We start from the raw sequence: 108741 nt of genomic DNA, 5'->3' as shown, positions 1-108741 counted from the left end.
AATATAATATTAAGTAAGATGCACACATGATTTACTAACACCTCTACACTACGATAAAAATACAAATGTAGAGTTCATATCCAGGCTGACATGTTTCATGAGGAAGCAGAGTTTCTGGGGGGGGGGTTTGTCCACTAGTGGAACAAAACGTAGTAACTCATGAAATCTCATGTCCTGAAGAGGGCAGCCTGAGGGATCCCATTTACAGTACACAACATCAGCAAACTATAAATCAAAAAGCCTCCAATTTTGTGCTCTTAATGGGAAAACCGATCATACCATTCATCACACGAGCACCTCTGGGATGAGCTTCTGATTAAAACGTAAAAACTAAATAATTGATAAATGACAGATGAAGGAAAGAAGGAAGGAATGAAGTAGGAAGGGGACCTGATTATGTAAAAAAGTCATTTTCCCCACTCTTCACTAATCAAGTTGACTTCTAATCAAGTCCTGCTGCCCTGCTAATATTGCAGGTCAGTTAACATGCAAGCAATGTTGTTTTAGTATCTTAAAATTCTGTGTGGATCTTTCCATTTATCATTAGATGCTGTGTAGGAGCTGCTCATGTCTGCTCTACTTCTTCCTCCCTCCCTCCTTCCTCCCCTCACTCTGCTGGTGGTGTCATGTTTTCCTGCCTCCCCTCACAGGTTAGACTCTCAGTCAACAGAGGGTCACAGCCACAAACACATCACCCACCCTCCTCCTGGCTGGCAGGAGCCGCCCGTCTGCCTGCGTTCATCTGAACAGCAGTGAAGACAGAGAGGAAACTGTGTGTGTGTGTGTGTGTGTGTGTGCCAGCGCTTCAGTGCCTTTAGTGTTCCCCCAAGCCCTCCACTGTGTGTGTGTGTGTGTGTGTGTGTATGCAATGATGTGTGCTTGTGTCAAGGTGGAGAATTAAGAGGAAGACCGGACCTGTTCAAGTCAGCAAAACCGAGCCAGTTGCTGCGTATGTGTGTGTCAGGGTTGAGCAGTCCAGCACGTGAGACTAAGTGTGTGTGTGTGTGAGTGTGTGTGTGTGAGTGTGTGTGAGTGTGTGTGTGTGTGTGTGTGTGTGTGTGTGAGGGGCCAGTGTTGACCAGGCTATGAGTGCGTCTCAGAGGGAGAGGCCGTTCGATGCTGAGTTGAGCTAAGGGAGCAGAACAGGAGAATCTGTAAGAGGAGCAGCCATGGGGCTCGGACAGTCCAGCAAGGCTCCGGTCACCGACGACACAGACGAGGGTGAGTAATAAAACATCCAGAACTATTCTTACATTTGACTTTTCATCTTTTTTTTTGTTTCTCTATTTTTGTGGCTATACATCTAGTGAAGATAAGAAGGGAAGGTGCGTAAAATAAAAGGTGAAATGACATGAAGTTGTGAGCAGGATTCATCACCGCTGATTGCCTTATCCCAGGGACTCCCGGGGTTTTCTGCAGCCTTATCAATGGGTTAAGTTATTCCTATCACCTACTGAAATGAAGTGCACTTACAGTAAATGGTTGGACTGATGTAATGCTGATTAGGTCTGCCACCAGAAAAGGGGTATACCCCTTACTGTAGCACACAGAGGGCATAGAATAGAATAGAATAGATTAGAAAGTTGTTTTCTGGAACTCTTGTGGACATTTTTCTCTAATGTTGGCTTTAGTGGTGAAGTCTTCATATTTATGATTACTGAAAATGGCTTGAATCTTGCCCCGGCTATTATCTTCACCATCGCCATCAAGGTCAGCATCAAAAGGAGTTACTTTGACTGGCAAAAGCTCTTGGTTTGATTTCCCTTTTCCTTGTGACCTGAGTGGATAATACAATGTGAATTTATTGATCTGAGTCAGTCTCTGAAATTAATTCAACTCTGGCAGCTCCCAGAGGACTTCAAATAAGTCAGTGTTACACGAATAAGTGATGTTGTCAGAAGTGAAGTGGCTTTCCCAGGTTTTTCCTTCATGTGGCAGGAGTAGTTTTTCTGTGTATCCGGGATCCCAGCAAACTATAATATCTGTTTTCAGTTTCACCTATTCAATGGGTTAATATGCCATTATCATTAAAATGTTCTTTTACTTGTTTGTCTGGTGAGATAAGTATTTCATTATAATGAAATATTCGCCCTGACTGTGTTCAATTACTGCATCGCAATCCACATCTGTGGCTTTCTCTTTTTTACTGGAGGCGACCTCTATCAAAGAGGAAATCATTATTCATGGTTAACCTTGCTGCTTAGTCATCTAGCGTGCTGTTCTGGAAATGTCACTCATAACCGAGCTTCTCTGAACTCTTGAGTTAATGCAACAAATTCTGACTTTCTCTCTCACAAAACGGCGTGGGCGATTTCACCGAGGGCAGGGGAACAATAAACACGCTGTTTTGAATTGGAAAAAGCCCCGCTCACTGGAAACAAAGTAATCCCCTCGCTGATGAAACTCACGTCAGGCACAGGGAGGATTCTCCTTTTGAGGTTGGAGGAGCCAGATGGGTCACTGCGTGTTCAGTATACATCATGCACTCAGACTTCTGAGTAGCAATAAAGATGCAAATTGAGTTTTCACTTTACACTTCAGGAGCGTTAAAGGTCACCTCAAGTTAATATATAGGGCATAGAAGTGGAATTTATGTTTGTTTGTTGAATCGACAGTGAACACTAGTAAATGCTCACATTTTGAAAGTTATGATATAATAATATAATATTTTAACTGTTTACAAGAACGGTCATTGAGCCATTTAATTTATTATATTATACATAACTGTTTCACTACAACACAAATGGATGTGAGATTGTGACGCACCTAATCCTTTAACGCCACTGTTACATTGCTACATTTTAATTTGTGACATTTTGTATTGTATTGTATTTTTTAATACATTTCAGTTCATTTTTGTAAAAAAGGCAAAAATGTTTCTGTCTAGAAACTAGGTAACCTAGACAGAAACATTTTACTTCAAAAGCAGCAGTAAACAAAGCTGTCCAAAAAAGACAGTATAATAACAATTATGCAATTAAATAAAGAAATGTATACAGGCTGTTGTCCTTGCTGGAATCAGTGCAGTGACAGATGCATACTTTGTTGTTAATATTCAACCCATATAAGTTGATTTACAGAGAGGTGTGCGCATGAAGGTGAACTCTGTCAAGACATGTTTATCTCCTCTGAGGATGACGTGTGTACCACATATGTGTTCCCTACGTGCCACATACATATTCCACTTTGTGTAACCAGGAGACTCCGGCTAATGGACAGGCCCTGTTTACTGCTGATTATGCTTTATTCACATTGCAGTGGCACATGGACCCATGGGTTCTGTTTCAGTTGTCAGAGCAACAGCATGAGCGCTGGTGTTCCAACGTTGGTGGGTCCTTAAGTGATTTACAGGCGCCTGTGTGAGAGGCGGGCATGAGAGGAAGAGAGGAGGGGGGGGGGGGCAGGGTGAGACAGTACGTCCACAGTGAGCCGGCTCATTTTGAAAATGTCATTTATGTTTGTCCTATACAACAAAACTGTGCATCACAGCCAGAACGTGGCCAGGAGTGAGACACATCTTGGGTTCGTCTACTGTGTCTCAGCTGGTTAAACGTTGTTTAGTTTCGTCCTGCCGTCTGCAATCACCTACTCTATCCTACTGTGTTTGGATACAGTTGAACTCATGATTTATTTGACCTTCATTTATGTATTTTTCTGTGTCTGTTGTCAGACAACTGAATGACTATAAACAAGTGATGTGATTGAGGGTCATGAATGCTGTTAAACAGGCGAACAAGTGAGACGTCAATCAAATCATCATTTTATGATTGCTGTGTGACAAAAAAATACATCAATGAGTCACACTGTTACACTGGCTGACATGTTCCCACGTACACTATCCTGCTGCCAGAAATACTCACTAGAGCACCAACTCCACAACCAAAGTACTATTTACTCCTGTTTGAGGAATGTTTACTAAAAACTGCAGTGCCCAGATGTTTTGGGAAATGACTGAGACTATGTATTTGTGTGCGATTTTTAAAGATTTATGTCTTCAGTAAGAATGGTTGTGCTTTGGGGCTGAGTGCTACAGACTGGGGAGGGAAGTTGGAAAGTATTGACTAACACATTGTTGTTTTTTTGTCTTTTCATGGGATTTGTTGACAATAAGAAAAGTATAGAATAACACCAGTCTCATACCTCAAAATGAGTGATCACAGAGAGGGTCAGAGGCCACAGAAAGTTGTCTTCTTAACTTTACTGCCGCACAAGCCCTGACCACTCTGCAGAGCGTTTCCAGGTGTCAAAAAGGCGTCTCTGAATAGCTGCCAGGATCCACATGATGTAAGTTTGGACGTCTCTGCAAAGATTTACGTACAGCCCACAATATATGAGCAGAATGAGTGTAAAGAGAACACCTGTGTGTCTCAGTGTATGTGAGAGCCTTTTGTGTGGACGCAGGGCCAAAACAGAGAGTTTTTTACATTTTTGTTGGCTGTGAACATACTCAGAGAGACAGAGATGCAGATGACTTCTGACAGATCAGACAGTGAAAGAAAGGCACAGACACACAGCACAGTACAGTCATACAGAGAGAGCGTGAGAGACTGTGTGAGACTCAAACTGAACAAGCATGATTACTTCAATCCCAGCTGATTAGCATGTGTCAGTCAAATTCCAATTGACTAGCAGATGAGTTCCTCTGTGAGCTGATTTCCTCAGTTAGTTTAAGCCAGGGGAAAGGCTGTCAATGTATCAATTCCTCTCATGTGCAGATTTCAATCATTACACGCTCTGTTACTCGTGTCCATCATTTAACACAGCACCTTAAACCACTCAAAGTTCTGCTGGTAAAATATGACAGTCTCCATCTCCACTCCCTCGCTCTCTCTTTCTCTTTCCCTTTGTATGACGGCCTCTCTCGCTCTCTCTGCGATCACGCAGCTCTGCCCTCTCATCCACGACCACGGCTGTCTCTCTGAAAAAACCCATCAGTGGAGAATTTCCAAGTAGCTCAGCAGGAAAATGACCATGTTTATCTGGAGTGTGTGTCTGTGTGCATGTTAAGTATATACACTGTCATGTGTAAGTCTATGCATGTGTGTGTGTGTGTGTGTGTGTGTGCATTAAACATGTGGGCTTCATATGGTCCCTATCAGAGTAGGTTGTGTAAACACTCCCAACACAGATAGTGTGAGAGGAGGAAGTGCCAGTGATACGTGACTAACAGAGCATAACATTAACTGTCACATCCAATAGATCTAGTGACTGCAGGCCGAATGAGAGTATGAGAGTGTGTGAATGTGTGAATGTGTGTGTGTGTGTTTGTGTGCGCATGCTGTACTGTTGCAAGAGAAGCAGGTAATGTTTTAAGTCAGCTCTTTATGTCCAATATAAGTGTGTATTTTGGGGAAAGATTGTGAATGCATTGTGAATATAAGTGTGTGTATCTGTGTGGCCAGATGAGTGCAGAGAGTGGGCAGCAGCTGTTCCATCCTCTGGGAAACGGCAGAGAGGGAAAACCTTCTGTCCTGGTTGTCATGGCAGCAAGAAACAAACAGCACCATCCGGTTCCAAATTGGCGATAAATGTTGCTGATAGATGGAGGAGAGTGAGACAGGGAGTTAAGCTCCGGTTCAGGTTGTGTGCGTCTGTGTGAGAGAGAGAGAGAGTGAGACACACAGAGAGTGAGACCATGTTTGATAGTGCAGAGGAGAGAAAGAAAAGTCTTTTGTTCAGTGGAAAAACATGCGGTGATCATAAAAGACGTCTTTGTGCTGAAGCTTATTTCAATTCTCTGCTATATATAATGTCAGTGACTGGTGGTTGCCCTGGAGACCTCCATCTGCTTCAACTTGATTGTCTACATGGTTCAAATGAGCTCAAAACCTCCCAGTGAACCTACTGTAACTGCACTAACTCCGTTTATAGTGATCGAATGACCTTGCTTTCTTTTTAAAAGGGTTTAAGCTTCATTTGATTTCTATAGTGTGTATCTACCTGTTACACATTTTCATATTGTGCATATTTTCAAATGTTTAAACAGCATAAATTAGTATCTAGTGCTGATCATGTAAAGTTGCTTCATGTTGTTTTAATGTTGGGGGAGAAACAATACTGTAATCAAAAGAAAAAAGAATTCAGTTTTGTATTTAAAAGGAATTAACAGAGATTTTCTACTCTTCTTTCTCACAGTCAATTTCGACCACTTCCAGATCCTGAGGGCAATAGGAAAAGGAAGTTTCGGAAAAGTAAGTCCATTTTTTGCCAGTGTTTTCTTTACAGACTGGAGAGAATAAAAAGATGTAGCCATGTTACTCAGAAATGAGTTAAGTTGATCCTTATGTATGTATGTTTCCGCTTCATGATACACACAATGTGTTAATCTCAAAATAGGAAACTAGCATAGTATCCTAGGAAAAACAAAAAGAAACAAAAGTCAAACAGGTCACTTGATCTGTAAAATGTCAGATAATAGTGGAAAATGGCCATCACGATTTCCTAAAGCCCAACATGATATCATCATATTGCTTGTTTTGTCCGACGATCATGTAAGACAAAAAATAGCAGCAAATTCTCACAAAGTAGAAGCTGGAAGCCGAAAGTGAAGCAGAAAAATATACTATTTACTAGAGAAAAATATACTATTTTTCTGTCAATCCACTAATCCTAACAGCTCTATGTGATCCGCTTTGATTTCCTTAAAGAGGCATGTGACTATTAGGCGCGACATGTTGTTACACGTAATATACCATGTCCCCTCTCTGACAGTGCACTATTATCATACACAGCGTAGGAAAGCCTTCCGGTTTAATTTGCTCGAGACCAACCAGCGGCTCCGCAGAAACAAATCTGAGGTGATCGCAGTCGTGTTTTCCTCTTGCTGTTAAGCCATACAGTGCAGAGTAATTCACATCAGCACTTGCAGTACATGTGAGCACATATAGTGACGCACACTCCCATGCGCATGTATACACAGAACACAAACCCACAAAGCATCTCGATCTGTCCAACAACAGATAAGCAGTCTAATCACAGTCGATGGCAAGCTGTTCAATGGGAGGAGTGATGCGATCAGGGTTTGGCTGATTAACTGTGCCAGCTGGTCCACAGATCACTCTCTTAGATAGCAGTAATCACTGGCTTATTGACGCTTGTAGCCCCGACAAGCACGGCTACAAATAAATATGGGACATTACACTGCTGCATATTGAAAATAGTGTCTATTCTCAGACACATTGTCAAAAGGGGGTAATCACGTAGTTTGATATATACATGCAATGACAGCTACCCAGACTACACCAGGTGTTGTATTCTGCATTTTGCTGCATCACATCAGAGCCGTGCTATTTATTTCCACTGATGTAAGTACACTGGGTGCTGTTGAAAAGCATTTTTCTGCAATTTTGAAAGAAACATTCCCCTTCTAATGTGCACCAGTGATTCTAATGAATGCTAACATGGTGTTCTCTAAAATGCAAAACATCGACTGGTGTGAAAAGTTTAACGTCGTAAGAGAGCAGCGAATTCGTGATCACAGAGATTAAAAGAGAAATCCTGACATACTTCACGTATCCATGTGTCTCAAGCAATAAAGCTTTAGACAAACGTGTGTGAATGATGGAAAACACGCTACTGTATTGCAACATTTTGCAGAAGTACAGCGTACTCTGGTGAAATTATACATCTTACAAATTTGTAAAAAGGGGGAACTACATTGTTTTTCTATGTGTAATGCAACATAACTAAGCAATGACCATATTGGACAAAACATGGAGGAATGATGCATCTCACTATTTTGTGGCAAAATTGTCTAAATCATATAATATTGCCCAAGAGGACTGAAGCACAGATAGAACAGATAGTTACACAAGCAGAACACACAAAAAAAGTATTCAGACCATTTTTTTTCCACAGCAGCGAAAGGAATTTACCCTTCTGTGATCTTATCAGGTCTGCATTGTACAGAAGAAGGACACCAAGAAGATGTACGCCATGAAGTACATGAACAAGCTAAAATGCGTGGAGCGGAACGAAGTGAGGAATGTCTTGAAAGAGCTGCAGATCATGCAGAACCTTGAACATCCTTTCCTGGTCAACTTCTGGTAAGGCCCCCCTGCTTTAGCGAATGAATGTGTGTCTGCATATGTCTGTGTAGCAATTACGTCTGTAAGGTTTTCGGTGAATGACACAGCAAATAACACTGGATCACTTACAGAGTGTTTAAGAAATTGCTTTTTCCTCTTTTTGAATTCAAACTCGGGTGACTTTGACATCCCTTAAATATGTATCCAAAAAGCTGTTGTGTAAACTCTTGAGCACACTACGAGTGATTTCCACTTCAGCAGGTCATCTCCACAGAGGCTTGTGTTTAATACTGGTTATTACCATCAGCCATAGCAGCCATTTGAATGATTTTGTAGCGCACTCTGCATCACCCATTTGATTTTTACAGTGATCGTATCCTGCCCATTAAATCAGTGAAACACACAGACACACAGAGGGACCTATCACCTATTAAGCTCTGGATTGAGTCTGCAGATGCAGGCAGAAGGGTGTTGTCCACTAAAGAACACTCTCAAGCCTCCATCCACGTCATCTCACCCTCTGAAGTTGCTAAAAGGAAAATGTAGTTTGCTCAGTGATCCAAGCTCAACTTGTACGGGCACGACCCTCCTCTCACTCGGCAGCTTCTCCTTTGCCTCACAGCATTTGGGGGGTTTTGAGAAAGTCTTTCCCCTCAATGCTGTACAAGCTCATTTAAACTCTAGAGTGCTCATCTAAGATGACTCATCAGGTCATTTTCAGCAACTCATTCATCATCATTTGAAAGCCAGAGCTTATTGAGCACCAGGAATCGTACTTTTTGAGATGCCTGATAAGTATGGCTTGTTAAGTTTGAGTCTGAAAGGCGTCATTAATTCTTGATTAGTACTCCCACTCTGCAACGTTTGAGAGGAAGCCACCCTGGTTTTCTGTCAAGCAGAAAGGCAGAGAGGACGAAGTCACGTAGTCTAGATTTTAAAAGAACATTTATTGATTTATTTTTTGTATTATTTATCATTCCTCCTTTTGATTTACAGGTTTGGTACTTTAGGGGTTAGACAGCTCCCTATAAAAAAACACTGAAAATGCGAACAATTAAATGAGTGAGAATGGTAGTTTTTCCCCCCATCTACCCTTTGTCTTCTGCCCCACTTTTCTATCCTCTCTTCACCTACTTCCCTTCTCTCCCATTTTAATTCCACATGTTTGAAAGCTACTCTGGCAGAATCAATAGCTGTCTTTTAATTACTAATTTGAGGGAAACAAAACTAAATCCTCCCATGGTGGGAATGAATGAGAAGAGACCGAAGCACAGTAAAAAGAGGAGAGGATGGGAAAGGACGGCAAAGGCGCAGGAAAGGGAAGAACAGCCACAGAGCAGAGAGAGGAGACTCATACAAACAATGCCAGTGCTTGCTTTCTTGCTTGATTGCATGCTGTGTTGGACAAAAAAAACAAAAAACGGATGGAAGTTAATGCGTTTGGCAGCGTAAACCCCCCTGAGTGGGGGTGATTTCCTCTAGAGATGTGCTTGGGTCAGCGCTGTGCCCACTCACCCACTCTCTCTCTCTCTCTCTCTCTCTCTCTCTCTCTCTCTCTGTCTCTCTTGCTGTGTTGAGTTGGCGTAGGTTATGATTGTCCTGAGGTAAGCGCTCAAGGTCAGAGACGGGGAGAGATTACCTGCAGGCATACGAACCGCACTGAGCCAGCTGCATGCAGAAAACCTGGCTTTATTTTTCTGCTGTCCTGTCCTGTCCTCTCATCTTCCTCCTTTGTCCTCTTTACATTCGCCTCTTCTTCGTCTTCTCTCACTTTCTTCTTCTTCTTCCTCCTCCTCTCCTATTTTCCTCCTTCACCACCTGCTTCACTTCATTTTCTCTCCTCTCGCTGTCGCTGGACTGCTACTGGGCATGACCTCAGGTGTCTGTTGACTGTGTACAGAAGCAACGATGCACTTGGAAGACGGGAGCAAGTTGTTCCCTCTATGCAAACTATGAAGTCTAATATGGAATACTGATTTTGAAGAATTGTAACCTCTGGCATTAAATGTGTTGTACGGTCAGTGTATTGATGTGCCAGCACTGGTGGGGCAGCCCATTGTGCCTGCTCTGCATTCAGTCCCACTGTGTAAGGGGAGCCCATATTGGCACTGCCCTGCTTTGACTCAAAGGCCAGAGATACACTCACAGATGGGGAGAAGGAGAGATGCTGCTGTATTCAGCTCTCAGTCTTGCTGCCTCTTTAACTGTGGATTTTGTTGTTGATTTGAAATGTCACAGAGGAAGAACTTCTTGAAACTACCTGCTTTTTGTTTGGTGTGTTTGGTGTGATGGGTGTGTTGATCACAGGCTGTGTGATGCGTTCGCTGTGAGTAGCACATTTGTTTAAAGGCGTCAAGTAAAACTAAAAATAATATTTAACAGCACTAGAAAATAATGCAAAAGTTGTTGACTTATTTTAATATTACACAAATGCCAGCTGTTTTTTTTTATTCTATTTTTTATTTCATTTTCATACTGTTAAATAAATTGTGTGGAGATGTGATTTTTTAGTGAATGCTCAAAATTTGAATAAAAAAGGGCTTTGTGTTAGAAAAATAAATAATTTCATGCTAACTTAAAAGTTTGACGACAGCCAAAAAGATGGGCTTGGATTAAGGAAATTAACCAGAGAGCTTCGATATCTTTTGTAGTTTTTCTTGAATGAACGTGGCCACAGAATAATAATGTTCACTGCCAAAGTCCGTGAGACACTTGATTCCCTGACATCTCGCACGTGTAACCTCTGCGACACATACTGCTATGATGTAATGTGCTTCTTTTTAAAAAGTAATTGAATAACTGTCAAAGGAAAAGAAGAAGTACATTAACAAAAGTCCAAAGCATTGTGGAATAAAAGCTTAATTTGCTTCAGGGAGTCTCTCTTTTGCTCAGTCATTACGTAATCTTACTAATGCATTTCATTTCTGTGCAGAGCAATACATCAGAGATTGTTATTCCTCATTCATGTGCATTTCTTCCTCAGAAAACCAAACAGAAATTACATAATGTCTGATTTTCTCAAAAACACTAAGGGAAGAATTCCTCCAAGCATCCTGATATAAAAGGTCCAGTACACAGATACGTTGTATTGTACAGGCACTACAGTCTGCCTAGGTATAGGGTACATTCTGAATGAATGGCATGAGCTAAAATAAGATTTCCAGACTCTGATATTCCAAGTAAGCAATAGTAAGATGTGCTGTTACCTAAGGTACAAACTGTATCCTTGTGTATCTGCAAAATGTGCACTTCACATCCTCAATTTACTTGTAACACTGCAGGTGCTGCTGAACACTGGAAAGCAGCATGTCAGCATGTCAAGTATTTGGCCTGAGGTCAAGGTGACCTGGAGAAATGGAAGATCATTGAATCAGGGGTGGTAAGAATAAGAAAACATCCCCATCAAGTGCTGTTAGTAAGCCGAAATGTTAGTAGAAAGACCTGTTTAAGTAAACGTTCACTTGCTAAATTACTGAAATAAGAATTAGATGTCACTTCACTTGTTAACTATAAGTGGAGCTTTAGCGTATATTTCACATGTGCGATCTTTCATTTCTTGTGTGATTTGTGTGAGGGCTGTGTGTATGTATTACTGCATGAGAGTGCATCCATGCGTGTGTGCTCAGGGAGCATTAGACATAGGCTAAGATGTCAGTCAAAGGAGGTGTTGAGAGACAGGCTGGGAGGAAGGTCGGAGGGCTGTCGGAATCGATCCAATGTGTCACAGTCTGAGCGGTTGGCCGGCTGTGTCCGCTTCAGCTAGGGGCTTTGGTCAGATGGTGTGTGTGAAAATGCATGTGTGCATGTACGTGTAGTACGTACGTCTAATCACCGTAATTGCAATACCTTGCATTGAACAACAAAGTCTCAATTGGCCATTTTATTACTGAGATTCACTGATGTGGATTTTAATAGATGTTAATTAACAAAAGTAACTCTACAGTTTAGATTGAGTTCATTTACTTCATAAAATGTGTTCAGGTTATGGAAGATGGGTTACTGAGAGGGAAAAACAAGTCCTTCTTAAGGAGTCCAATATCATTACATTTAATGAATTAGCAAAAAGAAAAGAGGGGGGATAGGTTTAGGAATATTGCCAATATTGCCATTACTTTTAAAGAAGGGGATCAATTCAATTAATGCACTTACTGTAAAGTAATGAAAAACTTGGCATTTTTGCTGCTGAATATTGCAGTATGAAGACCTGTCTTGCTTGATTTAAGGGCCATAATCTACTTAAATTTACTTAATTTACAGGAATAATTTGTGCATTTCTAAAACGGTTCCCTTCTGTAAGACGTGGAAATTAATTGTAAATTAGAAATTGTAGCAGTTTTGGCGTTATCTGAATTAACCGTGTGGCCTTACATGTCACAACTATTACCTTTGGAAGAGGGGAAAGGTACTCTTTTTGTAAGGACACGTCACCATTAGTGTCTGAGCCCCTGTGGTTTCTGGAGACTTCCATTACTGAAGTGGCCTGGGGTGCCTGTGCCTCTAAAAGCTCCATGCAGGATGCTCTCCCATCAGACCGGCTGCCTGGAGGCCTCCAAGAGGTCACATTGAATTGCATGTGTGGCGAAGCAGATACAGACATTGAAAGAAAGACAGAATTAGACAGCGAGAGTGTCTGTGTGTGTAGGGGGGGGGGGGCAACATAAGGGACAAGAGAGGCCGAGAGAATGGACAAGAGAGAACAAGAGAGCTAAAGAGAAACCAGACGGCAGCAATTCTAATGACAAGTCTGCACCATTTCCACATAATGCGCAGGTGCTAATCTGCAGTCAGCTGTTCTCTACTCTGATACCCAAAATGCTGGTGGAGGCATGAAACAACAGCTGCTAATGGACTGAAACGAGGCTGAACCACCGTTGGGGTTATGAAACTTATTGTATACTGCTACTATTAATGTAAATCAGGCCATAAAATGCTCACAAAAGACTGAAAAATCTAATTTTGTTCAAACTAACCTCATGCACGTTCATATTTAGCATTTATTTTTTATGCATGTGTCCATGTTGCAGTTGTGCAAACTGGTATGCTACCATATGTTGTTGATCTGGGTGTTAATTGTTCATCTGGTAATACTTACTGTAACAATTATTCTAACAAGTGAGTAACATCGACAAAGTGTAAATTGAATCACTTAGTCACAGCTCCTCAACTGTGATGGCACTATTTCTCTACCTCACTTCTTTTTAAAAAACATATAACTCAGTAGGGAGTTCTCAAACAATTGCAAAAGAACAGCAAACGTTCAGCGCCAACGCATAGCTTCAACAGGAAACAGGCTCATTTAAATCAGCCATACGTGTACATGTTATCATATTCATGGTAACTTGGGTACTTTTGTGACCCAGTCTACCGTTGTCGAGCAACTTAATTAGTACCATTTCTAAGTCATTTTGACAGCAGTGGCAGCAGGCCAGAGGAGACTTCATTCATATTCAAACACCTTCTAAATACTGCGTCACCATGAGAGAGAGAGAGAGAGAGAGAGAGAGCTCACACTTGTTTTTAGAAGAAATAGGGCTTTTATTGTCATAGGAGACCAATTTACACTCTAAGTAGAGTGGAGATACTGCTGAAAGAGCATAAAATAGAAAGCTCAATTAGCACAGTCCCAGAGGGATGGTGTTGATTTGCAGCTGTAATATATTACACACATACAGTATGTATAGTACAAGAAATGATTATTAAGTGGAATAATGTGCACTTATGCTGATTGTCAAGTGCTGAAGCAGTAGCAAAAAATACATAGTTGTTGACTTTGTGTATGCACGATACAAACTTCAACTATGTCCTGTGTGTGTGTGTGTGTGTGTGTGTTTGTTTACTTGTGTACATGCCTGAGTGTGTACACTATATTTGGGACTTACTTAAGACTTACAAAACAGTTTCAGCAGCTGTCATTGGATCTTAAGAGAAAGGTGGTTGGCTCATACAATAGGTTACTGGTAAAGTATGTGTGGGTACATGTGTGGGTACGTGTGTGTGTGTGTGTGTGTGTGCACGTTACAGTAATCAGAGTGTACTGTACGTGCCTCATTGTGTGTATAACCATGCCAGGCTGCCAACTTCTTTGTGGCGGCTTTGTTCCTGAGCAACCATGTGAGAGATTGCGGTGAGTCAGTCGGCCTTGTTTGCTTTCAAGACAGAACAACTTCCACCGACAACGACGGCTAAGCCCTTTCAGTTTTTACCACCTTGGCTTTCTGACGGAAAGACTTGGGGGACAGAGAACATGGAAACCTCAGCCGAGCGTGAGAGCTGGTTTTCTACTCGATTAAACTGGCTTCATGGAGGACTCACGTTTACTATCGATTGACTTGATGGACTTGCTTAACCCCAACCCCACCATTCAGCCAGTAGTTATGTATGATCAACTAATAATACGATGCCAATCTGTTTTGGCTTTTTCTAACAATGAATAGTCTACTGACCTGTTGATAAAAAGCTGTTACATTACATTTGCTTATAGTCCAGTGACAGGTGGGTTTTCCAAAGTGAAAATCCACTGGTGCACAGAGAGTGATAAATAAAGCACCAACAGCAGGTTGGCTTGGCTGAGAAGTCATTGCAGAGCACCAATGAGCATTTGGCACAAGATATTATCAAAATCATCAAAAGATGTTTGAGGATTATCACCTCAAAAGAAAGTTTGGTAGACTACAATTAAAGAGTTTTCAACACATAAAACACACATGAAAAATAATTAAATGGAAAGATTAGGGAGGTTTTCATCAAGTTTTTTGGCCCTGATTCAAAACATCAAAATAGATGATTAATGATGAACTACATTACATACTATAGCAATTCAATTACTGCTGTTTTCCTGGAAGAAAACTGTGTTTGTCGGCCAAGAAAAAGAGCAATTAAAGTTCAACTTGTGTCTCCTAAATGTTTGTGACAGCAGCCTCTTGGATTCTTTACCACCTTTACTACCTCTGCTGAGTTAGAGGTAATTACACTCTGTGTGTGTGTGTGTGTGTGTGTGTGTGTGTGTGTGTGTGTGTGTAACAGAATAACAGTATAACAGAATGAGAGAGAGGGAATAGAGAGACACTCGGGTAGATTGAAGGAGAGAGAGAAACAGGCCACAAAAGAGAGACAATGAGAGTTAATGGAATGATTAGTAGAGTAGAGTAAAATGGAGTCCATCCAGCAAACCCAGACTGCTGTCGAGCTCAAACATTAAACCACTGAAAAGATTGTTTTTCTTGTCTTGGTTTGCAGTCATGAATATTTCACACACGTTCAGCTTTGCATTTAAAAGAACACATTTCTGCATGCTGGATCTCACACTTTTGCACTTAATGAATGTTTATTTCCTGTATCCGTGCTTTTCCACAACAATATTTTCATGGTATTCTCTCTAATAGCTGTACAAGCTACAAGTTATTTCTGCCCCAAAATGAAAGCTTTGAATTAATAATACGTCTTTAGAGAAATTCCAGCATTTCAAAATTTGTGGTCGATTAGTCCAAACATGTACACAGAACAAGAGCAGGAGCACTGAATGGATAATTGGGGAGGAATGTTTTGACCATCTACGAACTCAGTCAGAGTCGTGTTGGTCCCAAAAAACTACAAATCTTGTATCAAAGTGAAGCATTGCTTTGATATTCAAGAGAATGTGATGTTAATACGAGGCCTGTTTGATCTGCGCTTCCTGTCTCGGCGCCACACTCAAGTGTCGTATCATTTTCCAGCACGTTCTCTCTCTCTCATTTCCATGCACACACACAAACACACACATTGATCCACTCTGTCGCCTCAGTTATCTCTCCCTCACATCCAATGGCAGCAGCTGGAACTTTGATATTTTTCACATTCAAGTCTTTGTACTCCCCGTGGAAGTCCCTCTTCTCAGAATATGTTGCTTTTAAGTAATTTTGTCTCCTTATTCGTGAGGCTCTAGCTGTCATTTTTATTTTCAAAAAGGCAAGACTGATAGGATATATATATATATATAGCAATGACCAAAAAGATGCAGTCTATTGCCATAACTTATTAAACCTTATTCAAAAGTTGGAAAATGTATGAACACGCTTCTCAGTCCAGACAATTATTGTTGGTTATGCACATGCATACATATCTACAATATACAAGCATGTACTCACATACACACATATACATACTCACATCCACACAAGCTTGCATATGTGCATTATTGTGTCCAAATCATGTGTAATGTGATTTGTGCAATGCTATAATCATTTCTTTTTAGTGGCCCTCTTTTGTAATATGAATGCTGGGTTTGTATGAAACACTACAGATTATATTACTGTAAATATACTCAGCGCAAAAAAAAAAAGAAATATCATGCCATTATGCTGTCCCCTCCTTGTGGCGCGTGCACGCACACACACACACACACACACACACACAGACACACATATAAACTTTGCCAAAAACTTTGGAGAAGCTCGGTGTCCGCAGGCGTGGCGAAGTCATTGCTGCTTGTCTAAGTGATTGATAGCATTGCAGCTGGTCCCATCCATTCAGCTGCACTGCATTATACGCTTTAAGTGGGAAGGGCTGGCCTCTTCTCATTTCTTTTTTCCCTAAAACTGATATTCATCAACTGATTGTTGATATTCTGTGTGTGTGTGTGTGTGTGTGACTCATTCAAATTCAAGATGTGTTGATTTTTTTGCCAGTTGAAGTTGTTTTATAATAATACATCATAATATTTATTGATGCATGCATGTTTTAACTGAAACATGAGAAGGAAGACGGACAGTGTGTGTGTGTGTGTGTGTGCGCACCTCTTTGTGACTTTGGCAAATGAGTGTGCGTCTTCAGGACGGGCATCTAACAGATAGTATTTCCACACTCTGAAGCCATTGGCAATCAGATGTTAAGTGGTCTCAGCATTATCTGAGCCTTAGCAGACAGTTTTGAGTCAGCTCAATCAATCCCCATCCATCCAGTGCAGAAAAGCTCCACCTTCAGTGTACTGGAGAAGGGCCCCGAGGAAGGGAGTTCACCAACGTGGCAAAAAACTTCCCTCGGTCATTGAGCATTGAGTTTGAGCCAAGATGATGGTCCTTACAGAGAAGTATCTGCGAGTTGAAACCCCAGTGGACTCCGGACTCTGTAGTGCATTCATTTCAGATCAGGACCATGTTGAAGGACTTGAGAGGGGCGGCAGCGTAGTTCTCCAATTTTATGAAGGATCTGAACGCTTTAGGCGAGCCAGGAAATGTTGGCTGCTGCAATTTCTTAAATATAATTTTTTGCATAAATTAGTTTCTTGTGGGAGAGAAACTAATTAGCTCATCATTTAGAGGGAGGAAAAAAGTGTGGCCCCGGTGGGACACTCGGCATGTAAAAATCAATGATGATTTGTGCAACAGCTTCTCAAATGGCGATGCAGCGGACAGCATGCTGATACAGGCTTGCTGTGCATGGTAGTGCGTGATGGATGGTTGAAAAGATGGATGACCACAAGCAGCATTACCGCCCAGAACATCCCTCACACACTGATAGAGGCAATGACTGAGGCATATGCAAGTAAATACCACTTCAGTATTCACTAAAAACATTGTAAGCATAAAAAGGATTTAAATTATTTCATTCATGAATAAAATCAACACTTTCCTTGTTGGAGACCTCTAAGCAGACGGTTCCTTTTCCCCTGCCAAATCTTTAGATCACACACTGATTTAAGGAATATTTAGGTGTAGTGGCCTGCTTTAATGAAATGATGGAAAACCTGTTAACCCTAAAGAGAGACAGAAGCAGGGCAGAGAGCCATCTGAACAGACAATGTTGCTGAGTGGATGCAAAACTTTTCCAAAATAATTGAGCTACAATTAAAGATTTTCATACTGCCAATGTTGATGGGATAGAAGACAGACAAGTGCTCAATAACAATGTGCACATCACTTCATGTAATGTAAAAAAAAAAAAAAGCCAGGATAATCTGTTTGTTGATCTCTAATGTAATCACAACACAGATTATGTTTTCTCTATGTTGACTGTCCTCATTTGCTTTTTTTTTGCTGCAGAAACCAGAAAGCAACAAAAACAATAGGAAGCAGCTGTGATGATGATGATTGTGTCCAGAATGTATTTTTAAACAAGCAGATGATGCACTGACTTTTATTTTGCTATATAAGGCCCCTTGGTAAGCGACATGGAATATTTATACATATACAGCTTTGGTGCCAAGTGTACAGTTTTGTTATTCTCTCCTTCATAATTTGCATTAATGAAATTACTATTACTATTAATAAGAGTGCCAGGTTTATTACTGGTAATAAATGTGGGCTCGAAAACCTTAGTTTGTAGTTCTTAAATGAAAGGCTTTAAAACTCAAAATAAAAAAGAATAATTGTAAGGATTAAAAAAGGAGAGAGGGAACAAAAATAAGACAGAAGGAAGAGAAGAAAGATTTTACATAGTTTACAGTCTACAATCTATCAAATTGCATGTCTTCAATAACATGTTCAAACTGTAACACAGTGTTACCCGTCTCACCTGTCTCCTACCTATCATAGCCACCTGTGTACAAGATAATAAAGGTTTTTCTTAGCTTGTTAGCCTTGAAGACAGGATAATGAGCATTGCCTCAGGCATGACTCAGCCAATATGTTGGTGCTCCCCCTGCAATGTGAAAGAGTGTGACGAGTGTTTTCCTTCTGCTTGTTGTAAGTCATACAGAGCAGAGCAGCATCTACCCTCGAGAGACCCCGGGAGGCTCCTGAGGTTGTGTTTTCAGAGATCATGAGGTTGAAACACTGATGGGTAATTTTGTTGAACCGTTTGATCTCGTCAAACCTTTTGTACCGAGGTCTCACACGCTGTCTTATAAAAGGTTGATTTGCCTGAGGAGCACAAGGCTGACATGGGTTCAGTTTGCACTTGTCATCCTCTTTTATTGCTGACGGGTAAAAGTGTTGTGTCTCCAATGTTGCTACAATCCAGAAAGTTAGAAAAACAACCTTCTGCTCAGTTGGACAACACATATTCTTCCAGCACGGGTTCCCATATCTCAGAATATACAGGGCTTTGTGCTATTTTTTAGATTTTTTTTTTGGAACCCTTCACTGTTTTATGGTAAATGTGTGACTTCTCATCGCTCATTTCCCTCCTCACCCTCTTTTCCTGCAACTTCAATATATCCATATTTACCTTCCCTTCAAACCTCCCTCGCTGCTGACTATGTCTTTCCTCATTTCTCATTTCTTTCCGTCACCACTGTTATTTTCACTTCACCTTCTGATTTCTTCTCCGCCTCTATTCTGACTGCATGTCTCTCTCTTCCTTCTACCCGTCTTATATGCATCTACCCATTTCCCATTTCATCCTCTTTTCCAAATCTCCTTCATCTCCACCCCATGTCCCTGCCACTACCTGGTGCCCCTCTATCCTTCTCGCTCCTCACTCCTGACCGCCATCTCTTGCAGGTATTCTTTCCAGGATGAGGAGGACATGTTTATGGTGGTGGACTTGCTCTTGGGAGGAGACCTACGCTATCACCTCCAGCAAAACGTCCACTTCTCAGAGAGCACTGTCAAACTCTACATCTGTGAGTTGGCCCTGGCCTTGGGATACCTACGCACTAAGCGCATCATACACAGGTGAGGTGTTTTCTCTTCATTTCCTTCCTCTGAACCCTTTCTGTAGTTTGTTTTATCACCTTTTATAATGTGGAGAAGGGTTTGCTGCCCCCTCTATCTACACAAATAACTTGAGAGAAATGGTCTTTGACTGGTTGCCCCATTATTTCTCTTCCTGATACAGTATGTGTCCCCATTCTGTGTCTCTCTCTGTTGTTTTTCACAACCGAGTTTGAGCGCTTAGTACCCCGGTGTTCTTTTCTCCTTGGCTGTCCACTTCCATATTATTTTCTAATATGACTGCTCCACCACCGTGCAGAAAGGTCAAGCAGTCTCGACATGAAGGTCACACCTGACACAACAGTTTACCCTGAGCTGCAGACTATGGCCATCGTGAAATGCACCAGTTCTGTCTACGCTGCTGTGTCGATGCCTCATTTAATTTGTAAAATGCAGGTTAAGTGCTTTTTAGGCAGAAATAGCTGCTGCTATGGCAGAGCCACCGACTCGCTTGGCCAGGAAAGACATGGCTACGGCCCAATATTATTATTTTAAGTTGTTGAAGTGACTCAAAGAGCTCGGGATATTCTGTTACAGCCAATGATGCTGCCAAAATACATTGAATACCTTGAGTGAGCGAAAAGTTAAAAACTGTGCCTCTCTTCCTGAAGTGCAACCCCTTCAGACTTCCTTACTGGAAAAACATAACAAATCTACCTCATAAGGGCAATGCAGATAAGATACACAACTTGAGAAACCCTGTAAATAAAATCCTTTTATTGGTAAGCTTTTGGTGAATATAACATGACTCTGTTCATGTACTGATGGGATTAGGGCCATGGAAAGATACATAAAAATGTACCATGTGAGCCGCTGAAGTAGGTAACGGGCGACTTTTATTTGCCACCGGCCTTTATTTCTTTATGCTGGCCATGGCTATTATTTGAGCTGGCCATTATTGGAATACCGGCTTTTATATGAAATCTTTGAGTAGTTTTAGGCCACTAAACCACTTGATAAGGTTAAGGTCTGGTTAAAAACTGAAAAAGTCAACACAAATCACTTTGAGATATAGTTGACGTTTTCAATATTAAGCCATGACCATGGCCTTTCCTTAACCTTAATCAAGTGCCATAAAAACATTAACCAAGCTTTAGTTACCAGGAGCAGATACCATAGAAAAAACATCCGCTCATATTGATAAAAACTAGAATATGGGCATTTCTTAATATGTTTCTTACTATGTTTCTTACAAAATGTATTTGCTGAAGCAAATCATATGAATCATCTGCAGGAGAACCTTAGATACAGAAACACATACCTAGACTACTGCAGGCCACCAAAGCACAACATAATGTATAATTTTTGCCTCTTAATGCCTCTTCCAGTACTGTAAGTGCATACATTTTTAGCATGGACAACCTCGAGTAGTGCATGAGTAGTGCTTTGCTCCAATATGTGAGGCACTGTGATGTCCATATTCCATCCACTGCTCAGACTTACTCCTCCACTCTGGTAACTGAGCAAAACTAAACATAGAAAGTGAGGCTGTCTCAGACTCATGACTAATAGGAAACATCACTGCAACAGAGAACACTAATTCATCAACACCCCCAGATAACAAATTATGCCATTTAACGTAAAGCAGACTACTTGCTCTTGTCCACGCTCTTAACCCTCCACAGGAAGGAGAGAGAGAGGGAGATAAATGGGATGGATTATTAATTTTCTTATTCATTCAGTCCATCGAGGGATATGAATATTTAAATTATGTTTTCTAGTGCTGGAGAGGACAGACTTCCCACTTGATGTGCAGGTGTTGGGGGCGTTTGTTTAGACGGAATCAACATCTTTTCAATCTGCATTCATTAGCTTCAAATAGGAAGAGGAGCTGAAAGTGAGTCTCAGCTCATCTCTATGGAAATTGAATATATAATTTCCTCCGTCAGATGTGGACGTGCTGACTTTGGTACGGAGAGTGAATGCACTTAAAGCCTTCAGAATGTGTGTGCGTGTCGGTGCACCTGTGTGTAGATGCAGTATTTACACATTATCCTTCCGCTGGTCTTTGATGAGTTAGATGATAATGAGGGGAGTAATGACGATAATGACATTAATCGCACGCAACATGACGATACGGTAATTACGTTATTTAAAAGTTCAATCATGACAACAACTATGCTTGGTGATACTTTGGTTCAGTTTGACGGCGAGATGTACACATTAGTTAAGCTAAGCTTTATTTACTCAAGAACTCTCAATGAGATAAAGATCTCAGTTCAAAGAGAGACTTGAGAACAAACACAGACAAATCAGTAACACAAAGCGGTCATCATACACACAGACACACTGATTCAAACAATCGCAAATATTATTAAAAATATCACTAAGTGGAACTTTGAGGTCCGTCAGGCAGTGTCTCTAACTTCAATTTGTGTCGCTGTTCATTCCATTAGTACCAGCAACAAGTGTTTAGTTGAAAGTTGGCATGAGGAACCTTTCCGCTAACCTATCCTGCGATCCGTCGTGGTTATTTATTTTGAACTCAACTAAGCATGTTAAATAACTTAGAAACTTGGATAGCATGGCCTGAATAAAAACATAGGTATGCTAATGCGTTCTACATGTGAGTGGTGACCCTCCAGACTTTTCACACAACTTTCAGTGTGCCATGGTTGTCTTGAGTAGTGAATTGAATGGCACTGGGGTAAATGGCATCGAGAGTAATGTCAGCAACATGAGTATACAAGATATCTCCATAATCTAGTGTAGATAGTATAGTGGATTGTAGAATGTGTTTTCTGTAACTATACTGGGTTCCATAATAACAAGACAACTGCAGTGACAACAACAGACATCTCTGTGTTTAGTGTTGCTCTTGCACTGTATGCAACTATATGGCAAATTTAAACAATCTCAAGGGAGTGGAGACAGAGCAGCAATGAAGTTAACAACAGCAGTTCACCTCATCGTGACACAGCCTGGATGGAAAATCAGCGAGAGGGCATCCTGGGACAGGATCCTCTGAGCATGAAGTATGATGCAAGGTTGAAGTTTATTTAAGTAATTAGGTCATTGAAAGTGTTTGATACTTACCTTTAAATTAAACTACATCATTTTACTAATGTTTGTTGTATGTTAATATTATTATACACAAAGATCATTTGAAAGTTAAACTATGATTTAGGTTAATTACAACTTGGGCCTTGTTTTTTTGTCCACCATACGTGTCGGTTGTGATGAGATTGTATTCACCAAAGTAAATGCTGAAGTGAGACCGGGCAACATGGGCAGATGATCAGACAAGTTATAAATGAGCCAACCCTTAAATCAGATTATCTAAACTATTTTATTTGGAGAGAGAGCAGCTGAAATGTGGGCGTTAATCACTCATTTCACAAAACAACTGTGTGCTTCGCTACAGCAGAAGGCCAAAATTGAAACAGGTAGTCGGTCTGTGAACTTTGGGTAAGGATTTCTAATCATTTGCTTTTGTTTTCTCTCTCAAAAAATAGTTTGGCTAACCTGGGGGTCACTTCTTATAAATCAAAACTATAAATGTCTGACTGCTCGTTTCATGCTTGCACCCATTACTTTTTAGAACATTTTGCACTGTGGACAGATCTCAGCAATTAACGGCCAAAACTATGAAAATAATTATAATAACCAGAGTTATGCTTTAAGCTAAGTAGATACCATAAATTGAATGAACACATGTTTTCATAGACACATAATTCATCACATTACATTCCACAACACATACTAAAGTAATTTCTAAATAATGTGGTGGGAAAACATAAATGTGAGTGTGTATTTGCATTTTCAGAAATCATGTTCAGAAAATGATGAACCTCAGGGGTGTCATATATCTGGTTCAACCTAATTCAGGGTTGGCTAGTCAGTGTTTTTAACCATAAGCTCTCTGAGGAGTTTGAATTATTAACAACAGAATGCGTCTCAATTAGATGACATCTTCAGAGACTTGATGAGTCTCTCCAAACAAGTGGAAAGATAAATGGCAAGTGTTTACGTTTACCTCACCACATCCTCTTTGACATCAACAACAATAATCTCTGGCTGAATCCTCAGGTGCATTTTGTTGCCTCCTAGAATCCTCGTAATGGAAACACTTTTATGTTGTCAGCCAGCAGACGCGCTTAACGACTCAACATGCTTCACTGTTTCATTTAGGAAGCACGCAGCCCCAGGCAGAATGAGTAGGGTTTTCCTCAAAAAAACAATGTAGAGACTCAAAAATAATCCCTCTCAATCATCACTCATGACCCACTAGAAGTATGTGACGGTGTCTGTATCTGCAGAGACCCTGCCCTCTGCCTGTCTTTTCTTATTTTGCTGCGTTCAGCACGTTACTGGGCGTCAACCTTTGGGCAGTGGTTGTGTAGCCCCCAGCCGTGAGATTGAATGTTGAACATCTATTTTTTTTATAATGTGTTTCTTATTGTCAACAAGTACCATGAAAAGATTAAAACAATAATAACAAGTAAGCCTGATTTACAGTAGTTTATTCCTCTGTGCCACAAACAATTAAAAACACATCGATGACCAACACCATTTATTTTGACGCAATCCCAAATACACCGTCCTGCTGCTATAAATGTGATTTAATCCACTGCTGCAAATAGTCCCCAACAAATGCAATATTTACGCCTGTCTGAGTAAAGTTTGCTAAAAACTACAGTCCCCAGACAAAAACCTACTCAGCAATTGAAGACCAGTGATGCAATTTTAAAGATTTTCATCATGGAACAAATGGGCTTGGGGCTGAGAGACACAAACAGGCTGGGGGAATCGGAAAGTATTGAGAGACGGACTAACATATTGTTGGTTTTGGTCCTTCCGTGAAAATTGTTCAGTCTATTTATTCAGATTTCTTATCAAATGAACTGAAGCGTACAGAGACCCAGCTGTTGCAGCATCAAGCCTATTTCAGCCGAGGACTCTCTGTTGCAAGCTATGATCTCTTTTCCCCATCTCTTCTCCCTGCCTCTCTCATTCTCTCCCCCCTTTTTTCCCCCTCTTGTGCTATTTTCTCTACCTACAGTACTTTTATTTCTTTCCCATGCTCTTCTTTCCCTCATCCTCACTTCTTAGTCTCGGTTGTGCAGGATCTGTCTTCCTTCTCTGAGGGAGTGGCACAAAGAGTAGCTCAGCTTCAAATAATTTATTTGCTGCTTCATGTTCTGCACTATCTCTGTGGGCATTTTTCATTTCACTGCACACCCTGCATGCGCATGTGACAAATAAAGTTCTTGAATCTTAAATCCCCTTCTCCTCTAGAGGCCTTTTGCCAAGCTGCCAAAAGGGAATATGGTCTTAATTCACTTATCTGGTTAATTGAAGGTGAAAGGGTGAAAAAAAAAACGGTCTCAGTGGGTTCTCTCATGGATGGGTCTTAAAATGAAGAGATAATATACTGTACTGCAGATTGCATGGAGGCAGACTAAGTCGTTACTCTTACTCTCCATCAGCTGCTTGAAATGGCGAGCGTTTGTCATGTCTTCAAGTGAAGTATTCTTTATTCATGGAGTGTGTTAATGTTTTATTTCCCAGCAGAAGAAGAAAAAAGAAGAGAGAGAGGGTAGGGAGGGAGGGACACTCATATTTCATTAAATGCAGATTAAGGTACCAGCTGGTGCCAGCTCTCTGATTTCCACCACGAAATTGTGAATTGGGCATTATCTTTGTTGAAAAATCTCCCTCAGCTCAACCCAGCTCACAGCAGCAGATTAGCCGATGGGAGGAGGTTTGCGCTCTGAACACGATAGAATGTTTACTCGCTAGTCTGCTCCAAAAACATCACTAATTGCCTGCTTGTGTATCTAACTCACGTGTCTGCCTGCAGGAGAAAGACGGAGAGAGAATTTGGCAGAAAGCAGTCAGGAAGGCAGACAGGGAGACAGAAAGAAGGAGATACCGAATCAAAGAGCCAGGCAGAGAGGGAGGAGAGAGCTAACATTTTGTGTAACACTCCCTGAATGTTTCTGACTCAGTGAATTATTCATCGCTGATAATTGTGATGTGAGTTTTTGGCCTTGGCTTTTTAGTGCCGACTGGCTGCTTTCAGTGTCTGCTCTGCACTCTCGCCGTCTCTCAAAAACCTGCTCCAAACTAGACTGGGGACTTGTCAAGCCCGACTTTCGTCAACCAGACACACTCAGTATGTGTTAATGAATAAGGAATGAACATTTCTCAGCTCAAAAGTTGCTACTGTCATAAACACACACACACACACACACGCACAGGGTTTACCAATGGGCGTAAACACGGCGACAGCCAGACAGACACACACACACACACACGTACACCTGTGTCACTCTCACACTTGTCAGAGCTGCTTCTCTTTAACAGAGAGAAGAAAGGGTGAGAGAGAGACGCAGCAGTTTGCAGGGCTGGAGCTGTTAGCCTCTGTGGGTCTACTTGGGCTTTCAATTCACGTTCAAAGGCAGCGGCTGTCTGACTCGCTCTTCGATGGCTGGTGGGCGTGGGTACTTAGAACTGAGGGATTCTGACACTGTGTGCATCTGCGAGTGTGCGCACATTTCTATGCACAAGTTGTGTATTACTGTGTTCATGCGTGTTCATGTGTGTATTGCTCGTTTTGAGTGTGTGATGTAGCTGAGCTGTGGGCTTTCTGGGGCTTCCAGAGCTCCTCCACTCTGCTTTGTGACAGAGAGGGAGAGGCACAATCTCAAACAGCTCTCCGCTTTTATTCTGGAGTGGAGAAGAGAGCTATACTAAAGCAGCAGAGCCATGAAAGAGCCTCTGATTAAACCGCCTGCAATCTATGCCCAGAAAACCAGGAACACCAATTTCACTGTGGCAGCTATGGATTTTTTTAAAAATGGAATTAAATTAAATTGAATTGAATTAAAGAACAATCCATCCATTTTTTTTTCATTTTACCCAAAGCCAGATAACAGAAAAATGTCAGACATAATGCAGACATAGATTGTTCCTGATTCAGATGAAATGTTCTTATGAAGCTGCATTTTAGACAACATGTGAGAACTTTGGCTTCTCTAATAAAAAATATAAAACTATGGTTTTGTGGGAGAAGAAAAACCAAAACAAAACCTGTACATGTCTCTCAAATAAGCTATCGACAATATCGACAGTATTGTTTTGGTATCAGCACACATCGGCAATAGTATCTCAAAATTGCAGACAATCCCCTGTACCTAAATTCAACTAGGGTAAAAAATCTGTGTGTGCTCCACCGATTTATAGACAGACAGAATGTGTTTTTGTCATCAAATGTGATCGATTATTTGTCACTATTATCAGAACTTATCTGCTTTTATTCCCCTGGGAGCTCTTCAGTTCATGTCTAATGGAAGGGAAGAGTGCATATGTGTGTGTATGCTCTCGTAATGATCTGAGTGTGTGGCTGTGTGGTTGCATGGCCTGTGTGTGTGTGTGTGAGTGGGTGTGCGTGTGTGTATAAGCCTCCGTTGTCAGGTGTGTTTGGCCCTCTCTAGTATCAGTGCCGTATCATATGACCAGGTACAGGGTTCGGTTACCCCTCTGCCTCTGATAGCAGGCTGTAATGAGGCCATTAGATCCTGGTAATAGCTTGTAGGGCCAGTCAACCGAGAGAAAAGCCGAGGGGATCAGCTTGCACCGAGCTCTCCTGGCCCTTCGTCACACTCCTCACTCAGAAGAGACCCAAATTCTTACCTCCATTCTCCCCCTTTTTCTGTTGCTCACTTGATCTTTTTATTTGCTCAGTTTGTTTTTTTATACTTTCTGCCTCTCTTTTAATTTATCCTTAGCTCCCTATATCTCCTCCCCCTCTTTCTCTGTCTAGTCCACCAAGCCGTCTCATTGACTCTCCATTTTATGTTCTCAATATATCCTTCCAAACACTACTATACCTTCTGTTTTCTATCGGATTCACTATCTCCCAATGTATTCTTATAGCTCTCTATCTCTCTCACTCAGTAAATGTATAGCTGTCTGACTTACTTGCTCAGTTCACCTCCTCCCTCTCAGTCTGGCCTGGACGTCACAAACAATTTATGTCAATTCATCCCTTTTACCTTTTCCACCCCTCTCCCTCTCTCAGTTTATCTTTATATACTTTATACCTCCTGTCTTTCTGTGTCTCTTTTATTTTTTTAAGGCCAAGGGAATCATACAAAGCTGTCAATTCATATGTAACACTTTTGATTATCATGTTCTCTTCATTTTTTACTCTCAGATGAATAAAAAAATATATCAGAGAGTCAGACAGGCACCTAAAAGAGCTTCATGCACTGCAGTGACAAAGAATGATTGATGATTACAAATTGCTACCTCATAGTTTAGTGAATATGAAGGATCTGAGTGTAGAAGCTGAAGTAATACACTTTCTCCAAGTCCAGGAGCCCACACAGTCCTACTTATTCAAGTATTTTTTTCCCCCATCACATTTCATCTGATAGAATAGCGTCACTATTTCGTCTCATACGCCTTTTTGCTGTGTCATCTCTGAAAGCATCCAGTTCAAAGTGGGAAACGCTTGCAGATGGTTGAGGTGTCACCCAGCCAAGCCAAGTCACACAGTCAGACGGCACTGGTGTGACAGGAGCTGCAACAGATCCATCTGTTTCTCAGCACTAATAGGCTAATAAACACAGGAGAAACTTAAATACGCAGGTGACAGCTCAGTGCTTTGTCAAGTCTTATCTTTTACTATAGAGACGGACAGTAAATCATACAGATTAGTCACACATACAACTACAGCCAATACAAGCTGCATGAAAAAATGGTATATCAATGGAATTCCTCACTAAGACGACTTCTGAAGAACGTTGTTGAACAGGTTTCTAATGTTTTTTACTATAATCACAATCATAGCCCTCCTGTAGCTGCAATGAACGCAAGGTAAATATTAAAGTCTCTAGTTGAGTCGAGGAAAAGAAAATATCCTGTGAATATTAGCACTGCTCTTTCCCTAGACATCATCATTACAGAGCCGTCTGACCTACTTTTCATTATGACTTTATTTTTGATAGAAAGACTTTAGTTGGTAATTGCTGGGTAATTCTTTTATGTCAGCTTCTATGAAAGGAAAATATAATTTAATTCATGGGTCATTAAACTGAATGCAACTGAGAAACTGAGTATTGATTGTGACTGTAAGAATAGGCTTCATAAGTCTCTGAGGTTTATAAAATATTGACAATTTTAGTGCAAAACCGCTATTTATACAGGGCTGAGCCCATGAAGCGTGTCTGAGTCTATTCTTTCATTCGTTCTGCTTTGTTTTAAAGAAATCTTATTATTTTCAGCTTTTTTATTTATTTATTTGTTTAAGCTATCTATTTATATACTGTTTACATATTACAATATAGATATATTTTAAGAACATCATGCCACTCATATCGCACTTAAAGGATAATTCTGATAAACCTGACACATTTCACATAGTTGTGGCTATTGTGGCTGTATCAGAGATTCAGGGAAATGAGCAGTCTCACAAAAATCATGTATAACAGGGGAGCAAGCTGCACGAGCCTCCTGCAGCTTTTCAAATAAACATGGTTTTTACATGAATCATTTCAAACGCAAGGGTTTTGAGTCTGACCGAAAGTAAACACAGAAAGAAGCTACCTGGAATAGCCATTATGGCTAACTGCATAGGGATCTACATCTGGGGTAACTTGCACATCATTTTGTGTGAGGCTGTGGTTAGCTGCCCTTTTGGCATGTGTAATCCCTCACATATATCTGGGGGGGGGGCGGCTTGCCTAGGGCACTGAATGTGCTAGGTCCGACCCCAACGATAATGTTGAGAAGCAATGCAAATTAATTTGTTGCAGTTACACAGCTAGGATCTCACCTGTGGATAAATCTAGATTTTACAACAGGTCCCACTCTGCAGCAAATGTTTTTCTCCTAAGTCGGATGTGGAGAGCAGCGACCGCAGGAACACCACCTGATGTACGTAGTCTGCCGGGATGGTCCTGTTGCCTCTCTGCCTCTGCCTCCACTATTCGTGTCTCCTCTTTCATTTGATGTAGCTCCTCGTCTGTGTACTCCAGTTCTAATTAATACGGTCGACCATCAAAGTGAAATGACTCACGATCGTCCTCATAATAGCTTTTTGAGTTTCCTTAGCAGACATTATAACCGCAGTGAAAGTCAGCGTCACACATGTAAACAAAAAGACTAATTTAACATTAAATCCACTTTTTTGAGTAAGCATTACTGTATATGTACAGTCACTTTACTATACTATTAATTCAATCTGGTCCCAGACTAAAGTTGTTATTGCAACAGCAGTTCTTGGCTTGTTGAACTGAGAAAAATGAGTAATGCAGCCCCATAGACCAAAGACATAAAATCTGAAAACAGCTCTCAGCTTTGTGGAGCGTTTGGAGTAATAATTTGCAAAGACATCAGGAGGTCAAGAGTGTGTGACCAAGAGAAGTAGCTGACAGTGTTGAACTACAGTACGAGTTTTGAAATGTACGTGCCTTGCACTCATACACATCTGCTTTCCTGTCATTTTGCCACTGCTTCAGCTGAATCTGTTGCAGCGTTGCTAATGTTAGCCAGTGTTTCAAACCACCATGGCTCCGGCCATCTTTTGAAAATGTGAAGGCTTTTAAAACTAAAACAGGTGTTAAGTTGCTCTTTAATGTCCACTGTCAGAGGAACAGGTCAGTCATGGCCACCATCATCACCTCTAGCTCAACAGCTTGGCTTTTACCACGCGCCACCTCCTAATGAGCCTTGCTGCTTTGCTTTATCTCTTGAGCCAGTTGTCTCAGCTTCTCCTTGTTCTGTGGCTTCACAATGGCAGCGTGGCCTTTAGCTATGAAAGCGGCTTCCTTGTGCTTTTTTAGCTCCGACAGACCCCCCCTCCTCCTCCTTTTTCCCCCAGTGCCAGCCTTTGAGGCAAATGTCAGCTAATTAAGGCTTACATGGTCGACCTTTCTCACCCCCACCTGAGCCCGCGCCATTCGATCCGCCAAAGCACCCAAGAGCCGAGCTCCATGCTACAGGTTGTCTCCGTGAGTGTGCCGCAGAAACACACACATGCACACACAGACACACACATAAATACAGGTCAGCATGGCCTTTGATATGCTAAATACTGCTGGGTTCCTACAGGGCAGTAGACTCAATTAGAGGAGACACTTGCTGTCTAACACTGAGAATGAGTTGGCTTTAAGCTGAGATTGCCACAAAGATGATGTGTGTGTGTGTTACAGTGCTACGGTCTCCATATTGTTGTGATTCAACAAAACAATGTTCTCTTGAATGTCCTTTTGTTTCCTCAATATCTGCATGGTGTGTTATTTTGTTCCAACAAACCAACACAGACCAACAGAAGGTCATTTAAAATGCAACGACGCCTCCTTCATCTACTGTGTGTAATGTTTTAGGCATCATAGGAGTCATTCATTTGAACTCACTTACTGAAATGCATGCTTACAAATCAAGTCATATTACACTTGGTCATAAAACACACTTGAGAATGCTTAATAACAGCATCTTGATGTCAATTTCAGGGTGTGGTAATCGTCAAAATGAATGCTGCATTTGATCATCAAGCACAAATGGAACATTTGAGAAGGGCGATGAATATTGAATATCGTCTCTTCAGTTCAAAGCACAAAGAACACACTGTACCCTTCCACTCTTTTAGTCTGCAGCTACACACATGCATCAAGGAAAGGACTGTTCAGATGACAAAAAACACTCATATCTTAGCAGAGGTTGGTAATGATCAACACTTTAAGTGTGTGTGGTTGTGCATGCCTGTGTGTGTGTGTGTGTGTGTGTGTGTGTGTGTGTGTGTGAGTGTGAGTGACCAAAAAGGTGAAACGCGAAAAAAGTATTGAAGCACATGTTGTTAGGAATATTCAGAAGGGCACGGACAATGTTAGTTATGAAAGAGAGAGAAAGTCGACAGTGTCAAGGACAGATACAGATCAGTGAAAATGAGAAGAAAGAGGAGAATAATGTTGCTTTGAGTTAAAATAAATGGCCAGGAGGGACGTCACTCGGCACTAAACACTTTGAAGTGGCTGATCGTTGGTATCGTTACTGTTGCCTTTATGTCACTGTGTAACAATATGGGAATCCAGAGTCTGTGTTGCTCAGAAATGTATTCTCCTTTCTATTAAATCACTTTCCATGGTCCCGGTAGATCGCAGAGCATTTAATAGGCCATCCTGGTGCATTACTTTCATGAGAAGAAAGGGTGATTCAGAAAGGAGAGCCTTTATCAACAAATGTGTGTAATCAGAACAACAAAAAGACATGAGTAGCTGAATGTACAATGGTAAATGTCACTCTTTTACAAAAATACAGAAACACAGAGCATTAAAACACATTCTGGGTAGACTAATGGCTCGTTTTCCTGACTAAAACCACTTCAAAGACGTTGATTTTCTAAGTGTTTGTAAAGAAACTGTTTTCTACGAAAAAAGGAAAGCAAATTAATGACATTTCTATGAAAGCATAAAATTGCAGGAGCGTACCCATTAAGGTTTAAGTATAACTTTGCCTGACTGCTATATTTTATGTAATTTATTTTCCTCATAAAATCTCTGTACAGTAGCTTAAACTTAACACCAGATCCAATACATATTTTATTGTACAGGTAGTATTCTGCATCCAAGAACAGATTTGTCTTCCAGAACAATTTGGAGTAACTGTGCTGCTTCTGGATGTCATTTGGATTCATGTGGTGTCAAAGAAAAAAAAAATAGGATCAGAAAAACAAACATCTGCTAGAAAATGGGAGAAAACAGAAAACACAAAAGGATGGTGGGAAACAAACAGAAGCCGTGACTTTAGTAAGAGCCTCAGTTTTCACCTGTTCCTCTTCTCAGGTGTCTCAGCTACTCCCACAGCTTAACCGGCTGCTCCCTCCTTCCCCCTCCAGTGTTAGTTATTCATTTGTTTTTTCGTCACACGCCTGGCCCACATTGAACAACAACACAGCGCCATTTTAAAGTTTCGGTCTTATTATGTGTCCTTTTTTTGTCATTCACTCAAGTAAAATGATTCATCACAATAGTGAGTCAGGCTACTGTATATTCACCTCCTGGAAGCGTTTACATTTGTTGACCTCTGAACGCAGTTTTGCGTTTTACTCTGGCACACAGGCAGTGTTTTTGTTTTAAGACGTCAGCAGCAGAAAAAGCGGTTTGTTTAGAATAAGTAGAAGAACTGGATAAATTAATGTGAGTAATGTAACCTCCCGGGCAGGACAAAGAGGATAGTGCCACCTACAGAAACTCAAACGTCATCAGCAGTAAACAAGACATCAGAGTACCACCCACACAGTTTTATTTACAGGTAAACTGTGGGAAGTGTGCTACTGAAACAGGAAAGCCTTACAATGTGCGCTTATTACTAAAGATGTTACAACAAAAGCAAAATCAAGGATCTTGTAGATTACTACTTTAAAGCATACGTATCATGTATCATGATGTGATGAAACTGGTGATGACTAATGTTCACAGACCAGTGGTGTCATCTCGGTCCGACATCACTAGTCTGATTTCTGCCTCCCCTGTGGTGGTGTCATGTTGAAATTGAAGCAACTAAAACTAAAACTTCTCTTAACATCTTCTCTTACTTTAAATAATCAGGCCACAAAGCCTGGTCTCCGGTGTCAAAGTTATTCTGTTAGCTGGTTGTACAACAAATAGCCAACCTTATGATTTTACACCCACAGACACAGCATTGTGATGTAGCCTCATACTAAATAGTTAGTAAAATCAGGGTTAGAAAATGTGGGAAGCAGTGATTTAGAGTTACCGTGAACTGAGCAGAGCAGAGTGAAGGCCACTGTAGACCAGCTGTCCATTATCATTGTGGTACTTAAATACAAAATCACACAATTTTGTATTCAAGTACTTAAAGTATTCAATTTTGAGACCACCAGCAGTAGCTGCATCCACATCTTCTTCATTTTATTGGCGCCTCCCTGGGTTGTGATTATTATTTGTCTTTTTATGTCGGCCCACTGGGAAGGTGCCTGGTCTTTTACTCACTACACATATACACAGAAACGCATACTAATCCCACTGTACTGTTTGTGTTTCCCCTTCCAGAGACATCAAACCTGACAACATACTACTGGATGAACATGGTAAGATCCCTTCTCTAATTCTATTTTTAATTCACCCATATAGATGTGAGGGGGGTGGAAAAAAAGTCCAGAATCTATACAATAAGATTTGATTTGGTTTTGTAGTTGTTTACCTATGCTAATAACATTTGACTTGACTCACATGGTGACCTGACTTGACTTAGCGTCCTAAATTCAAGACTTAACTGCTTCTGACTAAGGATTTTACCAAACCTCCAACCTCTGGGATCACTTCTGCCCAGATCAAAGCAGTTGAAAGGCCCAGAGGCAGGTTTCACAGTCATTGCCTTAATGGGCCTTGCAGCATATTTTAACAAATGCAACACAGAGAAGGAGTGCACATGTGCATTTTTATTTTCTGTCCACAGGGTCCACAGTCTGCGTCGGGTGAAGCACTGTGACGTTTTTTTCCCTCTGAATTATGGGATGAAATAAGACATAAGAAATAAGAAATAAGAGTGGTGTGATAGAAGTGTGGAGGACAGGGTGATATTCATCATACCTCCTCTCTGCGGTGAGGGAAAATTCACTTCTGAATGATTGATTAAGTCTCATCATAGGCTTTAGCATCAGTTTCACGCAGATAGACATACACACATGCATGCACATACAATGACAATAGAGACAGAGAGAGCAGTGTGTGTGTGTGTGTGTGTGTGTGTGTGGGAGAAGAACAATTGTAAATCAAGGCCACATAGAGAGAGACTGAACATTTCAAGTTCTTACGTATGATGAAGCATCGGCTTGACATGCATGATAATGAACACACACCTGGTTGAAGTAATGGAGGTGTCAGATTACAACAGTACAATACTTTGAACTAATCCCTGAATTAACTGTCCATCTGCTCTATACAGACAGCAGACGCTATCTTAAAGATAATTTAAGAATTATCTTTACAAGGTTATATCCCACAGGTTGCACATACTAGGAGGATGTCATACTCCATCTCAACAACACCTGTACTCTTGTGGCACTGGCATGTAGAATGAAAACATATATTTGTCCTCAAATGCAAGAGATTTGAGTAAAATCTGCACAGACAGCACAAGACCAAAAGTGTCCTTATACTTTTGGCCATATAGTGTACACACATACACAGACCCACACAAACGTACTGAGATCTCAGAGGGCACTGGGCAGCTGCTTAAGGGACCCGAGGAGATATGTGGGATGGCAGCCCTGCTGTCGCTAAAATAAAACTGGAAACAAACAAAGAACGACAGAGAGAGAGAGAGAGAGAGAGAGAGAGAGAGAGAGGTGAGCTGGAAGAAAGAGTGAGGCAAACAGGGAGAGCCACAAGGACAAGACAAGAAGGAGGAAAGTGATGAGCAAACATTTCGGGAAAAAAAGATTTGTCAAAGGAAGAAAAACAGGGTAGACAAAGAGAGTCGGAGATGTGCGCAGAAGAGAGATAAAGAGGGAGGAGAAAGAGGAACGCGGCTTTGTCAGCCGCAGCCTGATTTCCAAAGGACAACAAATGTTCACCTGTGGTTTCTCTCTCTCTCTCTCTCTCTCTCTCTCTCTCTCTCTCTCTCTCTCTCTCTCTCTGTATGTGTGCGTGTCCTTTCAAACTCAATAAGCACTTCTCTCCTCCTCATGCACTTTACCCACACTCTGTGTTTCTGTGCAGACCTGTAGTTTACCTCTCCACTTAAGTCTAAAACAACATGAGGTACCAGAGGAGGGGGAGCAGGCTGTTTGCTTCTGCACACCACGTCAATATTGCAAGCTGGAATAGACCCGTTCCTCCTGTGGTCCTCTGGAAGCTTCAAATACATAAAAATAATTTACTCATGCACGTGCGATGTTGCTTTGTTAAACGGCATAGCCCCAGGATGCTGAGAGAAGCTCCAAGAGGGCCGTTGTCTAGGTTATCCACTGCGGGCACGAAAGCAGGCACTACATTAAGGCGATATTGAGAAGGGAAACCACATCTCTCTCCCCCCTCTCAACACCTACGAGACTCTTTAGAAAAGGACAGTTTATGATCTTTCCTGATAATAAAAAAAATCCGGTAGAGTTTTTAGGGTAATAGATCAGTAAATTCATATGAGGGACAATACACGCCTGCAGGCTAATACAGTATTTAAAATGCATTAAGTTTTATGTTGTACATGTCATGTTTTCATGGTGACATCTATGTGTCTGTTTATCATTCTGCCCATGTCCATAAGCAATACATTCAGAAAAGTTATATCACAATGACAGAGACGGACCTGATTAGGTTTTGGCATATCTTGTTGTACAAATTTGCAACAATCCTTTTTACCTTAATCAGAGAACAGGCGTGATAGATAGATGACAAGCATGTCCCCACAGAAATATTGGCTAAGTGATGCATTCATTAACTTAACTGATGACTTCATTAGCATCATTGGGAATGCTTAAAGTTTTATTTCATCGTCATGATTTGGCAGCTCTCGAGTGCCTCTCGATCATTGTGGTGTTATGATATCTAAATCAAATTCCACAGTAATGTTTAGGCACATATGTCCTTGAAAGGTAGTTAACATGTCATCAGTCCTATAAAGAGTATGTAGGGATTCTGACTTGGTAAAAGGCTTTGACGATATAACAGGAGAGTTTCAAGAGTGCTGAACTTCTGCTGTGGCTTAATTTCTCCTGCTTCATGATACAAGCCAATGTAGTTTGAGTCATGTTACATAAAGCTTATATATATATATAAAGTTCATGTGGAAGTGTTCAAAAGTGTTGATACTTAAAATGGGCCACAGAAATCCAGGATGGACCATTAGTAAACTCATTTGTGTCCGTACAGTATATGCCCCGTAGTTGTCATTAGTGGTGGGGGTGTTTTGAGGTAGCGGTAAGCAAAGAGAAATTAAAAATAGAAGAGATATGCAGCCGCGTGACATAACCCAAGGATCAAACCTCGACAGTTGTGGAGGTAATCCCAGTAAAACACGTTAGATAACTAAGCTACCAGGAAACCTGCTGAACCATTGTTCAGCCACCACTGAACAATTCAACACTCACAGGCAGGGAGCACTGAGTGGAGACAAACGGGTTAATCTCACGTACGGATTATAGATTTTAGAGCAAGAGATTTTACTTGAATTTAAAGCATCACTACAACTCTGAACTACATGCATTATTTTAACAAATTCAAATTTGACGTGCATTCTCTTCATTTAGAGCACACGCATGCTCAAAGTGAGTGAAGTGGCTCTCACAAATAGTGCAATAGCAGGACAAAAGGAACTGTAATTAAAAGCAATGCAACATCAGTTAATTCAGTTGTTTTCAGGTCTCTAAAACACTTTAATATGTCAATATGCTAAACAACAACAGTAACAGTGCATGAAAATAATTACTTTGCTGAAAATGAAAAAAAAGAGTAAGTCATTTTCAAGACTGGCTTGTTATGTTCAGTAATTAATTAATTAATTAATTAATTAAATATATTAAGTCACAAAGGCTGATTGGCTTCCTCTCTGTCTCTGCAAAAAGCAGACTCCTGCTAGTCACTCTACAGCAGCTAATGCTGCGTTAAAATAAAAGCACTCTGCCAGAAATAAGCTTCTTTTTTTTCTCTCCCAGGGATCCACTTTTGATTAACTAACAATGGACCCCACCAGTGAGGAACCACTGCTTTATTATATCCATTCAATGTACCCAGCAAGTCTCCCACTGTAGCACTGTACATTTTCCATAATACATATTTGAAAACGGTGCCATAGTTCATCTCTTAATCTCTCTGTCTCTATGTCATGTCACTTTTACCACCATATCTGCCCTATCACTGAACTAACTAGACTCCAAATTACAAATTCATTATACTGGAGCAAACCCATGAGTCTAAAAACCCTCTGCTATTGGCCACCAGAGGCTTTACTGCTCCTTACACCTAACTAGAGCAACGAGGTTTGAACTGACCAAGCAATGGATCATTACTGGCACACTTGGAGCTGTTTTGACCTGATCTCAGAATGACACATTGGTTTAAAAAGTCAACATTTTATTTTGCTACTAGATACTTTTGGCCCAGCAGTCCAACATTTTGATGACTGTTGTCTGTTTCTTCCTGCTGGCTACTGTGTAAAACTCCTGTCCTAAATCTGTCTTCTGCAATGCTGAGAGATATGGAGAAAGAAAAGAAAAAAAATTTGAGATAAGTATGTGACAGAGATAAGAGGCATCATTAAATATGAAAACGTGAAAGACGCTCTACTCTTACTCAAGCTTCCCTTAAAGTCTAGACCAGGGGTGCACACACTTTTTCAGCATGCGAGCTACTTATAAAATGATCTACCTATTATAAAAATGCAAAACATAAATTTATTTATAAATATATTGAGTATTCTTTATATGTACAATATATGTTGGTGTACCTTGCATAACTGCATGAACCCATATTGCACAATATAACTCTGTACATTTTTTGTCATTACCTTACTCTGATGACTTGCACTGAATGGAATCAGCCAGGGATGCATTTTGCCGCACTTGGCGCGCTTGTGCGCGCATGCGTGGTGACCCATGTGTCAGAAAAGATCAGATGTCAGACTGGCTGCCCTGTATGTCAATCATGTAACAAATTTCATAGTGAGGATGGATGATAGGCTGACGTCTATTTTTTTAATGCCATGCGATCTACCCACACTACCTTTGCGATCGACGTATTTGGCACCCCCTGGTCTAGACTGACATTTCTGTCCTGCTGCACCTTTGTCACTGTCATCAGACTGCATTGACAATGGTCGGCAAAGTGCCACCTAATCTCCCCCCTGTGCATCACTACACAGCTACACTCATACACCACAGCTTTGAACAGAGTATGTGAGCATATTTCCAACTGTAAAGGACACGGAGGGGTAAAGAAGTAGGAGCATAAAGTAGTGAGAAAAAGAGATATCGGGTTTATGGAGGAAAAAGAAAATGAAAACCTGAATAATAAGAAGAGGAAGATATGGGGGGGGGGGGGGGGGTAGAATAAAAGGTACACGGACAGAAAAGGTGTGATAATGCAAAGTGACAAAACATTGAGTGAGGGAGGAAAAGAGGAAGAGATTTTTAGTACAGTTCTCTTATCTCTGAGGCTCAGCGTCCTTGTGTAAATAAACACTTAAACTGGGCAGCTCCTGTCTGCTTTATATTCACACACAGTTATCTGTTTGTGTGTGTGATAAAATATTCTGCCTTTTTAAAAATCAAAAAGTGTACAGTGTACAGTGTACAGTGTGGATATGCAGCTTTTGTCTGTGGTCTCACTGTATGTGTTTGTGGGGCTACCGGGGACAACCATTCATCCGAACAATCACTCTGCGGCAAAACCTCTCCAGCTCTGTCTTGCTCTCTCTCTCTCTCTCTCTCTCTCTCTCTCTCTCTCTCAGTATGACACACACACACACACACACACACACACACACACACACACACACATATATACATTCAACTCATTACTGTGTGCTCACAGTGCATGGCAAAGACTCTGGGCCATCTTGCAGCACGGTGAGACACAGGTCAGTGGTTCGACTTTGGAAATCACTGAGGTTTGCCGCCAAAACACTCTGTACACTCTTTCAGCTCAGTATCACAATATCATCGCACGCACGTTTTATTCCATCAATGAAGTTGCAGTTAATTTGCATTTGATGACTTTTAATAATATCAAAGTAAGAGCATTATGATTATAAGAATGCGTAAAGGAAAAGGCATTATTTCAATGGATTATGTTGTATATTAAAATTCCTTTGATCCTCATTTTTGCATATCTTACACTCACATAAGCAGCATACAAAGTAGGATAGGTGCTATGTGTAAGCTGTGGTTAAATTTAATTCCAAAAGAAAAAGCTTAAACTTTAAGGGGAAACACAGTTACTGTAAATAGTGATGGTGTAAACAGAGCTGTGATTGTGATTTATAGGGTTCACACAAGTGATGTAAATGTAAATGTGTATTAAAAACATGCTCTCTGTCACTTTGAGGTAATATAATCTTTCTGCTCTGCAGGGCACGTCCATCTAACAGACTTCAACATCGCTGCTATTGTGAAAGAAGACCTAAAAGCAACGTCCATCGCTGGGACGAAGCCGTACATGGGTAAGAAAATACACTTTTGACCAATACCTCACAAGGAAACTTTAACTTTGGAGACATCCAACAGAAGCTAGAGGAAACAGTTTGAAACTATGATCTTTATTTACAGAAACCATGGAACATAACTTATATAAACTCCACAGAGCACGCTTATGTTTGCTAATCCAAATTCCCAAGGACACCAAAGGGACGTTAGAGACAAACGCTGATGAGCCCAGCTTTCACTGGAGGAAGCATCCTCCCTCTGCTGTACAGAAGGCAGTTTATCTCTTGTTCGTATTTGTTGATTCATCACTCGATGTGAGAAGACAAACACCCAACACACAGAACAAACAGAGCACATCTCTCCAGTCTGAGGCTCAGGATGTGATTCTTACATAAAACCCTGTCTAAAGTAGGTTTCAAAAACTCAATGACTGATTTAAGAGTAATTAAATTATTGATGAAGGAATGAATGATGGATAGATGGATTGAGGGACACGTGCAGAAAATGCTCCTGTCCAATGCAACAGTTGAGCATAAAATATTTTCACCCCTAAAGCAAGAGTTTGACTTTTGTTACAAACAATTAGCTCTGATAAACAGAACACAGAGACATTTCCTCCATTTTTGTGTCTTTCTTGTGTCCAAATAAAACAAATATATATAGTATATACTTGAGGCTTATTTGTTTGATTTTGATACATGAGCCCAAAATCTGAGAGTAGTGTTAACATTTTAAAGAAAGTAATACTGCCTTTAGAAACCAGCATTGATCCTTTTCAGCACCGCTGCAGTCGTCCACAACATGACTCTTAAGTACAGTACCAATCAGGTCGATGAGTATTCAGCTCCTGAGAGATCAGATAGTAGCTAACAGGATTTCAGGGGGATGTGAATGACGAGGCAGCCCATCTTTTTGTGTGTGCAACTGTTTTTTTCCTCATAAAAAGGTTGTGGTCATGATGGAGAATTATCTTGTAACCATGTGTCACTAGATTTCAGGCGAAATACTCTGTGGTGTAATAGATAATTTATGGGTACCCCCCTCCCATCATGATGAGTGATGTAAATTCATCTTGACCATTTGAAACAAGATTACAGCTGAACAACCTTTTCCCAAAAGGAGATTATCCACTTCCACAGGACGGAAAAAAAGTAACTAACCAATTTAAGGGATAGGTCATCCGACTCAAAACCTGTTTAGTCAATTATTTAATGCAAAGACATTATGATGCCACATTGGCAACAAATTAGATCCCAATAATTAATATTTGCCTGTGGCAAAATTAATGGAATTTATGTATTCCTCGCGTGAAAACTGGCTGGTTGTGAGCTCAACCTCTTATATGCAACTTATACATCATAATGCTATTCTGTTTCACAAGCCCCTTTCAGACATGCAACTTGTTAATGTGATGGCAATTTTACATGTCGGTATCATGTCTGAATAAGAATCCAAGTCACTTTCTTCATAAAAGTCCTGACAGCTGGGTCAGACCTGGTAACATTTCAGTAACACTTCCAACATCCACAGACTCCCTTGCTATCATTTCAGTTTTCATCTATGCAGACTGCATGGGAAATAAGCCGAGTTCTCTATATACACTAATAAGTGATCAAATTGATGAGAAAATTCATGAGGGCATTCACTGTGAGAAGAGGGAACAAGTGTCCTGTGCACTGATGATGGCCATTAATTATGGCTTCAACAACAAAATAAAATCCATCACAATGCAGTGCCAACTAGTGTGCAAGCAGCCCTTCTATGTGTGAATAAAGCCATTATGGAACATTTACGTAACAAAGGCCTATGTCTGAATTACAAAAAGACAGGACTTAGATGAAGCAAGCTATGTTATGTATTCCATGTCTGAAAAGAGCTACAGTTAAAATAAACTGTCCCTGACCAAAATGTCAGAAAGAGGAAGGGATCAAACATGCACAGAAAAGTCAGTTTCTAACCTAGATACATGTGTCATCACACACCATACTATCATTTAATTTTACTGTACAATATTTTTCTATCTATCAGCTCCTGAGCTTTTTCAGACCTTCGAGGGGTCCCACCCTGGCTACTCCTTCTCCGTCGACTGGTGGTCGCTGGGCATCACAGCCTATGAGCTACTAAGAGGACAGGTAACGGAGACGCACCCGGAGTACCATCACCATGTCCACATCTCCACTCACTTCAGCGTGGCCCGGCACACTTTACTGTAGTGAATAATACATATGACATCTACAAGAGTGCACTAGAATAGACCTGTCAGTAGGAAAGCAGACATAAAGCAGGTCCTTCAGACTTCACAACAACAAAAGGGGGGTGAAGTTATAATTGAATTTTACATTTAGGCTGACCTTACTATGGAATATGTTTAAATGTTTAGTCACGGTGCGAGACGAATCGCTGCAGCAGAATGAGAAAAAAAGAATACAAGTTATTTCGAGAGCCATATAATTGGAATTGATTTTTTAAGTATTAATTATTTAATTTTGTGCTGGTCCCATCTGGAGAAGTGTAATTCTGATGTCACGGAAATAAACACAGGACATAATGTCTTCAGTCCATCTCCTGGCTGTATCAGGCCGAGTCTTAACACTTGACAGCGGTCTGTTCATTGTGGACTCAGCTCCAGCTGCAGCTGCAGAATTTCCTCTCATGTTTCAGGATGATGATTACACAAACGACAGTAACCTCTGTCTACACTGACAAGGACCCAGAACACCTGAAACTGATCCGGAGGTATCATGAAGTGTTTTTGAAATCAATTTCTCTTTTTAGACATGTCAGTGCTCTCCCTCTTGCCTTTCTCCTTTAAACTAGTGACAGGTACTTTACCTAATAACTTTCCATTACACTTTCTAATTTGGATTCCGACCATTTTTTGAGCGCAGAGTTACATCTTACTCCCACTAAAATATCTTCAGTCCTCCCTGAAGCTTTATTTTACCTCAAAACCTTCCTTTAACCCTTCTAAAATATGTTTTGTCCTCTCTCTGACCTCAAAGCTACATCTTATGTGCACCAAAATACCCTCAAGTCTTCTCTCTTACCTCAAAGCTGTGTCCTGTGATTTTTACATGCCGTCACACCCAGAAATGACTTAGAGTGACACAGACGTTAGCCTCATTCTCTCTCTTTCCTCATACTCCACTTTTTGGACGTTCCTCTATAATCCGCGTCATCTACCTAAACCATCTCCTAAACTTTCTTTCACCCCTCTCTCTGCACACCACCCTCACATCTCCCAGACAATTCATTTTCACTTCATACCTCTGTCTCATAGGGACTTTCTTCCACGCCTTTCTCTGACTGGCACATTTCTACACCGTCTCTGAAGCATAAAATGAGTCCCAGGGTGTTAAAAATCTGGCCTGCTGATGTGCGGAATTATTTGGCTGTTGAAAATGGAGGGCTAGCTCACTATTATCCAGCTCCAGGCACCTTTCGACCCCTTCTCAGCCTTTACTTCATCTTATCTCTCTCTTAAGCTCCAATACCGTCTTACTTCATTCATGCTTCACTCAGACCATTTTACCCCTCTCTCTCTAACCATGCTTCCCTGCAGGGCATGACCACTGGTTGCAGGTACAGATCCAGCATCTCAGAACCACAAATCAATCACTGTCACTTAGTTTCTCCACCTCCAGCCTCCATTTCTGTTTCTAAATAAGACCACACTTGGTAAACTTCCAAAAGAATGCAAATATATTGTAATACATGAGCCCGTTCCTGCCTTCTGAACATCTGACTCCAAAAGAAAATATTTCCCATTATCTGACACCTTATGTGTGCCCTGTCTGGTGGACATCTGCAGAATGTGATAATTGATATCATGCATCTAAAAGAGCCTATAATAAAAAATTAAGAATGGCGAGGCATCCACCTGGGTTCCATTTCTCTTTTCATCAGGGAATATTTGCCCATTTATTAATTTTCTCTGCTGTAAACAAACAACCTTCAACCAGCCTGATCTAGCTGTGTCATTCTCCAACTCAAGTGAGAGGACTCTCTCTGTCCCAGACGAAGACCAGAGGGTGGAGAAGGACTCGTGTGAAGAACTCTTGACAGGCTTTCCTTTGTTTTCTGACCAACAGAAAGCCCTCTGACACTGAAAGGCAGAGAGTTTAAGTTAAGTTGTGTTTTGAGAATAGCCCCTTATTCTCTGTTTCCTCTATCATTTGTCCTCATCAGTGCTGGAAATGGGTTCACAGAAGGTGAGCACAAGGAGAAGAGCAAAAGAGAGTAGAGAGGGCCAACTGTGGAACAAACTGAGACACATACTTTATCAGAGAAACTCCTCCAGGCAGTGCATGACTATGAATACACATTGCCTGTAACTTAGTGTCCACTCTCTCTTCTTTTCAGAGACCATATGTGATGAGATCCAGTACACCAGCTAATGAGATCCTTCAGACCTTCCACAAGGTCCATCCCAGCTACCCAGCAGCCTGGTCTTTGGAGATGAAGTCTCTTCTCAGAAAGGTAAATGAGTGGCATAATACACAGTATACTGTAGGAGCAGAGGGTATTTATCTCATCTTTTCACATGATACTAACCCCATCACCATCGGAATCAGAATCAGAAATACTTTATTGATCCCCGAGGGGAAATTAGACACGTTACAGGTGCTCCCATTCAAGAATAGAAGAAGTAGCATAGAGCTAGAAATGAGACGTATGTAAAAATATAACATATAAAAAATGAAATATATATATATTTGCAGTATTTAAGTGAAAAATAAAATATATACAATAACAATGTGTATGTATGTATATATATGTATTGCATTGGTGAATTATCACCCAGGTTATTGTAATTTTAAGTCAGGAACAGTCAGTAGTGCAATACTCGTTACTCACTACTCAATACTCGTTTACAAAACCAACAGGCTAAGAACAGGTGAAATACTGGGAGGAATACAAATATCGTGCAAAACTTGGACACATATGTATTGAATATGAGTATATGTTGACAGGAAGTAATGCTACACTGACCGACATGTAACTCTAATATTGTCTGGCCCTACTTCTTGGACAGATCTGTAATTTTTTGGTAGACAGCTTCATGTTGCTTCTATTCTCTTTATCCTTCAGTACTACTGAATGTTTTTCCCCATGAGGACTCACAGTGGCAGATGCTGACTGTTTACAAGTTACATCTTCAGTGTACAATGACATTACGTGCCTTTCATCTAATAGTGCCCATTTACCAGCGCTCAGAATCTGAAGTAACTATTCCCCGTGAATTTTCAGTGTACGCCAAACCTCTCTCGAATGTGGGTGGGTGAGACAGTCACATTGTACAAAAGGTGTTTCTTTGAATTAGGTCCACCACACCTCCAGAATGTACTGTCGCCATTTATTTAAACCTGCACATAGCAACTTCTCACATTGGTGATGCCTGGTGGCAAAAACTAAACTCCAATGCAACAAAGCTGATGTAAAATGACATCAGTAAAGTGTAAACACTATGCGCACTTTGACCAATTTGACTGGTGTGATCTTGTCATGAATACTTAACTGAAGCAAAGACGTAATGTTGGTGAGTCTACTTGAGGTCGATCAGTGGCCCCATTGCTACTCTGTAGGAGATAGTTTGGATTTTGCTCTGAGGTTTGAATTCTATATTTCCTGTGGGAAGACAATTATACATTCCTGACAGCAGCATTTGGGAAAACAAGGTGCATCTACAGAATCTTAATTAGGGGGTCACTTTCCTTGTTGCAGCCCTATAATTTGTACAGTAGCGGTTTATTTATACATGCAAATCTTGCAGCCTGCCGTGCGGCTTTAGAATTATAATCATCATATGATCAGTATTCAAAAAGAGGAAACTGTATTGCTGCCAAAGAACGGTGACACACAATGTTAAAGTTACACATCACACAGGTAAATACATTTAAGGTACAACGTCAACACAACCTCACAAACAGTGCAAAAACACAGAGCAGCATATACCTTGGTACTGAAAAAAATAAGACTATTCATATCACTCCTGAATTACAATAATTTAGTAATTAGCATATTCTTACATCTTAACAGTCTATCCATAATTAACTATCAAGAGTCTATTCTTCTCATCACAATTAAGCCACAAGCAAAGCTAACAGACACACACTGTTGCTGTAGCATTCGGATTTTGTCTTGGCAGCAATCCACTGCAGTCAAACTGTTGCATTGCTTCGTGCTCAGACTCCTCGTACCTCATTGGCATTCAGGTCGCATGTGTAAATGTGTGTGCATGTGGGAGAGAAAGGGAGAGTGAGTGTGTGTGTGTGTGTGAGAGAGAGAGAGAGAGAGAGAGAGAGAGAGAGAGAGAGACGTAAAGAAAGTGAAAAGGTAAGGGGAGAATTGCTCAATATATTTGCCCTTCATCCTTCACACTTCACTTGAATGCTCCTCATCACTATTTGCTTCCTATATGTGTCTCGTTTTCTTTTCCTCTCCTTCTGTCACTCTTTATCTCCCTCCATCCTCTCCTCAATATCTTCCAGCCTCAACTCCTTTTGTCCCCGTATCCTCATTCTCAGACATATCCTTTAGGGCAAACATGTGCTCATGTCTCAGTGGGACTCTGCCTCTAACTTTTCAGCCATCCCTCCCCATGGACAATTGTTCTTACTCTAATCCTTTTGTCTCCTTCAGTTGCTGTGCATAGATGTCCAGACGCGCATTTCCTGTCTAGCAGAGCTACAGGATCTGGGCTACATGTCAGATGTCAACTGGGACGCTGTGCTCAGCAAACAGCTTCCTCCAGGCTTTATTCCCAATGTGAGTATCAGAACTAAACACAGCACTGTATGCTACATAGTATGCTACCCAATAAAAATGCTCACATCTGAATAGAATAGAATAAAATAGAATGTTTTTTCTGACATTTTCCTGCTATATTGTGTTGCTAGTCAGATCCACCACATTTCCTCAAATCAAATCCTCCCTAAAAATTGGCATAAAAACACAGCACTGTCAAATGCTTTAAAAACAAAATGACAAATGGTTATATCTTTGTCAAAGTATGATAGCAATAATTTGCTCTTGATTCAAATTTCAGAATACAAATACCATCCATCCCTGAAACCCCTCCTCCCATACATATTCCCATACCAGTATTTCCCCGAAAGATGCAGGGGAAAAAAAGATGTAGCCAGAACTACCCACCCTTAATCTAATCTTTTTCTAGTTGAGCTGTAGACACCACCCCCTGCTGGGCTGAGCTAGATCTCCCACTGAGTGGGTGGACTGAATAAGACAAAGCAGCACACGTGTGTGCATGCCTCTTAGATACAGACCAGCAAAACAAACGACTTGGGTGAAGATGTAATAATATCACTAGTCAGGAAATGAAGCTGCTTGGTTGGCAAACTGATGTGCAGTGCTCTCTCTGTAGTCTCAGGCTTTTACAGTAGTTGCATTGATTTACTGTACCTAGTTACAAGCAGTAACAGTTCATTTGACTCACACAACTGCAATTAGAAAAGGTTAGAATTAACAATACTTGTCATTCAAGTGCTTTAATCAAATTGCATCAAAGTGCATTATGGGCACAGATATGATCTATACATTCAGATATAATAATCAGGGCTGCAACGAACCGTTATACTTATAAACGATTAATCTGCCAATCATCACAGTGAAAAGTGCCCATCATAATTTCCTTAAGGCCAAGGTCACGTCTTCAAATGTCTTTTATCCAACCTACAGTCCAAAACCAGAAGATATTCAGTTTACTCTCACATAAGACAAAAAAAGCAGCAACTTCTCAAAATTCAGACACTGGAACAAGGGGATTTTTGGACAGAGGACAAAATGACTTTACTTACTCTAATAATGATTATAGTTGTCTTTGTCAGTCAGTCACACCAACACAATGATCAAGCAATACAAAAACTACTATCCAATATTGTTTTAGTGAGGCAGAAAAGTGACAGTAACTGTCTCTGCTAATGCCAGAGTTGAATACATGCAGAATAATGACTGAAGCAAGTGAATAGATGACTGAATGACTTTGTCTAATTCTAAGTCTATAGCGACTGCAGAGCAGCATGTGAATCCCCAGTGGCCAGGCTGGCACAGCAGAGGAAAAACACAAAGGATCGATGGGGAATTGACAGTGTCTCTCTATCTAATTATAGGCCTATCCTCTTGTCTTTAGTCCCTTATAGACTCAGAGTGAACTCAGCCCTTGTGTTTTGTTTCTTAACTTCCCAGCATTCAGTCTGCTTTGTCTTTAGTAGCTTGCTGCCATTTGAGCCTGGATCTTTCCTGTAGAATAAAAGCATTCTGTATCACATCGTAAAATATTATATTGTGTAGTACGACACATCAAAGATGTCAGACATTTGGTGGGGCTGGATTCAGATTTTTATGTTTTGATCTTAAAGTCAAATTTCCAACATGTGCAAAGGAGCATACATAAGCATATGTTTTGTGTACACCACTATAACATAATAGTAAGCAATACACAGTTCATGAAAGCACTTAAATTTGTTGACTTTACCAAGAAAAAAGTTCTGTGGTTCACACACGTCAGAGTTTTTCTCTTTGTCACACCTGGAGATCCTTATGCTTCAACATTATTCCAAAGAAAAATTACACATTACAGTAACATATAGTCCATGCTGACTCATTTACAAGTAATCTCAAGTACAGTGCAAATACACTTTACAAAGACTGACTATGTGTTGCCAAAGTCATAATCATGAGAATAGAGGCAGATTATTAATTTTAAGTGTAGACTTGGCATTTAGGTTATGTCCCAGGGTTTTAATCATTAATAAGATGTAATATTTGAACCAGTGGATCTGTTTTTTTGTTGTTGTTTATTTCAAACATGTGTCTGTGTCTCTATAGAGGCGGAGACTAAACTGTGACCCTACATTTGAGCTGGAGGAAATGATCCTGGAGTCCAAACCGCTTCACAAGAAGAAGAAAAGGCTTGCTAGAAAAACCAGGGACCAGGGATCTGATGGGTCCCCACAGGTAAGGCTTTCAACCAGAAACAATATTTACACATCACACAAAAAGGATGAAAAGAGCTTGTTCCAAAATTTGACAGCTACCGTTATATAATAGCAGAGAAATACTGAAAGAAATACAAGAGACAGTGGAAAATTGGTTTGATTTTTATCAAATCACATTTAAAGATCATCTATAATTTAGACGCTATGCATTTTTTTCCACTACCAGTGTTCCCTTAAATAAGTATGTTTAAATATAAATGTCCACTCAACTTTAGGTTGGTTAATCCTGTCCTCAGTGCATTACACATGCCTCTTAAATGTGTCTCTGCCTTCTCAGTGCTCTTTATTATTCATATTAAGAAAACTGACCGCTGGTTCCATTTGGTCCAGTTACACGTGATAAGTTGCTCCTTAGTTTGTCTTTTAAATGTGTCTGGTGTGCCATTAAGGATGTTGAGGACATATTTTAGAGCTCTGTCCTCCCTCACCTTCATCAGAATAAATGGGCCAGTAGCCTGCTGCAAATACGGGAAAGGCAAAGAATGCAATCACCTCAGCTCTCCTTTTTCAGTCTTTCACTCTGTCCACATAAATCAGCGGTTGTCCTCTGAGTGTTTATACAAAACGAAGAGGAAAGCACTGAAAGGTTAATTCGATCACCCGGTCAAGTGAGACGTGGGAGGAACACACACATATACACACATTACACACTCATAAACACAGTGATAGTGAAAGCGTTTCGGCAGCAGTGATTTTATTTTTGGTCCAGTGCAGCAGTGGGCACCTGATCACTGCAGTCATTTCTGTTTCAGGGCTAACTGTAGCTCAAAAGACCTAAAGTCATTAGCATTTACTTGCATCTTAAAGTCTAATTCACGTATTTTTAAACCTGGGCCTATTTTTTTTTTTTACAAACTAATGACAAATAGGTACAAAAAGTTTTGGAATTGGTCCAGTAGATTGCCTCAGCCGGCAGCTGCAAGACCAGCTGCAATGGCTGCAACGTGATACTTGGGGGCAATTGCACCCGTCAAAAATACGTCCAGTAAAAGTATTTGTTTTTTCCAGTGACAAGCTCAGATAGTTATTCTAAGTGTCTGACAACATTATGGAAAGGATCCCTACATAGGTAGACCTTACTGACTCACTCACGTTTCCACCGTTGTCGTCCTGCAACAACTCATCTCATCTCATCAACTTGTTCTTATGGCAGATTTTGTTGTTAATATTTACTGTCAATATTTGATGTGCAAACAAGTTTTCATTTACATGTGGAGAACGTTTTTGTAATATTAATTTTGACAATAAAATCTGCGTCTTCATTTCCAGATGGAAAATTTGTCACAACTGGCCGCTGACAGATATATACCACTCTACTGTATTTGACATTTCCATTCCACTCCTCTCCCTAAATGACTTATCGGCACAAACTTACTTCTGAGGCATGTGACCCTAGAGGTCAAAGAACTAATGTCACTACCTGTCCTGAGTCAATAGCCATTCTCCACTGCTATATCAATGTGTAAGAAATACAGTAAATGGTAGAATTACTATTCCTACATTGAAGACTGAAGCCAGCTTTCATCACTAAAAAATTTTCCTGCTACAAGAGAGATTTTAGTAATGCACCTTTAAAGCAGGTAGTCATGTCTGTTTATCAGAGGAAATGTATTTACAGTACAGGAGTCGATTGGTACAACAGGGAAGTGCCACACTGAATTCTAGGCTTCTGTCTAATTCTGAACCTTCAGATTTTTCCATTGAGACGGTAAAAGCTCAGAGAGATCCGACAGTGAACACTAACTAAAATCAAATAGGTCATGATTGAATTTGTGTCCTTTCGCCAACAATAGTGCAGTAGTGTGTGTTGGGTCTGGTCACTATCCAACAACATTGCACCACACCATTGAAACTTGCCATGCACACACACACACATACAACCTATGCCATTACAAAGTCAGTAAGTTTGGACCCTCTCCCACTCTTTGGCACTTCAGAACAGTTTATGGGACTCTTTTCTAATAGAAGTGAAGCAATTTGTGTGGTCTAGACTGGAGCGCATACCTTGCCAGCTTGCAATAAGAAGTCAGAGCTGGCCCGAAGTGCGCCATGTTTTATGAAAGCTGACAGCTGCTTGTGGAGACCTGCCTATGTGTATATATCAGTGATATCTCACTGTGTGCAGCCAGACAACATTCGTCACACCTTGGCCCATACGGACAAAAGTCCCCTATTCTAATGAAATAATGATAGTAGCCTTTCAGGGAAACATTCGTTATGTTTATGGAGTAAGATGGGAAGGGAAAGGGAAACTAATATTAAGTCAATGAAATGAGTTTGTACTCTAGTGCCTTGCATTTCCTAATTAAATCACCTTATTCATTCTGGTATCATTTATACAATATATGATTAATGCATGCTCTTTCACATGAAAATGTAGAGCTCAAAAACAGAAGATTACATAAAGAAATGTAAAGTCTAGAAAATCTAGCTCTTGGCAAAGAATTGTTTTCAAAATTGAAGTCTTATTTTTCCTGGCAAACCTGGAGAGCGCCATTCACACCCGCCTTTAAATCACCACATCTTATTTTAAGATGCTCTGTTCTGTAATTAGCCTTGCATGTATCTCCTGTTGTCTGTAGCTTGTTCTGAATGCCAAACTGATCCTATTCTGGCATCTTACCGTTAGTTCCTGTCTTGTTATATATAACCATACATAATGGTTTGTGTGTTTAAGTCACTGTTTATATTCAAAACAGTGAATGGTACCCAGCTAATCACTTAAACGCCACTCCTTCACCCCTCAGCAGCCAAAAATGCTTATAAACCACACCATAAAACTGTAACATTCAATATGAAACTTTTCACCTTTCTTTCAAAGTGATTTGTTTAACGTGCATATTATTAATTTTAAGTAGTCATATACAGAAGCATGCACTGTTCTGTCTGTTGGGGAGAATAATCACTTTACTGTCTATAAATATCAGTTTGTGTTGCCATATCCATTTACAAAGACCTGTGGGGACACTTGTGATGGATGCATGTAAGAAAGAGGCTAAGGACGAAAGTGAGTGTTTGATGTGTGTGTGTGTGTGTGTGTGTGTGTGTGTGTGTGTGTGTGTGTGTGTTTGAGAAGGAGAGAGGAGGACACTCTGTGCAGCATTTCTAAAGCATAGCAGATCAATATTGAATGAAGTAAGCTGGTTGCCCTAATGCCTGTCCTAGCCAGCTTCTTACTCATTACCCTGGGGCTGCTCTGTATTCTTTTTGCATATTCCTCCTCTTTTCCCCCCATTTTCCTCTTCTCCTATCCAACCCTATTTCTCCTCCCTTGTCCTCAGACTCCCCAAAGCTCCTCTTTTATCTCTCTGCCTCTGCCTCCCTGTCGCAGCTACACTCATAACATAGCATAAAATTAGCTCAATTAAATCACAGATAAAATACAGCAGAAAATTGGACTCGTGCTGTGAGAACAATGTAAATTGGCAGACTCCCATCACGCACACACATCTCTCTCAGAGATGTCATTCAAGTTTATTATTTACGGCACGTATGAACTACAGTGGAAACCTGTCTTAAAGAATTTATTTCGATAATGTTCACTGTTTCAAATAACAAAAGTACAGAGGGACAAAGTGTAGAGGGGTTATAGTGCCTATCTGTGTATGTATGTGTGTGTGGATGGAGTACATCTGTATCTCCATCTCAATGACCCTATTGTAATAAGAGTGTTGACAATAGAGGGTTTGGATTTTGTAACACAGCATTTGTGCTTTTTTCAAGTCTCAAGTTAAAGTTAGGATTAGCACTAGCACAAATACTTTTAAATGTTGCTAAGAACTGAATTCCAGATCAGTTTAGAGCAGTTATGACTACCATAATAAATCAAAAAGTATTCAAGTTTCAGAGAGTGATTATTGGGCTTTCACCAGGTAGCCAGAAATATGACTCCAAATGAATAACAATGTTGGTCCATAAACGCTGGGAGTGCAAATAAAGCAACTGTTTGCTTAGTTCGCCATATCATCGTAGAAGGTGATGTTGTGTTAATGTTTTTGACATAACTCCTTACCACTGCCCCCAAGTGGCTTTGATGAAAATGTATGTGTGCTTGCTGCCAAGCAAAGAGAAGCTGCATAGAAGATTTGGAAAATCACTTAATTAGTATTAGAGTCAGGTAAATCAGTGGGCCACTGGAAGAGACAGAGAGCTGCATGTATCTGGGGATACAGCTCCATGTGTGCCACTAATTGAAAGTGCAGAGTCAGAGCGTGTCTCCAGTTTAGTTCTGAATGCAGGAATATCATCAGAAGAAGTCAAACAAAAAGTAGAACTTGTTCCGCATAGATTTTTACAACAATAGCAGGCCCAGCTGAAAATGTTGACATAAAATATGTGTCTGAACTGTTCAAAGTAATCCCCCTAAACATTCTTCATTATTGCCATGGGGTAAAACCTTATTGTAAAATATTATATGTGTTTAACAATAGTACAGGTCAGCACAGGTCTGATGAGTCATGTATTTGTGTGGTAGAATTTAAAAACAATACAGTGTGGGAAATGAGACAATAATTTCCATTATTTTTGTCCACTTGTCCTCACGTTAAGAATCGGCAATTCTTTTAAATTATTGGGGTATTAATGAATTTATTGTAGATTGTTTAAATGTTACATAATTCCTACTTCAACCACACTACACATTAGCAGTCCAACAAAAGCTGTCCCCCGCCTCAGACAGAAACACAGTGAGCCCAGATAAGGACGTTGAGAAACGTCCCTGTTGGGCTCTCGTCCAGCAGAGCACTCCCTGTTGGTTTGTCTTATTAAATGGAAAGTTTAATCCAGCAGTTGGAGCAATTAGCTTCTGAACTGTCTTTTTAAAAGCATCAAATAAAGAGAGAGAGGAAGAGACAGAGAGAGAAACAAGTGGTAAAGTGTCTAAAGTTAAAAAAAATCTTATGTTCGCTCTGTGAGGCCTGAGGCTTCTTTTAGCATCATGCATGAATATCATTTCCAGCAAGCTTTCCTTCTTTCCATATTCCCTTCCTTATTTCCTCTCCTTACATCCTTAGTTCCTTAGCATTAACACAATGCTTTGGATTGGAGAAGGGCTTACCCTGATTTACATGTAGTTTTGGGAAACCAAGATGGATACAAACAGATTTGACACATATTTGTGGCTAAGTGTAAATTAAAGCATCATTTTAGCCAGATTTGGGACACTTGAATTGAATTGAAAGTGTAAATGGGGTCATAGATGTTTTGAAAAGAAAACTGTATAACAAGATACCAGTTAAAACAGATAGGGGACAGAGGAGGAGACATAAGATAAAAGTCAACAGCAAGAGTCGGGCCATTTACAAAATATGCCTCTAAATCACTAGCATAAGAACCTCCAAAGTTTAGCTTGCATGAAGGTTGAAATCTCTAGCTTATTTAGTAAAGTCAAACATGCACTGAACCCTGACTGCAGTGGAGAGAAGCTCCATTTCAAGTCTTTCAGCAGTGCAGCAACTGATGACCAATGCCATTGCTGTAAATAAAGTATTTTCCTGGTTTGAGCTTTATGAATGAACTGGTATATGGGGAGAGGTCATACAAAGGTGACGTATCTATCGTCTGGTTCTGTCATGCCTTTAGATCTAAGAATAAGTCATTATGACATCAACAGAGAGACACTATATCATACCTTGTGTCTCATCTGTCACATCTCTTATGTATCACATCTATCACTGATGTTTGACAAACCATGCACAGTATTCCTCCTCTGTCTCTGTCTGCCTGTTGTGTTTCTTTGTCCTTTTGGTGGTCCACATCGCCCACATTGTGGTATGTACTTATGTTCCATCTGTGTCCATGTGAGTTTGCCATTTTCCTCTGAGGCCCTGCTGTGACAGGGTCCCTTAACCAGAAGCCCACAGGAAAAGAAACTGTCTTTCTTTTTCATTTGCAATTAACATATTATGCTAATCACAGACCTGCTTCTCACGCATGCAAAATTATTACACAATGCACACTCTGCACCTGCTCTTATTTTCATTCACTATTCAAATGTACATACACAACTCCCTCTCCTCTCTCTCTATTTTCCTGCCCTAATTTAGTTGATGACTTTTGGTCTTCCGATGGCTGCTCCCCCACTGTGACAGCACCTGTACAGAGCCTCTCTGCTGGGCTGTGTAGCTTACAGCTCTGGGCAGGGAGTCAGCCATTTCTCTCCTGAAGAGGCTTCCAGGAGCCTGAGATTTGAGTTTTGGGGCCGATATGACAGGAGGAGTGTGTGGGGAAGCAGCATGTACTCATACTTGTGTGTGCAGAGGAAAGGAGGTCCCAAGTGGCCAGTTTTGGAGTTAGTTGTGTTAATTTTGTAATTCGTTTTTCCTTTAGGTTAGGGTAAGGTGTATAGTGATATTGGTAGGTCTTCTAAAATTGTCATCTGCACAAGCAAATGAACGCTCTTCTGCATTTATTCATTTCATCTCTCTTGTGTTCTTGTGTCTCTGCTAGTTTGTCTCTCTGTCACAAACACACGCACTGAGTAGTGTCATGATGAAGATGTATCTCTATGATCTCTCTCCTCACTGCCTCCTTGGGAGAGTGAGAAAGCACCTGTCTACTTGTCTTGGCACTACAGCAGTGTGAAGACAGCCTGGCATGACAGAGTCGGATGTTCTCACTTGATTAAGTGGGCCAAATATGTATGAGTACATGGAGCAGGTGGAGACATCAGAGCATAAGTGTCCTCTAAAGTTAGGTCAATATCTACTTCTGGCATCTCATTAAAAGGAGAAGAAACTGTTATGAGGAAAGCAGTGTGTACAGTCATCTGTCTGTTGAATAGTTTGCACTATACTGTGTGTGTGTGTGTGTAAGCCAGCAAGTGCCGCAAAATCGTAAGTTCTTATGTCTCTAACCAGTGACACCAAAACAAATTCATGACGCTTAATGTAATTGATTCTGATTCAGTAGCTGGGAACAATAATAACTAATGACCTTGCTTTTTCAGAATTGCCAGCAGTGATGATGATTGAGTTGTTCTGTGTTTGTCTCTCCTCCAGAACGGTCAGTTGCAGCAGCGGTTGGATAATGTCCAGAGAGACTTCATTGTCTTCAACAGAGAAAAGTAAGGAACCTCCATTACCTGCCCTTCCATTGTCTTCAACCAATAATACACATGTTGTAAAATAATTGGTATTGCAGGTTTAACTTTGAGGAAACGTCACAACTGTCAGTGTTGTGAAACTAAAAACGTTCGAAAAAGAATTTTTCTTTTTCAAAATAAAGACGTAATCTTAAATATTTAATGTTCTTTAAAGTAAAAATCTTCTACGCAATATTTAATGACTACTGTTTGGTTGACTATGTGTATGGTTAATAAAATGTTCTGCAGTTTGTAGACTGTAGCCAGAACTAAAAAAAAGTTTTCCCTGCTGGCTGGTGAAAGCTTGTAGGATGGTGAGAAAGGACGATAATGTGGCTATTTGTGGCAGAAAATCTGGCCCATACATGTGGGTGTGTGATTAAGGCAGAAACACAGCGACTGGCAGAGAGAGTGTCCCCCATGTTGCATATATACTGTATATGAGAATTAGATGTTTCTGGAAGTAACTCCCAAACTGACTTAATTAAAGACAAGTCAAGGAATAACATTCACCATTGATTTGCAAAAGTAAATGTTAAAGCAGGTGAGATATTTACTCATGCAAGGGGGAGCCCAGACAATAATAGAACTGAATAATAATGTTACAACATGAAACTACAGGAAATGAAGGTCAATTACAGCCATCAGTCATTCATTTATCTTAGCCTTCTCTAGAGTAGATACAAAAGGCATACCAAATAGATACTGAAGCTTATGGAAGATTAAGATTTTGAGTAAAATAGCGTGAGATGGGACCTCTTCTTGTAAAAGGCTAAGAAGGTTGTCCAGTCTTCGGCTGAAAGATTGTACTTGACGATGGAGAGAGGAGAACAGTCTTAAAGATTGTCTGGGACTTAAGAAATTTAAAAGTACTAAATATAGTTGACATCAGAAGAAACTATGAAGTTTGAAGCAGAAATTGTAATATGAAATGTGATTCACAGTGTTTGTAAAGGTGTGGTGATCAACACACAAAGAGGAAAGAATGAAAGACAGCCAAACTAACAAACTAGTAAGAGATAGAAAGCCCAAATTAAAAAAATTAAGCAGTGCAAAGCAATATTTGTTTTAAGAAGGAATACATCAACTTCGATACGTAAAATGTCTTTTGACAATAACAAAACTTATTATTTTGGCACTAGCATGGCTTAATAATATACAGGAAGGTCAAATGTTAAGGTAAACTGGTAACACGTCAGTAAAAATGGCAAACTTTGGCCATCACAAGGCTATGTGAAAGGTAAAATAATAAAATGCCTTACATTTGTCACCAAAGCTTGAGGTAAAATGATAAAATGTCAAAAACATTAGTTTCTAACATAGGCGCCGACAGGACAAATATGAAGGTAAAATGGTCAAATAACATTAGCTACTTCTTTTCACCTTCACAGGTCAAAACTCAGAAACTTAGTTAGATATTATGATATAAGTATCATTAGCTGCTACATTTTGCCCTGTTAAAGCGATGGTTAAGTAAACATGATAAAATGTCAATAACATTAGCTGCTAACTTTGTCCATCACAGGGTGAACATCAGGCTAAAATGATGAAATGTCACTGACATTAGTTACGAACTGTGGCCATCACATGGCTAAGGCAAAGGTAAAATGACAAAAGAGCTTTGATACTATTTATTAGCCATCACATAGCTGGAAGGTACACAAGCAGAATGACTGAATAAATGTGGAGAAAAAAAAATGTGCACTGTCATTATTAATTCAATGTTAATAAAAGATGTTCTTAACTCAACAGGTCAAGGAAAGCAGTGGTGGACTCGGAGTCCTCTGAGCTGTCCATGAGTGAGAAGAACAAGGCAATAGAGGATGGACAGAACAACAATGTTGAACCGGCAGCCTACTTATCAGGATAGGTCTCATGACCCGAGATCCCCACTTACTCCCTTATCACCTGCACCTGCCCACAGCTTGTAGATCAGCAATTTACTCTCAGACACCTATTGTTCTATCAGCACAGGCACTCAGATTCAGCATTCAATGTTGCACCACTACATCTATACGAACACAAATGCAATGTGCATCACTGTTCACCCACAAAAAACATATTACCAAGAGCTCCAGAACCGCAGGAGTGAAATGGACCCCTGGAGCCGCAGCCAGGCTTTTCGCTTTCCTGTCACCGAGAAGAATGACTCTCAGCAGTGTCACTCATATCATGCTCCCTTACATCACTCTGGTGCTCTAAGGTCTGCTCAAGCTCTACACTGGGCAGTGTGCTGAAGTTAAGAGGAAGTCGCTCCCATGCCAAAAAGGAGACAATGCCACACCTACTCAGCTGTTGCAGAAATAAAGTCTGATGTGGTCAACTTTGGCTGAAAGCGGTATGTGTTCCTGCTCTCTTGGTGGGACTCTCAAGATATTTAATCTCAGCAAGGCATTTTTTCTGGTTAATTACAGTTATTTAAATATAACAATGGTTCTCCAGTGCCACATGGAAATGGACTTAACAAGAATTGGCTTAAGGAGCTGGGCTGGCAACATATACTGAAAAATGGATGGCTTTGTCCCACGTGATCTACATGACTTGAGATTTGAGCTTGACACTAAGAGTACAAAACATCAAAATGGAGAGGTTATTAAGGTAAAACGAGGCCTTTGTTTTTAAGACAGCAACCACAGATTCCTCTAAGATGTAAAATAAAGAGCTGAACTGTAGGCTTGAGCGTGAATGGCTCACTTTATCATAGCAGCAGATACATGGTTGTAGTGGTCATTATGCTTAGCTTTACTAGTCAAGCTAACAAAGATGGTAGGATTGCAACATTTGGTACAATGTCCCAGCGCCATCACCTGCAGATATAGGCAAAACATGCTGCAAGTTTCCTTCACTTGTGTATGCTTAAAGTTACCACTGAGTCAATACAGAAACATCAAATGCAGTTAACAAACAATGGTTTTAAGGTTAAGCTTGAAGGTCCTTTCTTGACCTTGGAAATGTTGCTCAGTTAAGGCCACCAGATGTGGTTGAAAGCTTGGGACACACCAAGAAAGTGAACCTTCTGATGATGATTTATTTTGGACTAACCTTTGCCTCAATCTGCAAATGACCACCTGAGTCTTTAAATAAAGGTTTATAGCTATGAAAACATAGAAAAGGTATATGGTAGATGTTATATGTTCTGCACTGAACCTTGCTTTGCACATGCTTCTTCATCAACTGTAGCATTTATGCACAGAGAAACAAAAAAAATCTAAAGCTGTGAGTGACTACTTATTCCCTTAGGGATGGTTTTATAGACAAGGATTAAGCTGAGTCCTAGATAAGATTCATTTTTTCAGTTACTGTCTGCTTTGAAATTTGTTTTTGTCAAATCATTTTTAATGTACTTCCTCTTTTGTGTTGGATACAAGCAATTATAAACATGCCACCAGACAAGTCTGTAAATTTGAATTTGCAATTAATTGCTCCCATAGAAGAATACATTCTGCAACAACATTCTTGTGCAGACTGTATTCAACAGTAATTGAGCACCAGCTGACAACACAGTGGAAAAAATATTGATTTTCACATTTATTCATGTTCAGAGTAAAAAAAAAATACAATGAAGGAAACAAATAAACACCAGGCAAGGCAATATCCCTCATTCACACTGTACTACTACTGTAGACATGGTTAAAAACATAAGAAACAACACCTGCCTCTGAAGTTTACAGAGGGATGCCTTATACCATAGATATGGCACATAGCTAGTTCCCGTAAACTACAAGTGTAGGTAGTAAACCCCTTTTTCACAATCAGTAAGTAAATGTGATTTCTACTAATGCTTAGACATTCTATTGATCTTGATCTTATCTATCTGCAATACGACTCAATCCTTTCAAGTCTATGATACTTGTAATTATATTTAAAACATATTCCACTCTATTCAATTCATTACTGTTGGCACTTTTCTATTGAAAATTGATACAATGTTTTGACTTACCTTTGTGTTGTTGTTGTTGTTGCTGTTGTTGATGTTGTTGTTGTCATTGATGTAACTTTACAGATCCAAAGGTGGTTTCCTGTATATGTTGTATGATATAGTGGGATAGTTGAACAGATGGACTAATCCTGGGTAAACCCAGATTAAATAATATTTGTGAATGATTATCTTAATTTGTTCAGATATAATAAGAGTTCACTGCGTCAGATTAGTGATTGGTAATCATCTGATGTGGGTAATTCAACCCCTCCAAAAAGTGAACATGTAAAATAATCATAGACACATAGCATTTGATCCAGGTAATACCATTTTTCCACAAACATCTATCTAAAAGAATCATTTAGTCTGGGAACGTAATAGTTCCACACCTGTGAATTTCATTCCTATTGAGGTTTTGTTGTCATTCAGTTGTCACGGTTTGTTTATTGTATTCAAATGTGATGGAGTTGCAAACTATTAAGGTGTGCCTTAAATAATGACTTTCTTTTTCTGAACCAATCTGCCTATGCCTTGTGCTTTATTTCACTTTATGTCTTTCTGAATGGCCGTATTAATAATGATTATAAGTAAAAATGGGACAAAGAATGGCATCAGTAATAAAAGCTTATCAAAATCAAGAATGTAAAAGGTTATAGAAAGGGAAAAGGTGTTGTTCACGCTAAAAGTCTTTATGTAAACTAAACTTGGATATATGTACTGCATGCGTGTAGGTGCTGATTGTACTCCACCATCCTAGATATAATACTGCCCCCCAATGTCAACTGACTAGTAGTACAGTTACCTACAGAGGGGTGGAGAGACTTGGTATAACACACACAGTTAATATGCAAAGATTTAACTGAGCAGAAAGGACAAGCAGAACACATTTTAAATACCACCGGAGGGGAAGCCGAAACAAAAAGCATTCCCCAACCCCAACTTCAGTGGCCGCTGTTTATCTACATGAATCTGAACTTATTTGGCAAAGTGTTAGAATACTCTCTTTAATGCGTCTCAGGGCATTCCTTGATAATGAATCCTCAACATCAGACGTGCACCATGTACTTTTCCTATTCTCTCACAGTTTACACCACTTCCCAAGGTCATCTAGAAGGCTCAGTCCCCTCTCTCCTCCACAGTGGGCTGAGCTGAGGCAGCACTTTTCCACTTTAATGGCTGATCTGAGGGAGATTTTCAGTTGATAAATGCTTCCCCAATCTACCTGGAATTACCACAGATAAAAGCAGCAAACCTCAGTATATAATATAAACAAAATATTCTCTGTTATCTACTTGCTGTACAAACACACAAATGTTTAAGATCGTTCTCCTTTAGGAAAGGACTGGATAATAGCTAACAGCTGATGTACAGTATACCCTCCCGAAATATTTTCTCATTACAGTCAGATACACTTTCTCATTTTGTAACCAACACACACACGACTCCTGTTTAGAGTGAGGCTGCTGACTCATCTCTCTGTTCAGGCCTAGTCTGCATTTTACGATCGTCATCTCTGCCATCTGACATGATTGCTATGATGTCATGAAATATTTACTCACCATTAAACAATGCACCTGGGACCTTGCAGCAGTTTTACTGGTGGACCTCACAGTGAGGGTGAGTGTGCGTTACCCCCCACTGCTAGCGAACACAATGGGACTGAGTGGGTGCTTTATTCAGTGAGAGTGTCATGACTGTGCTGTTTTGTTAGAGTACTTTCATACTAGTACTTAACACAGTTCAGATACACCATAGCCTCCCATGACAAACATGATCAGAGTCTGTGAAGCAGGAACAATAATGATTATCCATTCGACAGAAAAGGAAAGAGATCTGTCTCACCTTTGTGAACTGCTGGAGTTGTGACGTTCACCCAAACTGCCTTAAGTGTGTGGTACATGCACAGATTCGTACTGCAACTTCTTTCAACTGTTCTTCTTTTATCTTTCCTCCCTGCAATATTGACAAGAAACACATAAATGTCAATTTGTTTATGTAAACCTACTGTACTTTTACATCCCAAAGACTTAGCAGGCGATAATGTTGACTAAGGCAACAATAAAAGCAGGTGGGAAGCCTTTTATTGTGGAGTAGCAACAGAAAGTGTTATGTTTGCATTAACAACAAGTGATGAGCTTCTTGATATTTAAAGGTTAAAATATATTATCTCTCTGGTTAGAACAACACAGGTAAGCAGTTAAATTAAATTGATTAAAATTTTACATTGTGAGGAAAAACAGATCCAAAAAGCAATTAAGTTGAATAATATCAGACATTTCAATTATTTCTGGGGAGTATTTGTGTTTATGACAGATATGAACCTTTACTATCCAGCTGACAGACGGCCTGTAGCCTGTGTAATAAACATGTAGGCATTATTAGACCAGAAATATATAACAAAATGATAACAATTTAAAAGTTATAGGCTACAGTTTGCTCTGTGATAATGAATCAACTGTAGAGATAACCTGAGTTAGTACCAGCTACACTGTTAGAGAGAAGTTAGACAACCCTAACTTTTTTTAAGGGACTGACCAGGGCCAGGCCAACGTTACAAACTATCACACTTTAGCAAAAACCAAGCAATGTACAGCTCAGTAATTTCTCTCTAATTGTATTCATTATTGGCTTGAATGAAAAAAACAATAAATGTCACAATATGAATAAAAATTACCTTGAGGTGAAACTCCTCGTTGGCTCGTTTATACGCAGGTGCGTGTTAACGTTAGTGATGCCACCATGTTGCCATAGGTCGGTTGAATTAGCTAACACTGGCGAAAAAGCAACTTTTTATAGACACTTTTAGCCTCCATAACAGGCATTTAGCGTTACTTAAGTTGCTCATTGAACAAATGTTTAAAATATGAACTAACCGCCTGACAGGTGAAATTGTCAGAATCAGTTACGAAGATTTTTTGCTGGTGTCAGCCAGCTGTAAAATATCAAAACACAACTTGAGTGCAGGTGTTCTTCTACGCTCTGGAGCAGTGTAGTGCTGCTCAGTGCTGCCCCTGGCGGCCGCCACATGGATTGCATCAAAATAGCATACTAGTCTGTTGCAGAGGATCTTAAGCTGTTGATCCAGTGTTAAGAGAGGGTTTTTTTATAAGGACTCAAATGTATCTTCTTTTTTATTAGAATTGTTACAGATCTGACATCTGATATGTCTGGCGGACTCACCACATTTGGGAAACTATACGAAAGGAGGGTGAGTGTCTAAGAGATGCTGGAACTGATGCTGGTGCTCATTTAACTAAAACCTCTCAACTCTGTCTGAATTGTTCACACAGTCAGTCACAGCCATGACTCACTGTCTAAATAAATGGGCTGTTCATAGACTGAATATACAGAGAGATATAGTGTCCAATAAAGTGGAAACTATAGCATATAAACACCCAGAAAAGATGTTGATACGGAGATATGGCGCTGTGGGGTCAATTTTGATTTATTCAGAAATGAGTAATGGTGTTTTATACAAATTATAGGAGAGACTTGACATGTAAAGTTAATCTGCCTGGATGGTGTTAAGAATACATGATGAACTGTATGCAGTTGAATTTACAGAGCTATTTCAGTACCAAAGTCACAAATCCAACCTGATGCAATATATGATTCAATATAAAAAATATAGCCTTACATTTACACAAATGATGTGAAGCCTGTAAATTGAGGTCTCTTTCTATACATTAATAATGACTATTTATATAAACCTTAATTTTCTTTGGTGCATACTTATAATAATAATATAATAAGAGATCTCAGTCAGTCAGTTGCAACTCATGTTTATTCAGGAAACAAATCATACCTCCACAACACACCTTATTTTTGACCTGCCATCTCTGGGTTTTGATACAACAGTAAAAAAGAACCAACATAAAAACAATAATAAAGGTTGTCAAACTAACATAAATACAACAAACCACCACTTGTGCCTGCCTCAGATTGCCACACCACTGCCAAATAAAAACGCCATCTCCTCCCCTCCCTCCCCCACAGTGGGACACAACAAAACCGCAACCCTCTGCCCTGTCAGAAAACAGCAGAGACATAACAAAGAGCTCTAAGTGCCCCGCAACACAATCAGAGTGTTTAAACTTAATTGGACCCAGTTATATTCAGGCTGATGTTGAATTAGTATTGGTCAAGACTGCGTTAGAGGGTTATGTTGGGATGACAAGGGATGGATGGTCTTCCCCTTGTCCTAAAATGAGAGCCTAGTTTGTCAGCAATGAAAAAGTAAAGCCAGAGGTGAAGTGATGTTATCTGAAAGCAGGTTTTTGTTACTTATTCATTTCATTGCATCTGTTTTTTGTTCTTTTTTTTTTTTTTTGCCCTCAATTTGCAAAGCTCTTCATTACAAGTTACGGTTGAGCTACAAGGGACAGTTGAGTTTATTTGTACTTCTTGTGAACAGGTTTTTATCTTTTTTCCTACTGTTCTCCTCCACAAGATGATTTCAGGATGACAGGAGCAGGCAATAAGCTAGGAGCAAATGCAAAGGACGGATTCTTACAATGTTCTTTTGTATAGAGCCATGATGGAGTGCAGGAAATAAAAACTGACATAAACCTTTTGGGGATAAAGAATAGTAAAAGCCTTTCAAATTAATTTTTTTCTTATCTTTTGTCTTCACAAATTTATCTTCCTTTTTTTAACATCAAGAATTATGCAATCAATACATCATGTGGATGGTATTCATCAAGCACCTCAGAGGAGGAGGGCTAAAGGATCAAGGATCACGTCACCCATGTCGATGTGGCCCATGCAGCTCCATGTCTAACAGCACTCCTGCTCTGAGATTTGATAAATACCTTTTACTTGGTCCAATAAACCCAAACAGGCTGCAACAACATCATTCACAAAGCTACATTACATCTACCGTATATACAATGCCACCTAGAGCTAATCAATGGTACTGCATGGTAATACATGGCTAACGTGGGATCTAATGTTATGTTTAGCTGACTATGGAGAAAGCAGGCTACTGAAAAGAGGGTGACATTGAAAGCCAAACAGGATGAAAGAACCATAGCATCATTTTGAGAAAAGCGGTATCCATTTTCCTTTCAAGAACAGTTTGTTTTCTTTCTGGGTTGAATGTGATGGTTTTACTGGTGTATTTTTCCATTACCAAAGCACCAAGTGCGCACGTTTTCACTGCATTTGTGGTGTATTCTATACAGAGAAGAAGTGAGGCTAAGACTGGTCATGTGTATTGTGCTTTGGTGGTAATTTATTCTTTAGTAGCAATTCCAAACCACTTAAATACATTGGTTGGGTTCAAATCCCCGCAGGAAAAGGGATACTGTTCTCAACTGAGCAAGGTAGCATTGTGACAGGTAAGGCATGAGGATTCAGTGTTTTGCTCTTTTAACTTTTAACTAATCATGGTCCTCTGCATCTCCTCCTCCCTCCCTCCCCTTTTCCCTCCCTCCCTCCCTCCCTCCCTCCCACCCTCAATCCTGCACTCTGGCTGCTGTCGTTTTCTGAATGCGTCCCTCGTCTTCCTGCTGTTTAACTGAGGGATGTGATGTTGGAACGACCACCAGGCGGCACTACGATACGCCGGCCAGCAGGCCTGATGGGGATGTCATCTGGGGTGGGGGGAGCTGGATGGAGAGAAAAGGAGAGAAAGATAAAGTTTAATGGAAAGAAAAGAGCAAAGCGTCCATGAGGCAGCAGGAAGAAAGAACAAGAAGGCCAGATTGAAAACCAGGAGAAAGAGAGAATTAAAGAGGCACTTTTAAAACACAGTGGTTTGTACTCAATGCTAGTCTGAGGAGAAATGAACACAGCATGATTTAAAATTCAAGTTATTGCTACAAATCCTAATGTCTTTTATTATGATTATGTTGTGATCTTATTGTGTATTCTGTGTTGTCATACACTCACATTATTACTTTCCAGGCACTAAAGTTGTTCATGACACATTATTATTGTCTATGATAAATGGCATGTGTCACTGAGGTGACAGGGGAGTGCAAATTTCAGCAGACCCTGCGCTGTTTGAGTGCTGCTGAAACATTAACAAAAGAAGCTACAGTTTGACATAAAGCATGGTGTTTCCAAAGGATGAGCCTGGGCATACATAAATGGAAAATAGAATGATGTCAGACTATGATACACTGCATCTAAGCAAACAATCCTTCCCATCTCCTTCCAGACAAATAAATTAGTTCTGCAGGTGGTGGCCCTGGAAAAACTAAAATAGATAGGAGACTGACTCATTCTGGGAGTATTCACACATATACACACATGCAAGAGTGCACGCACATAACCATTACAAAGCCTGGGAAAGCAGGAGCAGCTTTACTCCCCTCTAAATTCATGTACTCAAATGTGGAAATTCTTTCCAGCAGAGGTCACCTTCCTTTTTCATGGATGAGGTATCACACATCAGCTACGCTTGTAAAGACAGGTTGCTCAATACTGCCAAAGGCTAAACACCATTCTGTGGACTTCTCCAATCAAACGAGTTATAAAAATAATACACAAATTCACAAAGGTAGCCAGTACCATGGCGAGTACAGCTGTGTTCTGTCCGGGTTAAAAGAGGTTGCTCTCCTTGATTTACATGGACACATTTAGTCTGTCAGTGAGGACAGAAGGACTAGCTACAGTAACAGCTATGGCTGCTCTGTTTGACTATAAAACAGTGGAAACACTGACTATCTGATTTTACCATTTGTGCAAAGTTTCCCTCTTTGGTAGACTGACAAAAACTATTTCTCACATTAGTTTGCTAAGTCTAAGATAATCCAATGCTGACCTTAACACATGGGCACAATCAGACTGTCACTCAGCAGCTCGGCCTAATGGAACAGATGTTGAATGTGAATACATAGTGTGATCTCTCACATTAGATAGGCTTTCTTAATAGACCTTGTCCAGATGCCTGGACTGAAACTTTGTACGCAGTATGTTCTAGGCCTTGGGCCAAAATTCATATCCAGCGTGACTTACAAGAACTTAATTTTCGACTGTAGCTTGACATTACAGTACAAACAGGCTGCAGTTAGAGGTCACAGTGTCTTAAAGAGTAATCAAAAGTATTTTATTTGAGGTGTGAGATCCTATAAGAGAGGGATTCAGTGGGAGAAAGGGATTTAACGTGCATTTTTTAGAGATGAGTCATTCAAGAGAACAACTGATCTAACTGAGTTGGGGAGATTAAGCTAAAAGTACAGGGCTCCTATCTTGAATGCTAATTAATCTAAAAATATGTAAAATATAGCCACATCATAGACGACTATGGGTCGCAAGTACAGTTTGTATGGTTTTAATTTGGGGTAATGTTGACTTCATGTCAAACCACACTAAAGCAAAAACAGAAAAACAGCCAACTCTAACTGATTGTGTACATAAATCTAAGTTAATGCTGTCGGCATTGTGACTCATTAAACTCAAAGGACCTAAGGAAGCCGGCGTAATGACATGCATAAACAGACAAATTATCATATAAACAGTGTATAAACCATTTTCCAAAGGAGGGTGATATACTGCAGACAAATGCATGCCATACTGTGCACATCATCAAGTATGAAAACAGGATAATGACAGATTATTAGTTACTCTACAGACTTATTGCGATGGACTGTGAATGCATCATTCATGAGGAGCAACAACATGCTAAAATTCACATGACTGTTGTCCTTCACAGCATGAAGTACTGTAATAGCTGAGTTTGACATAAAAGGGGGGCGTGATGGTGGATCGACTGACGCACATGCATCCTCCTTTGATGTTTCCACATACAGTATAAATCAATACAGACCCAAAACAGATGAAAGGAAGGACTGGGTGATAGAGGTCTGGGGGTTGTATTAAGAAGCTGGGCTCACCGCATGGTGCAGGGTTACCTGCTAGACTAAATCCGGACTGGTGCAGGTTTCTGACGGGCTGTTTGGTGGGAGAGGTACGCGCAGAGGCCGAGGGGGTACCACCACGGGACATGGAGAATTCAGACACCGGGCCGTCGTACATTCCCCTGGGCACTGCCCTCAGGACGGCCAGCTACAGGACAAACAACAAGAGCAGAGATGGAGGTGGTGAAGAGAGAAATAGAGGAGCACAAGAAGAAGAAGAAAGGATGGGGGAGAACAAAGAGAGACATTATGGTTTAGTATCACAAAAGATTTAATGCAACCAAGTCCACACCTGTTTAGCATTATATGGTTGTTTGTGCAACTGTTTGTGTCTGAATTATTTATGCATTTTTCAGAGGGCCTTTTTCCTGCCGAGAACCAGTTCCAGATTTACACATCCACACTGACGCACACAAAGTAAGCAAACCCTTTCACAGACTGGAGCTGAAAAAGCACAACATACAGTATTCATATGTTCTCAAAGCAAGTTCAAACTTTATGCTAGTAATGAACAAGCCATTGTCTGTCTGTCTGTCTGTCTGTCTGTCTGTCTGTCTGTCAGTGCTGTGACTCAGTGGAATCTTGGGAGCTCTGTCAAGAGTTAAAAAGAGACATCTGTGAATGAAGAAAGCATAACAGTGACTGCTACCAAGATAAACAGCACACTGTTACTACAGCTCCATTTTCTCATCACCAGCCAGCTGCAAATTAGGAAATGGTTGAACAATGAGATTTTTGGCCTATAAGTAAGACGGCAAGAGAACAGGCAGCGGGGCCTGCTTTGAGTTTAAATTGTTGTAAATCAAATGGTTAAATGGGGTTAACTCTTAACACTGTGGAGGAGATAGGAATGTCCTTTTTTTATTCCTTTTTGTCTGATGATGAACGTCTGTGTTGGTCGGTGCCACCAGTGTGTACTCGAACAAAATGTTTTAAAGAGGCATTTGTAGTGTACAGGAATATGACTGCTATGAATATATGCACTCATATTCCTGTAATATATTTCATAACTTATTGTCAATTCATTACTTGAAGGTGTGATGCTCGTTTTTCAATTGATGTAACGTCACACTTCTCGCTTACAATGTTATTTCTCAATTAAATATATTGAAATGGTTTTGAAGAAACAGGTTTGCGTACCATATAACGAACAACAGTATTATTTCTATTTGAAACTTAATATATTACTTTTGATGAATGTGTGACACAAGACATTTCTTTATTTCTAACAAACTGTCATGCGTAGATACAGATTTTATACTGTGATAACAGTCTATATTATTAAATATTTATTCTGCCGACCTGTGGACACATTGGCTGCTGCTGAGACTGAGCCTGTAACGTTTCTGTAACAGCAAAGTCTTTGCAAACCCTTTGGCAACCTTGTGGCCTTTCCTGTTATAGAAGCAACATTCCTAAATAGCTTTTAGAATCAGATCAATCTTGTGAGACAACAGTAAATTGTGAGTTTGGGACTCATTTTAACTGTAGACTTGAGTAACCCTTTGACTGTATGCGGTAGGTCTGCCCTGGAAAGTTATCTTAATCCAAACTCACCATATCCTTTTAAAAACCATGATGACAAGGCCTCGACCACCCTCACTGCATGGACCTTTTACACTGCAGTGTAAAAGCGCAGCCAGCGCCCTGTGGCTGAACCTTCGAGGCTGATGTCAGACTTACTGTATCTCCCCCACATCCCACTTCACTGCCTTCATCCTTCCCACCCTCTTTTTTCCCCAAACTCCATAAGTAACTTCCTCGCTTCCAATCCAAAAAACCTTGACTGCTACCTTCCACCTTCCCTTATTTTCTCCTAATCTTCTCTCACTGCATTGTGTGTGTGTCATTTGTAAATGTGATTATCTAAAGCAACAAATATTCTTCCTTCCATCACCTTTATTTCTGAAACGTCTTTGGTGCTAAGTGGGTATTGTTGTGGTTTTTATTCTATTATTCTTTATCTGTTCAGCAGTTCAACTTAGCTTTGCACTGTACAATCTACAGTATCAGTGTTTGCCTTTCAAAAAGGACATACCCTTACACACCGTTCAAAGATATGACAACTGCCTCCACAAAATGATTGCTGTATAAGGAGGTTCGCTGTAAAACCTATATTTACCTGCTTCCTGGCTTTAACACGCTTGTAGGCAAAGTCAGGGTAGGGAGTGCAGGGAATGAAGCGACCCACGCCGGAGGTGACATGCAGGTTCCCATCTTCCAGAATAATCTTCCCCTGGCAAATCACCACTAGTGGGGCTCCACGCAGCTCCATGCCCTCAAAGACATTGTACTCAGCAGCCTAAAGCACAAATAGAAAATGATTGTTACTTGTGAAGCAGCACAAGTACATGGGCACCATATTCATATCAAAAGACATGTGTTCTTACAAAACATAGAAATACAAATTCATAGAAAAAGAGAGGAAAAACTTCACCTTAAGCCCTCAATAGAACATCCTGTCAAACAAGCCTGACTTGTCTCATATCAATGTTTTTAAGGTGGACACACTGTTTAAAATTAACAGGAGGAGGAACAATAGGGAACAAATTCAAACTATGAATCACAAGAAGTTACAGAGCTCTAAGAAAAGACACATAATGTTTATTAAAGAAGCACTGACGCAATGGTTGAACAAATAACTCCACTGATAGTAAGAATGAACAGAGTGGAGGTTTTAATTAATTTGTCATGGGGCTTTAGTCAAATTTGATCAATAAAATTTAATTTTGAACCTTCCCTTGAAGAACTGATGAAGGGATGGAGGAGGTGAGGAAGACAACAACAGGGGGAGCTGTGGGAGGATGGACGACGAGGCAAGAAGTGGAGGCATACACTCTCTTTCTCCTGAACCCTCTCTTAATCCCACATGCTCTTTCTCCCATTCTTTATCATTCATCACCTTGTTTCTTACACTTGTCTGTTTGGCATGTACAAACAGCTGCCATCATCCAGCTTGATCTGAATGCCTCTCTTTCCCTTCCTCTCACTCTCCAGTTGTCCCTCTCCTTTGTTGATTTATTCCTCTTTCTATGCCTGTGTCTCAGCCTCTGTCCTTCTCTCCCTCACCCTTTCTTGCTTGATTTATGTAATCCCTTGAGTTTTGCCAACCCTGTGTGCTATTCATCCTCCTCCAATTTCCCTTGTGCCAACTTTCTTTTTTCGACATGTTTGTGATCTGTGATGGTCCCCTCCCCTCATTCCATTGTTGCTCATTTCCTCTGCACACGGCCCTGTTTTCTGCTGCCGTCCAAATTCAGGCCAGAACAGGACATAACTAAGACTTACTGCATGCCAAACATGATGTCATGACTAAGCCGAGTGTGTGTGTGTGTGTGTGTTGTTGCTGCTGCCTGTTCTTGTCTATGTGTCAGAATATCCTTACATGCATCTATGTCTTTTTTTGGTTGACAACAACAAGCAATCCAGAGCAGATGTTGGTTTACTGATAACAAACTAAGACACAGCACAGTCTAAATTATATTTACTCAACAGGGGAAGACATTCCCCAACAAAGTGTGCTGGTAAACAGGGACGCTCCTGTTTGGCCAGGCATCAAACCATCCATTAAGGTGGATTTATTAGAACTGGGAGCTGCCGTGCTCTCTCTTGTTATTTCATCTGGAAGGACGACCAGCAGGAAATGAAAGGGTGACATCATTATGTAAGAACCCACGGATCCTCAGTGGATGTACTCCACATTTGGAGAAGACATATTATTAGTCCTTAGTTCTCTCTGTCTCTTTTCCATTCCTTCATCTGGAGACAGAGCGATGTTTTTTCTCTCCTACTAAACAACCAACATTAGGCCTTTACGCCAGGGAAATTTAAAATCTACTAATTTCACTTCAACACACATTGTTAGTAAATGTATTCTTCCCTCACTCATGTATTTGTGTGTATAAGCAGAATTTGTGCTAGGCTGGTAAAGCCTTCATTTCCTGTGCGGACACTTCCTATGCTGCCGAGTGGCCTGTTCTGGATCCTCTAATGTCTGTGTAATGGTAGAAACCTCATTACTCACATGTGCCAGGTGGACTGTACACACAGCGTTCATGTAAAATGTGTGTGAGTAAGACAGGATGTGTGTGTGTGTGTCTTTGTGAGGCCCTTGTCTCAGACCCTCAGAGAGGGGACAAAAAACATCTGCAATGGGATAATACAGTTTCACCTGTTTGTAATGTGGTTTCACTTGTTTAACTTTGAACACATGATAAAGAAAGTTATTGCGTCCAGACTATTGGTCCAGACTTTCAAAGCGCTAGCAGGCAATAGCTTGTCTGTTATTCAATTTGTTAAATTGTGGCCAGGTCAATATATTTCTCTAAATAGGAATATATGGAAATTGGGAAAGAAAAGCAAAGTGGATTGAACAGGAGGAGGATGGAGTAAATGGCAATCAAGCTACACTTCCAGTTCTGATTCAGATTGCATGTTGAGTGAAATCAAAGGTCTTTTGACCAAAGCTGTTTGAGATGAGTGGTTTTCCTACAAGCACTGCGTGCAGATGTTCCAAATGTCCGGGGTTTGTGAAAGCATTTCAAACATTAGTATTCACTCTTACATAACCCTGTGCAATGACTGACATTCTTTAAACCCACTATGGTTGTCCAATCCTGAAAATATTTTGGATGATCTGTTCAAGAAAATGTGATATAGAGGAAGGAAATACCTCTTGATTATACAGCGCATGGATTCCCTTTCAGTTAGCTGTACAGGGCATTTAGGAAAATGTTTGCATCACTGACACAGTGTTTGTTGCATTTGGATAAACCTGTGTATTTGAACCAACCATATTTTTTTTACAAGCCATTGCCGAGGGTTTATGGATTTACAACTTAACTTTACATTGAGAACTGGTCATGTGGCAAGTACAGTGTGAGTCGCATTAACAGTGAACATCCACTGAGACTTCATTTCCGTTCAGCGGAACTGAGAGCTCTCTGGAAGCTGCTCAAAAATGTGCTCTCTCTCCCTAACTCTCACTCTCTCTCTCTCTCTCCCTCTCTCTTTTTCTCTCTATCTCTTTCACACACACACAGATGTAGAAACTTATCTCATATCTCATATTTTGCTTTACTCTTACCCTAAAAATCAGACCCCAGCCCTTATATTCAGCCAATCACATTTCTGCACAACAGAATATATAGATTGATGCCACCAGGATTACTGTAATAATAACAGCACTGACAACGTCTCCTCAATGTTGGTGTACTTCTCTCTGCATTCATCCACTCTAGCCAAGTAAGACTGACGGAGAGGGTGTGAAACAATATAGTTTGACTAGTCTGAACGCTGAGCTTTTTGCTGAAATTATTTCCAGCTCTACTGAACAGTGGACTGAAAGGAAACTTCCATTAATCGTGAGCTGAATTTAACTGAAACTTGACACAAATACAAGAACGAACTGCACACCGTACGTACCGAGTTGTGTGTCTTGGCAGTGATGGTGCGGATGGAGTCTGTGTCCCAGATGACCAGGTCGGCGTCAGAGCCCACGGCGATCCGACCCTTACGAGGGTACAGGTTCAGGATCTTAGCTGCATTGGTGCTGGTGACTGCCACAAACATGTTCTCGTCCATCTTACCTGTAGTCTGGGAGGGAAACGAGCAAAAACAGGGAAAAGTAAGCATTTGTCAAAAAAGGGTTTCCTGGATACAACGGTAGCCCCTTCACCTCGTATAGAAATGCGTTTTGCTTCTAGATATAGATGGATTAGCTACGTGGCCATATGTAGCTCTAGCTGGATTGTATCTAGATGACATTCTCCTTTCAACATTTAAATACAAAAACAGCTTCAGATGATGCATCTTTCTTACATTTAATGATTAATCTTGTTGTATTGTGTTGTGTTTTTCTTAATCCCACTGATAAAATGGTCAATTATAAATGACCTGACGTCAGATACTATGAGCAAGATATTAAAGGAATATTTGATCTTTGGTTTCTAGCCAAGAGTGAGCTGAGAAGATCCATACCATTTTCATGTCTGTGCATTATAGCGATTAGCTTAGCTTAACATAAAGGCTGGAAACTGGGGAAAATACCTACCCTGGCTCTGTACAAAATTTAAAAATACGCCTACCAGCACCTCAAAAGGCTGCATTCAGTCCAAGTTTGCAGTGAGCTTGGGTTTTAAGTAACTTCCCTAAGGAAATAGATTCAGTTTAAGATTTAAAAAGCCTTTTTTACAGGCAGCACAGCACTCAACAGCTGTCTAAAGCTACACACCCTGTGTCTGCTAGCAGTACACTGATGCAGTGATAACAAGAGAGAAGGAAGGGGGAAAAATGAGGGCAGTGTGCTGTATCCAAAGGGTGAAGGAAAGGACAGATGTGGAGATAGAAAAGGAAAGGATAGAGCAAAGCAGAGACAGTGACAACAAGAGACTGAAATAAAGCTGGGGAGAGGAGGGAGAGAGAGAGGAATAGCTAAGGAGAGCAATGTCGGGAGAAATTGTGAAAGCCAGATAAAAGGAGGGAGACAGAACAAGAGCGTCCTTATAAAAATAAAAAATAAAAATAGAAACCGCAGAGATGAGAGGGCTGTCAAACTGAGCATCACAGAACAGAGACTGGAGATGACTGGTTTAAAACAAAGCTAAGGCTTTGAAAAAATATTATTTTCTTTAAAGAAAAAGGTTAGGGAGCAAGTAAATCAAGATGAAAGTAAAAGTCTAGAATACATTTCCATGTCCCGCTCCCATTATCTGTTTGCTTTTTGTCTGTCTACTTCTTCTAAAGTTTAAAAATGGAGAAATAAAAAAAAAAAACCTAAGTAGTTCTCACCACAGCTTTATCCCAGATGAGGCCCATCCTCTCCTCCACTCCATTGACACCTTCTGGGATCTGAGTGAAGTCATCTTTGCCGATGGCCTTCTGGGACACGCTGAAGGTGCAGTGAGCACTGCCAGTCACACTCAGGTCTCCACTGGGAAAACAAAGACACACACATATACAGAGTTAAGATGGAATCACACCAGCACAGCACAAAATAAAGTTCTGCAATCACAAAGAAAGATGTTTATTTACTTCAGCAGGAGAGGCCCAACAAAACAGAACAAGGACTGCGAGGGATTTAAATGTGACTTGTGCCAGAGTTTGTTCTTTCAGTACAAACCGTTACTAATGTTTCCTGTTTCCAATGTGACGCTCTAACTCACTTACCAGATGAAGTCCGCCAGAATCTAACTTTACTTTCATGCATTCATCTAACTGTCAAAGATAATCTTTGTACACCTAAATATAGACAACACTTTTGGTACATTTATTACAAGCTACATTTCTATTCAAGGGTCTTTATCAGTCGAAGTGGCCGTGTGTGGGAGCTTGTTTTTGACTTTCTTATTTTTGACCCTTCCCTCATGTCTTCTGATGAGGGAAGGGTTGGAGAGTAAAGGCAAGCTTTTCAACAAAAGTGTTGTAATTAAATCTGTCATTGTTGGTTGCTATACCTGCATGTATGGTAACCATGGAGCTAATTAGTAATCTAACCTTTTGTTAAAATGTACTGTATTTGCCTTGTGTTATCTATGTACACTATAGTAATATCAGATGATGATATAATATCATGTGAAATACAAATGGGAGGTGCTGTGATTTGTACCTGGACAGCAGTGTGTTCAGATAGTCTGGAGTGGTGGGATCAGGGCTGAGAGGAGGCGATGTTACAAAAGAAGCCGCTTTGGCCCAGTTCTTGCTCCAGTAATGTGTCCCGTCAGTCCCAAGGCTGGCTGTGATTGGCTCCCCAAACACAACATTTCCTGGGAAAGAAAGAACCGTTAAAAATAAAGTATCAAATGTACAGCACATAAAATTGATTTATTTTGGTGATTCAATCAATCCTGATTAATTTGTCAGCAGTTTAATCCCACTAAAAGCTTTGGTAATTATTTCCGAGTGTTTGCAGGAGAGGAACCACACCGAATTTGTGCCAGACATCAACCTTGGCAATGCACAAATTTCATTTTGGCTCAATTGTAGTTGAGCTTGTTCTTCCATGCATGATGAGCCAGGGTTTGATTCCTGTCGCTTACACTTGCTTTAGTGTTTCTTCATGGTCCTTTGCTCTGACACCTCACTGTTTGATGTCTGTCCTGGTTTAAATGTAAAATCTTAGGAATATATCCAAACAACGGTGTCAAACACAAGTGTGTACCTTCGGAGGTCAGCACTATTAAAACCTCATGTGGCCTTTCACCAAAGACGTCCAAACACACATACTTCTTTTCTGTCTTCTCCCGTTTTTCCTGTTCCATTCTCAAAAATTGTATATTTCACAATCCATCACAGCCAGAGAGCCACTCGGCTCACCTTGGCTCTTTACTGGGACTGTGAGGAATGGTCTGTGTGACAGCTGAACAAAGCTGAATGACAAAGCTGAAAATTCCTCGGAGGATAGCATCTTTTCTCATTATGTCAAGCAGAGCTAAAGTCTGTGTACATCAGCAGCTTCAGTAAAGACAGTAAAATCATCTTATAAGGGCATAGGCGTAGAAATCAGACAGAAAGATGAGCAGAAGTAAAATACCAAGGAAATATTCAGAACAAAAGAATATAGAGCAAAGTAGTCATTCTATGATGTTGTTTTTCTTGACTGTACATTGTTTTAAAGTTTCATTTTACAGTATTTCTGATTTCACAAAAAATAAGCTAAACGAGAAATGCATGAAAAAACAATATCATAAGATAAGAATCAACATCATGTTTTGTCTCATTTTTGTGAGCAACATATGTATTGAAGACTACTTGGAGATGATGCAAAGCCTTTACTCTGCTACTACTCTAATCTAATACACAATGTGCTAAAGCACTGCAATCTCCATGAAATAAAGTGGCCAATGCCCTGAGATGAAACTCAAAAATTAGATAAATCTCAAGCAATATACATTATCTTTTCTGTCAAAGAGCAGATGCTCCTTTTAATCCAATTTCTTATAGTACAATCTGCAGGTGATGCTGTTATTCACCTGGTGGGAGAGAAGATTCTTTCCTGTAAAATAAAACCTGTAATCGTTGTTTGAGTGTACAACACATCATCCTGTGTCTTGTCTTTAGGTGTGCAGCATCATTTCAGACAATCATTTTGGTTTTTTTCAATGAGCCGAATGCTTATTGGACATAAACATATTCTGCATTGTGCAGTGAAATCTAAATACTGCTCTTTACCTTTTTTCCGGGCCTGCGAGATGATGTCAGCAGCACTCTTGCTCATGACCCGGGTCACGTAGAGAGGACAGTTGGTTTGGCTGGCGATGGTGATGGCACGAAACACGGCCTCCGCCTCCAGCTACAGAAGGGACAGGACATTGTGGTTGACTTGGAAATGTTTTTCCCATTAGGATTTTCTCAAATAAACTTCAAGTATCTGAACCACAGCAAATGATGTATTTTTGGAGCTGTATTATTTGAATAATTCATTTTGAACCAAAATGACAAGTGGAAGCTTATAATTTTAACATCATAAACTGGAGAGGTTCATTCAGTTACATTGAGTTTACATTGAGTGCATTTATGATGAGCCCATTTCTATATTTCCATGTTTGTGGAAGTCAGCGAGCCAAAACAAGAAACGACTTTCGATACGACATGGTAAAAAAGTCACCAGTAGAAAGCCAGGCATGCCTCCAGATGTGATGACTGTCTCCTATGTGTAGTTTGTAATTTTCAAAGTGACGCAAACACTTCTGTATTTATTGTGTTTGAGTCTACAAGCTCAACCTGGGTCCAATAACCAATAAATTAAAACCAAACAGGACACCAGACACTGATAAAACACTAATCCAGCTTGGCCTCTGCTCAATTAAATTATGTTACCAAGCTTTTGATTCTTAAGACTCCACTTAACTGCATGACACTATGAGACTGGTGGGACAGCTTCACTCCGCCGCACCACAGAGTGGAAAATCCCAGTCAAGCTAAAGGCAGAGGACTTGCTGAGTTGAGAGCATGGCTTTCATTTTGCTGTTTGTTGAAGGAACATTAGCAGCAACAATTGGGAGAATTTTCACCCAACGCCTCTAATGTGTGTGAAAAACCACATGTGTGTAATAAGAACAATGTGTGGCGACCAGTCTGAGAACGCCATCGTGGATTAAAATTAAAACAACTATACTTGGAAATTTAAAATGTTCATGACTATATGTTTAAAATAATCTAATTAGTGTGTAATATGAACACTGTCTTTATGTGTGTGATGTACCTCTTCTGGCCTGCTCAGCACATGTCCCTCTGGTCCAGTGATACCCATCTGTAGCATGCGGGCCTGCTCCTGTTGAAAAAGACATGCAAGAAGTAGGCTGTTAGCTGTTTAGCTCACATGCAGGATTACTTTTTTTCGTGTTCAGTGGTTTGAGTGCTCGGGCTGATGTAAGGTTTTGGTCACACTTCAAAATGATATTCTGTTTCTGCTTCTCTCTGCCAGTGTGAAGGATATGAGAGGCAGTTTTGTCATCTGGGTCAGGCCACACACAGAGGACTGTGGGAATCCATGGGCTGTTGAGGGTCTTTGTATACATGTAGACTTACCTCCCAAAAGTTCTGCCTGCACTTGTGTGTCGTAGTAAATGCAGAGGTGACCACTGCATGGAGACACTTGAAGATAGCATCACCATGGATGCTTTATAATGACATGCTTTCCCAAAAAGGACGTTTTCAGCGTTAAAGGAAAATTACAGTATTTTTCCACCAGGGTTTTTTTTTAATCATAATTTGACCATTTAGACTTTGGGTCATGCTATGTTTGTCGTCGTAGAGATACAGGAAAAATGGACTCGGTAATGTGTAATTATGCATATCAGCCTAAGCAGAACAAGCCTCCTAAAGCTTTCCAAATAAACCTCAGCTTTAATGCGCTTACCTCTGAGTCTGTCCAAAAGTAGCGCAGAAATTAGCTCCCTGGATTAACTACTGTAGCTAACTTCATAGAGATCTACCCAAACTAGTAGTCTACATGTGTGAAGCTGTGGGTCGCTGTTGATTTAGCATGTACATGCTAAGTAGAGAAGTACTGCAGTAGCAAACAAGAGAAAACCTATATACAAAAATAAAAAAACTAAACAAAAATAAACTTATGAAACCTTTTCAGACAAACTACAGACAAACCAAAGTTCATTACCAATTAGGCAAACAATTTCAACAATCATTATTCCAATTGTCCTAATATGGGTTGTTTACAGTACATTAAAAAAGACTATTCCCTGAAACAATGAAAACTCCCCTCTGTACTCAACATGTTACAGTCTGAGTTCCCTCTACTATAAAGCCCAAGGGATGCTCCCACTTCCTGTTTGGCTCTTTGGACACATGACCAGCAGGTAATATGGATTTTGTTAGCAGGTTAGCATGCTATATCCACATAAAGCGTGCTTACATAACTGAGCCACAGAGGCCGGGGCAACACAACCAGGACTACAGATCTGTTGTGAGGACAGGAAGAAATAAATAATAGAACTGCAGAAACAAGAAGTGTGCAACCTATTCTTAGCACTGTGGCAGTCTTCTAAGGAAATTTAAGAAAACAAAAAAAAAAGTGCAACAGCTGGTTATCCAGTGGACTATTATGAGAATGAACGTGAGTCATGTTACACTGATGGCCAACCATATCTATTCCACTCAGAGCTCACACATGAGATGCTAAATCAAAAGGAACATGAAGAACGGAGGCGGAGAGGCAGCAAGAGGACCGATATCCCACAAGACTCACAACTTGCTGCTAGGAGTAGGACCTGATGACAGACTTGGCCCATTGCTGTGCCGGACACAGTTTCATTTCCCCAAAATCAACTAGCAGAGGCCGGCTGGACCAAACAGTCAGCTCTCCATATGGTAAGCAAAAGAGATTACAACCCTTGGGAAGTAGTAAAAGCCTTTCAGGACATAATAATGTTGGCCTCTGTTGAAACGAGTTGCAATATGCAATATGCAAAATATTGCAAAATGCAATGTATTAAATGATTAGACAGTGAGAATATTACCCAGGTTGAAAAATATTGGAATTTTCCTTAAAGATATTCTTGATGGAATTTTATTTTTGCAAAATCGCTACCAAGACCCACAAAATCACTGAGACGTAAACTTTGTGTGGAAATTGAAGTTAAAGTTGGAGTTCTCCTCAAGCGGGCATATAGTGGTCATAAGGGGAACTGCAGCTTTAGATACTTGGGCAATGGTTTCAGCACGTCTCCATGGCGGTTGTCACTTGTTTACACAACATGGCCTCTGTACCAGCACTAACAGCACTTATCACACACAGGTCTAAACAAGGCCTCTCTGTCTCATGAGCTCAAGTGAAGTCAGGTCGTGACATAATCTGGGAGTTCAGACATTTTTGGTCTTAAAGCTGATGGAAGTCAGATTCCCCCAAAGTCTCAGTTTAAGACTGGATAGGAGAGCTGGGATTTGTGATGAATCAGATCCAACACACACACAGTGACAGAATCCAGGCAAGGTCTGGAGCTCTGACTAATACCAACCCTCTCAATCCACCAACTATTAGGGTCCATTCACTTTCATTTGTCCACAATACAGCACAGGCCAGTGTATACTTCACCCACACATTAATGTCCTACAGCAAACACATTGTCCCTCTCATCAGTGACAGTGTGTTTAGTCTAGGAAGTGGAGATGCTCTGCGATAAGGCTTGACTAGGAACAGGAATAAATTACACTAAACTAAAGCAGATCACAGATTTGGACACGAGACAAGAAATTAAAGAGATCGTAGTAAAGAATATGAGGCAGGGGAGAAATGTGAAGAAGAAGAAATGTTCAAGAGCTGTATCTGTCAGTTTATTTATCTTACTTCAGCGATGATCTCGCCATTTTCAGCATGGACCTGAGCGATGCCTCCCCTCTCTGCCAAGAAGGTAAAGACATCATAGAGCTGGAGGAGAAAGACACAGAGACAGTGAAATTACAGTGGCACTGTTTTTATATTTAAAACCCTGCCTGGCTGTTTACACAAGAATCAGACACTCCTTTTTATTCCAGGGGTCACCCTGAAGCCACAATTTAAAAGAAGCCCGCAATTTACATGATGCCTACCGCGACACGCTGCAATTATTGTGTGTGGTCTCCAGAAATGGTTAAACTCATGTGGGATGAGCTGCAGTTGTTATGTTGCTGCGCCACAGTTCCTTAGTGAGCTGCATGACATCAGTTTTGCAAGCTGGACTATTTCAGTTGCCTCATGCGCTCCTCTGACCGACCGAATTAGCTACAGCTGCATGAGAAACATTTAGAGTCCTGCCTCACACTGTCTGGACAAACACTTTGTTTTTCTACATTCACCAGCTAGACTTACGTATGAACTATACATCATAGGTTACATAAGGACGGGGCATGTCAAGGGAGAAAAAAAGATGAATGCTTTTCTAAGACTTTACACTAAGTTGGAAATCTTGAGTATTATAGTGCCCACACCAATTAAAGGTTATAATTTATTCACGTTTTCAGACACTGTAACTGCTTAGAGCCAAGCCATTGCCATGTTTTCATGCTTCTTGACTATTCAGTTTCTCAGCGAGTCAGCAGTGATTGATTACATTGATCTTTATTTTGCACACTGAGTGAAATCAAGATAATACCATCCCATAATTTGAACTTCTACAGAAGATGTTAGAGGATGGTTCCCCAAGTCTTTAAAAAATACTAATTGGTTGCTTTTGGTTGCTGTAATCATTCCTCCTGTTCGTAAGTTAAAGTTTTTGTACCTCACTGTTGCTCATTTGGTAGTAGTCCTTGTAAGCCATGTAGACCTGGAACGAGTTCACACCTGTAACAAAGGAATACAACATAAAGAAGAAAGCATGTGAAAAATGCTACTTAAACTCCCCTAAAAAGGTCAAAGGTGGATATAAAAATGAACTAATAAACAGAAGTCATGTTAAGGTGTGATTTGAGTCTTATCTTGCAACATTATCTGTTTTTTTAAATGAAATGGAGGTTTGCTTATTTGCCTGCCAAAATAATATAAAATGACAAGATAAAAGAAAAAAGGGAAGCATTTTGTTGTATTTAGCTTTCTAAACTTTATTTTCATGCACTCTCTAATTAGAAGTGACAACTTGTAAAACTACACACAATCACTTCCGTAGGTAGATGTCATGTTACGCAATCGCGGCCTACCTTTCTCCTTGATGAGGCTATCCACCTCCTGCTTTATGCTGTCGTTCCAGTGGGTGATGTCCACGTGGAAGGAGTAGTCGCAGCAGGCCTTCTCATCGGCCCACTGCCTCCACTGGTCATAGGCCTCCATCAGGCTGCTACCGGGCTCTGGGATCACATGGTCCACTGGAGGAGAAGGATGGTAGAGGAGAGAGGACAGAGGGATGAAGGGATGAGGGGAGAATGAAAGAAGGGGAGAAGAGAAGTTTTCAAAGAGGTGGAGATGGAAGGTGAAGTCAAATGGATAGGCGGACGAAGAAGTGAGAGAGTGGGATGGGGACAGTCACACAGAGAGATGAAGACAGGGTGATGTCAGGATTTGTCTGCTGGTGTTTCGACTTTCTCCCTGTATAGTTTATCTTGCATAATCAGCTGTCTGTCTGAGTTCCTGCAGTGCTCAGCCAGTGGGGACCAACCTTGTCAGATGTCACATTACATTTTGAACATCTTTGTCTGGGTGCGAGTGTCCTTGATGAATTTGGAGGCCACTTCAACTGTGGATATTTTTAGACTTTTGTTTTTGATTATGTAACAGCAATCAATTTTTTAGGTTCCAGTTTGGCACACAAGGGCAGTGGATTTATCCTGGTGGGACCATCCATCCTAAAAATTTATTCAGTGGTGCAGTAAGGTGCTTTTGATGGCTGTAATGGCGCGCAACACATGGGAGTTCTTGTGTTATGGCATTTAGTGTATCTTATACACTCACTGAAGTGTATAAAGATAAAATACATATGCTATAAAACTTATTCCCATAAAATCATTAACCACTAAGAAAATAAGTATCATGCTCAAGCACATAAAATCATAAATATAACAAAATACATAGATTAGGTTTCTAATGTGTACATTTGCCAGATTTACTGTATTCACAGAGAGAGTATATGTTTGCTTTTGTGCCTGTAAGGTGAATGTTCATTTTGTGAATATCTTTTGCGTCTGTTTTCACTGCAATTATTCATGAATTACTGTCCATGAATAATTTCAGTGAAAACAGACATACAAAACAGTATCACCGTGCGCACAATATCCCGCTCCATCTTACTCAGCTGTAATACAATAAGGCCGCCTGCTGGCTCACCACCTGACTGGCTCATTCATCTCATTAAAGATGACCCAATCTGCTTATCTGGTCTTTGCATGTTAATAGGATAGAGCTGGAAACGGCAGTCACAAAAAAAAACATTGTTGTTTACTATGTCAACCATCTGAACTAGCTCTTTTGTCCAAGCACAACATCATTCTGTTAGTAGAGACAGACATACTGTGTATAGTATACAATACACACAGGCAGATACAAACCACAGTACATGTTTTTACTTTCCCTCTCACACATCACTCACTAGAATATAATCCCTCTATGAATGGAGCCCATGAATAGAGCTTACTACAGTGGCACGCCTGTTAGTGAATGTGTCTCACTGGCAGACGAGCAGCCAGCTCAAAAGAAGTTAATGGTATTAATGAGACTGTTGTATCTACCGGCTGTTGGCTGTGATAGTGTCTGGTCTCTCAGCTACATGAAGCACACATATGAACCCAGAATGTACAAAGACGAGCATGTAGACTGACACTGGTGTTGTATTTCCGTGGGAGCAGCGTTTCCCCCCTACGCCCCCCTTCCCGACCCAACCCCCTTACACTTAGCCTTTTGTGTGGACTCTCTTTTGGAGAGCTGCCCAAAAACAGAAAAATCCCTTTCTCTTTTCCTCTGTTGGGGCCTCGGCCCTCCTTCCCCTCCTTTTTTTCCCCTCTTTTCAGCTTTAGTTTAGTCGGAAGCTCAAATTTACTGCATGGATGACCTTTCCTACAGCTCTTACCGATCATGGTCGTGCCCCCGGCAAGAGCGGCCTTCGATCCCTGAGAGAAGTCGTCCACGGTTGTGGTTCCACGGTACGGCATCTGGAAGTGGGTGTGGATGTCAATGCCACCGGGGATCACCATCTTCCCATTCGCCTCGATGGTCTTCACCCCACCGGGCACGATCAGGTTGTCGCCGATCTGCCTGTTGAGGGCAGATGATGTTGTTGCTGTTGTATGATCATATGATGTTGCATTTTCAGTACTGGTCCAGTATTTTCAGTACTGGTCCAGCCCGACATTTGTCAAGAGAAAGACATCTTTCAAATCCATTCAAATCATAAGCAAAACAAGTTTTTATCTTTAGACTGACCCTAAAACAAAGTCAGCTATGCTTGAAGTAACACATTGTCACCATGTCAACACATCAACATGTCACCCCTGTTAAAAAAGTCTGTTGTTCAGACTTTATATTTGTCCAGACAGACTGGCAGGCAGAAGCCAGTGTCCCTGTGCCAGCAGTCCAATGGTCCAGCAGGCATCTGGGTGTTTATTATGCAACACCAGGCTTTCTGAGGGTGCCTCTCTCTGAGCTGCCTCACTAACGGGCAGAGGGGGGACAAAGGACCTATAACTGGAAAATCAAGTGGAAACAGAACAGGCGGGGAAGAGAGTGACAGACAGGACAGACTGATTCAGACTGACTACCCTCGTCTTGTCTGGTGGGGCGGGAACATGCTCATACTGGCACGTAAAATTGGGGACTAGACCGGCTGTTATCACCCTACTTTGTCTTTGACCCAACGGCCACTAACATGAACCCTAGAAACAAGGACTCTGTTTTTGGTTCAGGTCAGTCAGCAGGACACAATGTGCCTGATCAAGCAGCTTGTGCTCATGCATTTATTCTCTGAAGTTTCCATATCACTCAATCTGGAGGGAGAGTTAATTAGACCGCTATATTTAGTTTGGGTTAATTTAGACACTAATGGCAATATTTGCACTTGTATCACTGAGAGTGATGCAACCAATTTTACCTGCCAGTGTCACCTGCCTCAAGGTCAAAATGTTTTCTTTAACTTGTCACCTCCCTTCTTCTACAAATTCTAATCATAATTAAACACATTCGTAATTAATCTAATCTTAGAGGAAACAATTGAGATCATTTGTCAACCTAGGTCTTATTCTCATGTTTTTGTGCATTGTGACTATTGGTTATGATAACATTTTGCATTTACTTTTGGTCAGACAGATTGAGATTATCTCTGTTACGTTGATGTTTTTGGAAAGCTGTAGGTTCAGGCTCCTTGCCCTGATTGGTGTCATTCTTGCAGATATCCCACATCTTTACAACAATTAAAACAATTGGGTGTAAAGTCAAAATGGACAAAAATAAAACAATAAGGAACCGGAATTTCAAAATTCAGATTCACCTGATCAACCCATCTGATGGAATTAACAAGATGTCTTACTTAACATTTTGCAACAGGGAATAGATGAGATGCAGTCAACTTGATGAGCCTGGAGTGGGAGTGGAGTGATGAAAGCAAATGGGAATTTAATAAAAGCAGAGCAGAAAGGAGGACAGCGGAGGACTTACTTAATGACGCCATCCTCCATGTAGATATCAGCATGGAAGGACTGGTCATCATTCACGATCCTCCCGCCTTTGATCAGAAGCCTGTCGCTCTGTAGAGAAAGGGATGGGAAGAGGGGGAAAATAGAAAAGTTATGATTCAATGCAATTTTCCTCCCACAAAGACCCAGTTTGCCTTCAAACATTGTGAAGTAAAGCTTAATTGGAGGACGATCTACTATGCCAGATCACTTCTGTTCTATATTTAGAGCTGTTTTTCTACTTTTCCGCAGTTAAATCATGTCCTTCTTTTTCCACCCAGAGGAGATGAACAATGTTTCATTCATTCATTCATGGCTAGGAAGAGACGGGGACATGTTTGTCAGTCTTGTCCCATGCAAACACATAACATGCAGTTTAGCTATGGACCACCCTGTGGTTCTGCCTGCCTAGCTCTCCCCGTGGTCTTGTGCAGCAAAGCCGTTTGATTCCCCCTGCAAGCAACCCATATTTGCATCGACATTTGTTTGATGTCCTTGTTAGTCAAGGAATCAAGGTCATTTACAACACATGGTTGCACAATGAAATATAAGTTGTAGCTCCGTCATGCTACACACATGTAGAATATATGTACAAATATTCAAATTTAGAACAGAATGAAATAAAATCAAAATAAATTGTCCCAGGGTCTAATGAGTCCATCATATAATACCAAGCTTGCAGAGGCTAGGTCCAACCAATGCAGGTTCTTAAACACACACAATCACAGAAAATCATCTCTCTGTTAACATTTTTAATGGTCAACCAATTCTAAATTCGATATGTCATGAATTTCATTATAGTCCACATGTTAGGATGTTGCTGTGTTCCTGTAGCCCTCAACAAGAATTTGTCAAAGACGGTGAAGTGCTTCTTGCATCTAGGCTACAAATGTGTGACTGCTTTTCTCTATTACTTGTCTGCTCTGTGGTCAAGGGCATCCATTTAAATCTGACCTAATACAGTGACCAATATAAGATTACTGGTGCACAAAGTCATGCTTGTGATCATCATCAATGTCACCATTATCATGGTATCTGCCTTCCAGCCTGCAAAGATAACATCTACTGGTACAAAGACTGACTGAAATCTGGGAGTGCCAATTTGATCCCATGTACGCTTCACAAAATCAGCAACTAGGAGGTACTCATAAAGATAGAGAGTGCAGCTTTCACTGTAATATATATGTCCCTGCTGTAAAATGACAGCAAGCCATGGTGATAACATTTGGGAGGACGACAGTTTGCTGTTGGAAGCAGAACTGAAGCTGCTTTTAGGGACTGATCGTGGATTAACATCTTAACTGTCTTTATCCAGATTTTGTTATGCAACAAAACTGTTGGTGTTATTTTCTCAGTATAATCCATTTATCCAACAGACCAAATGCAATCGCCAATATCAGTCCTTATCACTGAATACAATGCACACACACTACAAAGCACTGTCACATCTGAGACACCGCTCAGCCTTACATCTCGTAATGTGGCCTGATCGGGGCGTTGCCATGACGCTACACAGTCAGACATCAAATCTGCTGCACCAAGGTCTGATTCTAGCAGGCCGTTGTCATAGCGACGGGTTGGCCGCAGGGAGACAGACTAGAGAGGAGGGGCAGCTGGTTTTGCTGACTTGTTGGATAGCTACTTCAGCGAACAACTGTCTATCGAACAGGTGGAGGGCAACATGGATAGAGGGGAGTTGTTGGGAGGAAGATGGGCAGTTTGTTGGGTGATCTGTGTTTGTTTAAGCTGGTGGTTAATCAGCCACATGAAGATAGGCTGAAACAACAAGTCAGTGGTGCAAAGTGTCTAAAGCTGAAATGATCAGATTATTATCTGCAATTATTGTGAAAATGGATTCATTGTTCAAAAATCAACAAACGCTCAGTTTGCCGGTTCCAGCTTCCCCCAAGAGAAGACTTTCTTTGTCTTCTATGATTTGACTTTCTTTGGCTTTGGGGTTCTGTTTTTTTGTCCAAAAAAAGCTATTGGAGGACATCACTCTGCTTATACCTTCATGACAATGCCCTCCACCACCCCAACGTCCTCCTTGTGTGATAAGCTTTGGCGTTGCCAATTTAACAAAACATTTAATCTTCATGTATGTGTTTATTAAAGGGAAATTTGTTCTCTCAGCAGAATCCCTGTTGCTGCTTGGACTCCTTAAGAGCTCCTTTCCTCCCAATTGTAACTGTACAATTTGCCATAAATGGTAAACTCAAAGACAGTGTATCTGACTAAAATGATGCCAATCAGTCAATCATCTAAGTCATTAATCAAGCAAAATATTAAACATTTGCTGATACCAGCTACCGCTGCGATCTCTGTTATAGCATGTTAAGTTGAATGGGCCGTTTTCAGGACAAAACAAGCAATGCATATATATATATATATATATATATATTAAATATATTAAATGACAGATCAGTTAATCAATTGTGAAAATAATCATGAGTTACAGCCATTCATGCACAGTATCTATCTTCTGTGTGGGTAAAGAAGACAGTTCCTTCAAAGCCTCAGTATTATATTCATACTCTATAAAATGGCAGGACTCAGGTCCTCGCCCAGCTGAGAGGAACAGACTTATTTTCTCATCAGCACATGCGTGCAGGGATTTACACCCCTGGCTGTGGACCCAGTGTTTCATCACTCTAATGAACTGCAGCCACTCCTTCACACGTCAGAAAAAAAGGAAAAAGCACAATACGGTATGTTGCTCAAATGATACAAGCTCTCAATCTGCTGAGCTCATAAACACATGCAATGTGTTTGTATCACTGTGTCTTTGTGTTTGTGTGTATGTGATGCAGATGGTGATGGAGTAGTGTGAAACAGAGCCCAGAGCCTTCCCATTCAACCACACCCTGAAGCAACACATTACAACACACAGTCATCAGTGGCTGGAACACAGCACCAGCATAGATCATGCTGTAGAGCGCGCTGCCCTGAAACTGTCGCTCATTAGCTCCAAGACAATACATTCCTGATCTAATCTTGGACTTGAATATGGAGTGCATATTCATAACTTCATTTCACCTCTTTAATGGAAATAATGATTCTAGGTTTGATGGGGATCAAAAAAGACACGTCAGCACCTTAAAATCCATTAACAATAGTTGCCGATTCATTTTCTGTTGATCGACTAATCGATTAATCAACTTATTGTTGTAGCTCTAAAATAATTGACAGATTAATCAACTACCAGCATTCAGTTGGTTTAAAAGCTGCTTAAAAGCAGGAATGAGTCACAGCACTGTGTGTGTGGAAAAAATTAACTATATTGATAATCGATTAATCGTTTCAGTAACTGAATAAGCAAAAATGCTAAACATTTACTGCTTCCTACTTCTCAAATGTGAGGATTTGTTGTTTTTCTCTGTTTTGTATCACTGTGAACTGAATATTGGGTTTTAAACAGTTGGTCAGAAAAACCAATTTAGCAATTTAACACTTTTTTATCTATTTTCTATCATTTCATAGACTGAACTATTCATTGATTAGTGAAAAAAGAAACGGTAATAATGGAGTACAACTCAGCAATTCAGACCTGCTCTCATCTGCATCAGACGAGTAAAGATTTTTTATCTTTCTGATTTATAATACTGCAGTGAGGGGTGTGCCCTCATGCATGGGTGCTTTCCTGAATGGGTTTCTTCTCTTTCTGCCCACTCTCCCCACTGGCCTATAACAGCATGCAAGAGACCACAATCCTTTGACAATCAATAGCTTTCCATCTTCATTACAACCCGGAAACTGTCAGTCTGCTGATTTCAGTCTTCCCCAGTTTGTGCATCTGCCAGTGAAATACATAATGAACTTAGAACTGGATTTGAGTCCAGTCAGTGGAAAATGATCAATAACTTAACTCCTCATTCAAAAGCATGTAACGGTACAGGTCTTTTGAATGGCAACAAGCATGCCCAAACTGTCAAAGAATTTCAAAAACACATCATTTAAATCTAAGTGGTAGTACTGTTTGGCAAGGCAGTACGGGTGACCGAACTGTCAAGCTCTGTCAAAGACATTTAAATGAGACGGGAGTTTTTTCATTATCACTTCTTAATCTCACTTCATAAATCTAAATGTAGACCTAGCACTTATTGTGGCTTTTTCCTGGAATCTATGACAGACTGCCACATTTGCCAGTGCTCATGTCATTCAACCACAAACAGCAATATGTTACTCACCCAATATTTATCAGAATATATAGCAAGTGACAGCATGCTGTTTCCCAATGCTGCCACAGTTATGTAGTCAATGCGTTTCAGAATGTATCCAGGGATATGACATGACTCGTGGCAAAATGTGTTTTCCTGTAAGTGGGGAAATCGTGGGTATAGGGTTGATTGGCACCCCCAGCCAATCATGCCACCAGGAGGTCCTCCCATCAACTCAGATCATTAAGTTTTTAAGGTTTCATATTATAACAATTTTCTTCCGTGTGTGAAGGAACTCAAACCCTTGTGACTGTGTAACCATCTGTGCTATTATGTGGTTATGGGTTTAAACCTAACCATTTGTTGCGACATTAACGAGACAGCACATAATGAACAGATACCATAGTCATAATGCTGTTTGAATTGTTGCAGCCCTGACTTTGGCAAAGACAATTTAACGGCATTCAGTGGCTGTTGTGGTATTCACACAACAGAGTCCTGAATCTGAGCTGGGACTGGGTGCCCGCTAGCGTTTCAAGATGGTAGATTCAGACAATTACAACATCACAGTGTACAGTGTACATATGTGGTGTGCAACTTATAACTGACTTCAATCCACACATGTGATGTGTGACATGATCTCCTCTTAGATGTAGTGAGATTCAACTTTGTTTGGTAACGTTGTCTGCTTTCATAATAGCGTTGTGGCAAAATGATGATCTGACGGTGAAGACTTGCCACTGCTTTCTCCAGCGCAGCTGTTTCCACCATATTGGATATTGACTTCCATTGATTCTTGCCCACATTGATTTTAACCAGTTTTAAAATGTTTTCTTGGTTACTGTTCCCCCTACAATATAATCAGGAAAAGGGATATACATCAGTCATAGTCTGCCTGCGCAAGGCACAGTGTTTCAGATGCCACTGATCAGAATATCATGAAGTATCCAGCTTTTTCCGCTGGTTGGATTTACACTGAATTTATGATAACAATGCATCTCTGTTCTTGTATTTTGAAGTGATCTCTCCCGTGAAAAGAACTTGGTTTACACAGCTCTGCCCTAACCTGCTTGCGCACTAGGATTTGTGAAAAATACTTTGATCCATTCAGAGATTGAATCATTCGGGTTTGGACTGGAGGAGGCAGGTCTGAAACTGGGTGAAACCCATTGACCAGACATCGACTAAAAGTAGTGATTTTCTGGATTTCCCAGAATAAGCAGCTACAGCCACAGAGCATGTAGAGGTACAATCAGACTGAAGAGCCTACATGTCTATCTCTTTCTAAAGAGATTCGTTGAAATAGCTTGTACATTGTGTTGCAACCTTCAATTTCAGGCATCATGCCTATATGTACAACAAAATGAAAGATTTTCTACAATGTTCAATGCTTATATTCTGTTAATGTCGCATGCTTGAATTATCCGTTTCTGTCATCTCATCTCATACCCAACCAGGTTTCTTCAGAGAGTGCCCTGAGACATGTTTGTTTTGGAAAATAATGTAGTAACATAATTATATTAGACCAGATTAAAATGTGCTTAAAATGGTGAAAAGAGCACTGTTCTTGGTTTAGTACACAAGACATCAATGATGATGTTGATCCTGATTTGCTCTGACTTTCCAGGGTCACTGACCATGTCCTCGTTTGACAATCATGTCAATGTTACAGCATAATCTCACTGGATGAGCTGCACATAGCACATAGCAGTCTTTGGAAATAATGAACTGTTTAGGTGTGTTCAGACAGAAAACAGCGCACTAAACTGTTTGCGCAGTCCGTGTTTATTCGCCAAGCTGTTACTAGCCAATAAAAAACAAAATAAACTGTGCAGCACAAACAGACACCAAAAAACAACCTACAAAGCTGTAGAGCCAAATAAATCAATATAAAATATCTCATTTAAAAAAGATAACATAATGTTTCACTAAAGATCCAATGCAGCACGTCACAAAGACTTTTAGTTGATCTAAAGCCTGAATGATGGAAACATGCTAAACAAATGCAGTACTGAGACAGAGATTATGTTATTTGTGAGATATTTTTAATTGTTTTTTGGATAATATAATAAATAGTAATCTGTATGTGTGTTTGGGAGAAACAATGTAAACAAATAACTGTTCGCAGAGACTTTTATGGTTACAAACCATCACAAATGTTTCTTACGAATCTCCACTTGCTTATGTGCGCGCATGACTGTGACCTACTCTCATTACTTTGGCTTTGGGTAAACAGTAGAGGATTTGGTGTTTTACTACTGTAAATTACAGAGTTCAGGATTTCTTCGGCTGTCTGGGAGTCGACAAATTAGGACAGTTGGAGGAGGATTAGCTTTAACACAAACGTCACGCAAACATCAGTGAGGGCAACCACAAATGCTTATAAAAGGACTGTTCCAAGTTGCAGAAATCAAACAAATATACAGTATACTAATGCCTGTTATTAATCTAAAATACTAGATATCTGTATGGTTTAGGAAACTGTGTGCTTCCAGCTGCTTTTCTCCTCTGACACATTTTAAAATAACTTGAAGTCATTGGAAAAAAGCAATTAAGCCCTTTTTACCTTCTTCAACTGCATCTTCCCTCTAGTGCTGACAAGCTCATCTATTAAAATTCTGGCAACAAAGTCGAGTAAAGTTCAGGTGGAAAAAAATATCTCGTCATTCAACTCTAAGAAAAACAAAGCACCAAAAATAAAGCACCTCTTGCTGCACAGGAAACTGTCATTTTCTGTTACTCAAGCTGGCAGTAATCAAAAATAGACGGCAGGATGTTGTTCTTGTACTACTACGCTGATATGCACTGACAACTTTTTTCCACATCCACCACACTGGAGGGAGAAGCGCTCATAAACTGGGATGCAAATTACTAATAGCCTCTCCTCGGTGCTTAATGAGTGGGAATGGTCCTGGAAAACTCCACGGCTACAAAACAGGTCAAAGGGGCTGAGAGGACATTAGAGGAGACCTCCATTCGCTGTGAGAGAGAGAGAGAGAGAGAGAGAGAGAGAGCAGTGTGGAGGCAGGCAGGGACCAGTGGAAGAGGGAAGTCATTCTGAATGTGCACCAGTGCCTCTGCTTCAGCCCTGTTGCCTAGCGAGCAAAAATATTTACTCTTTACCCAAAACTGCAATGGATTTTTTTTCACATTCTGGAAAAGTGAAAACAATGAGGCTTATCAATCTAAATTAATTGCGGCGGCTCCCACCAGCCATGGTCACATTGAAATCCTGCTCGTCTGGAATGTTGATCTTGTGATAGGCTGGAGTAGTGTAACTGTGTAACCATGGCAACAACAAAAAAAAAACAACCCATATGGATCTGATTGAGCCAGACAGGTTGAATTATAAACTCTCTCAGTCATGAAGTCTGAGAAGAGTCTATTTGTGTGTGACTGAATCTAAGTGTGTGTGTCAAATCACATCCCCACCCGACAAACCAAACAGGGGTTGTATTTTCCTGCCATCACAACTGTATGCTGGTCGCCATGGTGAGTCGCACGGCAACGTCTGGGTGGCCACGGGGTATTTTGTTTGCACTCAAGCCCACTCTGCTGCAGCCTGCGTGGTGGTGGCACACTGGTGTGGCGGAGCCCTGTTTTGTGGCGTGTCAACAACATGGGGGAACGGGTCTCATTTCCCGGGCAGAGCCGCCGTCTGCCGGCCGTGTTTCAAGCCCACAGATGCTCGTTCCAGCTGGAGGGGATTACTGATGACATGTACCAGCCTGGAACAACACTGAGGCTGCTGTGAGTGGGTATGAGGGAAGGGAAGAACCACACCTAGAAATCTGACAGAGCCACTTCTGGCAGAGAGCAGACGCAAGCCAACAGCTGGAATAGAACGGCAGGCATGGAAATACAGAAGGAAAGTCTGGGAGGGGAGGAGGTTTATAAGCAGGTATAAGGTCGTTGTACTGTAACTCTCAGGCCAATGTTACCAATATTATACTGTAGGGATTACAGTGTTTATGTCTTCAGGATTGCAGAGTCACAGTTTCTAATCGCTTCAAGTTTTCAAACCCCATTTTTGATTCTATTACGGCCAACCTTTTATCAGCAAAATCCATTCAATGTACTTGGATTCGGTTATTGCTACTTTGTACTGTGTAATGTTGTAATTTGTGTTTGCTGCCCCCAGTGGTTGAAGTCCTCCGAATAAAATGACAAAATATGTTGTTTGTCCATACCCTCTAGAACAACCAGACGTGTTTTCTGACCTGACACTCCTATCAGCAGGATGACATCATTTGTCAGAGCCAGTCCAAAACAGTTAAAAATCACTGTTCCGCTTTATGATGTGACAACGCTATGGTTAAAGTTTGATTAGGCTTACGCACAAAAAAACGTGATCATGGATGAGTTAAAATCACTACTTCACTAAGGTTAGATCCTCGTCATTATGGCTACAGTAATAACCCTGTGGTTAGGGTTAGGCAATGATCGCGGCCATACTGTCGGTTGGAAACATGTTGAGGTCAGATGTATAGTTGACCCATCCATCCACCCTGACCTCCTCCCTTTGCAGACGTTGTCGCTCTATGATAACGTCGACGTGATTTCCTCCTTTGCTCCTGTCATATTCACTACAGTCACTAGAGGGCTTTGTCACTTGGACGTAAACAGATGTCGTTTTGGGGCATTTGCTGAAAAGACAGATGATGTTGTTCTTCCTGGGAGGACAGTGTAAACGTTTGCTGCCCCCAGTGGTTGATACAGGTATCATTTCGAGTACTGTGTCCTCTATTATCGAAACACACTTGCCAATACCACCAGTAAACACAGGTGTCGCCAAATCAACATGGAATGAAAGACTGGACGACCATATATTGAAAGCAAACAGTGGCAAAGCAGTGTGCACTGCTTCATGCATTACATGTTTGAAAGCCAATGAATCAGCCCCTTGTGAACTGAAGTGGTGTGAAGCCACCTTATCTCTGGTATCTGTTGGTCGAGGACATCAATGAGATACTTTGTGCTGTGGTAGCAGCTGAATGTCGGTCTAGTTAATAAATTGGTTTCAGCTGGGTGGAGCTCGTCTTTGAGGATTACAATCTCCCAACCAAAAAATCTCAGGACCCAGATAGCATGTATCTTGAGGCCATCAAACTGCACACAACTACCTCATGTTACGAATTCTTCCAGTGTGTGATTTCTTGCCTCGGTATCAAACTAAGTCGAGGGGAGACAGATTTTATCTTGGTGAATCTCTGGGGCAGCATCACTTACTGATTTTTGTCTGTGAATGTGGGTGTTTTGACATAAACATCAGGCCTTTTGCAGGTTTAACATCCCAAAGTTCTACCATAAAAGAAGGCTAAAGAAAAAAAAATCACCCAACCTCCCTCTAGGGGGTTGGTAAAAATTAAAATGTCCACCCCTATAATGACTGTGTAAAACATGCCATGGAAAATTCTGGCCCATTTTAGCATATTATAGAGACATGCCCTACTTTAAGTGTAATGACATCAAGAGACTGTGCTCACAATACAAAACCTCTACAGGTCACAGCTACCCCACTCTTCCCCAAAATCACCCCTTTGGTGAAATATCAGCTGAGGAGACGAGACAAAGGCTGTCTCTCCCACAGCCGCGCAACACACCCCTGACTGCAGCCTGAGCTGCAACAATGAAAACTGGAAGGCAGGCATTTCAGACTCACACACACACACACACACACACACACACAGACAGACAGACAGACAGAGAGAGAGAGAGAGAGAAGGAGAGGGAATGGGAGAGGTTTCTCTGCAGTTGTAACAGACACCAGCACCAAGCTGGCTGGCTGGCTGTGTAACACCAACCTGCCCTGAATTCAACCTCCACCCTAGAAGCTCTGAGAGGAGTCTGAATCTTTCTCCTTCTCCCTGATGCAGGACTACAAGCGCCCCATTACAGGGCCGGCTTATCACAGCTCATCACAAATGGGCGTGCGTTTCCCCCACCTCTCCTTTTCCTCCTCTCCCTCTCACTCTCCTCTGCACCAGCCTGCAACATGAACAGCAGCCTGTAGTCTGCACAGGACACATCTCATTCTTGACATTAAAATAAATGAGGCCCTTTTGTGGAAATGATGATCTAATGTACAAGAACTGCAAATTATGTTACTCAACTCAGTTTTGTTCAATTGCTTCTTTGCCAACTAAGAGCCACAGGACAATATAATTAGACTTATATTAGGATACTTTGAAGTAGGCCTATGTCACTAAATACACTGTGCATCAAAATGGCAAGAGAGGCTCATTGAAAAAGAGACCAACATCACTGTTCATTAGCCTCCCATATCAGTGATCAATCAGGCCCCACATCTTCTCCACAACAGAGAAAGGGCTGAACACACATCAATCAAAATGGCTAAAACGTGATTTTAATCGCTTCACGCGCATTAAAAAACACAGTAAATTATTGTTTTTCCAAATAGAAGGGAAGTGTAGGGGACATGGACACCCTTTAAAGCACATCAATGCAATATCATAACGATATGCTACCAAACTACATTTAAAAATGATCATTACGTAGGATCGGGTCCCCAAACAGTCACAGTTATGCACTGCAGACAGCAGAAGTCCCTGCACGAGCATTACAGTGATTTTTATGGGCGAGCCGGCTCGCCACGCGCGTGGATCCCCTCAACAAAGAGGATGCAGGACACCTTTAAGAAAACGCCTCATCTCCCTGCCTGACAGTCACTATGGCAGCCAGTCATGCCATTTCATAGTGCGTATTATTTCCAGCGGCTCCCTGCAGTCAAGTCGGACAATGGAAAGAAAAATGACCGGCGGCCGCATATATGTTTATGATACATCTTCGCGACGCTGTGAAACAATAATGCAGTGATTTGCAACCGCAGGCATCAAAGTTCCCACAGCCGATGAAGCAGAAATAACTCCTTTACTCACTGTGATCTTCGGGATGTTCTTTTTTCCTTGATAAGACATGTTTCGTTCGGTTCCACCTTTAAAATCAAGCTTTGAAAAACGGTATTCCCTCTTTACGGATGCTGCAGCGGCCCTCGCCTGGATGGGAGCTTCAGGGAATGGTCGCTGCTCTGTCAGTGCGATGTAAAGTGCCTCGCTGAGTGCTATAGGAGCGTCTGTGGCTCAGTCACCCGGCCCCTCCCTCAATAGGCTCAATTGGAAAGAAGCGGTGTCACAATCTTTCCACCGGAGGGCGCAGTGGAGCAGCTGGTGTCCAGCTTCCAACCTGCCTCCAGTTGTCTGCATTACTGAGCTGTCACACATTTCTCTTACACATATACAGCATATATCTCATATTAGTCATTATTGACCCACCAGAGGGGTTTCTTGCTTCAAAAATAGATCTAGATGGTTTAAAATCCACCGGTCTGTCGTCTATTCTGTATCCGTGTCACTAAATCACTGAGGGGGTTAATTGATCAGAGTAGAAGGCCAGTAATGATTGATTCATTAGAAGAGAATGTGTGGCACTATATAGCCAATAGGAAGGCGCAAAAACACAACTCTGTAATCAGAAATCTCCATCATTATACTCCTCATTATCATCCTCATTATCAGCATTAGTTACTGAAATGATTCATTTATTTTATTCATTCACCGCACAGGCATACACTGAATGAATAGACTTATAAAATGCTGCCAATCACATACAAGGAAGGATGGTATGTGACCAAAATTATGCTTTTAAGGGAATCTTGTTTAAGTTTAAATACAAAGAAACACTGTAAAACACATTTATATTATGAATCTAAACATGTTCAGATGTCTTATTTCATAAACACAAGCAAATCTGTTGAGATAAAATGTACATAAATTAACCTGAATCACATTTGTTTTGTTTAAATAGAAATATTATATAAAACTATTATATATAAGTAAGTTAAGAGTGTAATCTTTACCAATTATTATCTTAAGATTGTGGTGTTTTGTCTTTCTGAACACAGAGGAGGGGCAAAGTGGCGTAGCAGCTGTCACAGAGCCTGCCCACCACACATTACACACCCCACATGTCGACTCACCATGGCACACACACACACAAACACACACACACACACACACACACACACTCTCTCTGCATGTCCCCACCCAGCCATGTGTCTCTTTTGTCTGGACCTAAAGTGGATCCCCCTTCACTCCACCAGTCGATTCCTCCACCAACTCCCCTCCTCAGCACTAATGCACCCATAATGCGGAGGCACGTGACTGAGGGTGTGCCTGCGTGTGTGTGTGTGTGTGTGTGTATACTACTACCATCATCACACTCTCATTCAGTATATTTTTCATTGTTTTCTAGAAAGATATAGATTTACAGCATAGAAAATTCTTATTGTAATTTCTAAAGGTTTAATGAAAATAAATGACAGCACCTCACCTCTCTGTTTAGTTTAGTTTTAGTATATTTATGTGTAAACTATATTGAAAAATCATTAACCTTGTAATTAGTATGTTGAATATCTCGTCTTTTGAGGCTTTTATAAGGTGTTTCATAATGAAGGTGTAAAGTCTCAGCAGGGATCAAAAAAGGGATTTATATTTTTTAAAGTTTGGTTGCATCTATTTGTTTTAATGCATTAAGTGTGTGTGCACAATACCTAGATAACTTTGCGTTTATGTATTCAAGTGCACATGATTACTCATGAAGTCATAAAAATGATACATCACATTTATTACATATTTACATATATCTAATCTTTGTATGTAAATGTCGTATCTCACCTTAACTTTTTCTCTACAATCACAACTTTTATATATCAGGAGGAAAAATGCTTTAACAGTTGATATATTTTTTCATATAAACGAATAGCCACTGATTGTTTTCCTCCTGCCTTTGGCTACAAACAGGAGGACACAGGGGCCTGCATGCTGACATGTCCTTTCATGGCAGTGAGTCAGTAAAGTGCCTCAGCAATCCCAGGCCTCGGAGAATGCATCAACAACACACTTCAGGTTTGGAGGCCTGCTACCTCTGCAGAGCACATTAACCAGCTGACACTGACAGACAGATCAGGGATGCAGAAATGTCTCTGTCAGGTCATCAAAGCTGCATCAGCATACTTGGCCCCAAATGGAAAAGAGAACTGATAAAGATTCCCTTTAATACCCAGAAATCATATTAAATTACATAAACATATAGATATTATCTTGATCATGTGTGATCACTTCATAACAAAGTATACCAGAGATTTTAGGAGGGCAAAATATCTACTGTGACAATGATGAGTGCAACTCAACGTGTCTTTCTGTGAATCAGGATTATAGGAAAATGTTTCACCTTCTGCATTTTTTATAACTATCCTGAAGGATGTCCTCATAATTTACAGCTCATATGTGCTGCAGATGTAGATGTCTGCATACGGGCGAGCTTGAATGTGTCAGTGCATATGTGGGCATGTATGTATGTATCTGTGTATGAAAGTGTATAAAGTGCTCCTCCCAGTCTGACCACCACCCTCCAGGATAACAAAGAGAGAGGGGGGGGTGGTCCTCCCTGAACCAGTTCCCCTGGACATCTGGCTAACCACTCCCCGTTCTTCACTCCATTACAGCAGCTGATTGCACTAATTAGCTCACCAGACAGGAGGAAACCAAAAAAAATCTATAATTATCATCATTACTGTGCACATCAGCACAAGCTTATTGAATAAAGATACTCTAACAATTAACAGACTATAACAGCTGCAGCTTTATCATGTCAATTACATTCTGAATTAATTGAAAAAAGTGAAAGTGGTGCACTTGAAGCTGCTGCAGGACAAGAGGCACTCTGTAGTCAGACATCATAAACAGCTTTTCCACTTGTCATTAGTTGGCATGGAAACCTTCATGTAAAGCCTGACTGGCATGCAGACTGTACTAGATAATGTTAGAAGAGTAAGCATGTCCTGACCCTGTTGTCAGTCTGATGTCTTCAAAAAGTTACCAAACAAAAAAAAAATGCCCACAGCCAAACTCTCTGTCTGTTTATTTCTGCTGAATCATCTGGTCCCTCAGCAGGGGCAATGTTGCAGTTCAGTATCAGGCCACATGGGGGGAAATTGGCTGCCTGCCACACTGAAGATGTCTACTGTACATACATGCTTCGAGGGAAAACATAATTTTATGACGGACTGTACTAAAGGCTGTTAAAGGCTGGATACAGGTTACATTTAGAATTCAGAAGAGAGAAAGTAAATATTATTATCATGATGATGTGAGGATTCAAATAAGTTGCATGCAGCAGCCCAGTCCCAAACTGTCTGCTGTGAATCAATAACAGGAATCACTGAGGTGTAAATGATAAGGACAAAAAGGAAAACGTTTTTGTGTCATTTCTGCTAAAGATAATTTCTCAAATAAACAGAGCTTTGTGGCTTCAGTCAGTCCCCTAACATTAGTCTCACAACACGTCTGTCCCTCACAACTGAGTTTACAATGAATCAATGTTGGGAGACAGAAGAGGGAGACAAGAGGTCTGCCATCACAACAGAAACAGCAGCAGACAGTCTCGTTAGATGTGATTAGACTTGGATCAATCAGTATTTAAGTTGTAGAAACAATAAGTGACTAAGAATAAGACTCGCATCATAGGGCAATACAATACATGCCAGAGCGTTTAGACGTTCACAATCATTTATCAGGTAGACCAGTAGTCAGTTTTTTTGGACATAAAATATTCTGTTGCCAAAATCATAAAAGGCCATGTCACCAGTGCCGATTGTGTTTCTCAAGAAAAATACACAAACAGGAAGTGCTGCTTTCCACAGACACAATACTGAACATGCTGTCAGCTGATTAAAGAAGTGCAAACACTCCAACAACGTTACCACAATCAAGAACAACAGAATTTCTCTAATTACCTCTTTAGATGTATGACATGCATTGTCATTGGTGTCCTCAATACACACCATGTAGTGCTTTCTAAACATGATTACAGCTAACACAATCATTGCTGCTGATTTCAGACCAGAGGTTACGTCAGCCTGATGATACGTTCATCCATTTAAGCAGACAATTAAATTTATTGACTATAATCTATGACATATTGTATTACACCAGATCATTCCGTAATGTTTAACTCTTTCCTGCTCCTTGCTCCATTCATGCTTTATGTGAATATGTGTGCCAATATGTGGCCAGCGCTGCAATGACTAACTAGTAATCATCCTCACTTTGTATAACGGCTTCTTCCCTCTCTGGGCCATAATTGCGAGTGTTTGTGGGTATTTGTGTGTGCCAGAGCCAGAGACATGAATCATCATTTTTAGTGCCAAAGTTAGAAGAATTAACTTTCCTCCTCAAAGTGTCATTCAACAGAGGATGTAGTAAAAGTGCAGTGTGCCTGCTCAGTAACACATACAAATATCACCAGCATATTATTTTTGTCTTCCATACACATTTTGTTTGCCCACAGTCAGATACAAATATAATTCATCAAAACAGGTGGCATGATGAGAGGTGGTGTGGTGTACATTTTGGCAGCTTTGTCATACTTTAAACTATAAACGTCAGTAAAAGTGTTTCCACATGTTGAGCTATACTGCCTTAAATCCTTTTTTAAATATATCTTTTTGGAGAAAAAACAACATTTATTTTTCATTTCATCAAGAAAGGATGGAAAAACAAGAACATGAAAAACAAACTCAAACCACGCTGAACAATATTGGGCCTCTACTAACTACTATGATACTGACATTGATGTGTGGCAAACCGTGCAGTTCCTTTCAAACAGCTACAACCACCATAATAATCAACTCATTTACGATAGCAACCAAACAAAATCACTATAGCAACACTCACCAAGAACACCATTGCAACCATTCCCAACCATTGGATGCCATAGGTGGTTACCCAGAACACCACAGCAACCACCTGGAAACACCCTAGCGACCACCATGTTAGCAACCTTTCACTCAAAATGAAGGAAAACAAAACATTAAAAGTACTTTATTTCAGGTCGGCTCTATTACATTGTATTGAGTTTAATTACTGTAGGTACATTCAATAAAGTGGAAGCTTTGTGTGAAGACTGGATTAATTTTCATATCACCTGAAGTAAAGCATCACTCTAACACCACCTGAAGGCTGCACCCCTGCTGCTTCACTGAAGTCACTATGGTTTAAGGTGTTCAGGCTTCTGTCAGTACAACATTCCTGCAGCTTAACTGTTTTACTTTACACCTTCTGCATGTTTTAAAGAAAGGGAAATGCTCATATTTCTCAGTTGCATTTGAATAATATCACCTACTTTATGCATGCACATAGTAACAAAATATAAACGTGGATGTAGTTGTCATACTACTATGATTTCTCTCAGTAACTTGTCTTCTCTTCGCTTTAATTGACCTACAAAAATAGCAGGTCAATGTGTTGCTAAATGTAAGGGCAACACTTTTTTCATCATCATGGTCGCCAGCTCTGTGGTTTCACCAACACAGAAGTAACGTCTGTAGTGGCTCAGACCTGAAGCGATGACAAGCATTTTCATTTGTCCAGCCTTGAGGCTTTCCAGCTTTTCTAGTTGCATGAGTCTTTTTTTTCTCCTCCATTTTATTGTCTTGATACATTGCCTGAAATTTCCTGCAGTATTCTTCAAGGCTTTAAGAATTATACTAGCCAAACAAAAGTTGATGAATATTGGCTGTGGATGTTAGGTCTGTCTCGTTTCCCAGACATTTTGGCAAGCACCGTGTTTGCCTGCATATACCTTAAAAACTCATTTTGTCAGCTGAGAAATTAAATTTGCTCCATTCCAACTCCACTCAACTATTAACTATTGTTTGTTTCATGCTTTGGGGGGTGTTATAACATGCATTATACACTGATTACTTGTTAGGGTTATCTCTACATTTTCTTTCGGAAGGTTTATATTCTTCAGTAAATAATCCAATATGTCATATAGTGATGTGGAGGTGTGACACATCCATTCAGCTATTTAGGGTCTCATCCATAATTTAGCTCCCAAATGCAATGGGCATAAATCTAGCCTCTCTTAGATGACACGTTTATTGCAGGTTCTGAATAGGTGGACACATTTCAAATTGTTTCAGTTTAGGTGTGGCCCCCAGCCTGACAGCATCAGTGTCAATGTGGGCGTTTGTGAGTCAGTTAATGGAAAAGGGGAAAAAACAGTAGTAAAAGGAGTAAAACTAACAGACACAACAGTGACACACTGTAGGAACCACTCCTGTCATGTCCACATGCTGCATCAGTCTGCTGCCATTCACGCAAAAAGTTGCGTCTTCTTACCTTTTCATCTCCCAGGTTCTGCAACACTTCTTTACCGCCGCTGGTTCTGATCTCAACCTGAGGTGAGTCTTCTCCTCTTTGCCTGTTCCCTGCGGGAGTTTCCACACCGGGGCAGCTCTTGTTGTCTCTCGCCGGGGTCCTCGCCTCCTGACCGGTTTCTCGTTTGGCGGTCCTCGGGGTGCGGGAGCCCCTCTGGCCGACGCTCAGGGCATCAAAGTCTATGGTTTTACTCTCAAACGCGCCCTCGACGCTGCAGAACAAGCCGCCGTATTTTTGCCGGGGCACCTGGTCGGCCGTGCCGGGTCGGGCGAGATAAACCGGCAGGTCGTCCTCTGCCTTGTCCCGGTTTCCCCTGCGCTCTGCCATGGTGGAGCCCTGCACAAGTGACAGAGGAAGACGGCTAAACTAGTGCTGAAGTGGTGTGTGTGTGTGTGTGTGTGTGTGTGTGTGTGTGTGTCGTGCTGTGAAGAAGCCTGAGCAGACAGACAGACAGACAGACAGGCAGGAGTTGAGTTAAAGCCAGAGGTGGCACTGTAGTGGTGCCTCACGCATAGGTAGCATATGGTTTCTCTCGGACTTTATTGCAAATACACGCAGGATTGTGGACTCAGACTCTTGGGTTGGCTCAGGCTGTGTTTGCAGTTTAAAGCCGCCAGTGAAAACACAAACACATCTGCCGTAGAGTGACCGAGGAACCCTTTCATATGGACAGGGACTATTTGGCTCAAGAGAATCTCTATGTAAAAATAGTTGCACTATTACCTACTTCTCCTTTCTGATGCAGTGTTTTTTTAGCTGGATATAAGAGGCAACATATTCTATGTTCAGCAGTTTCAAAGGTCTGCGACCTCACATCGTAACTAAAGTGGACACAGGTGTGCACTCAGCAGGTCGGAGCTGTCCACGTTGACGCTGTCCTTTCAGCACCACTTTGATAATGTCTTCTACACCTGCGCTGCTCCTGCCTGGACAGGCGTAAACACTTCAACTCAAAGTAGGCTAAAGCTGATGTGTCTTCCAGTGCTTGTCTGGGCCTCCGACGGCGACGTGATCGCTTACTTACTTCAGCACAAATGAGACAGGATCGAGTCAGCAGCGCGGGGAGACGAGCAGCTCTCAGGCGGCAGGTCTCAAACCGGGAGACTGCTGAGTCGAGAGGGCAGCAGAGGGGAAGCAGGAGTCAACACCGTCACTCAGTGAACAGAAATGTGCAATTATGTAACACAGGCCATATATGTTTCACACGTTTCAGTGGGGTCAGATTTTTCCAGATAGTATAAAGGTAAGAACAAGAGGAGAAACATGGCGTGGCAGTTCTCTGGATTTTGCCCCTTTATAGACTAGTTAAGACTTAAACAATGAGAATTACGACATTATATATCTACATATGTGCCTCTTATAAGTCTCATATCTACCATGAACTCACTGTCAAGTTTAACACTGATTAGCCTTCATAAGTAGAATCACATCTGATTAAAGTTAAGTTAAAATCCCACTTGTTGATGCGGATTAAAAGTTGAAAGAATAATGTCAGTTCAGTCCTGTAACAGACGGCTTTGGTGTCACTGTGAGGTTGAGGTTTGGGGGAAATTTTTGTCAGCAGGATTAGAAATAACAAGCAACTGCTATCCAGATCCCATTGAAGTGCAAAGTGTGTGTGTGTGTGTGTGTGTGTGTGTGTGTGTGTGTGTGAGAGAGAAAGACAGAGGGCACACAGAGTCCACAGAGATGAGGAGTCTCAAGGTCACTCACACTGTAGGCTACAGTGAAATCAAACAGGGCACGTCCTCATGTCTCATCTAACAGGTTGTCATCACTGAACTGAAGCCTTGGCTGTGTGTCAGGCTGCAGATCCACTTCATGGGGCACAGCAGTCAGGCCAGCGTCCGGTAGTCCCCCGTTATGCTCCTGCAGAAGAAACTCATGCATGGCAACCGAAGTTAATATTTCAAATGACTGAGACTGATGATCACAGTTTCAAAAATGTTATTAGGAGAACATCTAACTGCCAAAATGTCTGGCTGCCGTAATGTGCAGCATTTGAACATCCCTTTTACTTTTGCAACTATATCTTAGCATGTAGGAAAGATAATGATAGAAATAAATATAGTATCAGGCACCATTTCCCCTTTAATTCAAACGTTGGTTGATCTGAACATGTCATTATTTTTGTGTTACATGTGTTGTTGTTATTTTGTCTTATATTGGCTGACATTGCATATTTTACAGATTTCTTAGTGACACTCAGATTAAGCCCCTGAGTTAAAATGCATGGGAGAGAAGAAGAAAAAAAAGAATGATCAAGCACTATATTCTGAAAAGATGGCTTAGTGGAGATTTTTTTTTTTTCAGGGGACTGAAGCTGAGTAAAATATGATAAGTAGCTCAATTTCCACACATTCCTTGCTGAATACCACTGTCGCAGTTCCTGTGGCTCTGTTGGCATCTAGCGCGGCAACTTGTCAGGCCAGCAGAAATTTCCCCCTCACATGAATGTGATTAAAGCATCAAGTTTTTCAGAGATGCCAAGAGCCCACTAAAATGTTCTGCCTCTGTAATTCCACGATGACTTACTGCGTCTCTGTTTTTTAGGGCTCTCTGTCCTGTCCTGCTTTCCTCCAGTACGTTGCTTGTGTTTGGACAGTAAATAATGCTGAGAGCAGGCGGACAAAACCAAAGAAAGCTGACAGCCTTCTTTAGATTTTCACCCATGCAGTGGCTTTGTGTTTTGGCTGGCTGCACATTTACACACGGACACCAACCAGTTCAGATGACATGACAAGAATTAAATATTATGTGAGAGAACAAGGACAGCGCTCAAAGGCTAGTGCAGATGTTTGTCTTAAACTGTAGCCTGCTTTGCTGTGGTCTGGACAGAGCAGACTGACTGGGAGGCAGCGGAGCCATCAGCTCACACTGTCTGGCTTTCAAAGTCGGTGATGTCATGATAGCTGCAAACCATAATAACAAAACTTTCAGTCAGTTGTTTATTTCATTTGGGTGAATTTGTCAGTGGTTTTCTGTCACAGGAAACCGCTGTGATCATAAAGAAACAAATTTATTCAGAGTAGCTGATGGGTTGTTTGGTATTTGGTAGATTTGGCTTTGCACCTTTTGAATGAATGACATGCATCCTGTGTTTGGCAGTTGCTCAAGAAGCCTGCTAACAGGATATTGCCCTGACTTAATGAGGCTTTTAAAGCAATGACATCGGCAATGCCGGAACAAAGCAGCAGACTATCCCCCACCTCCATATTAAAAATGGATGTAAGGTAGGTCGGCTAGTAACGTGAATGTCCCCCGTAAGACAATAGCTCACGTTGCCACTGGTTTAAGTGCATGTTCATCCAGGCATGATGGAATGACGGCGGATAGGACAGAGTTTGGCAAATTCACGCCCAGTGCTCTTCATGGATTTGGCACAAAAGGCCTAACGGCGAGTGAGACCATCGAAGAAGTGGGTAAGTGGGCCACTGTTCCACAGGCAAGTCAATCAGAGTTAACTCAAATGGTTCCAAGTGGGTTCTGCAGTGGCTCACTTTTACTCAAGAAATTAAATAAAATGAGTGACGAATAAAAAATATCAAGTCCTAAACCAGCATCGTTACCTGTGTTATTATCTGTGTGTGTTATGTGTAGAGTACTGTTTGTCTGTCAAAAGAATTTGTGTTTTTCTGCCACAAAATGTAATTCCCAAGACTTGGTAACATGTTTTTTTAGCACAACAACCATGAATATGTTTAGTCTCACAGCACACCTGTACTATGTCTATGTACACACCTATATTTGATGGCTCCGGTTGGTTCATCTTCATTTTAACTTGGCTTCTGTATGGCACTAATTTATTGTTGCATATTTTCTAGAAACTTAGATACACTACACTACAATACTTTACCCTTCATTATTCACAGCAGCATGGAGCAGTAGTAGAGCAGTAGCCCACAGCCAGCAGCAGCAGTGAACCTTTGGAAACATGCACAGGACGATCAGGGGAAAGCCAAAGACAAAGGCTTGCATTCAAGCGAGCCTGATGCAGCCGGATAAAAAAAAGGAATGGCACACTGAGATCAAAGCTGCAGGAGAAAACACACCTTGGCTGTTTTGCACTGTACAATTTAGATTATAAGTCACTCATTTTTGCTCCTTTAAAGGGCTTTAACACTGTGCATTGCAAATTGGCAATTTTGTCAATTCCTTAAATCCTTTGCTGACCAATTGAGGAAATTAACCTTAATTCTCACTATAGTTAAAAAGATGAAGAAGTGTTTAATAGGAGTATGAGCCATGAAGTCAGTGTTGCTAAGCAGCTGAACAGACTGGGCAGCTGCATCCGCCTGGGATGATTTGGCTGCTGACCAGCTGCTGCTGAAATAAGGTTAAAGAGCCTCCAAGGATGTACTGTCAGACATTTCAATATTGTATCCCTTACAGCGAGGCAGGCTATCTCACACACAATGGCACAGAAGTTTTCATGTCATCCAGAATGACTCATGATTAAAATATGAGTTTTAAACTGTCCACCCTTTTCTGACTCGTGTGAAATGGGTTTTAGCTGAAGGTCTGTGCTGGGAAAGCATTTACAGTAGATTTTCTGCAAAGGAAGCTATTTCCATTTGCACACAACAAATATGTCACCAAGGGTTATGTGTTCAGAAACTGAGAAGTATGCAGAATTCAATGTAGATGGCATACTAACTCTTCTTTCCATTTAAAACATAATTTTTTTCCTTTTAAATCCGTTTCAGATGGTGCACAATATAATCTCTGAGCGTGACCTCCGTGTGGGTGGTGAGAGGAGGACAGATAGAAGTGCTTTTATAACAGACATCCTTTGGCAGGGCTGGTCTACAACACAAAATCTGGCTCCGCCCCTGTGCTCCTCTGGCTTGGCAAGGACAGCCATGACAAAAGTGAAAAGACAGACTGTTGTCCTGGACTGACTCTGCTCTGTGTCCTGCGTAGCTAAAAAAGTGAAATGTGGAAAAGCCTACTGTTTAATGAGCCTGTGAGACAACTGAGGCCTTCACTGCTTCAGTGTAGGAAGGTTTCATAATCATAATATACCACACGTCTTAAAATCTGTTTCATAACACTGACCACTTGTTTGAGCTGTTCTTATGAATGAATTCATGAAAAACTCTGTAACAGCAGAGGACGTACAGTAGCTACGTCTGCTATTTCTGTCCATTGAATAAAACATGTACAACATCAGATGGAAGAATAACCAACACCAGCCACGGCTCAAAGCCTCTTCCTGACCTGAACAAAGCAGAGCTGCATTAGCCAGGACAACTACTGACAGACACTGACGATGAACACACAAACAATAAAATGGTGCATATTGTAAAATTAAATCCTGTTAACAAAGATACCACAGAAAAAAAGAATGATAAATGACAAGATTGAAAGTAGATGACAAAACAAATCCACGTCTCTGAGCACTTTAAATCGATAGAAAGCTCTGGAAGAGCTATTAAAGGGATCTTATGGTGAGATTCTTTTGGCAACTGCTGTTTCCAAGGTCAAGAATGAACTTCTCTGTCTCAACTGCTAATGATTATATTATGAAAAGTCCATAAAGTGCTCAGACAATATGAAACTGACATGACAACCGGGCAACTCCATCTGCTGAGGAAGAGCGTGTGACACGATTGAAAGCCCCAGAAACATGTTAAACAGAATGCTAAAAATGAGTTTCTTAATTTCCCCCCCCAAAATGCATTTTGTATAGATAAAATATAATTGGTTAAGAGTAATTAATAATTGTAATAAATAACAGGTTAAGTAACAAATGAAGAAATAACTATTACTACTATGGAGTTCGGATGTAGATAGTTTAGAAGAAGTAGCACTGAAGGAAAATATAAGGAGGGTTATGAATCAAACCCTTATCAAGCATTCGTGCAATTAAGATGCAAAAAGAAGACAATTTATCCTTTTAGGTCAAAGGCCATGAATTTTTTTATTTTTTACAGCATTGCTCATTTTTTTCAGTTTATTTAATAATCTAGACGAAAGTGGGAGGAGGGGTTAAATTCTCGCTGGAAGACAGACGGGGTAAAGATAAAAAAAATCTTCTGTGAAATAAAAACCAAAAAATATACATTACATTACATGATAATATCAACCGCCTGAAAAAATAATTGTTGG

At 40.7% G+C, this 108741-nt stretch overlaps 2 protein-coding genes across 4 annotated transcripts; one reads left to right on the top strand and one right to left on the bottom strand.

Moving 5' to 3' along the window:
• The first annotated feature begins 7911 nt into the window (after nt 1–7911).
• On the top strand, nt 7912–57735 carry stk32a (serine/threonine kinase 32A). The gene is made up of 10 exons (XM_070917403.1): nt 7912–8045; nt 19445–19618; nt 33679–33716; nt 39695–39784; nt 41796–41899; nt 44130–44246; nt 46410–46535; nt 48615–48743; nt 55783–55847; nt 57618–57735. The coding sequence occupies exons 1-10, from the start codon at nt 7927–7929 to the stop codon at nt 57733–57735; spliced, it is 1080 nt and encodes a 359-aa protein (XP_070773504.1). The 5' UTR covers nt 7912–7926.
• A 7517-nt stretch (nt 57736–65252) lies between these two features.
• dpysl3 (dihydropyrimidinase like 3) lies at nt 65253–102957 on the bottom strand. 3 transcript variants are annotated; one of them, XM_070918109.1, is made up of 14 exons: nt 102592–102957; nt 85216–85304; nt 83636–83820; nt 81777–81941; nt 81362–81423; nt 80452–80532; nt 77851–77919; nt 76818–76938; nt 75256–75412; nt 74439–74580; nt 73074–73244; nt 69772–69951; nt 67626–67797; nt 65253–65393 (listed from the first exon to the last, which is right to left on the bottom strand). In XM_070918109.1, the coding sequence occupies exons 1-14, from the start codon at nt 102955–102957 to the stop codon at nt 65299–65301; spliced, it is 2055 nt and encodes a 684-aa protein (XP_070774210.1). In that variant the 3' UTR covers nt 65253–65298. The 3 variants fall into 3 exon arrangements, with proteins under 3 accessions (XP_070774210.1, XP_070774211.1, XP_070774212.1); XM_070918110.1 differs by having other exon boundaries at nt 67644–67797; XM_070918111.1 differs by lacking the exon at nt 102592–102957 and adding an exon at nt 96289–96455.
• Nucleotides 102958–108741: the final 5784 nt, after the last annotated feature.

Source organism: Enoplosus armatus, chromosome 13 (assembly GCF_043641665.1).
Source record: "Enoplosus armatus isolate fEnoArm2 chromosome 13, fEnoArm2.hap1, whole genome shotgun sequence".
NCBI classification, from domain to species: domain Eukaryota; kingdom Metazoa; phylum Chordata; class Actinopteri; order Centrarchiformes; family Enoplosidae; genus Enoplosus; species Enoplosus armatus.
The sequence above is the reverse complement of the archived record's forward strand: the minus strand, read 5'-3'. Positions and strand labels throughout refer to the sequence as shown.

Bases quoted from the DNA above. Each gene is read 5' to 3' on its own strand.
- dpysl3 (XM_070918109.1), bottom strand. From the start codon at position 102,957: ATGGCAGAGCGCAGGGGAAACCGGGACAAGGCAGAGGACGACCTGCCG. The intron at 83,821-85,215 runs GTAAGTCCTCCG...TGCCCTCAACAG, and splicing joins ATGGAGGATGGCGTCATTAA to GCAGATCGGCGACAACCTGA. The intron at 67,798-69,771 runs GTAAATATAGGT...TTTGTCCTGTAG, and splicing joins GTGTTAAAGCCAGGAAGCAG to CTGGCCGTCCTGAGGGCAGT.
- stk32a (XM_070917403.1), top strand. From the start codon at position 7,927: ATGTACGCCATGAAGTACATGAACAAGCTAAAATGCGTGGAGCGGAAC. The intron at 33,717-39,694 runs GTAAGATCCCTT...TCTGCTCTGCAG, and splicing joins CATACTACTGGATGAACATG to GGCACGTCCATCTAACAGAC. The intron at 41,900-44,129 runs GTAACGGAGACG...TCTTCTTTTCAG, and splicing joins ATGAGCTACTAAGAGGACAG to AGACCATATGTGATGAGATC.